This window comes from Miniopterus natalensis, chromosome 5, assembly GCF_054644295.1.
Source record: "Miniopterus natalensis isolate mMinNat1 chromosome 5, mMinNat1.hap1, whole genome shotgun sequence".
Classification (NCBI taxonomy): Eukaryota; Metazoa; Chordata; class Mammalia; order Chiroptera; family Miniopteridae; genus Miniopterus; species Miniopterus natalensis.
In genome coordinates, this window is record NC_142085.1 from 57,927,551 (window position 1) to 58,067,124 (window position 139,574).

The 139,574-nt window shown below is 37.4% G+C and overlaps 1 protein-coding gene, 1 non-coding gene and 2 pseudogenes across 5 annotated transcripts; 2 read left to right on the plus strand and 2 right to left on the minus strand.

The window, feature by feature from the left end:
- Positions 1-18,619: 18,619 nt before the first annotated feature.
- Positions 18,620-119,281, minus strand: CDK19 (cyclin dependent kinase 19). 4 transcript variants are annotated; one of them, XM_087817550.1, is made up of 15 exons: positions 119,123-119,281; positions 99,268-99,329; positions 82,791-82,825; positions 77,693-77,800; positions 65,233-65,343; positions 63,596-63,736; positions 42,660-42,717; positions 37,824-37,955; positions 33,747-33,890; positions 33,480-33,549; positions 28,779-28,851; positions 28,222-28,319; positions 27,398-27,476; positions 26,457-26,723; positions 18,620-22,957 (listed from the first exon to the last, which is right to left on the minus strand). In XM_087817550.1, exons 1-15 carry the CDS (start codon positions 119,248-119,250, stop codon positions 22,826-22,828), a joined length of 1,638 nt encoding a protein of 545 aa, XP_087673676.1. In that variant the 5' UTR covers positions 119,251-119,281; the 3' UTR covers positions 18,620-22,825. The 4 variants fall into 4 exon arrangements, with proteins under 4 accessions (XP_087673676.1, XP_087673677.1, XP_016072984.1 ...); XM_087817551.1 differs by lacking the exon at positions 82,791-82,825 and adding an exon at positions 106,036-106,041 and having other exon boundaries at positions 77,693-77,768; positions 99,268-99,322; positions 119,123-119,279; XM_016217498.2 differs by lacking the exons at positions 82,791-82,825; positions 99,268-99,329 and having other exon boundaries at positions 77,693-77,768; positions 119,123-119,277.
- Positions 32,700-32,791, plus strand: LOC148093109 (U6atac minor spliceosomal RNA; annotated as a pseudogene).
- On the plus strand, positions 106,872-108,071 carry LOC107540688 (lysine-specific demethylase RAD23B pseudogene; annotated as a pseudogene).
- Positions 119,282-124,554: 5,273 nt separating the features above from the next.
- On the minus strand, positions 124,555-124,662 carry LOC148093110 (U6 spliceosomal RNA). The gene has a single exon (XR_015714628.1). It is a non-coding gene; the product is annotated as a U6 spliceosomal RNA (small nuclear RNA).
- Between the last annotated feature and the right edge of the window lie 14,912 nt (positions 124,663-139,574).

A 139,574-nucleotide genomic window follows, 5' to 3' on the forward strand; every position in this document is an offset into this window, starting at 1 on the left:
CAGTCCTCGTGCCCTTCCTGGGTCTGGCTATGGTGGAGAAGGTATGGAAACACTGCATTGGCTCAACATAGAAGTCTCCTCATCCTGGTCTCAGAGAGCCAAGTAAAGGTCCATTGTTGACCTAGCAAAACATTTCCATCGTGGGACCTGGGAGCTTCATAGTACCTAAGAGGTGTCAGAATTTCAAGGAGGATTGGTGCTGGCTCTGAAAAGCCTCCCCTGGGGACTCTGATAAGCTAAAATGGGGTGCTGGCAGTGGTTTCAGGCAGGCTTCCCATTGCCTCAGGCAAGTTGTATCACTGCCATGCCCAGACCTGCAGTCGGAATAGCCCAGCCCACAAAGCAAAAGCCACGTTGGAAGAAGTCCAAGCTGGGGCCCGAGAGCCTGACACTGCCAGATAAAAGTCCCATCATGGCTGCCCCAAGGCAAACTCCAGACATCATCAGGCAGATCCTTCTGTCTATGAGACCATTCCCTGGAGACAGGGAGTTGAGTAGGGCATTGAGTCTCAAAAGCCAGCAGGACGTAGGGTTCGTGGGTAGTCTGGCTGCAAACCAGGCTGAGGGCCTGGCATGAACTACTGCTCTGAACCACAGAAGCACTCATGCCTTATGCCTGGTGGTTTCCCGAAGCCCTTCTGGATGACCTATCCATGACCTAGTTTTCTACCTGGGCCGAAATGAGAAAAACAAGTATAGCACAGTGAGTTTCTCATTAGGCTAAATTTGTTCTATTTAAAGAACTTCCATTTGTTCTGCAACTGTTTCCTTTCTACATTTTTTTTGGTAGAAAAAAGTACTTTTAAGAAACAGGTTGGATAATGTAATAGGTAATATTCTGGGGCTTGCTTTGTAGTATTGCTATTTATCAAAATAAAATATGGCAATAGTATGTTGGTCCTCCATTTTTCTTTGTTCGTGCATTTGTTTTGTTTATATGTGCAATAGATTAAAGATGGTCACAGATTCTTTGGTACTTCTCTCATTGAGGGTGCCACTGATTTGCCTCCTCTTGAATCTGGGCTGGCCTTACTGACTGACTTGGCTAATAAAATGTAGTAGACATGACAGTCTAGAATTTCTTAAAGTAGGTCATTGGAATTCTTGCAGCTTCTGTCCAGGCCTTTTGGAACACTTACTTTTGGAACCCAATTGCCATGCTATTAGGAAGCCCAAGCAGTCACAAGGAGAGGCCCATATACAGAGGAAGCAAGGCCCATGGCCAACAGCACTAGATGAGCTCCTAACCAACTCGCCAGTCATGGAGTGAGCCCAATTGGTAGTGGATCCTAGAGCCCCAGTTGAGCTGCCACAACTTACACCACATGGCGCAAAGACGAGTCCTACCAAGCCCTACCCAAATTGCATATTTGTGAAGAAAATAAATTATTTTTGTTGCTTTAAGCCATTAAGTTTGGGAGTGATTTGTTACACAAAATCGGATATCCAGAAAAGCTTGTTGGTTTAAATAGTTTGTGAAAATCAAAAGTCAGAGATCTGGCTCACATTATTTAACATCTGTATTAGAGTAATGCCCTCCCAACGATGTCCATGTCCTAATCTCCAGAATCTGTGAATATCTTCTGTTACATAGCAAAAGAGGAGCTAAGTGCCATGCAGAAGCCCCCATGATTTGGGGAAGGTGGTTCCTCTGCAGGGCTAGGGGGCTGAGAGGCCCCTAGTTTTCGCTGAAGACTCCACTTTACCCCTGCTTGTTTGTGGGAATGAGGAGAGGGCATCCTGTCACATTTACTGTTTACTATTTCTTGTTTCATGCTTTCATTTCATCTTTTACTTTGTAGAGGGTGAGAAACATTTTTTCTTCGTGAATCTTTTGCCCATATCTGTATTTCGTATCTACTCCAGGAAATACTGGAAGAATATTCTTTGTATTTCTTTTAAATAATATTTAAATTCTTGCGAAAGAACTAAGCTGTGTTCATTATTGAAAATTTTAGAGGAAAACAAACTGCCCATAACCCTAGGATTCAGAGACAATCATTATTAATAATTTGGAGACCAAGATAAACCTGTCTGCATCATGATGTATCCTTTTTCTTTATATTGCTGGATTCAATTTGCTAATGTCTTGTTTAGGATTTTTGCATGTATGTTTATGAGAAATTTGGAACCATAATTTTTATTTCTTATAGTATTTTTCTCTGGTTTTGGTATGAGGATAATGTTGCCCTAATAAATTGAGTTGGGATGTGTATCTTCCTCTTCTGTAGTCTGGAAAAGATTGTGTAGAATTGGTTTTATTTCTTCCTTAAATGTTAGTAGAATTCACCAGTGAAAACAGTTAGTCATACAGTTTACATTATTGAAAGTTTTTAACTACAAATTTAATTACTTGTTATGGATTTATACAGAATTTCTATTTCTTCTTGAGTCAGTTTTGGTAATTTGTATCTTTCATGATATTCCCACAATATCCTTTCAATTTCTGTCACATTGGTAGTTATGTCCCCTCTTTCATTGTTAATTTTGATCATTTGTATCTTGTCTCCTTTTCTTGTTCAGTCTAGCTAAAGGTTTATCTTTTCTTTAAATTGCTTCAAAGTACATACTTTTGGTTTAATTGAATTAATTTCCTATATTTTTCTGTTTTTTATTTTACTGATTTCTATGCTGATTTTTATTACTTCCTGTCTTCTGCTTAAGGTTTCATTTGTCCTTTTTCTAATTTCTTAAGGTGAACATTGAGTTAATTGACTTGTAATATTTCTTCTTTTGAAATATAGGTATTCAGTGATATGAATTCCTCCCAACCACTGCTTTAGCTGCAACTCATCATTGATATGTTGTATTTTGTTTACTTTAAATTCATAATGTTTTAAAAAAAATTTATTTCTTTGTTTGCCCATGGGTTATTTAGAAGTGCATTGTTTAACTTTAAAATATTTGGGGTTTTCCCAAGTTTCTTTCTGTTGATGATCTCTAATTTAACTACATTGTAGTCAGAGGACATCTTTTGATTAATTCCAATCATTTTAAATTTATTTAGATTTGTTTTATGACCTAGCATATGATCTATACTGGAGAATGTTTCATGTGCACTTACAAAGAATGTGTATTCTGCTGCTGTTGAGGTATTTAAGTCTTCTTTACCCTTATTCATTTTCTGCCCAGTTATTCTGTCATTTATCAAAAGTTGGGTATTGGAGTCTCTGACTATAGTTATGGAATTTCTTCTTTCAGTTTTGTCGATTTCTGCTTCATATATTTTGGGGCTCTGTTTTTAGGTATGTATACACTTCTAATTATTATATCTTCCTGATTTATTGACATTTTTATTATTATAAATTACCTCACTTTGTCTCCAGTATATTTCTTTCTTTCTTTTTAAGATTTTTTTTTAATGGATTTTTAGAGAGAAAGGAAGGGAGAGGGAGAAAGAGAGAAACATCGATGTGAGAGCAAAATATTTTAGAGTATGATTTAGATTTTCTGTTTCTTTACAAGTCTCATAATTTTTGTTGAAAACTTAATATCTTAGATAATATACTGTAGCAATTCTGGATTCTGATTTCTTTACTCAGGTGGCTCTTTTTTTTTGATCAACTTTTTTGACTTAATCTGCAGAACCCTGTCTCCTACAGTTTGTGGCCACTAATGTCTCTGCTCAGTTTCTTGTTTTTAATTCTTATGTTTAATTTTTAGCCTGTCTCCCTAAGTCTTGTTTCTATGTCTGCACAATTGAGCCAGTGATTGGGCAGAGGTTATGCTCAAATACCTTAAGCTTGTAAGATCCACCTTCTGCTGATGAGTCTGTGTGTGGGTTGAAGAATGCATTCAAAGTTCAGTCAGTTTTCAACTCTGCCTAACTTTTACTTTCTTCCAGGATCTCTCTTGGCTTTCCCGTGTACACATGCATAGTTTCCTGGTCAACCAGGGATGTGTGGAGAGTTTATATAGCTTTTCTATGACTCTCTCATTTCTAAGATTTCCCCATTAAATTTCTAGTTGGTCAGCTGCTAACTCCAACCAGGACTGCAATCTCAGACTAGCAGAGCTGTGAGGTTTTTTTCCAATTTCTACTGAGTTTGCTACTTTTTCTGACAACACTGCTGGGTGTGGGTTTTCACCTTTTATTCCAAATCAAATCCATCCCCCTCTGACAGAGAGGCTGCTGATTTTCAGTGTCAGTATTGCCTTGGTAAAATTACTAGACTAAATGTGCTGGGGGCACAGGGTTGGGAAGCAGCTCCAGACATGAAAGCCACAGACTCTCATCATTTTTACATAAAATTTTAGCAGCTTTTCATGCTAAATGCTTCTCAATTTGTTGTTTACCTTTGGCTAATTTCCAAAGCCCTAAAATTGTTTTCTGCAGTTTTTCCCAGTTTTATATCTTATTTTTTGAAATTAGAATTTGGCAACCACTCTACTCTGCAATAGTTAGAATTCTCACCCAATATATGCTTTTAAAATGCAATCACACTGCACATTCTGTTTCGGACACTGAAAAGTCTATCTATTCTAGATTTTCAGTCTGATTTGTGCATTTGATAACTTGGTTTCCTGTGGTTGATTTTCTGAATTCCCAAAATGAACTTTTGGAATCATTACCTCCTTTGACCTAGAATCCCTTTAAAACTCAAATCTTAAATGCTCATGCCATCAGGAAACTCCTAACTTGAGCTCCTTAAGCCCTAAAGGTGGTAGACAGTAGTAACAGTGACAGGGAAGAGCAATTTATATGTTATTTTCAATATTTCAAAAACGCCACGTGGAAGTTGTACAATTACCAGAGATAAGGCTAAGCTAATCACAGTGTCCCATTTCTAAGTTTTGGGCTGGAATTACTTCAAATCAAAATAAGAATTCTGCTAATCTTATGCTGATCAGAGGTTTTTGTTGGTAGTTATAAATAGCACTGATTAACAAAAGTAGAAGGGTAAGCCAATTATTACCTAATGATGCAGGTAATTTTAAACATGGGTGTGGGTCCAAGGGAACAAAGTAACAATCAAAGGGACCCTTGGAGATAAAATAGATGGAAAACTCTTAGCCCAGATCTCCCTGGTTCAGATGAGGGAACCTGAAGCTAGTCCAGTAAGCCATATGGCAAGTAAATAGCAGGACCCAAACCTGTATCTATCGGCAACTCAACCTTTTAGCCTAGAAACATATTACAGCACAGAGTACACAGTCACTGTCAATTAAGTCCTATGATTTAAAGAATATAAAATAAAACCAGTACTATCTAACAGAACTTTCTGCATTGATGGAAATGTTCATATCAGTACTGTCCAAAATGGTAGCCACTAGTCACATGTAGCTGTTGAGTACTTGAAATATGACTAGTGAAACTGAGGAATTGAATTTTTATTTAATTTAATTATAGTGGCTAATGTTTGGGAGAATGAAGATACATTTGTACCATTCATAAAATTAAACTCCTCTTCTAAGCTATCCAAAGTATAAGGCAGTTATTTTCTAACTTTAAATTATAGAATCCCTTCTTTAAAAAAATTTATTGTTCCCAAACCAATTTAAAATGTAAAGTAATTAACATGCGGGTAGGGGTGGAGTCCAACTGCTCTCTCCTCTACTTTCGTCCTTTGTTAACTCTTACCTGTCCTGACCCACATGGGGCCCTTGGGCACCTCCTCAGAATCCCTAAGATTGCACTGAGCATGGTGTGAAAATCACCAACCAAAAAAGATGCAGGAGAAAAGAGAAGCAGGATGTAATTCCCCTAATAAATATTTACTGAGCAGCGACTGGGAACCAAGCACTGATTTAGATGTTATAGGAATTACACAGGAAATATAGCCTCTGAAGTGACGGTAAGAAACAGGAAAAGGCAATAATGTTTATCATTAACAACCAGAAGTGTCCATACCTTCCCTCATTTTGTCATCGTATTAGCCCTATGAAGTATTATCCTCATCTCACAGTTGGTATTCTCCACCCTGAGAGAGAGACAGCTCACCCAAAACACACGCGGTTGGTGAGGAGGAGCTGTGCCCCGGGTCTGCCTTACCCAAGGCTGCGTTGTGGCCCCCCTGGGCTCACCATTCCGGTTGGGGAAGTTGTCATGTCTCTGGAGGCTCAAGTACGCTCCCATGGGAACTGGAAATGTGAGAAATAATATTACTCTATGAGAGTCAAATTGTCAATGGATCAAAGAGGAGCTAACCACAAGTAGCTCCCAGGCCCAGAAGCTTCTGCTGTTACCAGATGGAATATATTCAATGTCTAAATAAAGTCAGATGGGGCTGGGGGTGGGTCAGCCATGAAAGGACAGGAGAAGAGCGGCCAAGGCAGATAAAGGAAGACACGAGCACAGTCAGGGGATTAGAACTTGGCCGAGGAGTTGAGTATTTCTAACCCAAAGACTGGTTCCAGGGCATCTGGCTACAAGATGAGTAATCAGTGTGATATTGTGATAAAATATGAAATATTTATTTGGTCTTCTTTCCCAGTTCCTGACAAGAGCTCCTAAATGCCTTGTAATTTTCTGAGTGATGGGGGTATAGAAACACCTTTTGTTACCATATTCTATCTCAGTCCCCAGTTACTGATGCAAGAGCTTCTAAAGTCCTTGAAATCTCCGAGTGTAAGAGGGTCCCCTAAATGACTTCAGAATGGGAACAGGGTTCTAGAAAGACCTAGGCATGACCTCAGCTTCATTACCCAACCTCCAGAGGGTGGAGGGCTGGGGATTGAGTTAATCACCAATGGCCAATAATTTAATTAATCATGCCTACAAAATAAAACCTCCATAAAACTCTGAACAATAGGGTTTGGAGAGCTTCCAAGACCGGGAACACATCAAGGTGCTGGAAGGGTGATGTGCTCAGGAAAGGCATGGAAGTTCTGTGGCCCCAACCCCCCCATTGTGCCTTGCCCTATGCGTCTTTTCCATTGGTTGTTCCTGACTTGTATCCTTTATAATAAATCACTAATAGTAAGTAAACTGTTTTCTTAAGTTCTGTGAGCTGTTGTAGCCAATTATCAAACTTGAGGAGGGGATTGTGGGAATCCCTGATTAACAGCCAGTCACTCAGAAGTATAAGAGGCCTAGACATATGATTGGCTCTGAAGTGGGGCCAGTCTTGTGGCACTGAGCCCTTAAACTGGGTCTGACTCCAGGTAGGTAGTGTCAGAATTGAATTAAATTGTAAGACTTCCAGTTAGTACCTGCAGAAAACTGGATAATCGTTTGGTGTGAAAAACACACACATTTGGTGTCGGAAGTGTTTTGAGTAGAAATGGATCATAGTAATCAGCCTCTCGAGTTTGAAGCCAGAGAATCTTCTGATCTTCCATCTCCCCAAGTTCTGTGTCCAGGCTCACTATACTCTCTCTCTCATGAGTTGCCTGCAAGAGGAGGATATGCCAGCTGGTGGGACTTTTCTCTCCTCGGTGATGCTTGTCATTGCAATTCTTCCAGAAGGCCCCAACTGCTGAGCGAGGCCACCCAGCCATGGTTCATACTACCTTTTTACCCTCGAGCCCTCTGTTCTTAGCTGTTTCAACTCCAGAGGAGAATAGGAGCTGATGAGCAAGTCCACAGCTGAGACGTTTTTATGCTTGGACAGGGATTTCTCATGGTGAATTTTAAAAGAAACTGTTTACAATGACATGGTTTCCCATGAACTTTATTTTATTTATTGATTAGAGAGAGAGAAACATCTATTTGTTGTTCCACTTGTTTATGCATTCATTGATTGCTTCTTGTATGTGCCCTGACCAGGGATAGAACCTGCAACTTTGACATATCCAGATGACACTTTAACCAACTGAGCTATCCATCCATGGTCTCCCATGAGCTTTTGACCAAAGGGAGCTAATGTGCTGATTGAACATTGGGATGTGAGATTCAGGTTTGAGTGACCTTCAGAGCTCATTGACTCTGCACAGGCCCAGAAGTTAGATTTAGCAAAGACTTCACAGCAGCTATTATATACATATATATTTTTATTGATTTCAGAGAGAGGAAGGAAGAGGAAGAGAGAAATAGAAACATTGATAAGAAAGAAACATCGATTGGCTGCCTCCTGCACACCCCCTACTGGGGACTGAGCTCGCAACTCAGGCATGTGCCCTGACCAGGAACTGAACCAGCAACCTCCTGGTGCATGGGACAGTGTTTAACCAACTGAACCACACCAGCCAGGCCCACAGCAGCTATTATAAATATGTTAAAAGAATTAATGGAAACTATGATGACAATGACTCAATAGAGAGGTAGAAACTATAAAAAAAAAAAAATAGTACATTCATTTCTGGCATGATGGAGTGAGGAAGTCAACACATCATCTCCCAGAAATTATAAATCTGGACAAGAAAGTCAAAACATATAACATTCCTCAATTCTTAAAATTGAGGAACCCTTCATTCAAAAGTATAGATGAGAAGTCTAGCAAATGGGAAAAGTGGAAACACTGAAGATGAAGCAGATCACCCTCTACCCCCAGCTTGACTTGTTGACTCTTTTGATTGGTCTGCAGAAACCCCTTGAGAACCACAGCAGTGAGCCAATAAACTGGCATTTGGGGGTTCACCTCAGGCTTGCAGGGCCTTTAAAACTGAGCATCATGTTCTAGATTATCTAGTAATAATATTCTCCCCAGCTCATCTAGGTTTAGCTCAGTGGATCTCACTAGAACCAATACCTCCCCCTCCCCAGGCGTTTTTCATGATGGTTAAAGGGCATTACAAAAACACTTTATAAAAAAGGGGTGTCAGGTGTGACAGAATTGATAACCACCGACTCAGACAAAATTCATATCACTTCTGTCTTCTCTATATTACTTTCATTCAACGAGGGTTGAGGTGGGGTGGGAGGAATGGGGGCTTGATGAAATATTAACCAATAAAAGAAATATGGGTAAGTACAATTAAATGCGAGAGCCAATGGTTCAGATGGGCATCTAGGAAGAATTCTTTTAAAAGGTTGCTTAGTGGAGGCTGGAATAACTAGAGAGTTTTCATGGAAATGGGACTTTAGGCAGGATTTCCATGGGGAGTAGGACTTGAAGGACAGAGGAGAGGAACCTTTCCCAGAGCTTTGGACATAGGGAGGACTCTATGCAAATTTTCTGAATGCAAAGAGCAGAGCAGTCTTTAGCCCAGACGTTGTGCAGCACACGCCAGGCAACCAAAGAGACGTGGTGCTGTTGTGCATGTTCTGATTCCTGAGGGTCTTCGAGGGATTTCATTGAGGGACTTCATGGCTTTCAGTGCTACAGCGCTTTGATGATTTATGTTTATTATCATAGCCTGTCTCCACTGCTGAGGAATAAATGTTTAATTTTCTAATTTAGAGACACTAAAAATGACAATATGAGAGTCATTCATTTAAATATAAAGATTGCAGATCCTGGTAATACTGGTAGGAGGCACTCAGTTTGTAATAAGCCACTGCTTTTTAACAACTATCATTTCCAAACATTCCAATGTTTTGAATGTTCTGTACCCGTACCAAAGCATTAAGGCTTTAACTAGTTAGACCCCCCACCATATCTGGGTGATTTTGACTGAAAATATAAAACAAAGAAACCCAAATGAAATTGATTTTTAAACCCAAGGTATGGACATTTATAAAGTCCCAGAAGAGAATTGCAGAGATAGGGCAGTTCCAAGGTTCATAAAATCAGTTTGTGAAAATCTGGCCCTGGCCAGTGTGGCTAAGTGGTTAGAGTGTCAGGGCACACAAAAGGGTCATGGGTTTGCTCCTGGCCCCTAGTCAGGGCGAGGGAGGCAACCAATAAATGTGTCTCTCACATCAATGTTTCTCTCCCTCTCTCGCTCTCTGTCTCTGCCCCTCCCTACCTCCCTTCTGCTCTCTCTGAAAAGCAATGGAAGAAATATCCTTAGGTGAGAGTTAACAAAACAAACGAACAAAAAGAAAAAAAATCTATAAACACAACAGAAGTTGTGTTCTGTGAGACATCTGTTTGTGAGACACTGGGTTGATATTGGATATTTGGTCAGCTTCCATAGCAGTAGTTAAATTGGATTTAGGTGTTAATAGGTTTTATGTGAAGATGCATTTATAAGAAGAATTTTAAACGGTTTTATTTTGGCATGTTTTGCTACTTTTTGAAAAAGAGCATTAAAATGTTGCAGAATTCATTTGTTCCCTTCTCTGAATTAGATAGGGTGTGGTGGCTGTGGTGGTCGGAAGACTGATTTGTTTGCTGAAACTAGATCTGGTGAAAAGATCTAGATTCTAGATCCATTGTTTTCATTACTTAGCCTTTGGAGCAAACAAAAGTTAATTCTGTTGGCCACGGTGAGTTCCAGATAAGATGTCCAGCCTTTCTATTACTTTGTTTTCCCACAGAACATGGGGACAAGAACAATCCAAGTCACATGGTTACTTAAACCACCCCAAGGGCAACATAGTGGTTAATAGTTTCCAACAGTGAGGGTGCAGGGGTTCACCCCAAGATGTGCCTCTGTGGTCTGCAAATTGTTTTGAGCTAAAGGCAACTTTAGCCTTGGGCTCAAGAGAAACTCCTGTCCCTCTCTTTAACTACCTAGAAGAACTTGAATAGGGGCCTTGCCCATAATAAGTTTATCAGCAAAAACTTTTTGACCCACTTATCTGGCAGGGAAAACTATTTACTAAACATCTGCTCTTCTTGTCGCGCTGCAATGACCCTTTGACCCCAGGTGCATTACCTCAGCCCTAGCTCAGGATGTCTTGCATACCTCCATCTCCCTCTCCCCTAAACCTCTCGTGCATGTGGGGTCTCCGACTCTCTCATGTGTGTGGGGTTCCCTTACAGAAGTATGTATGAAATTTGGTTATTTTCTCTTGGTAATCTGTCTCATGTCTTTTTTATTATTAGACCAACCAAAAGAACCTTGAAGGTAGAGGAAAGTTTGTTCCTTCCCCATAGGGTATGTGGCCTCACTTCAGTCACTAACCACTTAGAAAAGTTTCAAGTTAGGAAGTTGTTTCATATGCCCAACCTGAATCCTCTATGGCTCACTTAGCAAATGTATTGAATGTTCATTCCATGTATAAGGCCGGGCCTTTCAAAGATGAACAAAACCAGAAACATGTTCCTTGCTTTAACAAGTGCTCTATCTAGTTGGTGTCTATACAAGTCCAGATATTAAATGATCATAGAATAGCTATATGATGTAGGACAACTTCACAAGAAGAGTCACCAGACAATATTAAGACTATAAGAGACACACCCTGAATTTCTGCTTAAAAACTTATTTCCATTGTCCTCACTAGAAATAAAGAACATGTTATAAACAATCGTATAAGAACTTTTCACATAATTTAGTTGGCAGGAGCCCCACTTAATCTATAGTTTTCTTTTGGATCATTTTCATATGAAAATTTCCATGAATTGCAAATAAGTAATTATATATGAAAACTATGTATGCACATATATTGCAATCAATGCTAAGCTGTTGTTCATGCCAAAAGAGCTTTTTATATACGTAGTGTGGGTGGAGAAGCAAAAATGAATCTATTCCTTGTTTATATGGAAAAATGCATGGAATTTTTTAAGCCATTGGAAAATCAGGTCGTTTTTTAAAAAAAGATTTTTAGGTACATGGGTAGCATGAAAATACTCATGATTTTAAAAGCTTAATATGTTTCCACAAATACTTTAGGGGGGAAAATGCCCTTGGAGTTTTATGGACCCACCTCTTCTGCTCTCTCCCCCGTTTTCACTTGGGCTCTCTCTTTCCTTTGGCCTTGCAGCCCATGCATTGCTCAATTTGGATGATGCTTCCAGGAGTTTCTCCCTAGTGCAGGACTTTCTGGAAGGGAACTTTGTTTTATTGGTTTGAAGTTTGGGCCCAGACTGCTCCAACTCCATCGGGCCTTTCCACCATGGCACACTCCCCAGCAGACTGGAGTCTTGGAACCGCCAGACTCACCCCTGAAGGGCTGCTCTGATTAGTGGGACCCCTCATGCTGTCCACTCACATAGAGAGGATCTCTTTCTCTTTCCCTCTTCCCTCGTCTGCCTTTGGTGGGCTCGGCCTTCCAAACCTAGCCGATAGGGCTAAAAGGCAAAATTTAGGAGTTATTTTTATTCCTGGCAATCTTTCTCATATGAATGGTACAAAAGTATTATTAGCTGAGGAGCTTTGCAGATCTCTGGACCATGACTTTATGAGATCTGATCACTCAGAGTTGGAAGCACAGATGGTAATTTATGAGAGTCACAGTGGGGAAATGGAGGAATTATGTTCTCTCTGGATCCAAACTAGGTAGGTGGCTTCTACTTCATTTTGCGATTGCATGAAAATGATAGTTGCTCTCATTGGTATAGCTACAGCTATAAATGGTATGGAAACACAATTTAATGAACTTCTTGTTGAGGTAGAGAGAGAAAAAGGTGATGGGTGGTGCCACCAAAACACAATGGAGTCCCTCATTTTTTCATAGCGTTTCATTAAAGAAGTTAAACCCTGGTGCCTGTTACATAGCTCTCTGCCTGTGACAGTGCTCCCTGGCATGAAGGGTGGTGGCCTTCAAATGGCTGACCTAGTAGTTTGCACAGATGTAGACATCATCTTCTGTCAAAAGAGAGATCATCAAACAAAGGAGATAAACCTCTTGTTAACACTAGAAGCACACATTTGAACACATAGAAATTGCAGAGGGAAGAGAAAAAACAATGGAATCCACATTTACTGAGAAGTATTCTATGGGCCAGGAACTCTGCTGGGCACACCACATATTATCTCATTAAATCATTAAATTCTAAAAGGTAGATACTACTTTTAACATTTTATAGATATTAAAAGATCAGAGAGGTTAAATAACTTAACCAAGGCCACACAGCTCAGAGGTAGAAGAGCTGTGTTTCAGGCCTAAGTTTTTCTCCAAAACCCCATATTCTTTGTGTCATGCCATGTTGATGTGGCTGATGAAGAGGTGAATATTACAGCTCAATAATTATTGGGACTGTAAGTGGGAATTAGCCCTGTGACATTTAACCAGCTCAGTGTTCATGGTCTTTTCTGCAATGTGGTGAAAATGCAACGGGAAACACCACAAAATCAACTCATAGGGATCCTTTGTCAATCACGGTTTTTCAGCTCTTGGACATGAGAAAGGTATACCTCTCAAAAAAAAATGTTGTGATTGGGGATCAGGTTCCTCTAAGCATTTTTGAGGTTCTCATTGGGGGTGACTACGAATCTGTTCCTATACCTCTCACCCTCAATGATGTTCAGTACACTGGCACCCGGTGGCAAGAGATGCACAGAGGTCCAAGAAAAACATACAACTTAGAAAAGGTTTATCAATAACAAGAGCTGAGAAAGACTTTGTATTTCATGCTCAATAAATAAAAAAAGATTTTTGTATTTATGTTAGATAACATATTGCTTCTCCCTACTCTCAAAGAATGAGGCCAATGCAGCACGCAAGCACATGGTTGCCTGGCAAAGGTAGAAGAATTAGGATTGAGAACCTGCCAGAAGGGAAGGTCAGTGGAGCCAGAGGCCATGCAGAGCAGAGGAGGTCCAAGCAGGGCAGCAGAAGGGACAGAACTTGACTCTCTTACTGCAAGGAGGACCGGAATACTCTTTTGTTGCTGGAAAGTATTACTGTTATTTTCCTTTTAATATTTTAACATTTTCCTTTCATTGCAATTAGACACAAATGAAATTTTCTTTCTAGTTTTGACAGTAGGATGTAGGCACTACTCTTTGCCTATTAGACTGGTACATAACTTAAAGATTGCTCATAGTGAGTGTTGGTAAGGCCAGGAGATATGGGCACTCTCATATACTATTAGTAAAAGTAAATTAATCTAGCCTTTGGAAGGTAATTTGGGAGTATTGTGAGAAGAGTATGGTGCAAGTCAGTGGTTCTCAAACTTTAGTATGCACTAGAATCACCTAGAGGCTCATTGAAACACAAATTTCTGGGTTCCACCCCCAGAGTTTACGATTCAGTGGTTTGGGGTGGAGTCTGAGAATTTGCTTTTTTAACAAGTTCCCAGATGATTCTGATGCTGCTCGTCCAGAGAGTACACTTTGAGAGTCACTGGTAAAAGTGGTTATGAGCTTGGTTCTGATGCTTATCAGCTGTGTGAGTTATGCAAGTTACTTAACCACTCTGTCTCAGGTTTTTTTCGTTTATTAAAAATGGGGACAATAATAGTGGCCACCTCTTACTTTTTGCTGTGAGAATTAAGTGAGTTAATATATGTGAAGTGCATACAGGAAGTGTTTGTTGAATGTTAACACAATAAATGTTATAATTTAAAATGCTCATTCCTTTGGATAATTCCATGTCTAAATATATATTTTAAGAAAAATATTTACATTACAACTTAAGTGAAACAAGTTTGTTGAAAAACACAACTTAACCAAACTGACTCAAGAAGAAACAGAAAATCTCCATAGCTCTATATCCTTTAAAGTAATCAAATTTATAATTCAAATGTATTTCATAAAGAAAACTTCAAGCCCAGAAGGCCTCACTGGTGTCTTCTACTACACACTTAAGGAAGAAATAATACAGTGTGTCCTCACTTAACGCCGTCCATAGGTTCTTGGAAATGGCAACATTAAGCAAAACGAGGTATAACTGAAACCAATTTTGCCATGGGCTAATTGATATCAACAAGAGTTAAGTTCCTATGGCATATTTCTGGTCACAAAAACATCTCCAAACTTCTAAAGACCCAAAACACTTCTAATATTAAACACTGAAATTAATGTGAGCTAAACATACATTTAAGACAGACTAATTAAAACACGTAAGATGATAATTTCCCAGCCTGCTTATTCCAATTCAGGGTTGTGGGTGGCTGGAGCCGATGCTGGCAGCTCAGGGCGCCAGGTAGAAACCACTCTGGACAGGATGCCATTCCTTTGCAGGGCGCACTCGCTCACACCCACACTCAGACTGCAACAGTGTAGACGTGCCAGTTCACCTAACATGCACATTTTTGGCATGTGGGAGGAAATTGGAGGACCCCGAGAACATCCACATGGACATGGGGAGAATGTGAGAACTCCACACAGTGAGCCTGACTGGGAATAGATTTGTTTTTCTCATCAACATTGTAACAAAATGACATTGAATGAAACAATATTATTCAAGGACATGCTGTGCAAATATTGCACAAACTCTTTCAGATAACAGAGGAAGAGAAAACATTTCCCAAGTCATTTTATGAGTCCTGCATAACTCTGATACCAAACCTGACAAGGACATCACAAGAAAATTATAGAATAAATATACTTCACAAGTATGGATGCAAAAATCCTTAACAAAATATTAGCAAATGAAATGCAGCAAATCAGAAAAATGGTAATACATTATGATCAAAACCTATTAGTTTTCTATGGTTACTATAACAAATTGTATCACAAACTTGGTGGCTTAAAACAGAAATTTATTCTCTCTCAGTTCATGTATTACTTAAAGAGTATAAAATGGTACATATATTAGAAAACTCTTTGGCAGTTTCTTTTCAAGATGCGCACCCCTCCTATTACCTAACAATTCCACTTCCAAGTAAGCCCAAGGAAATTAAAACATGACCACAACAAAACTGATACAAAAATGTTTATAGTAGCTTTATTTATAATAACCCCAAACAGGAAACCCAAATGTCCATCAACAAACAAATGACTAATCAAATTGTGTTATATTTATACAATGGAATATTATTCAGCAACAAAGAGAAACAAATTACTGATATACCCAACATGAATGACTCTTAAAAACATGTTGCACCAAAGAACCCAGACACAAAAGAGGACAAGCTGTATGATTCCATTTATATAAAATTCTAAAAAGACAAAACTAATATATGGTGACAGAAATCAGAACAGTGGCTGCCTCTGAAAGTGGAGGGGAGGGGGTATTGACCAGGAAGGAGAATGAGAGCTTTCTGGAGTGATGGAAATGTTCTGTTTCTTGATTGGGGTTTTATTTACATGGTATACAGTTCTCAAAACTCTTTGAACTGTACACTTAAGATCTCTGCATTTCACTGCTTATGAATATGTCAATAAAGAAAATAGGAACTTAATCATAGAGTTACAGCTCAGGCATGGCACCTGCACCTAAATTCAATCAAATCTTACACACCTTGTTTACAATTTGAGGTCTATCTACAGGCTTCAATTAATTTAGGTTAATCTTACTACCAAAAGGGAAAGCTTGCTACAGGATAGCATTTGTTTGAAGGACCCAGATCTTTCAAAGGTGGGTTCCCAGGACCAAGCAATGCATGCAAGAGAAATGAATGCAGGGGACGAAATCAGAGAAAGGCAAAAGTTTGAAATCTTCAGTTTGTCTTCTTAATCCCCAGTCTCCCTTCTGACATGCTCTCTGTGCTGCCTTCCCTGACACTACGAGAGATCTAAGAGCAGTTTCATCCCTCAAAAATTCCACCTTCTGCCCAGCCAGGCATGGCTCAGCGGTTGAGCATCCACCTAGGATCCAGGAGATCTCGGTTTGATTCCTGGTCAGGACATGTGCCTGGGTTTCGGGCTCCATCCCGTCGGGGGCATGCAGGAGGCAGCTGATCAATGACTCTCTCATTATTGAAGTTTCTCTCTCTCTCTCTCCCTCCCCCTTCCTCTTTCTGAAATCAATAAAGATATGTATTTTTTTAAAATTCCACCTTCCACAAACTCCTAGAACACAGTTCAGCCAAGTTCTCTGCCACTTTGTCACAAAAGGATCATCTTTCCTCCAGTTTCCAATTAACTCTTCCTCATTCCCATCTGAGATCTCTTTAATATCCATTTCTACCAGCATTCATGATTATTTATGTGTTCTCTTAGAAGATGGAAGCTTTCTTCCCAGCTCTCCTCTTTTCTTCCTGAGCCTTCACTAAAATTGCCTTTAACATTTCATATTTCTAGCATTCACATCAAAACTCTCCCAGCCTCTACCCCATTACTTAGTTGCAAAGCCCCTTCTACATTTTTAGGTACTTGTTACAGTAGCACCTCCCATCTTGGTACCAAAATTTGTATTAGTCAGCTCAGGTTGCTATTAACAAAATGCCATAGGCTGGGTGGCACAAACAACAGAAATTTATTTTCTCATAGTTCTGGAGGCTGGGAAGTCCAAGATCAAAGTCTGGCAGGGTTTGGTTTCTGGTGACAGCTGTCCTCCTGCTTGCAGATGTCTGACCACCTTCTTGCTGTGTCCTCACAAGGTGGCGAGAGTCGGGGGAGATAGGTAGGAGAGAGAGGAAAGAGGAGAGGGAGGGGAGAGAAAGCAGGGAGAGGAGAGAGCTCTCCAGTCTCTCTTCTAACAAAGATACTAATCTTATTGGATCAAGGCCCTAGTCTTATGAAATCATTTAACCTTACGTCCATAAAGGCCCCATCTCCAAATATAGCCACACTGGGGATAAAGGCTTCAAAAGAATGGGGGGAGGGTATTCAGTCCATAATAGCGTCTGTGTGTGAAAAAATTCAGCAATTTCACAAAAAGTCTAAAAAAGCAGAAGGAATGTGCTAAATGCATTTTAATGCTTTGTCAATATTTTTATTTCTTCTCCCTATATTCTCATTTAGATCAAATGAACAAATGTTCCTATTAGATTTGTGTGCTACCTGTCAAGCTGGCTTTCGACTGCCTGCTAGATAAAATGACGCTTTGCAAGGCCCTAAAATGCCCACCTCTAGGCAGGCAGAAGAAAGATGGCTTCTAAAGGTTGTCAGGTATGGCTAAGTTGGCTTAATTTTTTTATTTAAACGCAATTTAGATTGTTCTTTTGGGGTGATAAATTATGTTGGCTTTGCAGCCAAAAATATAAGAAATGAACCTATTTTAAGAAGTGATGCCTATTTCTAGCATTTTCATTACTCATGGAAATTACATTCATTCATCCCTGTCCGAATACAAATACGGCATATTGAATGATCTGGAAATTCTATGCCAGTGTACGAAAGTCAGATATGCTAGCGACTCGCCATATCACCTGCTATGTTGGGCATAATGCCAGCTGCTGGGAAGGCAGGAGGAATAAATCCCAGGCGCTGTCTGGTCCTCTCAGGTTACCCTCCCTGGAGTGGTAAGGGGTTTCATTCACTTTCTCCTACCCAGGTGCCTGGTTAGAAAGGCAGCTATGGTCAAAAAACAGTTTTCCAAGAGAAGCTCTGCCCTGTAGACCGCACAGTATTGAAAAAACAATCTGTGCCAAGCAGTGAAGCAGTCAGATATGTGGAATATCTATTTTAAATAGAAATGGAAACTTTGTGTGTGTCACTTAAACATCCTTCAGCTTACTCCATGATGCCTTTGACCCTTGGAATAACCACAGAGGATTCACCAAGTAAACCTTAAGGGGAACCAGGTACAGCAGAATGCTCTTATAAAAGGAGAAACTCTCAGTGCCACTCCACCCACAACATGCTATTTGTTTTTTTCTAGAACACCATTCTAATTTTCATTTTCAAAAATAGGATGTTTCCCCTAGAGATCTTTTAAATAAAACTATAATTTTAAGCCTTGCCTCTGTGGTTTTGTGACATCATAAACACCCTGCATAAAATAACATGTGGCAACTCACTGGGAGACTTTGCATCTCTGCAGGACAAGTGTGATCTGAAAAGCTTCTAGGCACACAGATCAAATTTTAACACTAAAACTTCTAACAAGAGTTTTTTACACAAAGAATCCACACAGAAACAAAGTCAATTAAATTTTTATTACAACCAAGAATATAAAATAAATGCAATGTAATTTAGTTTTAACAGTCATTTTGAGGAGGAGGCCAGGGCAACTCAAAAGCAGGGACCACTTGGTTCCAAAGCGGCAGCTTGTCCTGCACCCCCAGAGCAGGCCTCGCTGGGGTGCAGCCGGCTCTGAGCGCACACCTCACAGCGGAGTGTGGAGATCATATGGTCATCTCTATAATCGTAAAGAGGGATGCGTGCACGGAAACGACTGAAGTGAGACAAGGACAGGCACACTTCACAAACAGGAATCATGGGAAATACAAACTAGGCAGTTTAAGAAAGGATGTACTACATAACATATATAAAAAGTATCTTAAATTGTTGTTAAAAAGGACATCATCAGTCCAGATTTTGTGTAATACCTTTAGTGTCTACACAGACAAATCTTTAAAAAAATTAAATAGTATTAATTTACTAAATATTTAGGAGATAACAGTGCATTAAGGATTTTTTTCCCCATATAATACATACATATCACTCCTTTGCAGTGATAGCATAGAAGAGTAAGTATGGCCTTAGGTACAACACTTTTTTTTTAAATCCTAAAACAATGAACTTTGCTTTATGGTATTTGTGACTATTCTTTAAGATTATGGGGACCTAAACTACTATGTTTTATATAAAATGTTGCTTATACTTGAATCCTTCAAGCCTCCTTTACTCTAACTGCCATTTCACTGCCTTCCTCCATCCCCTGCAAAGATATCACCATAGATAAGAGTTTGGGGTTTGCAATTCGCAAAGATTTCTTCCTTCATTGTATAGTTTCTGCTACATAAATTTATTCAAGGCAGATTAAGTTGCAAGTCTTATTGTCCAACTATTTTTTCTTTCTTTAGCAGAGAAAACAGCATTGTTTTAGAGGCATACAACTAACAGTTGCTTCACCAGGAATGAGGCAGTGAACACATATGTAAATGTCGTCCCTTTCCATTCTTAAATGTAAATTATGTTTATAAGAGCAAAAGAGTAGTGCAGAAGGCCAAAATCCTAAATACTAAAGTTTTAAAATCACACAGATATAAAAATAGACACATCCTTGGTTTTTGCATGTTGCTGCATGATCCGCTTCATCACAAGGATTATTTCAGCCTCGTAGTATCAGCCCTGCTGCCAGGCTACCTTACCCTTGAGCTCTGCTGTCCTGAAACTCTAAAACCCCTTTTTCCAAACACACACCTTGCCAGAAAGCTATCTCAAAACTGATTTGTAGTATGGAGAGCAGAACACCTTCATTTCAATTCCTTCTTTCCTGCGACCTCCCCTGATTTGGATGTTCCTACGTGCTCAGGGATGTCTCCACTGTGTTCTCAGGGAACTTGACAGTAATAAATTTTCAAAGAGGAATGTGGTTGTTTGGGGACTACAAAGGTAAATTTGAACCTCAAAAAGCTTCACAGTTCTCCTTTGAGGTCCCACAGTTTTAGGGCCCATAAATGTGTTAAGGGCTTTGTTCCCCTTTAAAGGAAAAAGGAAATTACAAACCAAAATTATTTCAAAGGGTAATGGGCACCAGTGGGCATCACCAACTCTGAGGCAGCAACACAGAAGGGCCAGTGCCAGGGCAGTGACCAGAAACCCAGTCATGTGTGCAATGCAGATATCTGGCTAAATATGGAGAACATCATACTGGGAACTGATGAAATCCCCTTACATTGTCTCCACTGGTCTGCCAGTAAAATTCACTACACATCAGGGACACTGGGTAGTCCTGTGATGATGTAAGCACATACTACAAGAACTGTGTATCAAAGTTGCTTATAAAGTATTAAGGGGCATGGCAATTTGGTTCATGTACATATTTGGGTATGTCTTTGATTAAGTGTAATCAAAGGGCAGGACAGAGCTCCTATTTTCATTGTACTTTCCTACAAGCTACTTAATAGACTGTGTTCTGCCTACCAGGGGCCACCCAATTGTCGAAAGGCTGCTGTGAACATTTTAAATATACATTAATGCCTGTTGGGGTATTACTGAATTGCTGGCTTTCTTGAAGGTAGCTAGACATAGAAACCTCTCCATAACACTGTTTATTGTGGAGCAGAATTTGGAATAGTAACTCTATCCAAGTGGGTTTAGAAGTAAACAAAAGGACCTTCATATTCTAAGATGGTTTCACTTATAAGCCAACCATCCCAGGAGAGCTGCCTTTCACAGAATAGAGAGCGTATCAGCTCCTTAAGTGCCAGGAAGTACGTCTTGCCCTTGGTATCTTCCATCCAGCATAGCACTGGGTACATGGCAAGGGTGCAGTAAGCATCTATCTGCTGACCAATAACTCTGGACAGTGAGGCTTCAGGGCACAGGACAGAACTTTATACATGTAGCTACATTATGCAGAGGGCTATTAATTTTTCATTTTAAAAAATGGAAGGGGTACATGGAGACAATAAAAAATTCCTTCCAATGGAGCATGTCAACTGCTTCAGTGTTGGTGAGTGTCACTATATAGTCTTTATTATTAATAAGCATTATTATGCTGAAATTAGTAAGGTCCTTGCTGGCTACAGGATCACATCAATAGTGCAAAATGTATACTGGCTTCTGTCTAAAATCTTATTTTACTTGTGTATGGACCCAGAGTATCATAACCAGGTAGATAAGTTCATAAAGAATAGTAAAAAAAATTCTTATAACTTGCATATACAACAATCAGCTATTCTCCTAGCTAAGAAAATGTTTAAAACAAGGCTGGTGCTGCTAGTAGCATTCAGAGAACACAAATGTCTTGTCCCTTACATTACAACGAGTGCTCTAAGTCTACACTTCTTTGTGACTCTGGGGAGTGAGGGGTTCTTTATACTGGCTGAGAAAGAACTCGGCCTCTAATTCATAGATCATGGAAATGCAAATATGCACTTTATCTAGTACAGTTGTATACTATCTGCCCATAGTTTTTAGGCACAATTATTAGTTTTCCCCTAGGGGCAAAAGAAAGTATTCAGTGCAATGAAAAGATTCTTGATAGAATTAAGTTTCAGTAACAACAAAATTATGCATACATAATACATACTTTAAACATGAATAAACCTAAATTTTTAACATGCCTTAAAAATAGTCACTCTATATCTAATGCAAATATGAATGAAGAACATTGCTCTTTATTTTAAAAGCAGATTAATGTGCAGGCTTCCACTGAGTACCCTTGATTATGTAAGAAAGTTACTCAATATGGCCCACGTGTGAAGAAACCAACAGCTCTTTAGAGAAGCCAACTTTATGTACAAGACACACTAAAAGCTCTTCCTTCAAAGGGAAGTAATACATCCTTTGATCAACATTACTCCTTAAGGAAATCCTAGTGCAGTTAAAGTTCTCTTCAGCTTTCAGTGTGGGTCACCAGAGGACTGCATTTCATCAAAGCTCTTGAAACCCTTTTTAATGTAGACTTAGCTACATGAAGGTTAAATTTATAATTCTTAATTACTGACTACTATTCAGAATAAGATGATTCTGGGAACTAAGTTCCACGTAAATGATTATATAAAAACTACCACATACTTCAGTTCATAGCATAAAGCATAGTAACTGCTAAGATCTAGGCTGTTTTTGGTTGTAGGTTCCCTCTGTCCCACCACTTGTCTTTTCATTAGACCTTCCCTGAAACTAGATAAATAAGAACATAATAGTAAAGTACTTTGGGACAGTAACAATTTATGTTTAAGACTTCCATGAGCAAAACAGTTATATTCTGTGAAAACAATGTAGTGCTTTAAAAGGTGCATTTTTACCTGTGTTGCTAAGGTAGTTGATGAAGTATAAAACTATACACCACTGGAGTCCTGATTCTAGAACATTAAAATCCTATTAAAAGAGCTTTGAAAAGATAAATCATAGTGATTGCTACAGCATGAGAAAGGTGCACCAGGAAATCCTTCAAAAAAAGCTGAAGGTTAGAGAAGGTAAGTGCTGGGATTAGATCAGATGCTTGACCAGAGAAGTCACGATGGAACACATGCAGGGAAAGGGTGCTGGGGAAACTTCACAAAAATCTTCTTTAGGTCAATGAAGAGACATCAGTCAGTCCTGCAAGATGCTCAGTATACAGTTTTCCTTCCACGTGGATGAGTTTTACACAGCATCATAGTTTTTGCATTTCTGGTTCTCTTCAATGCGGACATCATATTGCTGGAGTCTGTGCTCTGGGCTGCGGCTGTCAGTACCGATGGGCCTGGTGAGATGGGTGGTACTGGGTGCTCTGCTGAGACGAGGAGGAGTAGCCTAGTGTGCTCTGGGACTGAGAGGATCCCTGAACACTGCTTTGGTAATTCAGGCGAGAACTGGAGTGCTAGAAGGAAACGGGAAAAGGGAGTTACTGATGAAAGAGATGTTCATCACAATGGGATGGAGAAGTGAGCCACTCTCATCAGAGGCTCCTGGTTCAGATCCAGCTAACTTAGTGTGTTAGTACATTTTGCTTATTTGAAAATCATAGCCTGCCACACTGTAACCATGTCTGGCTGGAATTCTTTGGGAGATAAGCTACACTGGCGCACACACACACAAAAGGCAGTGGGGAAACGCTGTCCACTGCTCTTTGTACTGACTAATTCTGGTTAGTCATTCTTTGCATAAGAGAGATTTACGAACAAGAATAATCAATTTGGCGCAGTCAATCAATGGTATCTATGATGTATACAGATGTCTGTTAATTTTCTCATATAAAACAAAGCTGTAATTAAGAAATCATGTTTAGAGAAAAAGGATTCTCAGAGTAAAGCTAGGGGGCGGCAGCAGCAGCACCTACATGACAAAGCAAGGCAAGGTTGAACAGGGCATGGCAGCAATAAGTGGGTTTTATAAACACCAGGTCTTACTTAGAATAAAAAAATTTTCATACATGAAAATGCCCTCAAGAGGAGGCAGACACGAATGTGTTTCAATTCAGTGTACTTTATCACTTTAAATGAAACATCTATCTTCACAGTACTCAGGGAAAATATGAAAAAATACGTGAAAGAAAAATTTGTCTATAGAATAACAACACAGTGCCTAACCTAAACATGAACATAGCTGAAACCAATGTCTGGCTATGCTTAGAAGGCCAGTTCTTCCTACGAGCAAAGTGGAAAAGAATGTACATAATAAAGCTATTACTTGTAGTTAAAATGTAAATGACTTTGAGGTGGCACTAGGGGTTTAAGAAAGGACAAATCAACAAGGTCCCCAACTTCACGTGCAAAGGCTGCCAAACTGGACTTGCAGGGCAGTAAGATAGGCTTGGTAAAAACAACTCGCTGGATCCTTCCAAAGTTACGTAATTCTGACTAGCTATGTTAATGTAAGAAGCCTTGCAAAATTCCACATTCTGACTATGTTTTATTTTGAAAGTTTATTATGAAAAAATGTTCTTTCCGCTCACAGGCCCTATAATTGTTCGGCTGGCGAAGACCACTTTTGCTTCAGCAAATTAGATACAGTACACTGAATTTCCCATACTAGAGAAAGAACAAGCACGTTGATGATGTGAGAGTTGCAAATAAGTGCAAAGTTCTTCCAAATAAATAGCTGCAATATCTACCCGTTTCATAGATATGCTGTTTTATTTTTAAGTAAATAGCACAGGATGGACAAAGAAAAGCATTTCAAAGAGCTCTTGGATTTGACAGGAGTAAAAACAGTAGTTAATGCCCTGACCAGGCTGGGTAGCTCAGGTTGGAGCATCGTCTTGATATGCTAAGGTTTCAGGTTTGATCCCCAGTTAGGGCACATACAAGAATCAACCAATGAATGCATAAATAAGTGGAACAAATCGATATTTCTCTCTCTCCCTTCCTTCCTCTCTAAAATCAATAAATAAATTTAATTTTTTTTTAAAAAAAACTAAGTAATCTGTCCATAATTGACTACAATCAGGTTAATATAATACAGTCAGAAACACAAAGATAAGCCAGTATATAGTAAAGGTTTATTGCTCATATAAAGGAAAAATCCAATGTTGGGGGGGGGGAATCTGAATTTATAATAAAATTCAAATAGGTTCATGACTTCTACTGTTTTTAGTGGATCATATGGAAACCTTGATCAGTTTAATTGGAACCAAATGGCAGTGCTGTTATACAGCCCTCTGCTAGCAGGGAATCTTCCAAGTTTTCAGAGAAGCAGTTATACGAAAGTACATGAGTTTGTTGAGATGTTCAAAATGTAAAGCCTATTTTTTTCCTTAGTTTATCTTTATTGTTGAAAATATTACAGATGTCCCCTTTTTATCCCCATTGAATTGATCCCCTCCACCTTGCATCCACCCACAGGCTTTCCCCATACCAAGGTCTGTGTCCATGGGTTATGCTTATAAACATTTAAGTTCTTTGATTAATCTCTCCCCACCCACTCCCCTCTCCCCACCTTCCCTCTGAGGTCCTTCAGTCTGTTCCATACTTCTATATGTCTCTGGATCCATTTTGTTCATCAGTTTATTTTGTTTATTATATTCCACATATAAATGAGATCATGTGGTATTTGTCTTTCTCTGACTGGCTTATTTCACTTAGCATAATACTTTCTAGTTCCCTCCATGCTGTGCCAAAGGATAAAAGATCCTTCTTCTACACAGCTGCATAGTACTCCATGATGTAAATGTGCCACAGCTTTTTTATCCACTCATCTACTGATGGGCACTTGGGCTATTTCCAGATCTTGGCTATTGTAAATTGCACTGCTATGAACATAGGGGGGCATAAGTTCTTTGTGACTGGTGTTTTGGGTTCCTTAGGATATATTCCTAGAAGTGGGATCACTGGGTCAAATGGCAGGTCAATTTTTCATTTTTTGAGGAACCTCCACACTGCTTTCCATAGTGGCTGCACCAGTCTGCATCCCCACCAGCAGTGTACGCCCTTTTCTCCACACCCTCGCCAGCACTTGTAGTTCGTTGACTTGTTGATGGCAGCCATGCCGACAGGTGTGAGGTGATAAAATGTAAAGCCTATTTAGGCAGCTATTTATTATGTCTTTCTTGTTCACATCTTTCTTGACTCTAGTTCCTTACCCTGCATTTATGGCTCGCCTGCCTGTAGTTTGTTTTCTGTCATCTTTAACCATCTAACTGGTCCTCCTCCACCAGTTCCCCGAGGGGCCATGGTTCTAGGCCTTTTTTCTTTCTACCTTTTGTTTACGATTTTCTTCCCATCTTCTTAGATCTTTTCTTAGCTTGTTGGTACCTTGAAAAAAAATTTTATTTTTTGCAAGATTGCCAGCGGTTTTCACAAGTATTTTTAGCTCTCTCCCGAAATACCAACCCTTAGACTTTTTTCATTGATTTCTTGAATTTGTATTACAACTGTAGTTTTCTTTTTTCAAAACACTTTTAACAAAAAGTATTTTCTAGTCTCAAAATTATTTCTAGTGAGATTTAATGGTTATTTCTGAGAAGTCTTGGTCTTAATCCCTTTCTCTTCTATGTTTATGTGGTTATTTACTATTTCCTCCCAGTGACGGCAAATCTTGCTGGTATATAGCTATTCTGTCCAAAATAAGCTACCCCTCTTCTCCCTTTTCAACTGCTTATCTAACTATCTTTTTCTCACCCAAAGCTGATAGTCTGTACAAAATGAGAAATTTTTTTTGAGGAGGAAGGTGCCTGCCTCATAGTGTCAGGATAAACAAGTCAAGAGAGAAATATCTTGCAATTACATGAAATATGACAAAGTTCTTCATTTTCATAAAACACCCTAGAAACAGGATTGTACAGTCTGTACAAACTTTAGAGTTAAGTGCTACTTAATTTTAAAAGTTTCGATTTCATGAAATGTATAAACATTAAACGTGTACAAAATTCAGGGGAGTACCTGATAATCTGACGGCATGACAGGCCCGCCGGAGTTTGCACCCGAAGGCCCTAGACGTGGTTTCTTGTTTGGAGGCACCTGATTAAGGCCAGAGTCCTGACTGTGCTGCAGCCCTGCCGGGGCGGCCCCAGCCCCAGCCCCAGCCCCTCCCGCAGTCCCGTTGGTCTGGGTGCTGCTCTGCTGCTGCGGGGGTGCCTGTGGAGGGGCTGCTGCCTGTGGTGGAGGGGCTGTGGGCTGCTGATGTTGGTTCTGTTGCTGTTGCTGATTCTTGGAAGAGAAAAAAAAGCAAGCTTGGTATGGAACTCAATTAACAGGAAATGTCACTCATTACTTGATGTGCACATGTGACTCTGACCCAACCTGCAGGGCAACCTATGTGGGACACCAAAGTGGCTGGAACGGCTGAAGAATGGAGCAGCCAGGAAATACAGCATCCCCAAAGGTCAAAGTGCTAGGCTCTGACTAGCACTCATTCTCTGAAGTCCAATCCTCCAAACCAGACACAGACATCCCATTGGAGACCATAGGCACATAGGAAATAGTTCTGCCCTCACTCAAACAGCTCTAATAGCTTTTCCATAGTGATTCTGGGGTAAAAGGGTTTGGGGAGGGCCCTTATATCTCCAAGTATGATCATGAACAGAATGACGCTTTGAAAAGCTGTCTGCATAAGGTGATGGTAATAATGCCAAACAAACAATAAGAATGAAGAGTCAAGGATTGAAGAGTCAGGGAATAAAATAGGCTATAAAACAAATCAGGAAGTTCATCTATCTGTAAGCTTATTACATTTCACATTTAGAAGTACACCTAAATAAATACATACTTAATTAAATAAAAGGTGGTTAAATACATAGGGATTATTAAATCATACTTCCCTACATTCTCTTTTTGCCTCTCCCTTACGCTCTGGAAGTGAAAATGTACTGTGCAGTTCATACCTTATCACCTTTCTCTTCAGGTTCATCTTCATTTAGGAATTCTCGTTTGGGGTATGGAATCTGGCAGCCAGCAAACACGCTAAAGATCATTACAAAGAATACATGTCATGACCAAAAATCTACGACATGAATGACCTTGTTAATTTAAAATTCTACCTTTTTCTTATTTCCGACTCTTCATCCGTGATTGGTGTTTGCTGGATGTCTCCCATCACAGCATAATTTAAGCATTAAAGAATAATTTGTTGTCTGAAGTTTTATACTAGTTGCCACGTTCAGTAACAAATCTTAGCTGCTCTTAAGCAAGTTGACATATATGACATAGAATTTTTCCACATAAACTTCATTAGTACTAAAAATAACTGAATTTGTATTTGCTTCAACAAAGAAAATAACTTTTTTCTCAAGAAAAGCTGCACCTCTAATAAATCCAGGCACAATGATATATGTGGGTGGGGAAACCCAGGATGGGGAAATAGAGGGGTATGGTAGTGCAGTGGGCACACTGAATTTTAAATTCTCAGTTCCCCACTGGTTTTGTTTAAACTGTTTTGACTGACCATCTATAAAAGTCCCATCTGTTCTCAGCTTTGTTCTTATCTATAAAACTGATTAATCATCAATCCAAAAATACTTGTTTTCATTCATACCTGTCTACAGTGTTGCCTCTTTCAAAATATAGGACCTTTCTTGTGAGTACTTTTTCTCCAAGGTAATATTAATGAAGAAAGTAAAATATTTCAAAACAAGTGCTCTCTTGCTTTCATCTACCACCCAACACCTTCAACCTGAAGTAAAGGACACAGAATAGGTAGGATACATACTCTAATGTTGGCAAGGGGTCCTCCTGAAAATAGGGATCCTGCAGAGCCTGCTCTGAGGTGATTCTCTTAGTTGGATCCATAGTAAGGAGTTTCTGAAGCTGGAGTAACACATAAGAAATTGATAGCACATGAAAAGGTTGTTTACAAGTCAATGTTTTGACTTCTGTATTAATGTCTAACAGGATTAATATCAAATGCCCTTTTGTACAGCTCACTGCACAATTAGTACACTACACACGTTTAATGTGATATTGATAAAAATCATTAGCATTAAAGCCCTTTTAGAATTTAATTCTTTTCTGCTGATAAATCATTGGGGGGAAAATCAGGCTCTTTCTCCCTCTCCCTTCCTCTCTCTGAAATCAATAAAGATATATTTAAAAATGAATAAATAAATAAGGCTAGAAGTCAAGGGTAACATCTCAAAAGAAAAATATTTACTTTGCCCCAGCACCCACTTATTTCTTTCTAAAGAGAAGGTATAGCTGGGACAATTCCATGGGAAACAGAATGAGGTGAGAGCTGTGCTAAGGATCTGACCTCCCAGATGCACATACCAAGAGGAACACTTTGCTGTCAGGCTTGACCTTGTGTTTTTCCATGTACTTTATGAGGCTACTGTTGGCATACCTGCAAGGACATAACAATCATACATCATTGGGAACACTCACACCATACATTTAATGGAAAGTTCAAAGATTGATTTTCCTATAAGGTATGTGTTTACGCCATTGTTTTTTCTGATTAAAAAGTAATATATAACTAAATATTGGTAAATGTGTGAAGAAATAGGAATTGTTACATACTGCATGCAAGAGTTTACACTGTTACAATCATTTTGGAAAATTATGCATTAACCATTAGAGTTGAAAATGTGAATATCTTATGATCCAGCAATTCCTTTCCTAGGTACACACTCTAGTCTAAAAGAGACTTTTGCACATTTATAAACAGGATACATAGACAAGAAATGTTCTTGGCAGCATTTTGTTAATAGAAAAAACTGTAAACAACCCAAATGTCTATCTAAAGAATGGGTAATTAAATTGTTAGATATTGACATAAAAGAATGTTAACAATAGTAAAAATGAATACAGAGGTTGAATGGGGGGAAAAAACAAATTGCAGAAAGTATGATACTATTTATGTAAAAAGTTCAAAGATATACTAAACTGAACAATAATTATTTGTAGTATAATTATAATAAAAAATGAGGAATGATAAATACAAATTCAGAACAGTGGCTACTCTTTGGGAGGGGCGTCAATAGGAAGGGAGGGTACACCGAGTACTTCTATAATCTTAGTAATGTTCTACTGCTTTTGTTGAGGAGTGAGAAGAGGGTTATTTCTTTATTATTCTAAATATACTACATATCATATTTTCATTATATACATTCTTTCCTATATATGGAATACTTCAAATTAAAATGGTTAAAAAATAGGTAATATATGTTCATGGTAGAAAATTTAGAGAATAAAGTATAAAGAAGAAAATTAAAATCACTCATAATCAAGCCACGGGTGATAAGGAACCACTGTCAAGATTTTGAAAATTTCCTTTGGCATTATATAAAAAAATATATATATAGTACAAACACTGAAGGATTTTTGTGCTGTTTTTATAAAATTGGGATCATACTCTTAACTTTTTTCACTTAATATTGTCTCATAAACATTTTTCCTTGTCAAATGCTCTTAATCTTATTATTTGTAATGGTTGCATATTTCCTACTGTTACTAATGTGTTTCACAATAGTTATGATTTACCTTGTAGGTAAATCTGGTACACACTGTAGGGAGACAATATTGCAGAGAAGATGAGACTCAGAGATGCCTACTAGACCATGACTCAGTCATTTACTAGTTGGTGTGATTGTGGGCAGTTAGTTAACCACTATGAAAGGCTTAGGTTCCTCATTTGAAAAATGAGGATTAAAATTACACCTACTTTATAGAGTTGTCATGAGGATCACATGGGAAAATGTAGGGAAAGGGTGTAGGACCATGTCCGGCACATAGTAAGTACTGAATTAGCTACATGTGGCTGCTCTGATTGTTTCCACAGAATAAATTCTTGGAATTATTAGGTCAAAGGGTATGTACATTTCAAAGCCGTTGCTACACAAACCTGGCCTCTAGATCCAAGGCATGAGCACCTGAGAGCTGCATTAGAAATACAGATTCTCAGGCCCTATCCTAGATTCCGAATCAGAATCTGCATTTTAACAAGGTCACCAGGTCATCTGTAGGTACATTCAAGTTTGAGAAGCCTTCATCCTCACCAGTAGCATACAAGTTAGTAAGAGCACCCATTTTATTATACCTTTGCCAACACTAGGCATTTTCACTTTAAAAATCTTTGCCGTGTATACTAATTAAAATTTTTCCTCTCCAATACCAGGAACATTTTTTTTGCCGAAGTAGCCACTATAATTTGGTAATGGGAAGAAACTTTAAAGTTTATGTAGAAATGGAGTCTGTCTACATGGTTTTGGTTTTTATGCTGAATTAACTGACTTCTTGGGTTAGCTGCAGGCTCCAGGTTATTTGTTTCTATCATAAGAGGACTTGAACTTGAGAAATCCTACTGCTCAATTCCCATTGTGGTTTCTTCTTATCTTTCCTAGTATTAAAGTAAAGCTGAACTGTTTGTTGTTTTCTGAATAATCCTTTTCCAGATTTGCTATAGTTTAAGAGCTGAACAGTTATCAAAGTAATTCAAACTCTTTATATACATTATGAAGCATTTTATCAGACCATGCTTATTTAAACATTCAACTTTTAAAGTCAACTTAACGGTTTCCTTTTAATGCTATTTTGACCTTGCCTTCTAATGAGCTAGTAAGTGCTTACACTTTGGAAAGATTACAGAAACTGCTATTGTTATCATTCCCAATTCACTTTGAGAATAAGTTCTGGGGTTCTTTTCCTCTGAAATAATGAAAATGAATTATTCTTTTACTTTTTATGCTATCTGAAATAATATTTTCTGGAACTTTATCATATTTTACTTCAACGATTTATATGTATTATATTAAACTAATTTTAATAAATCTCATTTTGTTTTCTGTATCAGCAGTCTGCTTTTGTGTGGGTAAAACTGTTTGCTTAGGAAGTATGGGTTCTTATCTCTAAACTTCTCCTATTCCTTTTCTAACTGAATTTCACTTGTCTTTTAAAATTTCTCTCCTTTTATTTCTGGTTGTTGTAAATACTATCATTTTTTATTAATAAGTTTTCTTTGATCTTTAAGTACTGAGTTAAATGTTATGTACCTTCATTAATTTTCTCTATCTTTTATATTATTAGAACACCTTTAATTACTTGAACTACTTTCATTGAATACCCATTTGAGAAGTAACTAATGAGCATGTATTATGTATCAGGCCCTGGGGATGCATATAATGGTGTATAAAACAGACATAGTCCATACTGACTAGAGGGAAAGGGAGATAAGTATATTCAAAAGCTAACTGTAGTGCTAAGTGATCAGTGCTGAGAAGCAGCACAGGATGCTACAGGAGCACAGAAGTGGAGCATCTAACTCGGAACCTGCAAGGTCAGAGGAGGACTCATTAGGCAAATGATGCCAAGACCTAAAGGATGAGTAGAAAGGATAAGGGAGTAAGTCTGTTGAAATGGGTGGGAGGAAAGTACATCCTAGCCTGAGGGAACAGCAAGTGTAAAAATCCAGAGGACAAGGAAAGCTCCTTGGAGGCTCTTAAAGAAATCCATGATGTCTAGACTATAGAATACAAAGTAAACAGTGGTTATGAGATAAATTTGGTGATGTAGAAGCCAGTTTTATTAGTGTATTAAGGAATTGAGAGCAATGGTGACTTAAGAGCAACTAGAAGACTGACATGATCAAATCTGCTTTTGGCAATGATTGCAGTATAGACAGTGAGTTGGAATGAAGACTGGAGGTAGAAATACCACTTAGGAGGCCATTTCAGGATTCAAGGTGAGAGAGTGGTGGTCTGCACTTTAATAGCGGCAGGGTGAATGGATAGAAATACAAAGATTCAAAGGATATTTAATACAAAGAACTGACTAGGATTTACTAACTGTTTGGACACTGGGAGTCAAAATGGCAGAGTGAGATCAGGGGTATCTCTCACACTTTTGGCTTCAACAATTAGGTGAATCATGTACATTTAGTAGTGTTATAAGATATCATAACTACAAGAGGAAATATAGTGGAGGAGTGGTTTAAGAGGATAAAGGATGAATTCAGTTTGGGACATTTAAGTGAAGCATTTTGTGGAACACTGAAACTGAGATTCCATAAGGCAATTAGATAAATGGGTCTGAAACTAGAAAAAGAGACCTAAGTAGGATATATAAATTGGTAGTTATCAGCATAACTGATGGTAAATTGTGGCCATTCGAATCATGGAGACTTCCTGGGAAAATTTCTAGTGTAAAAAGAGAAAACCTTGAACAGTATCAGTGCTACCTTTAAGAGATGGAGAGGTATTGTATGAAAGGAAAGGAGGTTAACACTCCCCTTGACAAGGATGGAAGAGGCCCTTGAGTTTGACAATGGAATCTAACCATAGTTTTGTTGGTGGTGGTGGTGGTGGTGGTGGTGGTGGTGGTGGTGGTGTGTGTGTGTGTGTGTTTTAGAAGAGAGAGATAGAGACAAAGGACCCTACCAAGGACTGTGTAACAGAGGGACAGAAAATGATTAGGGCCATTCTCTTTATGATGTCTACTTTTTTTTCTACAAGCCATCCTGTCCTGAATTTTTTCCATTAGGTTGCCCAAAAGGGAAACTCTTCCATCTTTTCCTCTAAGCATACCTATTTATAACAGATTCCTCTCATGCCACCTTTCCTCTCCTCTCGTTTCTACTCAACATAAATGCCCTGCCAGTCACTCAGATCCCAGGCCATGCGTTGTTCTGCCGTCCTTCTTGGTTGCTAGCCCAGAATTTCCGTCACCAGTCATTACTCAGATAAAGATAAAAATCACCATTGTGGTCTTAAACTGAGCCCTTTACCATGCTAACATAGAAGAGACATTTAAACCACCTATTACCCCTTAAATTCTTGGTTTTTAAATACTACAGCTTAAGCCTGGCATGTATGTGAACAACATCTGAAGTACCTTCTTTAAATCATAAGGCATACTTAACATTTTTTAAAAATCTTAGTTCCTGGTTTAAGTAATAATCTATATCTGTTTTTTTTAAGGATTAATTTAAATACTCCCACTGAAGTTACTACTTATATTTAATATGGAATTACTTACGTTGTTCTTCTAAAGTCTTTTTGAAGTGTGGGGTATTCTGGCATCTTTCTAATATCTTCCCAGTCTTTATCTTACAAAAAAATATTGAATATTGTTACAGAAAATAATGTGTTACTTTTATAAAAAATCTATTTTAGCTTAAAAAAAAATATATACATTTATATATATATGTGTGTGTGTATATATATATATTATATATATATATATATATTATATATATATATTAAAAATACTTCAAATACACTTTTGAAAAGGAAAATAAATTACCTGCAGGAAACCCCATGACACTAAATATCCGATCAAGTTGATCATGATGAAAGGGATTGCTTGTTTTTATATCTTCCTGACGACAGTGAAAAATAGGTTCTGAAGTCAACAATTCAGCAAATATGCAACCTATTGCCCATATATCTGTGAAAAACACACACAAGTTTTTGTACACATTTATTACATTTCTTTGGTTATAATTCCTGGGTATAATCACAACCTATATATAAAAATACTTTTCAGTGAAGCAATATACAAAATGAAATAAGTGTATTAAGAAAACATATATATGAGACATGAATAGCTGATCATCACACAACATATTGAAAGCCAAATAAAAAATATTTATTTGTGTATTTCCTGATGAAGGTAAGCTTAGGAAATCCAATGTAGCAAGCAATGGATTTACTTTATATTTAGGCAAAAGCCTTTCTAACCAATATTAATAATTCTATTACTAAAGCATTTAACTGACAATCTAATACATGACATAATACTCAAGATCTGACAGACTAAAACAATATCATCATCAGGTATAGCAATACGGTCTTTAAAGCAATCAAATGCATAATGATAGAGCAGAATGTCTGAATTGTGAGTCTAGACCAACAGTAATACCACATAAAATTATTTGGAATAACTCAACTTTTGTATGAAAGACTACCAACTTCAGTTTTTTCAACAAACTGTAAGGTCCAGAAGCTGATAAATACACCAGTAGAGATAGATGTTACCTAAACACATTCACTTAGATGTTTCTCCAACTCTCCAACACTTCTTCAGGATAAAGTTAGGCATCTTTGAAAGTTTTATTAACTATTTCAAACCACCAGTTATAAGTTATTCTATTTGGATTTTATACACTGAAAAACTATAATTTCAATTCAGAGACTTTATATTTACAATGCTTTGCCAAATATACAAATGAATTCATTTTTGAGATGTACATTCACACTTACCCACTTAAATAAATGCTGTTTAATAAGTAGTTTTTAAAAAAAATAATGCAGACTGTGGTATAGTATAGAAAAGTACAGTGTTCAGTAGCCTACTAAATGTGGAAATTGCATTCTGTAGACAAGCTAAATAAGAAAAAAGTCTGATTATATCCATTAGCTAGAATTAGTGTGTATATGCTGTTTTGTAAAACAAATTGCCAAATAGAAGGGAAAAAAATCTAGTAATATCTCACATATGAGACTCTATTCAGGAATGGTTTCCTTCCACATAAGTTAGTGTTTTGGATATTGGGAACATAACCCTTCAATAACCATTTTATTACACTACCACCCGTCATCTTAAGAGGCTATAAAATAGAAAATGTAATGCCATCTTTCTTAATGATGCAGGAGGGTCATGTCATCCTGAACATTCCATCACTAAAGAGTAGAACAGTAGCACTCTTTAGTGTTGACTTTTTAATTATTTTCTCTCTCCCGTATCACGTTGGTTGTCACTCTTGCCCCTGATATAGTCATTCTATAAACCTCCAGTGATATCAAATCATAAAACTCTCTTATTTCTACGTTCCGAATAGAAATAATACTCATTTCTGACATAAACCAGGTATGGAGAAGAGTGAGTGAATATATGTGCATTCATATGTCTGCTATGAATATATTTCAAGCTTAAAGATAACTGATTTGGTGATTATTCTTTTTATGTGCCTTAATTTTTTTCCTAACTTCTATCTGGAATGGATAATTGGGACTTGATTAAAATTAGAAATTAGCGATTATGATTTTATCTTTGGACATGTGGAAATCTCATTTACTGAGCAAGTAAGTTACAAGATAGTTAAAATTCAATTTCAGTTCTCCTTACCCGGAGAAAACAAGAAATACAGCTGGTTTCCAATTCATACCCAATTATCTTTATTTCTCAAAAAAACAAATCTATTTTTATTTCAACAGAGCAATTAATTATAACATTCATAAAACTGTGCTTCTCAAAGTGTGGGCTGTCAAAGTGTGAACCACATACCATAGAATCACCTAATGGTACCTGTTAAAAATGGGCCTTACCATGCATGAATTTTGTATAAGAATCTCTGAGAGCAGGATACACTTTGGTGGGAGGTCATTTAGTTTAACAGAGGGTTTTGGCTGGATTTGCCTTTTCTTATTGGGAAGCACCCTTTTAGATATAGACTGTATTAGTGCTTGTTAAGAGTCCAACACATACGGATTTCTACCGTTATCACTCCTTTATCCCTACCCCATGCCATGGGTTAGCTCAGCATCAATTCTGTTCTAAAGTACCACCAGTTGATTCCAACTAACACTTTCAATCTCTTCCTATCCTCTGGTGCCTTCTGAGGTTGCCTAAGAGATTTTACTGTTCTCCATAGAAAAAGAGACCCAATAACAGAAAAAGAAATCATAATTCCAGAAGTCTCAAAAATACAGCCCTACAGTCAAAGTCACTCACTGGAATGTAGGTAGAGTCAGACTCTAATTTTAACTTCTCATTCTCAGGATCACTCAACTCCTCCCATTTGTTTTCCGTAGTGGTTTTTTCTTCACCCTTCACAGACAACTGGCACTGTCTGATGCTATTAGTGAGGCCTTGGCACCTTGGATATGGAGCTTTACTATGGGCTCAACTGCTAGGGGAAGGATCTATATTCCTCTACTGTCATACACTGTTTATCTCACAGTGCGGAGTCTACTCATGGGCTTTTTTTCACTCGTTTCATAAAATTCTTCCGCAATATTTATGAAGTATTACAATATTTCAGCATTGTGCTAGTGTATCAATCCCTGGACAAAGTATAAATGTGTTGTGGGTGTCTGAGCTTTGCACAAATCAGATCTCCCAATGAATGAGGGTATTATTATATTAAAATTTTTGTTTTCCTTTTTACTGATGAATAAGTTAGTTATCAATATAATCTTCCAAATTTAAGAACTTCCTTTGTAGTTCTTTGGGTGTCACCAGGTTTCTCATAAACTTAACAAAAAGGATTGTGCTTACTTGTCTATAAAAGGAAAACCTAAGGAAAAATACTTAACAAATTTAGGTACCTTATAAAACTAGCCCTTCATATTAACAATACTAATTTACTCCCTCCCTATCCTCTCTTTTTACCTTTTAAAGAAATCTCTAGATTTGAGGAGGACTCCCTCTTCTTGACTCCCTTAGTTTGCAGCTGGATCCTCTGAGGATAATATAGTGACCAGGAAGCAAAATCTCTGATGCTTCTGTTCTGAAGACGACTTTAATTCCTACAAAGTGTGTGTTTACAACAGATTTTCCTACTCAGTTATTTTTTTACTTGAAGAGATAGCAAGATGCTGAGCACAGCTAACCTACCCAGAATCTATTTTCTACCTTAATGGAGAAACTGCCATACTGATAACTGTAATGGCAAGAGAGAAAGATTAGTCATATTGTTTCCTGCTTAGGAAAGGCAGACAGACTAACTTTTCCCCAGAAAGAAGGGGCTCCTCCAGCACCACACTACTCCTGTTTTTCTGTTTGTAAAGAAAATAATTCTAAAACCTCTCTCCAGTTCTTCTGATCGATAGTAGGCGAGTGCAAAATAAAATTTACATGTTATCATTTCCATAGCAACTCAAAGGGATCAGATACCTTTATTCTCTGAAAGAAAATGCTTTCTTCTTTTAAAAGAACCATTTTCTTGCCCAGCTGGCATGGCTCAGCGGTTGAGCATCAACCTACGACCCAGGAGATCGTGGTTCGATTTCTGGTTAGGACGCATGCCTGGGTTTCGGACTCGATCCCCAGTAGGGGATCAATGACTCTCTCTCATCACTGATGTTTCTCTATCCCCCTCTCCTTTCCTCTCTCTGAAATCAATAAAGACATATATATATATTTTTTTGTTTGTTTGTTTGTTTTAAACTTAAAAAAAAAAAAAAAAGAACCATTTTCTCCTATACAGTTACAAATCCAAATCTACCAGACTGTAAAATCTAGGAATACAGAAGACAACAGAGCTTTCACAGACAGACAGAAAGTGGTTTTTACAAAACAGCATTATTGCATTATTATACCACTTGGTATTTATGATAATTCAATGCCAAGAAAGGAAATCATTTTAGATTAACTTACCAATGGCTTTTGTATAATGCCTTGCACCAAGTAAAAGTTCTGGAGCCCGATACCAAAAAGTCACAACTACTGGATCCAAATCTGCTAGCGGTTTTAGAGGAGAATTGAATAATCTGGCAAAACCCATGTCAGCTAAAAAATAAAATAAATTAACATGAAACTCAGTTTGGCATGCTACTGGAAGCATACAAGGTTGATAACACTAGTTGCCAACCTTATAAAGCAAGCCTTTTCCTCCCTTTTCAACCAGTGGTCTGTACCAGCCACCAGATCTCCCTTCTGAGGTAGATACTATTATTGTGCCTATTTTACTGATGAAGAAACTGAGGCTTAAAGATATTCTGACTTGCTCAAGGTCACAGAACTACTAAGTACAGAGTCCAAATGAGAATTCAGGTCTGATTTCAGATTCCTGTCTTTCAGAGACAGCTGCATTAATAATATTCTTAGATTTTTAAAAATTGAAGATAGCCTAAAAGTTTCCATGATTAATTATGACTTCTGTATGACTATACATCTAAAAACAGACCTATATCTTAGGTCAGTGTGTGATAGAGTCAGTTCTATGGACTGACGAAAGCTGACTGGTACATGTCTCAACTCTGAGTTCAGTGACATCATGTTGGTGGCTTAAAACTGGCTGTGGTGAGAGTATTTACATCATGAAAAACAGCAAATGATACAAACTAGGGTTCCCCACCCCAGTCCCCCCACAGAGACCCAGTTTTGTACAGTGACTACCACATCACATACACATTTCCGAGAACATGCAGAGAATATCTGAGATAATTTGTGTAATTCAGCATTTAACAAAGGTCTGTATCAAAGCTAACTTATTTAACTATTAAAGGAGTACAAAAGTAGTAAAAAGGATATTTATTACTAAATAAGGTGCTGGAGACTGATTTTCTTAAGATTTAATAAATAACAAATACCTTACATCTACAGAACACTTTAGAGTTTACAAACCATTTTCAGATACATCATATATCACTCCATCCAATCCTCATAAGAACACTGGTTTAATAGGTATTCTGGTCCCTACTTCTGAGATAAAGAAGCTAAGGCCCAAAGCAGTTAAATGACTTATCCATGGTTACAGGAATAGTAAGTAAAGATGCCAGTACTCCAACAAAAACCATGTTATAATCTAGCAGCTACATTCTTAACCATTGATCTGACATCCAATAAATTATACATATTATAGCTATAATTGCATGTCACAAAGGCAAAATCAAAAAAATTATAAACCTCTGTAATTTGAAATATATATGAAGTATATTTTGATTATAATGGGCCTCAATGAACTATAAAATACACAAATAGTATCTAAAATTTCAACTACAGAGACTCATTTAATCTAAAACTAATATGCTATGATACAACATACATTCAAATTTTAACTTAGTGATATTATTTCTTAAGAATTTGAATAATTTATATGACTTTCTAGAAATGTTTTGGAGAAGCCAGGTCTTAAAAAACAAAGCTGTCCAAGGAAGCCTGTGCTAACGCCTACTCTTTCTTAACTAAATTTCCCTATAGCAAACAAAAATATTCAAAACCATTCTACCAATATCACACCTACATCAAAGCACTGCTTTATAAATTTAACAGATGCTAATTGTCATTGATGGCAATGTAATATGATGGAACGCTGTTCCACCCGTTGAAAGACATTTTGTTTTGGAGTAAAGGCTAAAGCCAGTACTTCTCCCCTTATTCTCTACACTTCCTTGATTTTATGTAAGCCAGAGGACACAATATATATTCTTGAAAACAATCCCTGTCTATTGTATGAACTTCAAAGGAGTTTTAAACCATTTTTCAAATAATTACTAATTTAGACAAAAGGTAACTAGCTTAAACATTACTAACAGTTGTTTTCCTAAAATTAGATATGAATGAAATTTTCAATTCCGTTGGTAGTAGTAAAATTCTGGTGTGGGTGCTAATGAAGCAATATCAAATGATAGACAAACGGCAAAAGACATTGTCTACCACCAAAGGAGCTTACGTGAAAGTGAGATGACAAAATACACAGAGTAGACAAAAATTAAAAAAGGGTGAGTGCTGTAAGAATAAAGGAAAGTTCCTACTGGTTTCTCCTACACTCTCAGTCTCTTAAAGAAAGAGCCTATGTCTCCTTCATGGTTTTATCTGGACCAATGTTTGATAAACATTTGTACAAGTAGACTAAACTGAAAGTAGAACTTGAGCTGGGTTCTGAAGGATGAATTGTTGTGAACGGTAAAGAAGGCAGTAAGCATTTTAGGTAAGGCCTGGGAAGCCTTTAGGTTGCTGAGGAGGGAAAGGCTCAGGGACACAGAAAAGGGCACAATGTGTTTTCCATTAGACTATGTTTTTCTTTTCAGCCAAAAAAGAACTGTATTATAGAGTTAAGCATAGGCATCAGAGCATTACTAATTTTTTTTAAATAATGTGCTATTAAAATGTAAAGCAATTTAATCAACCAAATTGTTTACTTGATCTTTATTATTAACTATCGCTTAGTTTTAACTCTGGTTTTATGCTTAACCTTGAATAGAATTTTAACCCTAAAACAGTAAGGCAACTAACTAGCCTGACTGGGATACAGAATTTTATGTTAAGAAACAGTAGAGATATTTGGGAACAGTAAGGAGAGACATTAAGTTTGGATGACTGGGTTAAATGTGATGACAGGTACAAACAAAGGAAAGTATAAGAAAATGATGATGAATTTGGTTTCGAATAATGGGAGTATGGGTTGTCCACAGGAAACCAAATAGAGATAAGAATTTCAACTAAGGTGAGAGAATGGAAGCTGACATCCAGATCTTAGAATAATTTTCACAGAGTCCAAGATTTTGAGGTTACAGCTAATCAATTCCCTAAAGAAGTAATTGTAGAGAGAAGCCATGTCCAAAGCCAGTGCCTGGGGTGTATTGAAACAACAGGTTAACAGAAGTAAGAGGCAATAATGAATAAAATACAGAAATAACAGCAAAAGTGGTATACAGAAAAAAGAGAATTATGTGATACCATATAGACCAAGAAAACAGACAGTCCTAAGGCCAGATGGTTAGGAGAGCAAATGGCTAAGGCAGTAAAGGAAAACTATAACTAAATGCAGGCCGCTCGATTTGGTAAGACAGAGGTCAAGGGTGTCCTTTTAGAGAGCAGTTTCAACTGAGGAATGGAATTAGAAGCCAGGTTATAACAAATCAGGGCACGTGGAACCAATGGGTGAATATGTGTTCTAGAAGCAGAGGAACAAGGGGGAAAAACAGCACAAGTGGTAAAGAAAACAAAATGGATATGAGAAGATTTATTTTAAAGTTGGGAAAAGGATCATGAATGTTTAAAGGTGAAGAGGAGAAACTTGAGGAGGGGAGACTGGAGATCCCATAATACGAGGGGCTGAAGGATAGCCAGGAAGATTACTGAAGCTACGAAGGGCACTAGATGGGCCTTAGGAGGGAAAAGTCACTCACTCTCTCTCTTACAGTTTAAAGGCAAAGCCGTGCTGACAAAAAGTGGTCAGTGAGGTCATACCAGATAGCTGTGTTTGTAGGGAAAGAGATTCTGGACTTGGAATTCAAGTCCTTGCTTTGAAAGGTTGAATAAGCTACAACCTCTCTAAATCCAGCTTTCCTTATCTACAATATCTACCATATGGGGTGGTTGTGTAAAACAACACAGTTAACTAACATATGAAAGTATCTATCATGCTGGATAGTAAACTGTTTATTTTATTGTCTCTCACAGGGAGGAACCACCCCTGATCTCCCTTCCACTTTCACCAGTGTCTAGCAAAAAGTAGGTACTCAATAAATGCCCATAGGAAAAAGAGTGTTGAGAGTGAGTGCAGAACAACTGAAGAGTGGTACAAAGCAGGTGCGGAGGGAAGCTGACAGGGAAAGGAAAGGAAAGCAGTGACCTGGTTCTTCATTAACATCAATAAAACTTTTGAATATCTGAATCTTAGTAAACTCGGAACAGAGGTTTAAGGAAAGGGAAGTTGGTTTAGAACAGCTTCCTCAGGGCCTAGGTGGGTGGTGTGTTAACTGAAGAAGTAGAAGACCAAGCAGCAGGGCTGGCTTGGCTGAAGGACAGAATGGACTAGTAGGTGGTCAGGTTAGTGTCACTTTGCACGAATCCCAGTATGCTATAGTCTAATAGCAAAGGAAACAAGCTGATGAAGCACACTTTATTTTGAAATCCTTCTAAAAAGCATTGAACATTCAATAAATGTAATTTCTAGTAAAATAAATTATAATAAAACATTTCTTAGCTAATTTTCTCCCCAAATATGTCACAGGTATAAATGATGCCGATTCCTCCAGGGCTGAAAAGGAAATAAGACTCTTTTCAGGGCCTTAACCTAAGATTGGCAAGTAAGAGGGTCTGAAAACATATCTATTCATTTGGAAAAGATATGTTGGCACCTGGCACAGGACATATGTGGGGCGGGGGGGGGGGAATCTGTGATACTCTATATGTATTAGGTGACAGTTGGAGGGATGTATTAAAGGAAAGAACATTTGGTAAAGCTAAGACAAAAGTAAGATTTATGGGATTAGGTGATTGTGCAGGACAGTAATAGTGACATAAACACAACTTGGGATTTTGTATGGGAATGAATTTTTTGTGGGCTTGCTTGCCTCAGCTTAGAATTATGGAACTTTATTTTGGGTATAAACCTGAGGGTTTTTATAAACTATATTTCCCAATATCTTTTCTAAAAATATTATGAGAACGTAATTTTTAAATTAACTAAGAGTATTAAAAAGGGAAAACATCTTTGCAGTCACTTCAGTTTCTTAATAGATTATTTTAGAAATAATTACCTACCTATTTTGACTCTCCCCCTCTCAGGACCTTCTCCCATTACTAGGATATTTGCTGGTTTCTAGAAATAAAAATAGAGCATTCAAATTACTATGTTTATTCTTTTGACATGCTCTAAAATGGAAAAAAGTTCTTATAATGTGAAAAAGTTCTTATAATAATCTGTATTTTCAACAAAACTATAATCATATATTAAGTACCCTCTACATAGTTAAAGTATTTGACATCCTTGAAGTTAGCACTAACTTTCCATAAACATCCTTACTGTGGAAACATCTTATTTTCAAAATTATATCATACAAATAATTACAAAGGAATTAAAGCTATCATTTCTATTTGTCCCACAAAAGTAATAAGTAATAATAACGTAAAAACCTGTACAAATTATAAACTGTCTGCTTGTAGCCCACAACAGTGTCTTTGTGGTTGAAAAATGTATATAAAATTTCAAACCACAACATAATACATTTATTTAAATGAATCAAATGGAATATTCCTTGCTAAATATTTCTAAACTACTGTAGGAAAATATGGTCAACATTCAACAGACTCCATTAAAATTCATACATGGTTTCAGCTATAATTCATGCAAAAGTGAGGAATTCAAAATATAATTTCAAGATGTGAGAAAATAAAAACCAAGGCTAATACAAAGCTATATAAAGAGAAGAGTCGGCTGCAAATGTATCCAACATCTTTTAAGTCGTCCTCATTTGTAGACATTTGGAAACAGAGAAACTATAGAAATTGGCCTTTGGACAATATGTCTCCTCCATAAACTCCATTTCCAAGATCTTCTCAGCTGAAATGGAAGAATTATGGAGGCAAGTAACATCTTAAAGGAGAAATGAACAGGATTTTCTGGCTAGTTGAAGTCAGAAGATTAAGGCAAAGGGTGATAAAGATTTCACCAAGGTTTTGAGTTTATCTGACTGAAAGAATGATGGCATCTTTATTATGGAAAAGTTATAAGAAGTACTGGTTTGGTAGTGGGAACAACAAAGAGAAAGGAGGTGACATAGTGAGTTTGAGAAAGGTGAGATGCTGAAGTCATATTAACCAGGGGAGTGAAAATAGGAAGATCTGGATTTAAAAGTTATTGTCACTGGAGTGTGATAACTGAAGACAAAAGACAAGATTGGTTTACCAGAGCAGGAAGGGAAAAATAGCATCACACAACATTCAAAATTCAAGCTTGACAACTATTTATCAAAGATACATTATGTATAAAATATTGTACTGGAGACTTTCAGGAAATAAAGAAAATCTCTTGACTGAAAGAGCTTAAAATCTAGTATCAGGCAGTGGTTTAGATGCTAGCGATACAGCAGTAAATAAAACCAGGAAAAATCCTCACCCTCATGAAGCTTACATTCTAGTGGGAAGAGAGAGGCAATAAACAAATGTATAGTACATCAGATACTGGTAAGTACTGTGGGAGAAAAAAACAACACAAGGAGAATACAAGAAGTTTCCACACCTAGTGTTATGGCTGACTAAGTGTTCCTAGGGGACTTTGTCATTACAGAAGAAACATATGCCACATAAGAAACATTCCCTGAAGGATCCCCAATCTCACAAGAGGTCTGCAACAATCCTCAATCTCAGCCCAAATAATGTATCCTTGTGGCTGGAGAGTGACAAAAAGGTGGGCTGGGCCTGAAGGCAGAGCCAATGACACACTTCAGTGGCGACACTGAACCTTGGGCCCAGCAAAGTAAGGGAAGCTGAGTTGCTACCCCTCAATCAGCCAAGACTCTCAAGGGAACTAAAGTAAACCTAGATGCTACCAGTAGAAGCAGAAGAAATCTTCTCTGGAGAAAAAAACTTCCTAACTTAGGCCCAAGTTACATTACATATTCATGCTAAAAGCATATTATTTCCATGTGGATTAAAAACAAAATCCATTCTATACTATTTACAAAAGATCCACCTAAATAGAAGCACCATAACGCTAAAAGTTAAAGGCTATTAAAAGATATAGTAGGGAAACTGCTAAAAGAAAGCTGGATCAGCTAAGAAATGTCAGATAAAATAGCTTTAAGACAAAAGTATTATTAGGAGTAGAGATGGTCACTATATAATAATACAAGGTTGAACTCACCAGGAAGAGGCAACATTCCTAAACTTGTGATGCATTTGTGTGTGTGTGTGTGTGTGTATATGTAATATATATATAATTCAGGGAGGGAAAAGATCAATTATATTATACTTTTCTCAGTTACTGATATGTCGAGCAAACAAAAGATTAGTAAGGTATAGACTACCCAAAGGATAAAATTAGCAAGGTTGATCTAGCAGTGATATACACTTTTTACACAATAATTGAAGAATATACATTTTTCTCAAGCATACATGGGTACTTACAAATACTAATCATGTACTAGCAGGTCTAAGAAATTTCAAGGAAATTTTAAAATATTTCTAAATCACTCTGGCCTGTGTGGCTCAGTTGGTTGGGTGTCGTCCTATGTACCAAAAAGCTGCTGGTTAGATTCCCTGTTAGGGTACATGCCAAGGTTTCAGGCTCAATCCCCAGTAGGGAGCATGCAGGAAGCAGCCAATCAATGTTTTGCTCTCACATTGATGTTTCTTTTTCTCTCTCCTTCTCCTTTCCTCTCTAAAAACCAATTTAAAAAAATTTTTAAAAAATATTTCTCAATCACTCAGAGGTAAAAGAAGAAACTATGAAATTAAAAATACTCAGAAATGTAATAATGAAAGTACAACCTACTAAAACCATAGAATGCAACTAATGCTGTACTTATAAGGGAAATTTATAGCCTTAACTATTTATGTTAATAAGGAAGAAAGGATGAAAATAATTATGTGCAAAAGTTTAAAAAAATAGGCTCAACAGAATAAACAGAAAGAACGAAGAAGTAATAAAGATAAAGTTAAGGATAGATTATCTATGAACTAGAGAGGATTTATGAAGCCTCTAGGACAACCAAAGCAAGCGGAGAGAAGGAACAAATTACAAAAAGAACGTAACTATAAACCCAGTGGAGGTTAGAAAGATAAAAGAAGCGTATGAAGAACTTTATATCTATTAATTTTAAAACATACACAAAATAGACAAAGTCAAAAAAATGTAACCTACAAATTGACTCAAAATCAATTAGAAAACCTGAAATGCTGAATAAACTGAAACTGTAGTTAAAATTTTTCCTACCAAGAAAACATCAGACCCCAGTTGATCAAAGAGGAAAGTTTTCCAAATTTTCAATGAACAGATTGTTTCAATTTTATTCAGACATTTTCAGAGAATAGAAAAAGAGAGAATGTTCCCAACAAAACCAAAGTATGAGAAGAAAAAAAATTTCAAGCCAAACTCACTCATGAGTATAGATGCAAAAATATTAAACAAAATATTATTAAGCAAAATCCAGAAACAGGAATGTCGTATTAGCAGATTAAAGATAATTATCTTCAAAGTGGCTGAAAAACAGATAATAATCTTGAGAGACCGAAAAAGCAGTTGATAAAATTTAACACTCATTCATAATAAACACTCTCATCAAGTTAGACTAGAAAAAACTTCCTTAATCGGAAATAGGTATCAAAAACTAAGAAAGCCCTCCGGGCGTGGCTCAGTGGTTGAGTGTTGACCTAGGATCCAGGCGATCGGGGTTCGATTCCCGGTCAGGGCACATGCCCGGGTTGCGGGCTGGAGCCGATCAATGACTGTCATCATTGATGTTTCTATCTCTCTCTCTCCCTCTCCTTTCCTCTCTCTGAAATCAATAAAGATATTTTAAAAAAAAAAAACAAACAAAAACCTAAGAAAGAGCCCAGCCCGGGCATGGCTCAGTGGTTGAGCGTCGACCTAGGATCCAGGCGACTGGGGTTCGATTCCTGGTCAGGGAACATGCCCGGGTTGCAGGGTCGATCTCCAGTCGAGGGCCTGCAGGAGGCAGCCGATCAATGACTCTCTCATTATTGATGTTTCTCTCTTTCCCTTTCCCTCTCCTTTCCTCTCTCTGAAATCAATAAAGATATATTTAAAAAAACAAAAACAAAGAAACACTGAATTCCCTTTAAAATCAGGAATAATGCAAGGATATCCACTATACACACTTCTAAAATCAACATTGTACTATAAACCCAGTGCTATAAAACAGTAATTAAAGGCATACAGACTGGAGAGGCAGAAACAAAACTATTCTTATTTGGAGATGACATAATTATCTACATAGAAAATCGAAAGTATTCATAAACAAATTAGCAATAGTAACAGAGTTTAGTATTAATACGATGTCTGGCTAACAGAATATGAAAAAGTCAACTGTATTTCTATATACCAGGGGGGAAAGGAAAAAAACAAGCGAAAAATATACTTTTCAAAGGCAGCATTTCTACAGAAACAAAATATAAGGTGCCTAGGAATAAATATATCAAAGGATGTACAAGATTTTTATACAGAACATCTAGACACCTTATATTAAATGACATTAAGAAGTCCTAAATAAATTAAAAGTCCATGTTTATAGATAAGAAGACTGAATACAGGAGTGGGCAAAAGCAGGTTTACAGTTGTGAATACGTGAAACAGTTTATTTTTGTATTATTTTTAGTAATTATTGTATTATTTTCCATATGAACAACTGTAAACCTACTTTTGCCACACCTTGTATACTAAAGACATCAATTCTCCCCATACTTACATGTAAATTCAATACAACTTCAATCAAAATCTCATCTGTGTTTTTTATTGCAGAACTTGAAAAGCTGGTTTAAAAATGTATGTATGTAGAAGAGCAAAGAGCTAAGAATAGCCAAGATACTGTGGAAGTGTTAAGGATAGGGGATGAGGAGAGGAATCTGGCTCAGAACATGTCATCAAATTATGCTAAGTGAAATAAGCCAGGCAGAGAAAGACAAACATCACATGATCTCGCATATACATGGAATCTAAAGAACTTAATAAAATGATGAACAGAACAGATTCAATAACATGGAAGCATAGATGAGACTGACGAATGTCAGAGGGATGGAGGAGGGCGGGTGGGTGGAGGGAGAGAGAGTAACCAAAGAATTTATATACATATATGCACAACCCAAGGACATGGACAATGGTGGGGAGAAGGACTGGGGAGGGGGATGGGACGAGGTGGAACGGGTCATTGGGGAGAAAAGGGGACATCTGTAATATTTTAAACAAAAATGAAATTTTTTTTAAAAAAGAGGTTAAAAAAAAGATTTATTTTAAACTTACAGCAATTAGGACAGTGTGATACTGGTACAGGGACAGACAAACTGATCAATGGGACAGAACAGACTATCTAGATGAAACCATGATAGTGAGAGAAGAGGAACTTTAGATCAGTGGAGAAAGGAGGACCATTCAATGGTGCTAATACAACAGGTTATCCAAATGGGAAAATAAATAAATAAAATGAATCCTCATCTTATACCATACACACATCAATTTCAGGTAGATTAAGGACTTAAATGTGAAAAGCAGAACTTTAAAACTTTTGGGGGAAGAAATATAGGAGAATATATTTGTGACTCTGAGGTAGGGAACAATTTCTTAAATTAGATACAAAAAATAACCATAGAGAAAAGACTGGTAAGTTTGGCTAGTAAAACAACTTCCTATCATCAAAGATTAAAAAAAAACACAAATCACAAACTGGAAGTATTTGCTACACACATAAGTAACAAAGATATAATATCCAGAATAAAGAACTAAAAACCAACATGAAAAACCACCTAATGGAAAAATTGACAAAATGTCCGAATAGGTATTTAACAGGAGAACCATGTTTAACCACTAAGCATATGAAAAGATGTTCAATCTCATAAATAATGAGGGAAATGCAAATTAATATCACAGTGAGATACCATTTACACCTAGTATACTGGTTATAAACTAAAAACTGTTGAATAGTAAGTGGGTCCAGGGGAACTCCAATACAATGCTGGTGGGAAAATAAATTACAACTTCTTTGGAAAAGAACTTGGCATCACCTTGCAAAACTGAAAAACTGCAGTTTTCATTTTGACTCTAATTCCATTTTTAGATACTCTAAAGAATGTTCATAGAAGCACAGTTTGTAGTACAAAAAAATATGGACACAAACCAGCTTTCTGGCTAAGAAAATGGAGAAATTAATTGTGGTAGAGTCACACATGAATTTTAAAGTAACAGTGAAAATCAGTGAATTACAAATAAAGGTAAAAAATGTTCTAATATTGGAAGCATTATGTTGAGTGAAAAAAGCAAGTTTTAGAAGAGTGTATACAGCAGGATGCCATTTTCATAAAACTTAAAACCAAGCAAAGTTTAAAAATATAGTATTTAGGCACATATTTAAATGTAATAAAACTGTTTTTACAAAGAAGTGAATAAAGAATTCAAAATTTGGGATATTAGTTACTTCTTGGAAGGAGGCAGAAGGACAGGACGAGGGGAAACATGAGTAGAAGCAAGCTGTTGGTCATGTTTCAATTATTGGGTTAAGTGACAGTCTCTCGACTGTTAAGCTTTGTGAAGTACATTTATGTTCCTTCCACATATTCTGTTGTATATATCATGTATTAAGAATACAATAAAGCAAAAAGAAAGCAAGGAATGGGAATAAGTACTGTGCTGAGTGGGTTGGGAGGGTATTATTTTCAACATTATTGAAGCATTATTTTAAAACAACTCAGAGAACACCTCCTTGAGAAGGTAACATTTGGGAAAAGATCTGAAGAAAGTGCAGTAAAAGCCAGCTGGAATCTAAAGGAAAGAACAGTCTGTGCAAAGGGAAGAGCAAGTTGCAAGGCCCGAGGCAGGAGTCTGCCTGGTGAACTGGAGGCGTGTTAGGGGAAAACAGTGGGCGACAGAACAGTGTGATAGGGTGCTGATGAATCTAGGGAAGGAACCCCAAGGGAGGGCTTGTTGCTGTTTCCAATTGTTCCGCCTTGGGCACAATTCATCTGAGAATTGGATAGGTACTTGAGCACTGCCTGCCCCATGCTGTGAGAGTTGGTGAGGGCTGCCACAAGATTTGCAGAAGGGCAAGGTCATGATGTTTGGAGCAGTTAGGAAAAACTTGGAGAGCCAGCAGGCTGACTAACTGGAGAAAGAGCAAAGAGGTAAATGTGGCTAGAGTCAATGTAAGAGGAGAGTTCCGGCGGGAGGAGCAATGGAGAGGTAAGGCGAACGTTGAGGAGGGAGGTTGTCAATCATACAGAACGATGTGGAAACACGGAAAAACTTCAGGTTTCACATGACTAGAATTAGCATCATTTTGTTATCTTTCTGTCTGACCCATAATTTTCACAAATTGTATAATACATATACAATGTATCCTGCCCAATCTCTGATAGCAGGGTTTGGAGAGACTGCCATTTACTACTACAATGTGTATTTCTATAATGTTTGCTTTTGTATATTTTGGTATTACTTGTAATTAGAGAAATAGTACTTTTTAAAAATATAATAAAGAATAAATAATGCTTAGAGGAATAAAGGGTGCTTAGATGAAAAAGAGTCAATGCAAGAACCTGTAAACGAGCATCCATGGTAAGACAACAGACAGCACAGGGTTCTAGAAGCCAAGGGAGTTTAGAAAGGAAGAGGTGATCTTTAGGTGCAACAGAATGAAGCTCTGAAAAGGCAACTTTTGAACAATTAGGAACTCATTGGTGACTTAGAAAAAATAATTTCTGTGCATTTACAGAAGCCAGACACAGTAAATAATACCCGAATAAGTGGAAAGAACACAAAGACAGAATTAGAGTATACTTTTGAAGGCCTTAGTGAGAAAGAGGATATCTGGGATATAACAATTTTTTAAATTGTGAAATTATTTGCCCAGCCATGCGTGGCTCAGCGGTTGAGGGGTGACCTAAAATCCAGGAGATCGTGGTTCGATTCCTGGTCAGGGCACATGCCCAGGTTGCAGGCTCGATCCTCAACTGATTCCCAGTCCGGGGCCTGCAGGAGGAGGCCAACCAATGACTCTCTTATCATTGATGTTTCTCTCTTTCTCTCTCTCTCTCTCTCTCTCTCTCTCTCTCTCTCCCTGAAATCAATAGATATATATTTTTAAAAATTGTGAAATTATCAAATAAACCATCTTACATGCCATTTGCTACACAATTTGAATTTCCTAAATTTTGAGCTTAAATCCTTTAATAAATAATGATACACAAAGTATGCGATATGGGAGCAAAAATTGCTTCATATAAAAAATGAAAATAGTTTATGAGCTGCTGAACAGGAGAAAAGCAGGAAGCTGATCTTACATAAGATTAGCTAATGCTTGTTAGAAGTCCCTGCAGTCACTACTATGTGGAAACAGAATGTGAGCACCACAGTGGAATGAGGATAGACAGAGAGAAAGGCAGATCTAGGTAGTATTGAAGTTAGTAGAGAATACCTTTGATATACTTGAAGCCTATGGAAGCTCTAAGTGTGGGGTCTCCACATAGAGTCTGAGATGAGATCAGAGGTAGTGACATGGTTTAGGGGAGCAGTGGCTATGAGCTCTTTTGTACAGTCTCAGAAAGGAACCCAGAGCTTGGGATGTATCCACAGAGAAGGACTCCTATAGTCAAGTTAAGACCTAGAATTGCAGGAGTCATTTTTAAATGTGCATTCCTTAATTGGGATCACCTGTCTCTTTTAGAACAAGTAAATACAAGTTTCAAGACCTCCAGTGGATGCCTGAAACCACAAATAGTACCGAACCCTATATATATTATGTTTTTCCTACACATATATCATACCTTTGATAAAGAAGTTTAATTTTTTAAATTAGGCACATTAAGATATTTACAGTAATTACTAATGAAATAGAACAATTATAACAACATACTGTAATGACAGTTATGTGAATGCGGTCTCTCTCTCTGAGAACCGAGATGGCTACTAAGTAACTCATGGTCAGGTAGCTATACAGCATGGACAAAGGGGTGATTCACATCCCAGGCAAAATGGAGCAGGACAGCTCGAGGTTTCATCACACTACACAGAATGGCATAAAATTTAAAACTTACGAATTCTGGAATTTCCTTTTAATATTTTAGGTCAATTGCAGTTGACTGTGGATAACTGAAACTATGGAAAATAATACAGAATAAGTGGAGAATACTGTAAATGTTAAGGTCATAAGAGACTTTGTTTTAAAATAATGTTAACAAAATAAATGATATAATCACCATTAAAATACACTTAACTTTTCAAAGCATTTTCACATAAATTTCCTTTTTCTTAATGGAAATACTCAAAGTTCTACAGGGCTAGGGGCAAGTCTCAGAACAACTCCATGTAAACTTCAAGATACCACACCAGGTTGTGTTTACAGAGACTATGCTTAATTTTCAAAAGGCTAATTCTAACGGTGATTAATCTAAGTGACAGTATATGCCTTAAAAGGAAATAAAGGAAAATGTAGCTCATGCACACACACCTACTGCCACACATACAAACCTAAAAGAATGAAGAAAGGATACCAAAATTGTTCTGACCTAGTTACATCCCAATTAACACAGACTATGCTTTACTAAAACTCTTCTTACTGTGAACACAAAATGCCAGCTGTGAAAGAAAGTGATACTGCTGGGTTTGCACACTTTAGTTACCATAGAAACAGTAGCAATGGAGTTGGATGCCTCACATTTAAGTATCAGCAATAAAATCGGATAGACAAATCAAGACTTCAGGGTTTTAGTTTAATTGTACTTTAAAGGTAAAAGTCAGGGAAAAAATGTGATAAACAATGTATTTACTCAGAAACTATTCTTGAAATAATCTGCATTTTAGCAGAATTCGGTTAATTCTTGAATTTACATTTATATGTACTCCAGATTTGCCTTCTCCTTTTATAGAATCAATTTTTTTCACAGAGTTAAATTTATTTCAGTTAATTGGCACATCATAAATAGAGCAGCCTAAAGATACAGAATTATCCATCTACATTTGCTTTGCATTCCCCACCCCAGGAACCAAAATATGAAACCCACAAGATGACTCTTATCAGCACCAATAAAGAAAACAGGAAAACACAAATGCAACTGTCTAGAATCCTGAATAATAGGAACAAAACCAATCAGAATATCAGTCTAACTAGTTTCTGAACAATGAACAGTACTGGCCTAATATTAATGGGTATACTATTCTTTTATTTAAATATAGAAGTGGCATAACTCTCCTCACATTTGATACAGAAGTACATTCCCAGGAGAAAACCCTCAGTTTTTGTTCCTTTCTTTACACAGTTCTCCATTGTTTACCTTGAACAAATAAGATTCTGTGTTGTAACAGGGCAAAGAACTACCTAAGAGTAAGATACTGTGTACATGCTTTCTTTTCTTAGCAAACACAACAGTCATTTGCTAAGAGCATCAGTCTATCATAACTGTTTCCCCTTATTAAAATAACCTCACTGATGGAGAGGATTTAAAAATATAAAGAATTTGATATTGTGATTGCAACTTCCTAAAGGTCAGGGAGGATATTTGTTACCACTTATGTATCTTATGAAATCCACACACACAGTGTTTGATAAATATTTGTTGAATGAATAAACAAACGAATGAACAAAAATAGCCAATGGTTAGTACTCATGGCCCTTTGTGAGGGAAGTCCTCCATTTTAAAAGAAGTTGTAAAAACTAGAGTAAGCACTTACCCTAAAATATGCAAGTTCACTTCAGAATATAGATTTTTTAAAATCCTAATTCTAGCTTATTCCAGGGTTTCAGCCATCACCCATATGCTAATGACTCCCAAATCTGTACTTCTAGAGTCTCTAAACTTCTATCTTAGCAATGTCAACTGCATACTGTCCATTTCCACAATCATCTCAAACACAACTTTTTCAACCTGAATTTTTACTGCCTCTTTCTGGTATTCCCTTCTCAGTCACTCAATCAACAAAATAAGTCTATATACCCTGTGCTTTAACCCTCAAACCTAATCAGTCCTCAGATTTGCATCTTACTTCGCTATCTGGATTACCTCTGCTGTAATTCAGGCCTTCATCACTTCTCAACCAGCTGATTACAACAGCCTTATAAAGCTGCTGTCCCTGCACCCTCAAACCAATTCTCCAATTCCCTGCTCCACGTCTTTCTTAAGCAAAAATCTGTCCAGCTCAGCTCCAATCGCCCACAGGAAAAATCCACACTTCTGAACATGACCATTAAGATCCACCATAATCTGATCCCTACTTCTCACTTCTGCCTCTTCTTTCACTACTTCTTGCTGATCCCTGAATATACCTCATCATTTCCTTTTCAAACCTTATTATTCTATGATCTATTTATATGTATATTCCCACCATGTACTCGTTGAGGTGAGGGGTTGCATTTTATTTATCTCTGTATTCCCAGTACCCAGCATAGTGTCTGGTCAAAATATGTTTGTAAAGCATATATTCTAAGAGATCAAAATATGTTTGTAAAGCATATATTCTAAGTTTGTAAACCAGTACTTCCTCTGACAGAAATCTAGTTATAAATGAATAACCTAGTTTAAAATGACAGGTTCCATAGATGTGTAAGTGTCATACTTTAGGTATACTGTGGGTTAAATAGGCATTTGCATTCAGAGAACCCAACCACTGTTTAAAGTGCTCTTTCTAAGCGAAAAATGCCTCCTCAGTTCAAAATTATGCATATACATGTAGGTTCAGGCTATCTGTAAATCAGGAGCAGTCTATAATATTAAAAGCTGTGCTTAATTTCATTTTGCTTTAAAATGGTTGAGAGGTATCTGTAATAAGCAACTCTGTTAATCAAACCTTGGTGTTCACAGTAAACAATGCCTGCCAACCCAGCACTGCACAACAGTTAACAATACACTTCTTTGTCTTTGCCTTTTAGGAGTGGTCACAGGCCTGAACAGCAGAGATAAGGTTTTCTTTGCTCTAACAAGAAGCAATAAAGAACAGCCATTATAAAAGCTTAATGCTCGACAAATACATGTATCTAGAAGGCTATTTACCTAACTAACTTCAAGGCCACTAAGAGTATAATCAAGGTATATTCCACGTAGACAGCAATGCCAGGAATAATGCTACAAAGACATTCAGATTCTATCCTGTTCAATCCATCCACAGAGGAGCAACACTGGTAGAAAGCAATTTTCTATTTACATTTGTGACATTCAATTCAAATAAAATAATTTCAGACTCATTAACATGCAAAATTAAGAATGTCAGAGGTAGAAATTATCAAAATGAGCCCACTCACTTTACTCATGAAGAAACAGACGAAAAACCTACAACTTTAACCAAGTTCACCGTTCACAAACAGTGGCAGACCCAGGATCAGAACCCAAGTTATCTTAGAGATACACTCAAGGCCAGAGTCATGAGAAGAAAAGCACACTTGGAAAATGTACAACACTTAATTGATTTATGGTCCTCACCTCTAGAAGGCTTCTACACAGATGTGTCCTTAGTGGAGAACAGAATAACACAAAAACCCATCATCTAAACCTCTCAGTGAAATGAATCATCAGACCTTACATGCAAGATCCCTCTTGGTGAAGATACCATCAAGTAAAGGTATCCTGAATCATCCTATAGTGCTAGTCAAATAGGATGCCTGTGGTGGTAATTACCAAGTATATTCATTTGTCCCAATTCATCAATTTGTAATTAATATGGGTGTATCTTACTGTATATAAGTTCTACCTCAATACAATTAATAAAATAGTATGCCTGAATTGATTCTTCAGTTTTAAACACAGGCCTCAAAGTACTGGGGCTCCTCCTGTAGCCCTTGGTTCCTAATCAGTTCCTGCCACTGCTGTCACTGTGGAATATAACTTGATTATATTCTTAGTGACCTTGAAGTTAGTTGAGTAAACAGCCCTCTGTTAAAAAAGAGACAAGCCCTGGCAGGTGGCTCAGTTGGTTGGAATGTTATCCTATAAACCAAAGGGCTGTGGGTTCAATTCCTGGTCAGGGCATATACCTAGGTGCTAGGTGGTGGGTTTCCGTCCCTGGTCGGGGTGAGTAAGGGAGGCAACCAGTCAATATTTCTCTCTCTCTCAAATCAATAAATATATCCTTGGATGAGGTTTAAAAAAACAAAACCAAAAAAAGAGACTTAAGGTCCAAAATGGAGTCACTTGTGCCAGGCCCATCAGCACACCAAGATTTAATACCTAACCTAACTGTAGTTTCAGCCTCTCCCAGAAATGTAATCTTTAGCCAGTCCCTGTGGAATTGCCAGCTCAGCACTAGTGAGGTAATAGGCCCCTTCCGTGCCCCTGAGGAGGAGGACCTTGTCTGAAACAATGCATTCTTTGCTGATAATTTCCTTTTTCCCTGCCCCCTTTCTGCCTTTATAAATCTTCTCTTTTCTATAGCTCAGCAGAGTTCCTTTTTATTTGCTAGATGGGATGCTGCTAGATTCATGAATCCCTGAATAAAGCCAATTTAATATTTAAATTTACTCAGCTGAATTTTGTTTTTTAACACCTCTTAGTGACTTTGAACTTGGTTTGGCAAATAGCCTTGTAGATACATGTGTTTGTCAGTACAAGCTACTAAAACTTTATGTCAAAGTCAGGGATCACCAAAAGAGCCCTGTCCCTAAGCTGAACCTGAGGAGGCCTCAAAGGCCACTGTGAGTCTAACCACATCCCCTTTAAAGGTGGACCTTTTGGAAGTATGACACTTAGCGTGCGTCACCTGCCTATGGAACAGCTGGTAGAGCATTACACTCTAACTCAGACAGACGTACAGGACTCTGCTCAAAGCTCCAGTTACCTGGCTAGCGGTATGAATAAAGGAAAAACTGTCATGCCAAAAAATCAGAGCCCATATCTAAAAAAACACCTCAATAATACTTTCTTACATTTGTAAGGTATGTGTCACAGTATCCAGAGCACTGTAGGAAACATTATCTTGTCTGATCTTCACAAGGTCTGTGTAGAGGCAGCAGGACAGGAGGCACTGCACATGAATGACATCACCACAATGTAAGGTCTTCAGACCACAGACAGGAATGGCTAAGCCACAAACTATCGAGGACCCGGCTCTAAAGAACTGGTTAGGAATCAGAGGTATTCAGCAGGAACCCTAGTGTGATTCTTCAGCATGACAAGATCTGTAATTGTCCCAAATCACCTAAAATTGCAGGTTAGAAGATAACCAAGCCATACTTGATTTTTTCATAGTTAGCTCTGCATTCTGAAAGAAATTAGGATGATTAAGTCATATTAAAATATATACTGCATTCTGACATAATTCTGTAAGTAGAATGTTAACTTAATAAGTTAAATGAAGAACAATGAATAGAAATTCATTTGATTAGCATGGAATTGTTAGAATGAAACTAAGTTAAATGAATCACTAATTTAGATCTCATTTAGCAAGTTTTAACTTTCATATTTTTAAATATGAAGACTTGGCAAAAATATTACCAATATTTAAATATAAACAAGATGAAATATGGCTTACTCTTTTTTATAAAATAGAGGAGCATGTTTCACATATTTATATTAGGGCTCTACTGTGTAAAGCAGAAGAAGGTGGGAAGAGTATCAGGCTACAAGAATTCTGGGGAAGAAAGCAGTTTAAAGAAAGGGCATCTTTGGATTGGTGATGGGATCCAGAAAGAATGTACAGGAGCTTCACAGAAGGGAATTAGGAGGAATTCTGGAACTCTGGAGCTAAGATAGGAAGTCAACAACCATAGAGTACCTATCGTTAACCTCATTTTACAAATGAGTAAACTGAGGCTTAAGGATCAAGATTAGTTATCTTAGAAATAATTTTTTTTTTAAGTCTAGGATGTCAAAGCTCCCATATCATAAAAACTACACAAGGCTAAAATTCTGAAACATTATGAAAATGCTTGCAAATGCTGGCCTGATGGCTACAGTAAGATTTTAAGGATTTCTTTGAGGTGTAACACATTTACCTTATCAGGGCTGTTTAGCACAAACAAAATTAAAAACTTGTATCTTGTCAGACAAGGTATGAAGAGAAGCTGTGCTGCACACAGGGATTTCTAGACAAATCTCCAGCTACCAAGCACTTATCTTAGTGAAACTATCATGACTAACAGCACAGCACTTCTCCCAACTGCGTAGAAAGTGGGCCATGTTTGAGCATTCATTCAAATCCTTCATTCACGAAAGACCCAGTGTGTATCATGTGCTAGGTGTTAAAATGTGAAAGTGAAAAAGAGATAGTTTATGTTACTGATTTAGTAGCAATATTCTACAGCTAAGGAGCCATAAATCCACTTAACAATATTATCATTTAGCCAGCATTTCTCTACCCCTGCTAAAGAAAAATGTGCAATTATCAGATGTTTTGCTAAAATTAAATTCAAGTAACTTATGAGCAGAAACAATATGCCAAAGCTAGGAATACAAAAATTAGTGAGATATGATCCTTGCTCTCAAGAAGCCCATAATTTTGAAAAAAAGATACACTATTTCTTGGCATTCTTCCAACCTACCAGAATAGTGGTCCCATAAAAATGAGTCACACTATATTTCATCTTCTTACTCTTAGCTACAACCTGCTATAAAATTAAAATACACCTTTTCCTCCTTGGTGTTTACAAGTTCCAAACGTTTATAGACCTATGTCTCTACTTCACTGTCTCTCAGCCAAAATGAATATTATTTAGCTTCTTTTCTACTTTCCTTTAAAAGCAATTCCTCAATCTATGTAATATTTTTGGTGACTTTAGTCTATTTCTGTATTAAACTCTAGGATCCAAATGACATAATTAAAATACTGTTCCAGACTGAAATCAATCACAATGAAAAACACCAACCTCCTCTTTGATGTAATGCTTCTGAATCTGTAATGTGTGTCCAAATCCAAAACACTTGTTTTTATTTACTTTTGTTGTTGTTAATCCTCACCAGAGGAATTTCTTCCACTGAAAATTTATATTTACTCTAATACCTTTAATTGTATGGACTTTCCAGGTTTCTTACATAAAATAAAAATTTAGAGATAGTACATACTCTGAAACAGTTGTGACTAACAAATAACGTAAAGCCAGATTTCCTACAGCAATAGGAAGCATTTAAAAAAATTACTCATTGACTAAAACTGCAAATCTACTCTTAAGCTCACAAAAGAGTAATTTTTCAAATGTCTCCATCATGCTCCTTTTAAGACCATATCCATAGTTTATATACTTTGTATTTCTTTATCTACTACAGAATATATCTACAAAGTAAACACACAATTTAAATCTTCTACTCCCGAAAATATTTTGGCAAAACCATGACAATATGGTCCAGGTATCAGGACTCACGATCAATGAAAAGAATTGAGTAGGATTGCACAGACTAGATTCCTATTGCTTCAAAGTTTCAAATCTTATTAGAGTTACTTAAGGAATAGAGAGGCATTCGGGGAATGTGTGGGTAAAATATAAACAAGTGCTATACTAGGTCAGAACCACGTTCAGAACATATTTGCAAGATTGTGTCCATCAGTGGTGGCTTCTTTAGCAGGGGGAAAAATTTCACCGGGGGAAAATTCGTTCTCTTGCTCACAAACGTTGAGCACTTAAGCACAAACTCCCTAGGCCTGATATTTAGGGCCTTCTTCAATCAGGCTCCAACCCATATCTTTCTAGTCTAGAAAGAACTATACAACCTTTTTGGGATGATTCAAGTGCTTTCCCATCTCAGAAGTTTAATATCCAATACTCCCATAGGTTAACTTCATCTCTCAAATCTCTATTTAAATTCTACTCATCCTTCAAAGTTCAGGTCAAATGGCACCTCTCTGAAGTCTTCCCTTATTGCCCCCCTCAGAATCTCTTCTAACCCTGAATAGCATTTAGACTGTAACTTCTCACATAGCTGCCATGATCACATTCTCTCTCACCTATCTTACAGTGTAGCTATTTATATACACATCATATTTCTTCTCTCAAACTAAACTCCTGAGGAGGTCTTTGATGCAGTCATGTCTGTACTGTCCCCCTCCCCCCATGCTTGGCACATACAAAGAAATGATAAATGTTTATTGGAGACAGTGTGTTGAAATGCAAAATATGTTACTTGATCCAAAAACATGCCATAATAATATTCTTACTGATCTTCATTCACTAAAGAAATATTTACTTAGTACCCATTGTGTACTGTAGTAATATATCAAATGAATCATAGACCCTACTCTCAAGAAATTTGTGGTCAAGAACATCTTCTAGGCATCTATATAAATTATTATAATACTAAGTGCTAGAAGAGAAGTAAAGATGAAGTACAAAAGCAACCAATAAGAGGGAGCAATGATTTCCAAGTAGGGATGGATATGAAGATAAGTTTTAATGTTTGTGTGAGTCCTGAAAGACAGGTGGTGTCTAAATATGTAGAGATGGGATAAGGAGTTTTAAGACAAAAGAAATAAAGGGCACTGAGGCAGGAAATCTCAGGAGACTACAAGGAATAATCAATAGTTCAAAAGAATAGTGTAAGTGAAAGATTCTATGGATACATATTTAAAGCCAGTTGGAGCCACATCTGATAAGACCTTGAAAGCCAAATAAGGAACCAGAGCTTTAGTCTGTAAACAATGAGGAACCATTTCAAAGTTCTTTAGCAGAAGCTGAGGTCGGAAGGTCTAAAGTGGACTGGAAGGGAAAGAGGTTGTTGACAAAGATTCAAGTAAGAATCTATAAGAAAGAGATAGTAAAGAGCTGATCTAGGAAGGAGGCACTAGAGATGAAATTAGATGAACAGAAGAGAGATTTTAGAGGTGAAACTGACAGGAGTAGGCAAGTTCTAGATGTGGAACGCAAGGGTCTGCAAGGGATAAGAGAAGTTTCTAGACCATGAGGAAGGTGGTGCCATAACCAAAACAGAGGACACTAAAGCAGCAGCAAGTTTGGATGGGAGAAAACTGAGTCCAGGTCATAAAGAGTTTTAGTACCAGTGAACATTCAGGTGATAGCATCACCAACAAAATGTGAAAATCTATGCTTACTAAAACAAAATATAGGCATATCTCATTTTATTGCACTTCACTTTATCGTGCTTTGCAGACATTGCATTATTTACACATTGAAGGTCTGTGGCAACCCTGCATCAATCAAGCAAGTTTATCAGCGCCGTTTTTCCAATAGCATTTGCTCAGTCCATGTCTCTGTGTCACATTTTGGTAATTCTCACATTATTTCAAACTTTTTCATTATTATTGTATTTGTTATGGTAACCTATGATCAGTGATTTTGGATGTTACTATTGTAAGCTGGGGGGAGGGGGCTTCACAAACCACGCTCATATAAGATGGCAAACTTAACTGATAAATGTTGTTTTTTTTTAATATATCTTTATTGATTTCAGAGAGAGGAAAGGAGGAGGAGAGAGAGAGATAGAAACATCAATGACAAGAGAGTCACTGATGGAGCCCCCAACCCGGGCATGTGCCCTGACTGGGAATCGAACCCTGATCGCCTGTATCCTAGGCCGACGCTCAACCGCTGAGCCACGCCCAGCCAGGCATTAACTGATAAATGTTGTGTTTTGACTGCTCTACCTACAGACCATTTCCCCATCTCTCTCCGTCCATGGGCCTCCCTACTCCCTGAGACACAATACTGAAATTAGGCCAATTAATAACCTTACAATGGCCTCTAAGTGTTCAAGTGAAAGAAAGTGTTGTAAGTCTCTCACTTTAAATCAATAGCTAGAAATAATTAAGCTTAGTGAGGAAGGCAAGTTGAAAGCCAAGGTAAGTCAAAAGCTAGGCCTCTTGTGCCAAACAGCCAAGTTTTGGTGGAAGTAACTGCAGGTGTGGTGAAAATACCAAGGGAACTAGAAGTGGAGCCTAAAGATATGACTAAATTGCTACAACCTTATAATAAAATTTTAATGGATGAGGAGTTGCTTCTTATGGATTAGCAGAGAAAGTAGTTTCTTGAGATGGAATATACTGGTGAAAATGCTATTATTAAGATTGCTGAAATGACAACAAAGGGTTTAGAATAGTTCATTTCTCTACTACTTATATTCTCTACTGACAAAAGGAAAGATTACACTTAGTTGATAAAGCAGCTTCAGAGTTTGACAGGACTGACTCCAATTTTGAAAGATCTACTCTGGGTAAAAAGCTATCAAACAGCATCACACATGCTACAGAGAAATCATTTGTAAAAGGAGTCAGTCAATGCAGCAAACTTCACCATTGTCTTATTTTTCAAAATTGCCACAGCCACCCCAACCTTCAGCAACCACTACTTTGATCAGTCAGCAGCCAACAACATTGAAGCAAGACCTTCCTTCACCAGTTAAAAAAAATTAGGACTCACTGAAGTTTTAAGATGATGAACAGCATTTTCAGCAGTGAAGTATTTTTAAATTAAGGTATGTACAACATTGTTTTTTTAGACATAATGCTATTGTACACTTAACAGACTACGGTATATAGTGTAAACATAACTTTCACATGCACTGGGGAACAAAAAAATCATGTGATTCTCTTTATTGCAATATTCAGTTTTTGGAGGGTCTAGGACCAAACCCTCAGTATCGCCGGGGTATGCCTGTATACGTTTTGTGAAAAAAAGAAATGAGTTAAAATTGGTTAATCTTAATAAAAGTTTCTGATCAATGACTCAAAGGTGATTATGACCTCAAAAATATAACTCACATAGGTTACATTATAGCAAATTAAAATCTACAACCATTTATGTAGGAGGTTTTTATCTGGAACAACCTCACATACCCAAGAATCAAAAACATGCTGAATCATGATTAATAGTAAAGTGGATACGTGGAAGTCTTTGAAAATCTTACTGTTTAAAATTACGAGGTGAAATGTGTCTGCTAAAATGGCAAATGCATCTTTGTGGTCACTGTCATTTCACCCCAATTTAACTTCAACGCTACAGCAAGATGGTCAAGTCAGGTGAGCAGGCCTGACTGACTGACAGGGTAGCAAGGGGCACTAACTAGGTCTCCTTGTGTATTTATTCCTTTCTATAATAAGTACTTATCCTCAATTAATAAAACTGAGTTGACCTAGATTTATACCTACCATATCCCTAGAATCTCCAAAAGCCTAAGAAATAAATAAATGATCATGAAACCACTTTTGTGGGGGGCAAAAAAAAATTTCCAATTATAAGCTCATGAGTATTACAACTGTTCAGTACCCATTATCTTCTCAAGAACAACATAAATTAAAATGCAAAGATGAATAGCATATAATTTCACATTAATAAATGTTTGCTTTGTGTACTAAATAAAAAAGTAAAATCAAACATTTGAATTGTGGCTAATTTGCCTAATAAATATATTCCATCTGTTATATTTATTCATTTATTTATTGTTAATACTGATAACATTTGATTTACTGGATGAAATGTCATTATTTCAGTTTAACTCATAAGGAAAAAAACAATGAGAATTCAGTTTTTAATTATTAATGTTTTTGCTAATGATGAGCAATAATACAAAAAACAAATGGATCAAAAGGTACTTTTTTCACATATGACTATCCCATTAAGATTGTACCAATCATTTGTTGAAAACCACACTGACATTTTATAGCTATGCATAAATATAACGGGAAAACACACCAAATGTTAATAATGGTAAATTTTTATCATTGGTTTATGGATGGTTTTATTTTCTTTTTTGCTTATGTGTATTTTTAAAATTTTCTATAATGTTTATCATAATTGTAGCAAGAAAAAAAGATATCTTTTAAAAGAAAGGAGGGCCCGGCCGGGTGTGGCTCAGTGGTTGAGCATCAACCTAGGTAGGATCCAGGAGATCAAGGTTCGATTCCTGGTCAGGGCACATGCCTGGGTTGCAGGCTCCATCCCCAGTAGGGGGCGTGCAGGAGGCAGCCGATCAATGATAACTCTCTCGTCACTGATATTTCTACCTCTCTCTCTCTCCCTTCCTCTCTCGGAAAACAATAAAGATATATTAAAAAATTAAATTAAATTAAAGGACGAAAAGAATATTGATTAATCTAAAAGAAACATACTTACCAGATCTCTGTGAAGCACCCAATTTGCATGGAGGTAATGAATACCATCAAGAATCTGATAAAGTAATGATTTAACCATAGATCTTGGCAACTGCATGGGCTTTTTATTTGCTTTTGATGCACGGTGAAACTTAATAATATGCTAAAAATAAAAAAAAATACTATAATAACACATAGTCTTTGTCTATGTCAATAATATATATAAACAAGACTGCAATAAGTTCTCTATGTTTTAAGATTACTTATTAAAGGCCAATAGTGACACAAAGAACAATAATTTGAATAACAAAGCCAACCAACAAAACAGAATTGATACTGGGAGTGAAAGTGACAGTTTTAACGTGGGTATAATGACTAGATTTACAGAAAGCATTAAGATTTTCATTACCTAGGACCAAAAGGTAAAAAAGGGTTGATATTTAAAGCCTACTTAAAAACAGTACTAGTTATAGTCTCTACTGACAAAAATGAAAGATTTTTTAAAAAAAGACGAAAACTACAAATTTTTAATATTCTATAAAAAGGTCGCACTTAGTGCATTTGAGGATCATCACTGACTACATGTATATTTGAATTATTGCAAAGTTCCACCTTCTTTTGACACAGAATGAAATTAGGAGATATTCTTAGTAGTTAATATTAAATAGAAAATAAATAGGAAGGAGGAGGGAGAGAAAAAAGGGGAATTGATTTTTGAAATAAATAAGCTGGATCACCTATAATCAAATATTTATGTCCACATGTCATATTGTGGGTTATAAAAGTATTGCAGTGTAAGGGACAAAATTCTACCTGCCTTCTACACCACCATTTCCACTTCCACCTCCACCCCAGCCTTGTTCAAAACATGCCAAAATGGGTACTGAATATCCATAAAAAGAATGGAGAAAAAGAATGGAAGTTCCTGTGAATATCTGTAGTAATATCATTAACTCTGAAAGTTCCTTCAAGACCTATAAGTCTGTTAAAGTTATTCCTAAACAGATTTGTAATTGACATGCATGACAAACCACACTATATTAAATCAAAATTTTATTATCCAAAATTTAAACTTACTGCCAAGTTTGATTTTTTTTATTTTTAGCAACTCCTCAGATGAAATGTTTAAATGCCCTAATTCCTAACTTTAAAAGTTTGGAATTAGAACTTTTACCTTCCATTATATATTGATAAAACATCCCTAATATTTATAAAACCACATATATGCTTTTACTTGAAGGAGTTGGTTTTAAATGAGAAATTGCTGCAAGAGATTAACCTTAACTTAGAAAGGGAAACTATAAGTACATAATTGATTAAATTTGAACTACAGTGTATACTGCAAAAGAGAGCAATTTTCACTAGACATATTAGTAAACTATCATTAATTACTTGCATAAAATTATAATCTCCCACTCATTAACATTTTGAAAAGTAAAATTTCTAATAATTACAAATACTATCTTCTCAGAAAAATAAGGTGATGATGTGTATTGCTCAAATTCTCCTAAATCTTCATTTACATTTATTATATTTGTTTTGAACTACAATCAACAGAGCCAAGTTTTCCTTTACGTGAATTAGCAATATGTAGTGCATACATTTACTTCTTCGTTCCTATGTAAAATAGTTCTAAAAATAAAGTGATATTAGACTTACCCACAAATCATGTTCTGCATAGTCAAATAGCAACCACACTTTCCTGTCACTATGAGAAAGGAACACCTTCTGCAATGCGATCACATTGGGGTGCTTCAATTCTCGCAAAAGCTGAAGGCAAGAGGAAGAGAGGAGTCACTATTCTGTTAATGAGGAGAGAATGATGAATTTCCTATAACTTCAAAGTGAAATTTTTGCACATTTAGATGATCCGGATAAGCAAAAATAAAAGAAAAAAATACCACCCAAAATACCATTACTCAGAGATAAGCTCTGGCAACATCTTGGTTCACATCTTTCCAACCCATTTTCTATGTGTATGCGTGTGTTTTTAAAATGAGGTCATTTTAAAATGTAAAATAGTAAACAAAAGTATTATATCACTAAATAATTAAACATATTTTGGTATGTGCATTTTTCTTACTAGAAGAAAAGCTTCTTGAGAGGCAGGAACCATGTATTAACATTGTGTATATATCCACCCTAGGCAGTATATACTCAATAAATATCTGACAAAAGAAAGATAATTTAATAAGCCCTACACTCATCCTTGCTTATAGCATGTGATCGAGGTTTTTTTAGAAGACTAGTGAGTATAAGGGAATGACTCTCATAACCACTGATAAAAATTGGTGTGGAGAAGTGGTTCTATAAATAGAGCAAAGGAATAGGACTCCACAAAGTAGAAGCTTCAAGCTGGACTCTTGACAATGAGAAGGAAAGACAGATCAAACTAGCAAGTGAAAACTTAGCACTGGCACATACATAGCAGGCTGTTGCTTCATAAAATATTTAACAACAACATTAGCTGCTCAAGATGAAAGCCTGGTAAATATGCCTGCCTCAGGCTGTCCATAACCAAGGTTCATATTTAACAGGTGCAGAGAAACATACTCAATTTGATAAATATATTGAATGCCTTTTAAATGTAAACCTCTGTGGAAGACACACAAAAAGGGAGAAAGAACAAACTTCTATCGAATACTTTCTATGTGTAAGATGATTATATATAAAAATTTTCTCTCATTTAATCCTTTATAAAAACCCTATGATGCACAAAGGATCTGAGGTTTAGTGTAATAAAAATAACTTGACCAAAATCAAACACCTAGAAAGAGGAAGAGGTTTGCTTTTAAATAGATCTGCCTGATTCCAAAGTCCATGCTTTTCCCACTATGGCTGAAGTCCCTGTATTCAAAGCCCATAGCAGTGCGGAAGATAGACATACAAACAGATCGATGAGGCAGAGAAAAATAAATTGCTCACCCATTCTAGTAACTTTAACTAGTAAAGCATACCTTGAGTGCCTGTGCTGAAAACATGTAAAAAAAAAATCGCCTAAACTCCATCCCAGGGAATTTTTACAGACTATTTCCTAGTTGCCTTATTCTTTACTACTTTCAATTATAGATTTCCTAGTTCCTCAGTTCTCTCATTTTGGCTCTGTACCTCAGCTCTTTCTCTTCACCTACACCTTGACAGCCTTGCTGGAAAGTGTTCTATCAGCTATGATCGGAGCAGGATTCCCGAATATGACTCCCTGGGTTCTCCCTCCAACACACACGCACGGAAACACAGCTAAGAGGTAAGTGCTGGGATAGGCTGGTCTGCATCTAGCCAGCTTTCCATTTTTTACAGCCAGCCTCTGTATTTCCTATGGATCTAGGTGGGAAAGGAGAAGCTGGAAGGGAAGTGAACAAGAAAGACATAATAGTCCTCCCGTGGTGGGGAGAGAGAAAAGGGGTGATTAGGTGGGTGCTGTTCAGCTATCAGCTGCTATCTCTGTTCCCACTGCCTACGAAATGTTAAGCAACCCTATTTCTTGCTTCAGATGCAACTGTTAGACACAAAATTGTATTCCTTACCCCTATTTACCAAAACAAAAAAATTTAAAAGTAAATTTCTTTACCACTATTTACTGAAGAAAGAAAAACAGTAAACAATACAAATGTCCAATAATAAGAAAACTGGTAAGTAAATTACGGTATATCCACATATTGTAACCTCAAATATATATGCCAAGAAATTTTTTAGATACATTAGAAAAGACCTGTGCTATAATGTCGTGTGATATAAAAAGGCTACAAAATATAAATGTTTATAAAACAAAAAATATACTAAAACATTAATATAGTTATCTCTTAGTGGTGGGATTATGTGTGATCTTTCTCTTTTTCTATTTTATAAGTTTTCTAGAATGAGCATCACCCTTATAATTTACACACACACACACACACATACACACATGACTGCCCTTTCTCTACAGAAATCTACCTGCTGAGATAAGATACTACTGCACTATCACAGCCTCTTAGGCAGTTACACAAAGAAAGGAGATGGTTATACTGGTACTTTCCTTAACTCTTGATTTTACTAATGGACTTTAATCTCGTCACACAAATATTTGTTCAACATGACATCATGCAACTATAAATATGTTTTAATCACATCTAAGCAGGAGTTAAGTACAGTGTCACTTTCCTTTGAAAATCCCACACTAAATGATAACATTTCCTGTGCTAGATACAGAGTACTAACGTGATCCCAGAGGAGCCTAAGAAAGAATGTGCATGGAACATGCCAAGATTTTATCAGATTCCCCTTTCAGTGCATTTAAGTGGCTATAAAAAGTGTCCAATTTTCAGTCCTAAATACATGACAATCTAAAGTTACAATCCTAAACTTTTTTCTCTAAAGCACTATTTAGGATTCTGACTGAATTTAGGGAGCCTGGTGCTAGATTAACAATTACAGATTCCATTTGTATTTTTATCCACACATCTTTCTTTCCCTTTATCCCCATTTTCTGTTCTCCAAGTCTCTAATGCCCCCATGGGCTCCAGATTCCTTTTCCAGGGTATCTGAATGGAGCATCCTCTTATACTTCAATAACTCACTGATCTCAAAGTAAATCCAATTTTCTATTTTTATTAGATCTGTTATCTCTGAGTGGTGGGATTATGCATGATCTATCTTTCTACAATCCATTTGACCACTGTCTTCCCCCTTGGTGAGAATGGCTTTATGTGAGAAAGCACTGAGTATATCATTTTTTAAAATGTACTGTCTACCCCCTATGCCCCCACCCCCACCAAAAATGAAGATAAATGAAGAAGTGTATTTTAAGGTAAACAGAAGTTCACTTAACTCTAAAATACCCCAATATTCCTAATCTGAAATTTAAGAATTAGCATTTTGAAACCTGACACTTTCACACCTGTGACAGGCCTTCTGGAAGCTGGTGTTTACAAGCACGTAATACATTATAGCCTTCTAGCAGGTGGCACTCATACCCTGAAAACGAGTCTATAAAACAGTAACCCAGTCCTGGTTTAAGGTGGCCCTAAATTTTTTTGCTTTAATTTACTTTAGTGACACTGGTTAGGTATGAGTCATAATTTTCAAGCAGGTCTATGTTCCCCATTGCAACCCAGCAGAAGTGACAATGAGGCTGTAGTTTTAGAATTCAGAGACCTGAGTTTGAGTCCTGGCTTAATAGATGTATGGCATAAAGCAGGTTGTTTACTCCTCTGGGCCTCATGGAATAAAAGTATCTACTGCCAAACATACACACAGTTTTTGCAACAATTAAGTGAATGTAAGTACATTAGCTATATAACACAATGCTTAGAACATATTAAGTACTTGGCAAATTATAGTTATTACTCTTATTTATAACCACCACTATATGCAAAAATGTTATGAGGACTAAACGACATCATATATGTGAATGCCTGGCATACTGTAAGTTCCTGATAAATAACAACTGGTTTTGTTGTTATACATAGGTGAAAAGGGCTAACCACTCCAGGCAATAGGAGATACTTGTTACAGACAGATATGCTTGGATGGGGGAATGCCATAGCAATTCCTCACCAAAGTGCCTGAAACACTCCTTCAGTATATTCTGTAATAATATAGCTATATGAAAGTTATCTCCCTTTCCAATTTGGTTTCCTCTTCTCTCTGACATCAAGAAATACATGTACTTGGTCTTAGAGAGATATCTGAAACCAAATGAGGTCTGTAATAAATAAGTTTACATCCCCCCAACTATAATAGCATATATGTTCTTTTTAAGGTATGAGTGTTTAATCTTTTATGTATTCCATGAGAAAGCTGTATATGCTTCTTATAAATCAATGGGATTCTGAATATACAAAGTTTAAATATGAAAAATATGTTTCAGATGCAAATCAAAATAAAGAGTTTACAAAGTTAAACCTAAATTACCTGGAATTCTCAGGTGTGTTTTGATTCACTGAGGGGTAATCAGAAAACCTTCTTTACCTTCACAATCATCAAAACTAAATTTGTCTTTGACTCTGGGTATTTGTGTGTTTTTTAGTGCCTTGGGGTTTCAATAAGTAAACTCCTAACAAATGTTTATTTCCTTATTTATCCTTTTTCCTCCTTAAAGTAAAATGACAGTACCACAAAATCCACAGATCCAAAACTGAATATCACTTGCCCACCTCTATGTGTCCATTATTCCTGCAATTACACCAGTATTTCTCAAATCACTGAGGCAGGCTCAAAACCTTATAATCAATCACTGTTCAGTGACTGAACAAGTGCTACATGTGGATAAGATCCAAGTTAATGACCAATGAGTTTTGCCCTGACAAAAGGAGTATCATAACTGGCATATGTTGTGGCCTTCACCTTAAGGATACACCCTACATAATCATCATGAATAAGCTCCCAAGGTCTCCACTGCACAGAATTCTGCCCATTACCCATTTTTTCCCATAAGGCCTTGACCTAGGATATGAAGATGAGGCAGAGGTATGACAGAAAATACCCAGCAAGTAACAATGATTTTAAAAAAAAAAGTCAAAGTATTAATCAACATTTGAGTGCCCAGCATATTTCAGGCACAGGGAGACCAAAGCGAAGACAGAATAAACAAATAATTGTAAGTAACTTTTATTTGCTACCTTTTACTGACTGTCTAGCATTTTTAAAAGTTAATTTCCATAATAATTTACTCTAAGATATTATTTTTCAAACTGCAGTTTATAACCCATTGGTGGATTATGAAATCAGTTTAGTGAGTTGCAACCAGCATTCTCCACTCCCCCAACAAGTGAAATCACCTGAACTAAACTAAAATAGAAAGTAACTGAAAACACCAGTGCACATTGTTATAAGAGAGAGAGGCAAAACAATAGATTACTGTCAAAAAAGTTTAAAAACCACTGCTCTAGGATATTATGTTAAAAGTATTTATAGCCCGGCCGGGCGTGGCTCGTCGATTGAGCATCGACCTAGGATCCAGGCGATCAGGGTTCAATTCCCAGTCGGGGATATGCAGGAGGTAGCTGATCAATGACTCTCTTATCACTGATGTTTCTATCTCTCTCTCTCCCTCTCCTTTCCTCTCTCTGAAGTCAATAAAGATATTTTCTTTTTAAAAAAGTGTTTTTAATAGAGTACTCAGAAAAAAATCTTAATGACCCTATAATTTCCACTTCAAAAACAAGAATCATTTTATAGTAAAATGAGTTTTTACATGTCAATTCTTGGTATGACCAACTTGAAAAGGTAATGAACTATATAATTTCTGAAAACTCAGAGAGAAAACTATAAAAGGATGTACTAAGATGAAGCCTCTACAACATACACTAAGACATGAATGAATTCTAAAAAGTGAATCAGTGTACATATATTTGGAATAGCACATTATAAGTTATACATATTAATCATCTCTAAAGTTGACAAGATTGAAATTAAAGAAGTTTAGTTAAGATTGTTTTATCTATAAAGAGAGCACCAAAATAAAAGATTTTTTTAAAAAACAAGGCTGAGAATTTCAGAATATCAAGAGAACATAGCTCATATACATGTACAGGTTAATATGAGGGCATATATTTTTAGTTGTTGGGTTGGGGGTTTTTTTGGTGTCAAAGGATGTGTTTGGATTACAAACACAATCTATTACCCAATCACCTGTTTGATCAGGAAGGTAACTACAAAATGAATAGCCAGGATTAAGAACATAGTTCCGTCACTAAATTAAGTAAAATTAAGGTACTACAGCAGAATAAAATCAAGACTTTGTTTTCAACCAAACCATGTATATTACAGTCATACCATCTGTAGAAAGCGTGCTTGTTTTTTAACTTTCACTATCCTCAATTTCATGTATCTTTGCTGTGTACCTTACATTATCAGACCTTACCTTCAAGATTCAGCTCAAGCATCCTGTCCTTTGTGAAACCTTTTTCTGACAGCCCATTTCACCTTTTTCTGCCCACTACCCATCCTTTCTCAAAATACATGATTCTAAACAAAGTGAAATACAAAAGATTGTTGCAAAAGTTTTACAAATACAAAATTCAAGAATATTCACCAAAGCAATACCTAACTAGATGTCTATAGCTTTGCCAACAACAATCCACATCAACATCAGAACTACTGGATTTGAACCCTAGAAATAAGCAATCACAAAACAGACCCATTTCCAAACAGAAATAACTGTACAGATTATGAAGGATGTAAGTTAAAACATAACTCAGTGAATACTGTGTTGTCTTCCCAGATGTAAATGTGATTATAACTATAAATCTACACGCGGGAATATGTACAAATTTACAATGCTCTAAGACAATGTCTCCCAACTGATGTTATGTAAGATATTAATAGCTATGCAGTCGATTCCCTCCCCCCAAAAGTTCTGGGCTCAAGTAAGTTTGGAAATGCTAAGTCAAACAGTTTTCCTGACTATGTCTCAGAACTCTTAATGCTATTAAGATTTATCCATCTTATAGCAAGTATCAGTACTTCACTTCTTTTTATGGCTGAATGATATTCTATTGTATGTACATATGACATTTTATTTATCCATTCATCAGCTAATGGACATGTAAGTTGTTTCCATTTTTTGGCTATTATAAATAATGCTGCTATAAACGTTTGTGTACATGTTTTTGTGGGGTTTTTTAAATGTTTTTATTGATTTCAGAGAGAGGAAGGGACAGGGAGAGATAGAAACATCAATGATGAGAGTCACTGATTGGCTGCCCTCTAATGGGCGGGGATCAAGCCCACAACCCGGGCATGTGCCCTGACCAGGAATAGAACCATGTCCTCCTGGTTCATGGGCTGAAACTCAACCACTGAGCCACACTAGCCAGGCTCTGTAAAAGTTTTGTTTCAACACCTGTTTTCAGTTCTATTGGGTATACTCCTAGGAGTAGAATTGCTGGGTCATAGGGTAATTCTATGCTTAACTTTTGGTAGAACCACCAAAATGTTTGCCATAACATCTAAACTATTTTACATTCCCAGCAATGTATGAGGGCTTCGATTCTCCACATCCTTGCCAACAGCTGTTATTTTTCTTTTATTATTATTTCCATTTTAGTGGATGTGAAGTAGTATCTCAATGTGGTTTTGATTTCCTTAGTAACTAATGATATTAAACATCTATTCAAATGCTTAATGGTCATTTGAATAATTCTTGGAAGAAATGTCTATTCAAGTGCTTTGTGCATTTTTAAATTGGGTTGTCGTTTTTGTGAATATTCATTTTCAAATCAATTAGGCAATCATCTTTTCTTCAATTCTTCAGGTCTATAGACTGATTTTGTTAATATTTTGGTAGGATATTTCCTATTTTCCATTAATACTTAATATTTTCTTTCACTCTCCTCCTAGTTTACATCTTACAATGCCTTCTGGAGCACTGAGGGCCAGTTCAAATATCTAACATATCTGATCGCTTACTCACTAAATGAAAAAGACATTATGATAGTAGGTTAACAGCATCAAAATTAACTTGATCATTTAAACTAAGCCAACATTTTCTGAACAATCCTATATACAAGGTACTGTGTGGGCTTTAAGTACTTAATTCATTAAAAGTCTAATGAGTCCTCAATGCCTTTATAATGGTGCTATCATTTATTTCATTTTCTAGTACCTTGGCAAAACTTACATTTAAATGATCACCAAATCTCTGAACCTTGAATTGTCATGCAGTTTGCTTTCTACAGCATTTTTATATGATGAAGTAAAAGACCAAAAACAATGGAACATCTTTCTTTTATAAGAATAATTTTAAAGTATTCTTGTTGTAAATATTTTTATTTTAGCATTCTAAAATAGTTGGCATTACTGAGTAACATTCTTCATAAACAAAAGCATAATACATTTATTAAGAAAGCATATATTTTCTCTATGGAAGGAAGTGTAACAATGCTAACTGTGTTTTAAATCCATGGGGACCATTAAACGGAGTCATGTAAATAACACTGAACTTCTTTTCTGAGCTCAGGTTAGGCAGACAATAGGAAAAAAAGTAATTAATTTACACACGTAAAACATTTCCTTAATTCCACATCTAACACTTAAATTTTAAGAACTTTTTAAAATAAAGGATACGTAAGTGCAAGGAAATCATAAATATACCAATATATGTATCATTTTTATAGTATTTAATTTGATAGTATACTTTAGAATTAATACTCTCTGTATAAAAAAAAAAGAAACCAAGTCATAAACTCGTATTTCATCTACTTATTAAAAGTATCCATCACTGTACCACCCATACTTCAAACATTTTATCAAACTTTAATTTAAAAATCATGACAAAGAAGAATATCTAATGAATGACACGTAGAAACAGTGTGCACTACATGATCCCAGGTAATGTTGGTACTGAAGATTTAGGAACTACACTTTGAGAACCACTACCTAAAATCATGGAAAAAGAGTCTTTCTATAGAAAGATTAGAGAAGTATTACATGATCTTTGTAGAATAGTCAGACATTATTTGGACATGCCTAAGACAGTCACAGGCTTTGGCAGACTCAAGTTAAACAGGAAACAGGAGCTCAAGTGTGCCACTCGACAAGGACTACATATATGTATATAGACACATTAATGATAAATTAAATTCTCCCAACTTAAAAAGGATGCTTAGATTAAAAAGGACATTAAATTTAAAAGAAAATTAAAATTAATTTCACAAAAATCAACTACAATTAGAAAGATATTACTGTTTCTTTTGAATAAACTGCTACAACAGTAAGCAGAATGGTTTTTTTATAATATGCCAGTGGCTTTAACTGATTCACCAAGTTATGTAGCAGCAAATGGAATCAGAATTTCCCAGTGCGTTGAGACTTGTTCTTTGGAGAATCAATGAATTTCCCTGCAATATTCTACTCCCATTTCTCAAGAGAAGCTCTTGACAAGGCAGTGATTCAAGGAATAAAGAGTGACGTTTAATACATTGGACAAGACTTCTTTCATGATCTTTGGCACAATCTGCGATGCTAATGTAAAAGCAACGATTCATGGTGACCTATAGAGCTTCTTCCTTCACCAAAGCAACAGAACCAGATGTGTTACCAGGTACTCCATCAGTTTTAATGGCAACCTACTTTGCACTGTTTTATCTCTCAATGGTCTTTCTAACTTCCAAAATGGGTTCACAAAACAAGAATCCTCAATGGCATCAGCATGCTCTTAAAGGACAAAAAAGAGAAACTAGCTTCACTAAGAAACATCAGAATTGCATTCAGAAAGAAAATGGCGTAACTTCCAATTCTTTTAAAGCCTTGATTTGAGACAAGGGAAAAAATGGGAATAATTCTGGAAAAATGTCATTTGAAAGAGGACTTCACTGTTCTGCCCCCACTCACAAAATATCCAAAGTTCAGAGAGCTTCATCTAGACCTCTTCAATTATATCGTTACTGTTGCTTACAAGATTTTGTAAGACAAGGTTTTTGTGTTGGAGCAAATTCAAATAGAGGGAAGGTTCCAGCCTTTTCAAAATAAGCCACCTTCTGGTCAAAACAATTCACACTGTCCAATATGTTTTCTGGCTAGCAGACAGATAGGCTTCTTCAGCTTTGTTGGCTTATGGCTTCCATTAGCAAGAAAACTGCCTGACAAGAAAAAGCATGGAGTACTGTACACTTAATCTTTAGGGTAAGGTCAAAGGACACAAGTTTTTGTCCTGCTGTCTTTTTTATTTTTTCATTGTATTTTTTAAATGTTTCCATCGTTTCTTGACCTTTTGGCTAAGATCAAGTGTAAAAATATTTCTCCATTTAAGCTAAACTCTGCATAAATACAGATGGCACGGTAAATTTTCCTTCTTTCTTATCAATGGGAAACTGTTTAATATATCTTCACAGGTAACAACAATGAAAACTGTACATAAACTAGATATACTAATGATCCATCACATTCTATAATTGTTTAAAGTAAGGGAAGGGAAAAAAATACCTAAACAATTTTGACTTTCAGGGGGAAAAAAGTTTTAAAAAGGCAATTTTCAAAGTAATAGAAAAATATATTTTTTAAAAACCATTTTAGAAAATGTTTTCAACCTTCAGCTCACAGACTCCTAAAGTCCTAAACACCAATCACAGATACAGATAAATATTTCCTGACCTTTTAGCTCTAAAGTCATTATAAAATATAGATTTGAAATGAAAAATAATATCAAGTATTGGACTTGACTATTGTGACAGAATGCACTTTCCAAAGATGGCCACAATAATATCTCTGGTAACACATGCTCTTCTGGAATATGCCACTCTACCAGCAAGAGGTGAAATCTGTCTGGCTGTTTATGACTCACTTGTAATCAACACAATGCAGAAGTGACAATGCATACATAGCCTGTGAGTCTTTGTCCAAAAGAGCAAAACAAAACAATGCAACTTTCTCCTTGTTCACTCTAACACTTAAGCCTGGTATGACTATGATGAAGCCACCATGTTGCACAGAAGCAAGGCCATATGTAGGTGCTCTGGCCAACAGCTCTGACGTCTTCAAGTTCTCCCAGCCCAGGTGCCAGACATGGTGGTGAAGAAGCCTTCAAATTATCAAATGATTATTCAGATTATTCCAGCCCCCAGCAGTTGATCCCAACCTTCAAGTCTTCCTGACTGCAACCCCAGTCATCATAGAGCTGAGAAAACCATTCCCAGTTGTGCCCTTTTGGAATTCCCAATTCACAGAATCCATGTGCATAATAAAAAAAGGTGTGTTATGCCACTGAGTTTTGGAATACGTATTAAGCAACAATACTAAGTGGAATAACTATCTCAGGTGGAAAAAGTTAATCCCAGTTCTAAAATTACATGTTTTGGATCTGGCCAGGTGGCTCATTTAGTTGGAGCATCGTTCCATGCACTCAGAGACTGCGGGTTCAATTCCCACTCAGGGCACATAATTAGGTTGCAGGTTCGATTGCAAATGAGCCACCCTGGCCAAGCTATAATACATGATTTCTTTATGCGTCTGGGAAAATTCTGAGAATGAATCTACATACCATTCATAACTGAACAGATAGGAAGACAGTTCCAGATAAGAAGAAGAAAAACAGACATTACAAACAGGTAGTATTTTGCAGTATCACAAACAGCCAGTCATAGAACAGACCTGCATTGGGCAAATGGTTAAAAAAAAAGACAGGCCCAGCAAGCACATGGTTCAGCAGTTGAGCATTGACCTATGATCCAGGAGATCGGGGTTCAATTCCCAGTCAGGGCACTTGCCTGGGTTGTGGGCTGGATCCCCACTGATGTTTCTCTCTCTCTCTCTCCCCCTCTCCCTTCCTTTCTCTGAAATCAATAAAGATATATTAAAAAAAAAAAAAGAATTAAATAAGAAAATAACTAAAATAAGGTACTATAACAGTAAGCCATATTTATGGTTTTGCTTCTGTTTACTGATCTATAAAATGGGGATATTAAAAGTACTGGTTTCATAGGACTGTTGTGAAAATTAAATTAATACCTGAAAGTACTTAGTAAGCCTGGTACTTAGTAAATATTCAGTAAATATTAGGTATTCTTATGGACAATCATTTCTTAAATGCATATGTGTGTCATTTTAATAAAGACAAAAACCAAGAATGATCTTTCTTTTTATTGGAATGGTAGAGAAAAAAATTTATGCTGTCTTTGCATTTATTTATGCTAGTTTTGCAAAATTTATGCTAGTTTTGATTGTTTTAATTACCTGCCCCAGGTAGGAATGATCTTTCTTTCTATCCTATTATTTTTCTAGCAACTAGTAAAATCTAGCACTAAAACATGTATTTCAAAAAATATATTTAAAAAATATATATTTAATATGCATAATAATAATATCATCCTTTTCTCTATAAAGACAGATATCAGTTCTAAAATTATAGAAAAACAGACATTAAGTTATTAATTACATTGTATTGCAATTTAAATTAATTAAATCATCATTTAACTCAGTATTCCTAAGATTATAAATCCTAAATATCACTATGAGAATGTTCAAAGATGATTTTCAAATAATCAACAAGTTTATACAGCTTTTCTCATCTTACAGAAAATATCATTAATTAACATCTTTGAAATAACCATGTGTTGTATACATTAATGAAACTATTTGATATTAATATCAATCATCATCCAATATCAGTAACAAAATAAATAACATATTTATATCCACTTACTGCAATCTCTCTACAAGCCGACATGGATATTCCTGTGCCTTCAATTTGCTTCAATGCATATTCCTTTTCATCTTTTCTGCATATAAACAAAAAAATTTTATTTTTTTTCTACACATTTTCAGATCAAACTTATAATTACCAAAACAATGAAAATGCACTAGTCTCTCAGTGATACGTGAACACTCTCACATGCATGCATTTGCTTATTATTTCTGATATTTCAACAACAGAAATATGAAATACTGAAAGAAATTCATGTCACAATTAAAAAGCCAGACAAAGCCAAAACATAAAATTCAAAATTAAAACAGAACAGAATACTGAACAAGGCACTGGTTTCAAAAAGTAAACAAGCATAAATATAAACTCAAGTATATTGCAAGATGATTCTACTCCTATCTTAATTATCTGGAGTCTACGAAAGCATTATAAACATTAAATACAAAAATAAATGCCAGATTTTAAACTCCTATATTCATTTAAAGTAATTTCATAGTATTAGAATCCTTAGTAGGAGGGAGGAGCTATAGAAGAATGCTGACCTCCTCGGACACCGTTGTTCTCAACTAGGACAGAGAACATTCAAAAGCCCCATAAACTCAACTCAACCAGAAGCCTTGGAAAGACTTAGAAACTCCAGCCACCAACATCTCATTCTCAAGAACACTAGGAAAAACCCAGTAGTTACAGTGAATTTTCCAAATAATGGAGGTAGGATTAGGAATTCTGGGAAACCACAGTAATTACCAGAGTGCTTAACCAAGTGAAGATAGTAGTTCAATAATGGTGATACAGTTCATAAAAATAGTAATATTATCAGATGAGTGGCTAGGGCCACACATTATCCTCAGGGTGCTGACACCAGAAGCAGCCACACCAAGGCCCCAGCTGAATGTCACAAATGTGGGTCACATCAAAGGTTGTTCTGATAAGAGTAGTATAATCCGTGCCTTCCAAATTTTGTCTTTTGATTATATTAGAGCCTCAGCAAGGTATCACCATGTCATGATGGTTTTGTCAAATGACAGTACCTAAGCAGTGCCACATCTGCCCTACTTACCTATTTCTCCTTTTCCCCATTCTTTGCTCACAAGCAGATAAATCAACTTAAGAGGTTATTCATAATATGCATTTTAAAACATCATTTTAAATGCCTTCTGAAGATTTTCACAAACATTTACGTTTGGGGCAAATAACTGAGTTATGGTTACTTTCCCCCCCAGTTTGAAAATTATATCCATTTTTCTTCCAATACATGGCATTCAAGATAATTAAGCAGCATTTTGATAAACAGAAAACAGACCAGATATATCAACAGGATGGACTGCTATAAATTAATAAAATAATCATGAAGGTCACATGGAAAATGTTTACCATATACTACTGAGAATACACACAAATTATGCCATATAAAAATATACAGATATCTAGACATGTTGAGGTAATGTAACAAGTGAAAAACAGTTAAGATGTAAGAAGTTATGTTAATTAGCTTTCGTACTAATATTATGTTATCTTTTAAATTAGAATTAAAGGAAAAAAGAAAAGAGCCAAAATAATTTGACACTCTGAAAATAGTCACCTACTAAAAGAATCTTTAGTATTTTTAAAGTGATATCTTAGACATGTTTTCAAGAACAAAGTCGAAAACATGGGAAGCTTAAGCGGTCATTTTTTCCTTTATCTCTGCCCTATTTCCTCCAAACATAAAACTAGACTTCTTCAGACTACTCAGAAGCCACCAAGAAGTACCAACAGCAGGTGACTGAATGTAATTAAAGCCAAATGTTCCCCCCTACCTTAAATATATGTGTGGGTATGTGTATGAGAGTACTTGTGCCTAAGAACCTAACACAGTTCTTACAATGTAATTTCATAATTTAATAATTAACTAACAGGTATCTATTACAGAATATTTAAGTATAATTATTAAAACAAAATTATGTAAGCTTTCTGACAAAATTTTAATATGAAATCATAATTTTTTAAAACAAGTATTTCAATCCTCAGTTTCCCTAAACGAAGTGCTCCAGAAGCTCATGTAATTGCACAGTTTTATTTTTAACATTGTAAAGAATATTACACAGTCTGGATAGGTTATCGTTGCTATAGAAGCTATAAAATTTTTGCAGTGAATCAAAAAGTACAAAATTAACACATCTCATTAATGACTTGAATTTCACATCTAGGCTATCAAAGGCATTTGAAAGCTTGAGCAAAACAGACTGAAGTATAGGCTTCTTACTCTGAATTATGTGGATAGGATTTAGGAACAAACCCAGTAATTATTTCACTTAATAAGTTTAAATATAATGCCCATCTGTTAAATTAATAATAAAATAACAAAAGATCTGCAAACTTAAGAACTACTTGCAACTTTTAGATTGAGAATCAAAGTACATGTATCACTACCATTTTTCTTATATGTTAACTGTTATGTGGTAAGTGATGACATATAAGGCACCTCTGAAGTTCACCATATGAAGAAGTGGCAGAATCCCAGGGTGCATATGGGACTCACTTTCACCACAATACTATGTCAATGCCAACCTTTGCTCAGATGCCACAAAGCCCACAAATATTTCAATGACTAGCACATGGGGCAGGGAAGCTTTACTGTTCTCAAGCAATGTGAATGACCCTCTCTAGGAGTTCCTTCAAATGGCAGTGACAATTCATACCCCACAGGTTGTATGTCTCAGGCACATAAAATATTAAATGCCATGGGTATAATTTTCTCTTTTACATGGCAAGGCTGAAAAGCAGGTGAACCTTGCCTATGCTATGATAGTCTGGCTTCTAGAGGCAGTTTAGTTCTTTCTTAAAGCAACTTTATTTCTAAATAAAAGTAGTTTATTGTTTACTATAATAAGGACAGACAGCCTGGCCAGGCGTGGCTCAGCGGATGAGCACTGACCTAGGATCCAGGATATCTTGGTTCGATTCCCAGTAAGGGCACATGCCCGGGTTGCGGGCTCAATCCCCAGTCGGGGGCATGCAGGAGGCAGCCGATCAATGACTCTCATTATTGATGTTTCTCTCTCTCTCTCCTCCTTCTCCCTTCCTCTCTCTGAAATCAATAAAGATATATTAAGAAGAAGGAAGGGAGGGAGGGAGGAACAAGTTCAGTAGGAACATGTCTTAAATGAAATCTTAGCAATTGGTTTAATGAAAAAGATAGTCTTGTACCTTTCAGTAACATATAAACTTGGTGACCAGCCGTTAGTCACTTTTAGCAAGGTGAAGCACCATGCAGCAGCCTGTATGCACAAGTACACTGTATAGTTAAGGTCTGGCCAAAGCTCCATTTGTTATAATCATAACTAAACAGGCCCAGGGCTTTTTGGCTCCTATCAATACCACCATAAGGTGTTCAGACCATCTTTGGTCCCAAGGACCTATGACAGACAAAAATCTAAAAGCATCTTTTAAGAAAAGACTAAGGAGTTCAAGCTAAAGCAAGGCTGAGGGGAAAATTTCAGTCTTAGAACTAATAGGGTTAAAATTCATTTTTGTTTCTAAGGGAAACAGAAGAACCTTGCTAATTTATTTTACATCAACCAACAAATAACTACTGAATAAATAGTACATGCTCCAACACTATGCCAAACTCTGAGGATGAACAAAGTTAGAAACAAAATTAGACTATCCTAGATATCACAGAGTTCAAAATCCAGCTGGGAAAAGATTCTGGGTGAGTGGGAAATATAAACAAGTGATATGACTCCCTCTGTACCCAAACGGTATGCACAACAGGCACAGAAAAAATGAAACTATTATTTCTTTCAGAGCTTTAAGAAAGGAAACTAACTACATGAGTAATGCCTTTAAGAGAACAGTTTCCCGGACAGAGAAGGGATGAGGGGATACAGAATTCCAGGCAGAAGTGTAGCATGAGAAAAATTAAAGGTATATTCAGAAAACCATTGGTATTTATTATGGCCAGAAGCTGGTGGCATGATAACAAGGGGCAAGGGACAGATTAGAAAAGGGAAGGGACGATGTAAGCTATGCAAAGCAGCTTATACTGCATGTGTAAACAGTGTGGAGCAAAAGGTTCTTAGAACAGAGAAGTTACATTAATAGATCTTTGCTCAGAATGATAACTGTGATGGCAGACTAAATATTTCGTAGGTTGCATCAAACATCCAGGTAAGAAAAGATGAAGGACTAGATTAGAGTAAGAGAGGAGAACAAATATGGATTCAAAAGTCATTTCTGAGTCAGAACTGATAGATTTGATTTGATAACCAGTTTGATTCTGCATTATCAAGGAAAGACTGACTCTGAAGACATGAAGTTTCCACTTTGTCTAATTGTGTGAATGATAACACCATTAACTAGAGAAATGATGGTGTGAATAAATGGAGACCAGATAATATAAGATTCTATTCTAAAGGCAATGAAAGCTATGTATGAAGATTAATCTTATTAGGAAGACCTGAGATTAGAAGTGTGAAAAACAATTAGGAGGTTTCTGTAAATGTGAGAAGGTGAGAACCTGGATTAGTATAATAGAAAGTTAGCTTCAAAAAGGGCTTAAGACAACCCTGTTACAACCTCCTCATTTTAAAGATGAAGAAACTAGGCCAGCAGCTAGAAGCAGAGCTGAGATGCAATCTTCTAATTCCAAGTTCAACAATCTCCATATCAAAGTGGTAATAGTAAGACTGGAGAGAAAAAGGAACACTTATGATCGTAATTTTTAAGGAGGAATTGGCAGAACCTAATGAATAGATAATTAAGAAGACTAAATCAGAATAAGTCTGAGATTCTGAGCTTGGCTGATAGGGAGGATGATATCGCTAAGAACAAGAGTTGGATCAGATCTCAGAAGATTCTTCAACTCATAAATGATTCTTTTAGATAGAAAAAAACTCCAACCAAAAATGAAAATATCTGAGAAGTTCAAAGAGGAGATGTCCTAAGGATGTTTGCTGAGGGCCTATCATAGTAGTTTCAGATTGAAAGAAAGGCCTTGAGACTACATGTGACATTGAATAGAGGAGACTACAAGTGACACTGGATTAGAGAAAGTAGCACATAGATAACTTTTTTGGTGCCCAGGGAAAAACTTGAGACAAGGAGTAAAGGAGACAAAGAGAGAGGGAAAAAGAGACAAAAGAACAAGTTCTGAGCACTTCACTCTTACATTCCTTAAGAAGACAATTCTATGAATTCGTCCTTAAGAGAATTCAACGAATTAAATCATCAGAATAACAGTATCCAAGATGGTACAGTATTACCAGTTTTTGTAACTATGTGTTACCAATAAGACATTCTTCAAACAATATGACACCTGAGTCTTGCCAACATATTTTTTTTCTTTAAGAAGAATGCTGACATAAATCAATGTTATATCCCTTTCATTTAACATGTGATGATTTGACTTAGCTGATTAAGAGACTTCCATATCACACACACAAAATAAAGAATAAAAGTTTGGAAAAACAAAATTCAAAAAAGATCATTTAGTTTTTACATTAGTATCGTTATTCGATATCGTGAACTCAATATTCACACAGCCTAGTAGTAATGATTCCTTACTTGGGAACTCTATTATGTAATACCATAATATTTTAAAACATTTTGTAATGAAATTTTCCAAAAATGAACAAACAAAAAAAACAAATGACATCCCAGCAGGTATTGCTCAATGGTTGAATGTCAACCCATACACCAAGAGGTCATGGGTTCGATTCTTGATCAGAGCACATGCCCAAGTTGCAGCCTTGATCCCCAGGTAGAGGCAAAATGAGAGGCGGCAGCTGATCCATGTTTCTATCTTGCTCTCCCTCTCTCTCTAAAACCAATAAAAACATATATTTTTTTAAATGACAGTAATACTTTATGATACAGCCTCAACAATTATCAACATATGGCAAGTCTTGTTTCCACTGCTTCCCCTTTTCTTGATTGATCATTTTGAAATAAAACTCAGACACTATATCATTTCATTCATAAACAGTTCAACGTCATAACATTTTTAAAAAATGTTTTTATTGATTTTAGAGAGAGGAAGGGAGAGAGAGATAGAAACACCAATTTTATGAGAGTCAATGATCGGCTGCCTCCTGCATGCCCCACACTGGGGATTGAGCCTGCAACCCGGGCATGTGCCCTGACAGGGAATCAAATGGTGACCTTCTGGTTCATAGGTTGATACTCAACCACTGAGCCATGCCAGCCCAGAAATATCATAACATTTTTAATTAACAGGAATTTTTTTGGTTTAAATAATAATAGTCCTCTGAAATCATTCTGAAATACTAAAATCTTATACCATAAGGTACCATCGTTTCTTTGTATTCCCCTTATTAATGAATAATGTCAAATAATACTAGCACCTTCTTTATGCTTTAATCTATCAAATATATCATCTATTCATTCTCTAAACATCACCAAAATACAGTAATAGTCTCCCTTATTCAAGTTTGGAATTCCCTTGCAACACAGGAATCTGACATTTTACCTTTTTGCCTTCATTCTTTAGAAAGACTGCCTTTTTTAAATCTCTTTCCTTAAAAACCGATTAATCAATTAATATATCTCTTGCCCTAAAAAAAATCTTCATTATATACTATTTCCTTCATTCAAAATTCCAAGTCAGCCCTGATGGGTGTGGCTCAGGGTAGAGCGTCTGCCTGCACACCGAAGGGTCCGGGTTTGATTACCAGTCAAGGGCACATACCTGGGTTGCAGTTTCAATCCCCAGCCCCAGGTAGAGGTGGTCAGGGCAAGTGCGGGAAAGCAGCCAATCGATGTGTCTCTCTCACTTGATGTTTCTCTTTCTCTCTCCCCACTTCCTTCCCTTCCACTCTCTTTAAAAATCAATGGAAAAACTATATCCTCAGGTGAGGATTAACAAAACAAAAAAAAAGAAGAAAAAAAGAAATTTTCTAGTAGCCATATTAAAAAAAAAAAAAAAATCCAAGTCAGATAAACATTTACTATTTAATTTAAAGGCTCTAAAATGTCAAAATTTCAGAAACTCCTATTCTGTCAAATTCTTATTGCTCAGAAGTGATTTTAATTAAAACAAATTTATCTGCAGTAATGCTTTAGGACTTCAGGCATGAAAAGTGTTAAGTTTAAAACATAATTAAGAACTGTTTTACATAAAAAGTAATCATTAGCAAATATGTAGTATAAACCAGTTTTTACATAAAATATCTTCCTTTGAGAATTCATGAATCTCAAGTCAGACGTACTTGCTACAGAAGGTAATATAAAACGTAATGCCAGACATTCCTTTCAGAACTATTTTACTAAGCATGAGCTGTGTGCCAGGCATTGTGCTGGGCTCTAGGGAGAGTAAGAATAACAGGAAAATCCTTTCCCTTCTGAACCTTTACAAAGAGAGACACACAAGCAACGGACACAATCTGATAAGCAGTATAATAGATGTACGTGCAAAGTACATTGCATAAAGAATGGAAGGAAAGGTTTGGTTCTGGTGGAGGGGCTAGATAGAGAGGGCTATCAGGTAAATAATTTTCAAAGGGAATATCCAAGCGGAACTTGAGAGAATAGCAGGATTTCATAAAGTGAAAAAGACAGGTCAGGGTCTTATGGACACCAGAAATGTATGGACAAAGTCTGAAGATTAAAGTCCACGCTGTATTCAAGAAATTAGCAGAAGACAAGTATAGCTAGAACACAAAAGATGAAGTAACACATAAAAAGGGCAAAGAAGACAGAATTAGCATAGTCTTGTATAGTACGCTAAAATGTTGGCATTTTTTCCTGTAAAATTGGCAGCTATAAGAGGTTTCAAGCAAGAGAAACACATGGTTCAACAGGTATTCTCAATAAGCAGACAGTATGCAGAATGGATAAGCGTATTTAAAGCCAGATGTAGGGAGACCATTATAAAAGTTCTGGGAAGGGTTGATAAGGACGAAAAATAAGAATAAATATAAGAAGAATGGAGGGAATGTGTTCAAGAGGCATTCCAGAAACAAAAATCTATTGCGGCCAAATATATATGGGTACATTGTAGACACTGAAACTATTGATAACTGTACATGTGTGTAGGTGTATAAAGAGAGAGCCAAGCAGACAGCCAGAGAAGCAGCTGAAGATGAATGAGCTTTCTAGCCAGACTCTTGTCTCAGTGAAAACTGCATCTTTTATACCCTCTACCCCAAAGAAGAAGAATACTGGCAATGAGCCAGTTTGCAGTTAGAGAATAAATATCTTTTGATCATGTTGACTTTGAAGTGGCTACTGGATATCCAGGAAAAGATGAACAAAAAGAAATCACAGAAGTAGAATTTAGGAAAGAAAACATCACTATATAGGCGACTGTTAAAACCAGAGAAGTAAATGTGATCATAAAGAAAAAGAACACATGCCCAGCTGGTGTGGCTCCGTGGTGAGCATCAACCTGTGAATTAGGAGATCACTGTTCAATTCCAGGTCAGGGCACATGCCTGGGTTTCGGGCTGGATGCCCAGTAGGGGGCGTGCAGGAGGCAGCTGATCAATGATTCTCTCTCCCTCTCCCTTCCTCTCTCTGAAATCAATAAAAACATTAAAAAAAAAAAAGAACACAGAGGGGGAGAAAAATAGCTGAAGATGGTAGCCAGTGAGTGCTCTTTCAAGTCACAGTGCCTACCTAATGTTAATATGTGTACTGTATACAAGGGTAAATTGACAGTGCTCACAGGCAGAGGTAAAGGGACTCATAGGCTCCCACCGCCCCAAACCCCACTGGTGGCCAAAGAACTTAAGGATTAACAGGACCCATAACCCATTCATAGTACCCAGGCCACAGTGGTTGGGAAGCCCTTCTCTAGTAAATGCCACCCTTTGACAGGCTGGTTGGAGTGTCCTCCAGTACACCAAAAAGTGGTGGGTTCAATTCCTGATCAGGGCACATACCCAGGTTGCAGGTTCCATCCCTGATCGGGGATAGAGGCAACTGATCGATGTTTCTCTCTCCCCCCTGCCCCCGGTTCCTCTCTCTAAAAATCAATAAAATTAAAAAAACAAAAACCCCACATCATTTCATTGCCAAAATTGATATGCATTTGTAACCTATAGTTTTAGGCTTTATGAACAACTAAATTACAATGTATGTATGGAAAAACTAATTTCCTAACAAACTGGTATAAGGAAAAGGAAGGAATCACATCTAAGAAACATAGTAAAATGTCACACTGAGTATATATTTTAAAAATATATATATACTATGCAAGAAAACCTTGACTAGATTGTAGATCAAATAAAAACAGCTATAGAAGTTTACTTGTAAGACACCTGGGAAATTTTGGATATACACTAGATATAACATGGCATTATTTTATCATGGTTAATTTGTTTAATCTTTATTAATTGTCTTAAATGTAAGGTAATGGTATTATGGTTATAAAGGAGAATATCCTTATTCTTAGAAGATGCAGGCTCAAGTATTTTGGGGTGGTGTGTCATGACACTGGCAAATTAATTTCAAATGGTTCAAAGACAACAAAAAACGTTTTTATATATAGAGAGTGAAAAATAAAGCAAATATGGAAAAATGGTAATAGCTGAATCTAGGTGATGGGTATGTGAATATTCATTGTTCTAGAGTTTGAACCTTCCTACTTTTACAAACACTTTTCGTTTTTTTAGACACAGGAAAAGGGGGGGACACATCAATTGGTTGCCTTCCATACCCGCCACAACCAGGGATCAAACCCACAACCTAGGTATGTGCCCTGACCAGGAATCAAATCCACCACCCTTTGGTGTACTGGACGGCACTGCAACCACCTGAGCCATACTGACCAGAACACAAAACTTTTAATAAAAAAAATGAAGAGGAAAGTAACTAATAACCAGCATTAAGAGAGTTAAAAGAAAAAAGGAAGTTGTATATACAAGCTAAAAAAGTAAGGTGATCAAAAGAAATGTAGAAGCAAACTCAAACAGGAGAGAGTAGAGCAGAGCTTATACTTGACAGCTGTTGATGTTTTGCAAAAGCATGACTGTAGAGCAAGCACTTTGTTCAAAACTTTCTCAGGGACTATACCTACTCTATTTTATTATTATCATTACTCATAATTGACTCATGCATTTTTCCCCCATCCCCAAATGAGGACAGAGACTATCTTACTCATTTCCGTATATTCTTTAGGAGCTAACAAAGTGCCTTGCAAATAGTAGAAACTAAACTTTTGTTGCACTGAAATAAACTTGTTTATTAGTCTTTTTTAATGATTTTAGAGAGAGAGAAACATGGATTTGTTGTTCCACTTATTTATGTTTTCATTGGTTGATTCTTGTATGTGCCATGAGCAGTGAACAAACCCGAAACTTGAGTATCAGGACAATGCTCTAATGAACTGAGCTACCCGCCACAGCCTGTTCATTAGTCTTGATCAACTTAAAAAATAGTTTAGCATAACAGAAAATCTAGAAAACCTCCTTTTAAGAAGTACATATTTTGAAGATAAAAACAAAATATTCTAGAAAATAAAATTATTAAAGTAGCAACACATATAATATTTGTATTGGAAAAGTAATCATATCAAAAAATTCACCAGAAAGCAACTATCTCCTCTAGGAGGGAAGGAGGAAAATATAAATATTTTGTCATTCTCAAATCTAACACTATCAGATCAGATAGAATTAGATTAACAACCTGCTCCTTTAGGTACATTTTCAGATTTCAGTCTTGATAAAATCATCTCAAATCATAAGTATCAATAAAAAACAAGTATTCAAAAGAGAAATTAATAGTCAAGATATCAACATCAACACTTAAAATTTAAATACATATGTTTTACACCACCATACTACTGAAAGTTCTGCCAAACCTAGACCACTGAGGAATCTTCTTTTGAAAAAATTTAGGTTTTGCATGTTTCTTCTAGATGATCTCAACTACTGTAACAACAGAGAATGTGATAAGAAATATATATTTCAATCTTCCTCCAGGGTTCCTAGCTCAGCTCCTAAAACCCCTGTAATTTCCTAAGTGATTAGAGCATAAGAGCATCTTTTATCATAATACTTCGCTTTGGTTCCTGAATAGCTCCAGAAGGATAAATGAAAGCTCTTTTATTCATAACAAGCCCCTTTCAACCACACCTGACTTTTGGAAAGTCCCAAGATAACCAGTGGATGGGGGAACTGATTGCCAGGGAAACATACCAGGTAATTACAACTTTCAGCACACCCGCCTCCACCCCCAACCCACACCCACACCCCACTCCCACCCCAAAGAGGGGGACTGGCTGTTGAATTAATTACCAATGGTCACAATTTAATCAATCATGCCTACATAATGAAACTGCCATAAAAATCCCCTAAAGTATGAGTTCAGAGAGCGTCTAGGCTGGTGAACCAGAACATATTCATTTACTGGAAGGGTGGCATCCCCTAAAACTCCATAGGAACATATGGTCCTGTGCTCTGGACACTTCCAGATATAGACGCAGCCCTCTGTATTCTTCATCTGGCTGTTAATTTGTATCCTTTACATATTCTTTGTAATAAACCAGTAATCTAGTAAGTAAACTGTTTTCCTGAGTTCTGTGAGCCATTCTAGCAAATGACTGAATCTGATGAGGGGGTCATGGGAACCTGATTTGAAGTCAAGTCGGACAGAAGTTGGGGGTAACTAATTTGGGGGCACAACACTTGTGACTGGCATCTAAAGTGGGGTTAGGGTACAATCTTGTGGAACTGGGATCTTAACCTGTGGAGTCTGTACCAACTCCAACCACCTAGTGTCAAAACTGAGTTAAACTGTACGCTACCCGGGGAGTGTCAGAGAATTGGTCAATACTGAAAAACCCCCACGTTATCTGGTAATCAGAAGTGTTCCGGGAAGTGTTGGATGTAAGTGTAGTTGTGAATAGACAAGCAGAGTTTTTCCTTTCAGAAAATCTATTTCCTAATACTACAGTAAGTATCCTTACCAGAACCCAAACCATTTGAACCATTATAATCCACAATTTCTAAAATAAACTTGAATGAAAAGTGAATTCCTCTGAAGAACTTTAGTTGAAACTTTAATCAACATAGCACATAGACCATAAAGTAAAAAACTAGCTATTAGCTATTAAGAACTAATTTTCTTCTAAAAGTTTCCATATAGGTTGACCTGAGTTAGTCTGTATAAAAGTCAGGTAAACCTAATGTTATTAAGTGATTCATTTCATAGGAATGTCAACCAAAGATCAAATTCTAGTCACTAGAAAGCTAAAACAAGAATTTAGAAAAAGCTACTGTCCATCTAAGAACAAAACACCAATAATAATGAGCCAATCAATTCATAATTTACGAGGAAAAACAGTATTTTTCTTTTAATACTGAATCATCTTTAAAACATAAAAATACTATCTAGTGTCACAACACATTTGCAATAAGTTATTAATAGCTACATATACATAGTACGAAGCAGGCACCATTCTAAAAGCCTCAACTACAATAACTCTTTCAATACTCATAACATGCTGTGAAGCAGATATTTTTACCATCCCCAAATGTACAGGTGAGGACACTGAAAGCAAAGAGGTTAAGTAACTCACTCTAGATCACCCAGCTAGCTAAGTGGAAGATCCAGGATTCACTTGGACCTAGAAGTCTGGCTCCAGAGTTTGTGTGCTTTTAATCACCACAGTTTCATTTCTTCATATTCCTCTTCTGGAAAAAGGGAACAACATGTGTCAAGGCTCTGTGGCCAAAGAGCAAAATGCATCTGAAGTTCAATAAGGATGGTTTAGAACAGAGGAAAGTAAGTTAAAGCTGAAGAAGGAGGAGGCAGGACCAAACCAAGTGACCAGGTAAGCCACAGTAAAGACACTGGACTTAATCTCAATGAAAAAGCTTTTAAACAATCTGTGCTTTTGTGAATAGTTTGGAGGTGAAGAGGGCACAGGGAGACTGGATAAGAGGCCTTTCCAGTAATTTAAGAGATTACTACAGTTTAAATTAGGATGGTGGCAGAAGGAATAAAAAGAAATGGATGGCTTGGAAAGATAATTAAGAAACAGTATCAACTGAACACGTGGTTAAGAAACAAGAGAAAGAAAAGCAAGAATGATTTTGTTTCTGGCTTGGATAACTGGGTGACAGTGGTGACATCCACTGAGTTTTAAAAAAAGAAAAGAAAAAAGATGGGGGAAGTTTTAGAAAAATTGAAGCTGGGAGTACTGTGGTGTTGTCTAAGTGGAGATGTCCAAAAGGCATTTTGATGAACCCATAGCTGAGAAGGAAGATGTGGACTAGAGATAGAGATATGAAAGTATTTAGAAATTGAAATTTAAGAACAGCAGAGAGGCTAGAACTCAAGAATATCATTTATTCCATTGCATTTAAGAAAAAGAATACCACAGTATTAATAATGTATACTACATTATGTCATGCTTAACACTGCTAAGTGGCTTCTAATTATTTTACTCTGGTCTCCTTACTAAGTTCACTGAAAGCAGTTATACCTCCTATAGACCTTTGCAATTCCACACCTTTTAGAATATTAATGGCTATTTGTGAGGTACTTAACCAACTGAGATATGGACAAGGGATAAGTACAACATTCTTGATTTTAGGAAAATCTTTTCATTAGGATCCTTTGATCTTCCATTTTCCCCTGGGCTTTCGCTCTTCTGCACTTGCTGCACTGATTGCTCTAACCCAGCCGACAACTGATAATATGGGAGTTACATAATGTTTCAGTGATCTACTCTCTCATACACGACACCTAATAGCAAATTTAGTCGAAATTATTTTAAGAGAAAAATGGAGAAGAGTTCTCATTTAAAATAAAAGACAAAATTTGTTCCATTGCATTTACTACTAACAGTATAAATTTTTATTACAGTTTTCTATTATACTCTCAAATCACAAGATACTTGATGTTTTGGACCTCAGTCTTTTCCACAATGACTGATCTCTCAAATGTCCCCTTTTTCCTATCCTTCCCTCCATCCCTCCTTCCCTTCCTTTCTATCCATCAGACAAGGTCAAGCTTCCAGAAATTTTATGAACACTCTAGCCTGAGGCCAAACCTCTCTTCTCTGCATTCTCCAAGCACATCTCTGTACTATACACATGACAGTCATCCTATACCACTTTGTATGGTAACTTTTCCATAGTGTGTGATTTAAAGAGCTTGGGGCATGGAATCATACACCTATTATACTAAGCCACACAGCTAATAAGTTACTTATACCCACATTACCAGTTTTTGAATCTGAAAACTGGGAATAATAATATACAACACAATCATTTTAATTATAAATGAGATCACACAAGTACCTAGCACAGTGCCCAGCACCCACTTTAGGCTCAGTATCAGTGCCTACATCAAAATTGTAAACTTTTCTTACAGGAATATGAAAGAAACCTGTGGACACATACTTCAGTTAGAACACTCAGGAAGGGACAAGGAATATGACTTTTTAGCAAACAGATTATCAGCAAAAACGGAACAAGAGATTTGAAATTCACATTCCTCTATGGATAAGTTTCTATCATTATCATGTATGTCTTTGTAGACATCTTGCAACTAACAATCAGATATTTGGTCAATTGATTAACTGATTAGAGGACTGATATTATTGGTTATCTGCTTCTTCTAATAAAATGGAGGTTGACAGTGAGAGTCTAGAATTAAGTTGGTGTTTTTGTTTCTTTTTTTTATCCTCATCCAAGGATATTTTTTCCCTTACTTTTCAGATGGAGAGGGAGGGAGGGAGGGAGGGAGGGAGGGAGGGAGGGAGGGAGGGAGGGAGGGAGGGAGGGAGGGAGGGAGGGAGGGAGGGAGGGAGGGAGGGAGATGTGAGAGAGACACATTGATTAGCTGCCTCCTGCACACAACCCAGGGGCTGGAGCCTGCAACCACAGTACGTGCCCTTGGTTGGAATCAAACCCGGGACCCTTCAGTCCTAGGGCCAACGCTCTAATCACTGAGCCAACCCAGCTAGGACTAGAATTGTTTTTTTTATTCAACAAATAGTCATGCCTATTGTAGTGCATCTTAAACACTACAAGGGTTGCAATAATATACTGAGGTATATATAGTTCTTGCCCTCCTGGAGTTCACAAGAGAGTACAGGAACTTAGTCATGTGCATAGTTATTAAATATAAGGTATTATATGAAAACTGCCTAAAGCCCATCATTTAAAATATTTTTATCGCCATCAATTTAGCCCTTTTTCTCACAGAAGTTTAGGTGAGGAGAAGGGGCTGGAGGTAGGGAGGAGTCCTCCTCTGACTTGATATGAACACTACTTTACAGTTTTTATACTACTGATTAGGATAATCTATTGAGATGATCATACTTCACACAGAGAAACTAGGTGGTTTCTCCACCAAGATCAGGAAAAGGCAAATGTCTACTGTCACCACTCCTATTCAATCTTACAACAGAGTCCTAGCTAATACAATAAAATAAGAAAAGGAAATAAATATACCAATTGAGAAGGGGGAAAATCTGTTTTTGTTCACAAATGACGTGATTGTCTTTGGAGAAAATCCCAAGTAATCAACAAGAAACTCCTAGAACAAATAACGATTATAGTAAAGTTGAAGGATACAACATTAATATTCAAAAGTCAATCTTGGTCTGTGTTAAACTGATTAAGTCGGCTGGCCACACCCTGCCAACTCCCTGAGATCCCACCCCATCACAAAGGTTGGTCCACAGACCTCAGGTGGGTAGCGGCTGGCGTTGGCGTACACTGAAACTTTTGCAGAGTGGCCTCAGATCCAGCACTGGCATCTAGTTTAAATCTGTATCCAACTGCCCTGGGCCAGTGTGGCTCAGTGGTTGTGGCAACCCACGAACCTGGAGGTCACAGATCAATTCCTGGTCAGGGCACATGCCCAGGTTTTGGGCTCGATTACCAGTAGGAGGAGTGCAGGAAGCAGTCGATCAATGAGTCTCTCTCATCATTGATGTTTCTCTCTCTCTCCCTCTCCCTTCCACCACTGGCCCCAACCTGGTGACTCACAGAAAACCTACCTTATGCAACTTGCATATCGCCAGAGGTTCTTCCAGTGACTGAGCCTAAAAGGCAGCCAACCGGTGGAGGCAGACCTCGGGGTGCCTTGGGCCTTTTGCTGACCTGCCCCTGGACTCAAGTGTGGTGGAAGCCAGCATTGGTATGCAGCTTGGCCCCTCCCATGTGCACCCAGGGCCAGCAGAGGCAGCCACAAACTATGAATCACTTTGTGGCTCCAAGCAAGTATCCAGGGCCAGTCACAGGCAGCATCTGACACTAACTTGCACCAAAGTCCCTCCCAAGAGGCCCCAGAACCAAAACACCTATGGCAGACTTCAGACCAAATCAGAACATAACCCAAATGGCACCACAAAATGGCACACCCAAAGGGAGATTTCAGCAGGCACCAGGCACTGCTGGGACAAATTCTACTTTGTGGAGTCAGCCCCCACACAGCAGCTCATACATTATGGTCAGGGTTCATCCTCAGTTAGCCAGCCTGAGGGTTAGCCCCACCCACAGATGGGCCAACAGCAATCAAGACTCAACTATAACAAGAGATCTCCCATAACCCACACAGGTTCATTTCCAGAAGCACCTAGCTCAAGTGATCTGGGAGACTACACCACTGACCTACTTCATAAGGCCATCCTACCAAGACTGGGAGACATAGCAGATTTACCTAACACACAGAAACAAATATGGAGAGGCACCCGAAATGGGGAGACAAAGAAACATGCCCCAAGTGAAAGAACAATAAAAGTTCCCAGAAAAACAACTAAATGAAATGGAGGCAAGTAATCTACCAGATACAGAGTTCAAAACAATGGTTATAAGGATGCTCAAGGAACTTACGGAAGAACAGATAAATTCAGTGAGCACCTCAACAAAGATATAGTAAACAAAAAAGAGGACACGATAGAAATCATAAAAAAGATCGAGTCAGAAATAAAGAACACAATATCTATAATGAACACACTAGAAGGAACCAAGAGCAGGTTAGATAAAGCAGAGGATCAAATCAGTGATTTGGAAGACAAAGTAACAGAAAACACCCTATCAGAGAGAAAAAAGAAAAAAGAATAAGGATAGTTTCAGGGACCTCTGGGACAACATCAAGCTTATCTGCATCAGAGAGGAACCAGAAGAAGAAGAATGAGAGAGCAAGGGATTGCGAACCTATTTAAAAAAAATAATGACTGAAAACTTCCCTAATCTGGTGAAGGAAAAGACACACAAGTCCAGGAAGCAGCACAGAGTCCCAAACAAGGTGAACCCAAAGAGGCCCACACCAAAACACATCATAATTAAAATGGCAAAGGTTAAAGACAAAGAGAGAATCTTAAAAGCAGCAACAGAAAAACAGTTACCTACAAGGGAGCTCCCACAAGACTGTCACCTGCTTTCTCAACAGAAACATTTCAGGACAGAAGGGATTAGCACAAAATATTCAAAGTGAATATAAAAAGCAAGGAGCTACATACAACCTTAAGACTAGACCCAGCAAGGCTATCATTTAACGCTGAAGGAGAAGTATACAGCTTCCCAGACAAGAAAAAGCTAATACCACAAAACCAGTGTTACAAGAAATGTTAAAGGGACTTCTTTAAGAAGAAAGAAAAATAAAACGAACATAATTATAAAGAATAAAATAACAATAAATGTAAACCTATCAATAATCACTTTAAAGATAAATAAATTAAATATTCCAATCAAAAGACATAGGGTAGCCCTGCCAGGTGGCTCCATTGGTTGGAGCGTCATTCAGTGCACCAAAAGGTTGCAGATTTGATTCTCTTTTAGGGCACATGCCTGGGTTGCAGGTTCAATCCCTGGTTAGGGCATATGCTGAAGGCAATCAATTGATGTTTCTCTCTCTCTCTCTCTCCCCCCTCCCCCTCTTCCTCTCTCTCTAAAAAATCAGTAGAAATACATTCTTGGATGAGGATTAAGGGGGGAAAAAAGGCATAGAGTAGCTAAACTGAAAAGAAAATAAGACCCATATATACGCTGTCTACAAGGGACCAACCTTCTTATGAAAGACACACACAGACTGACAGTAAAGGGATGGACAGACAAAATAGAATTTAAAAGAGACAAAGAAGAACATTACATAATGATAAAGGGATCAATCCACCAAAAGGATATAACTTTTGCAAATATTTATGCACCCAACATAGGAGCACCTAAATATATAAAGCAATCTTGATTGACATAAAGGAAGATACTGAGAGTAATACGGTCATAGTAGGGGATTTTAACACCCCACTGACATCAATGGATAGATCTTCCAGACATAAAATCAAAAAGGAAACAGCAGTCTTAAATGACACACTGGACCAGATGGATTTAATTGAAATTTTCAGGGCATTTCACCCCAAACAAAATTGAAACAGACTCATAGACACAGAGAACAGACTGATGGTTGCCAGAGGGGAGAGGGGTTGGGGGACCAGGTGAAAAAGGTGAAGGGGTTAAGAAGTACAAGTTGGTAGTTAAAAAACAGCCACAGGATGTAAAGTACAGCATAGGAAATATAGTCAATGGTGACTATGTGTGGTGCCAGGTGGGTGCTGGAAGTGTCAGGGGGGGTGGGGAGTGTTGTGGAGTGTATGATTGTCTAGCCACTGTGCTGTGTACCTCAAACTAATGCAAAATAATATTAAATGTAAACTGTAATTGGAAAATTAAATTTAAAACATGATGCCCTGCAAAAGACACTTTTAAGAGACTAAAAACCACAAACTGGGAGAAAATATTTGCAAAACATAAATCTGTTAGAGAACCTATATCCAAAATACTTGATTTAATATTGTTAAAACTCAACAATAAGACAAAAGATCCAATTTAAAAGTGGGCAAAACAGGGGGAATAAATGATGATGAAAAAAATGAAATAAAATAAATGAGCAAAAGATATGAACAGGCATCTCACTAAAGAAGATATGCAGATGACACGCATATGAAAAGATACTCAACAACATATGTCATTAGCGGGTTGCAAATTAAACAATGAAATACTACTACACACCACTGGAACAGCTAAAATCCAGGCCACTGACAACACCAAATGCTGACAAGGATGTGGAGCAACAAGAAAACTTCATTGCTGGTGGGAATGCAAAAAAGTAAGTCACTCTCGAAGAAAGTTTTGCAGTTTCTTGTAAAACTAAACATACTCTTACCATACAATCCAGCAATTGCAATCCCTGGTATTTACTCAAATGAATTTAAAACTTATATCCACACAAAAATCTGCACACAAATGTTTAGAGTAGCTTTATTCATAATTGCCAAAACTTGGAACAACCAAGATATCCCTTAGTAAGTGAATGGATAATAAACTGTGGTACATCCAAACAATGGAATGTTATTCAGTACTAAAAAGAAATGAACTATCAAGCTAGGAAAAGGCATGGAGGAACCTTAAATGCTTATTATTAAGTGAAAGAAGCTAACCTGAAAAGGCTACATAATGTATGATTACAACTATGAAACTGTGGAAAAGGTAAAAAGAAACTATAGAGACAGAAAAAGATTAGCAGTTGTCAGAAGGAGGGAGACTGGTATGAATGAATGGAGCACAGGGTATGTTTAGGGCAAGAAAGTTATTCTGGATGATATCGTAATAAAGCTATTCTGTAGATACTGCAATGGTGGAGACATGTTATCGTACATTTGTCAAACCCACAGAATATACAACACGAAGAGTGAACCTTAAGGTAAACTATGGATCTTAGTTAATAATAATGTAATAATATTAGCTCATCAATTGTAGCAAATGTACCACACTAAAAAGCAAGATATCAATCATAGGGAGTTGGGCGCGGTATATACAGGAACTCTGTACTTTCCATTAAATTTTTCTATAAACATAAAACTGCTCTAAAAAATAAAGTCCATTTTGTTTCTTAAAATACTTTTAAACTATCCATTTTATCAATCTTTCTCATAGAAATTGGGAGATGAGGACCTGGAAAGCAGAATCTTCCTATGCCTTGACATAGGCAGTACTTTACATGTCTTATACTATTGATTAGGATTATATATTGAGATTCTCAATTGGCGACAAAATACACCACAGTTATATTAGCTAAACAAATATAAGACTACATAATTCAACAGTGGTGAAAACAGCCAACTAGCCTGAAAATGAAATATAAAAAGGCCTTTCAAGAAATTACTTGCAATCTATTACTGGTAGATGTCCTTGAAATGGCTACTGAAGAAAGGAGAAAGGGCTTAAGAGGTAATATTGTAGCTAACCTCAATAAACGCCTGAAACCCATCTATTCCCTCTAGTTAAAAAAGCAATTTCTTGCCCGGCTAGGCCAGGCTCAGCGGTTGAGCATCGACCTAGGATCCAGGCTATCGGGGTTTGATTCCTGGTCAGGGCACATGCCCAGGTTGTGGGCTCGATCAATGACTCTCTCATCATTGATGTTTCTATCTCTCTCTCTCCTTCTCCTTTCCTCTCTCTGAAATCAATAAAGATATATATAAAAAAATAAATAAATAAAATAAAGATCTCTATTAAAAACAAAAAAACAAACAAAACAAAAAGCAATTCCTCTTAATAGGAGGAAGGGAAAAGAAACAGTGAAACAGGGCTGATAATAAAATGGAGTGATCCTGTTTGGGGCACATAGCAGAAATTTAATAAATATGTACTATCCTAACTTCACATAAGGGACACACTTTGAGGTTACAGCTACTTACTTGATATCAAAGCAAATATAATTTCCAAAATAAATAAGAAAACATTCCTCTGATTCCTATTCAGAATCTATCTAAAAACTGACCACATTATTAATTTTATGTCTAAGATTACAGCTTTGTTAGCTGCTATAGATCTTTAAACAAAAACTATTCAGGTATCATCTGAAGAAAGTTCATAAGAAGTTTCATAAATTCACAGAAAGTAGTATCTATCTTTGGCACATAAATAGCAAAATATTTCTATTTTTTGTAAAAATCAAAGAAACGTTATCCAAAGAAGCATTATGTCACATTATTTTCTTAAAAAGTAACTCATTAAGGTTTCTATAAAAACATATTTTACAAGTATGTGGGATGTGTTTGTTTCTCTACTGAAACAAGAACTAACTTGAGAGAAGAGCATATTAACAAGTTCTGAAGAGAGGTAATTAGCATATTGGAAACTAATATTTTTGGCACATGGGACCTACAGCAAGAATGTCTATCCTCCAGTCGTGAGTCATACACTAGGCTGCCTCTCTATTTATTGTGAAGCAATCTTTCAGCAAAAGGAGCAGCAGGAAAGAATACAACGTATGAATAATAACTTGGACAACTTCCCAGGCAGAAATCATAGTGAAGTTAGGTCTGAGAAAGTTAGATAGCATTTACTACAAATTACACTAATACTCTCTTTTCTTAATCACTCACTTTTTAGTAAACAGCAGAGAGGAAGTTTTCCTTTTTTTAATAAAATTTAGTAATACAGAATAAAATTATACAAATATTAACTTGGTTTTAATTTTTGTGAAAGTGAATTACTTAATGCATCATTCTAAATTATTTTATGATGACATTTGTGAAAAGTTCTCACCTGTCACATACCCACCCCAGCACACACACACAATGACACCAGAAGGCAAACACTCTGCTTTACCTTCTGCTGAAAAGTCTGCAACCTCCAACGCTTGAGGTCCATACACGAAGCCCTCCTGGAATCTATGAACACAGCAGAGGCAAAAGGCAGAGAAGTTTATGTAGATTTAAAGTTACACTGCCCAAAACATAAAATGCCAAATGACTATCACAAGTCTACATATCTGCCAAGGAAATCAGATTTTAGCTTTGACAATGAGTAAATCAACAATATATTGATAACTTTCAGAGTTCATTATATATTATGCAGCTGATTATATGAAAAAAAGTTGAGCCTTAACTAATTTATATTCTCACCAACAGAAGTGATTTACACTATGAGAAATGCTAACAGACCAACTAAGTATGAATTCACATATGCTGAAAGTAACAATTTTTTAAATTATATGAGGCAGGCAATACATATATAAAAGCTAAATAAGAAATTAAGTGGAAAAATATACTTCACAAAATGAAAGGTGCCAACAGCTCAAGGTACATTCTTTCTTAGGACCAGAGAATGTTGGAAATATAAGAAAAACAATTAGGAACAGGCCTGGAAGCAGACAAAGGCAGAGGGGAAAAGGGGAAAGTAGAACTGTAAAGATAGTCTAATGCCAAGATTTAAATTAAGTCTGACACTAGTATTCAAATGAACAAGGTACTAGATACACTGAGCAGTCTGGTGGAAATCTATCTTGATCCAATATTATAAAATAAATATAAGCATGAAGAAAAAAAAAGCTTTTCAGAACACATTCATGTAAAAAAATTAAGGATTTAACCAGGTGAAATAACTTAGATCTCAGATTTCATTTCATTCTTTTCTGATGACAGGAATAAAATATTACAAAATGTAGCTGGTAAGTAAGAAAAGAAATCAGATAAATTTTACTAGCTCATAAATTTAAAAGAGGAGGGCAGGTTATCTTTATGTAATATTTAAAAATCCTTGAAAATATCATCAAATAATTAGTAAAGAAGAAACAAAGCATTGTCTTAAAACATGATGTTATGTCAAGACAGAAACATAGTATTATAGTATTATTAAACATTGGCCCCAAAGTCAGGTGACTTGAGTTCAAGTTCCAGCTAAATCACTTAATAGTTTTGCCACACCAGGCACATCTCTTAACCTCTCGGTACAACCAGAGTTGTTCAATGAGGACCTCACCATCTCTCAGATTTATACTGACTATCAAATAAAATAAAGTATTAAAAATCACCGAATGTTATAGTTCGCAAAAATTTAAATCAGTGCATTTGACTTAAATTAACAACTTGAAAGTTAACTAAGAAATAGAGGAAATACAGAGTGCCAAGCCAAGGAATTGGAGTAGCTGTACAGGGAAGGAAACGCAAAGAAGCAAAGCAAAAAAGGCAGAGCTTAACAAAAGAGCCTAGAGTAGTCATCAGGGCTAAATGACAACCAGAAGGTCACAGTCCCCCAGAAACAGTTTTATCATATTACTAATTTAGCAATTTGCCCAGCACTATCTACCTCAAATGTATCTTAATTCCCCAAAACCACATCATAGATTGCACCCTCCTCTAAGGCAGTGCTGTGACATTCTAAGCTAAGATCTGAGACACAGCAACTATTTATATATTGCATATATTTCTAAAAACCAAAGATGTAAGATCCCACCCAATAAATCAATAATGGCAGCAAAGGCTTATATAGGATGTATGATGTGCCAGGCAGTTTTAACAGTTCTACAGGTATTAACTCATTTGGTCTTCACAACTCTGAAGAAACTGAGGCACAGGAAGCTTAAGAAATTTGCAATCCCCTTGGTCAGAGCAAATCAACCAATGAATGCATAAATAAGTGGAACAACAAACCAATGTTTCTCTCTTTCCCTCTTTCTCTAAAAAATCAGTAAATTTTTTTTTTTTTAATTAAAAAAGAAACTTGCCTAAATGCACATAGCCAGAGATGGCAGATCTGCCATTCAAACCCAGACTGTTTACTTTTAGAGCCACAGTTTTAGTCACTACATCAGCTAGTCTATGCAATTAAAATCACACAAGCCAGGCACTTATCTATATGTAAGAAACCAAACAATTATAATCTTAAGTATTCAATCACACTATCTTTTTTCTTTAACATTTGGAATATCATCTGGGAAAATTCAAATTCAAATGATTGTTGTTCAAAATATGTTTTTCTTACCACATAATATTTAGAATACCTCAGATAAGTAACTACATCCATTTGAAGGTTAATAAAAATAGTAATAATAACATAGTCTAAACAAGAAAGTAACTCTAGGGGGAAAGATTAATTTAATGCTATGACTACTGTCCTTATCCAGATCTTCTCAAACCTCAAAAGAAAGGTATTACCATGACAGCACAGGTATGTTCAGGCAACTCTTTTTTTTTTCTTTTTTTTAATATATCTTTATTGATTTGAGAGAGGGAGAGGGGGAGAGAGGGAGAGACACATCAATGATGAGAGAGTCATTGATCGTCTGCCTCCTGCACACAGCCCTACTGAAGATCGAGCCAGCAACCTCAGGCATGTGCCCTGACCGGGAATCGAACCAAGATCTCCTGGATCATAGGTCGATGCTCAACCGCTGAGCCACATCTGGCTGGGCAGGCAACTCTTTATAAGAGGTTCATGAAAGTATATAACATAAAACCAAACAAGTGCCATGAAATGGAGGCACAAGGCATTTAAGTTAGAATAAAAAATGCCCTAACAGTGAGGGTTTGGTTGATACATTCAATGCAAAGGACAATCAAAAGAGTGTAAAATTTCCTTCTATGGGAATATTTTAAAATACAGAAATTTTTATCTATATGGAAGTTCATGTTTAATCTTATTTGAAAGCCAAGAGAGGTTAATATTTGTGACCTAAGTCTTTCTCACCCAGGAATTAATGTCTTAGTCCTACAACTCCCCAGCCACTAACCAACCATCTTTTAGTTACCTGGATATTGAGGCTCCTTCACTGTGTCCCAGAGCTCAGTCTATGCCAACACTGACAGTATTATTGTGAAGGTAACACAGAACAGGGGTTTCACTATGTGAATTCTATAGCCCTACTCCCAGTGCTGAGAAACGCAGCAGAACCTGGTGAAAGCAAGATCCTTCTCAGAGACCAAATCAGCCCGTAATTCAAAGAATCTTTGCCAATAACTTGCCTGAATGCCTCCTTCACTGCACCCGATCCCAATTCTGCAGAATAAAAACTGTAAGATTCCAACAGAAACTTTGTGCAATACAAAAGCTAATGCTACAGTTACACACCAAAACAGAAGCAACTTCTGAAAGGAAGATGCTATCCTTAACTAATAAAAGGGAGAAACAATTAGTAAAGAAAAGGGCATGATATAATAGCTCTTATCAATCAAAACAGATATTAAATTTCTTTTACCCTTCCCTTTTAAATAAGCCTGGAAAAACAAGAAGAAAACAAGAATAAAGGATACACTTTCCGCTCTGGCACTATGCAGTTGGTAAACTATTTTTCCTTTTTATGTCATGTCAAATGAGCCCACAATTTGGTCCCACCTTCTGGGAAATCAACTCAACTACCATCCTGGCCTCTTCTCTGGGTGTCCTTCACCCCATTCAACCAAGTAGTCACTGAATCCTATCTTTCTCCTAAATATTCCTTGAACTTTTCCCCCCAGCCTTCCTCCTTTTCTATGCCCACAGCTGCCACTAAGAAGCAGGTCCTCCTCATTTCTCACCTGGACCTCTCTAATAGCCTTCCTGCTTCCATTTTCATCCCCCTCTTGTATTCTCCACCATCCACACTGCTGCAAAACTGATCATGACATTCCCCTCTATGAGGCTACACACCAAACTGTTAGCAGTGGTTATTTCTAGTGAACGCCTACATATTTGTTTGCATTTTACAAGCATGTGTTCCTATCACAGTCAGAAAAAAAGTTTTACTATTTCTATTTTGCGAACTATTAGACTCCATTCTATTTGGAATCTATCACTGTACTCCACTTCTCCAACGGGTTAAAGGCCAAATTTTTTATCCAGGCACGCAATGATCATACTCTGCCTTTCTCAAATGTATTTCCAACCTCCATCCTAAGTACTTACTCTAGCCATCCTGAATTACTTGCTGTGCATTTCTTTATATCATAATTGTATACATTTTGCTTCCCCTGTGTAAAATAGAGATATAACAATAATCTTGAGTCTGTTCCTAATAATCAACCTGCCTCCCACTAATAGTTACAGTAAGTCAATCTAAGAAGAATAAAGAATATAACCCATCTTTTCTTTTCTTTTTAATTATAAGAGAAAGTTTATTTAGAAAGTTACAGAGGTAGTAGAAGTGAGCCAGCTGGGCTGCACAGGCGCAGGAAACAAGTTACAAAAGCAAAAGAAGGGCCTTTGGAGCTTAGGAGAGAAAGACAAAGGTAACATGCCGGGGGGGGGGGGGGGGGGGGGGGGGGGGGGGGGGGGGGGGGGGACAGGAGAAAGGGAAAGGCCAGGGCATGCTCCTGAGAGGAAGAGTGCCAACATACCTCATCTTACAGAGAGCTAATCCTAGCAGTAGCCTACAGTTGCACAGTTATACCAACCAAACTTTTTCCTTCTAACCAAGGAAACTGATGTTTTTAAAAAGATAAAATAAGATGATGCTTTGCATCCATAACCTAAGAGATGATATGGCAGGAGGCATAATGTAAAGTGCTAAATTTGGGTAGGGAATGGGAGAGTAGAGGGGAAAAAAGGGCAAGGACCCTGGATAAATTTGCAACACAACTTTTCACGGAGTGGAATAGCTTTATCTGAAGTGTTATGAATTCTTGTATCAAGTAAAAGCATAAAGAAGTTAACTTTGAAAATAGTATATTAACATTATTATATTACTTTCCCTCCTTTTAGCATAAAAATCCAAAAGTTGGCCACTGTTTTAAAGCACATAACTGGCTTTACCTTCCTTTAGTTTTTTTCTACTACATAATAAGAGCAATTCAATGTGAATTATAGAGACTATATGCAACTTAATGAGAGCTCTTCTTTTGATTATAAATTACACATAATTCTCTCTTTCATACCATATAAAACACAGAAACATAACCCAGATTTTAAAAAATACAAACCAAACACATGAAAAAAAAATCAAAACTTCCCCTTTGTTGATTGTGTAATTGGGACAAATGAAATCAGCAAACAGCATTACCCAATACAGAAATAAATCAAGAAAAATAAAGGAAAAGAGGAATGGAGATAAAGACAGTTCAATAGGTTACAATGACTGAGAAGCAACTAAGGATTTTCATACTTTTTTGTGCTACATTATATAATTTCAGTTCTATTAAAAAGAACAAAATTATAATGCTCTTAGCTGTAATAATGGTATTATGGTTATGCAAGAGAATGTGTTTATTTTTAGGAGATGCATGCTGAAATATTAAAGGGTACAGTGCCATGATAATTGCAACTTACTTTCAAGTGGTTCAGGAAAATATATATGTATATACAAATACATTTACAGAAAAATCCAATGTAGCAATCTGTTAACTGCTTAATCTGAGTCAGGATGGAAAACTACAGCCCAGGCTAAATCCAGCTGCACTTGTTTTAGTAAATAAATTTTTATTGGAACACTTCCATGCCCATTCATTTACCTATTGTCTATGGCTGTTTTCTCACTACAACTACAGAATAATGAGTAGTTGTGACAGAGACCACATGGCCTTCAAAACCTAAAATATTAATTGGTCCTTTACAGAAATACAGAAAATATCTGGTCCTTCACAGAAAAAAATTTTTGCTACCTACTGACCTAGACAGTGGATATACAGGGATCATAGGACTAAATCTATAAACTTTTCTGTATGTTTGAAATTCTTAATAATCAAAAATTGGAAATATATACAATTTTTTACATGAATCTTTTGACTTCTCAAGAATACAGATAAATACAGAAACAGATCATTGGGAGAGAGCTTTGCACAATCATAATGATAATACTAAAAAGTTATTATGCCATTTTTAGTGCAAAACAAACAACTTTTTAAGACAGAAATTTGGTATCTTAAACACTTTTACCCTAATAGGAATTTATCCTATAGAAATGCAAAAGCGTAAAAAGATTAATAGTAATAGCAGTGCTTATCTGCCAGACACTGGTTGCAAGCACTTCACATGTTATGTAATCTTCACAACAACCCTATCAGGTAAGTACTGCTATTATCCCCATTTCACAGATGAGGAAACTAAGACACAGAGTTAATTTTACCTAGTCACACAGTTAATAAGTGGTATAGCTGGGATTATGAATCCAGATAATACAACTTCAAAGCCCAATCTTTTTTTTTTTTAATGTAGAAAAGCAATTTATTCCATTACAGTATAAGCACTTACACAGGTAGTCAAGGAAAATAGCAGGCCTGCTGGTGAAACAGGTTACCTAAAACAGAGATGGTATCAAACTAGTGGTAAAGTACTAACTCCTAAAAATAAAAAAGCAACTCTTATCCAGGATTAATTTAAAAAATAAATACAAGCTATCAATTCACTCTTCTCAGCTTAACTGAACAGCCTACCTGTGGTATAATTGTCAGGTAAAAACATACATCTTTACAACTTGGTGGTCCGAAGTGTTTTTAAAAAACCATTTCACAGAAAGGAAAGAAATAATATGAAAACAGCTCAAGAAATACACTAATAAGCAAAAATATATGAGGAAAGAGAAATACATAGTTTTGACTTAACTCACAAAACTGAGAGGAGACTGACAGGAAAATGTGCATCCTGGAAGGTCAGGTGTGAAGATTTTAGAGTAGGAATTTGTGTGACTTGAATCTCCCCTAATTCCTGAATAAAAATGACATCTTGCAACTTATGGCTCTGACACCTACCTCACTTGGCTCTAATTCCTTACTTACTTCTAGCTTCTACTTAAATTAGTCTGAAAAACTTGGGGATAAAGCACGAGAAGAAAAATAAAATAACCACTCACTAAGTCCCCTTTCGGTGGCTGCTTTAGATCTTTGTTACTAGGAAATTCCTAAAGAAAATTTAAATGTAAGTCTGTGGCTCAAAAGCCCAATCTTAATTGCCATTCAAAAGACAAAGGAAATGAATGCAAAATATCTAGAAGATGAATACAAACAGCCAATACACCAATGAAGACATTAAACCTCCCTGGTAATAAAATAATAATATAAATAAAGGCAAAATACTATCAGTTTAGATAAGCAGACAAACGCCAATGTGGGCAAGGGTAAGGAGAAAGCAGCAGCACTGTGCCCTTCTGGTAGAAGCTGGCTCAGTCTACTTGGAGAAAAGAATGTGGCATTATGTTCCCAAATTTAAAATGGGCATACCCTGTGATCCAATTCTACTTCTAAGAATTTATTCTAAAGAGAATAAATCCTGGACAAGTAGCTCAGTTGGTTAGAGCATCATGTGGATACACCAAGGTTGTGAGTTTGATCCCCAGTCAGGACACATACAACAATCAGCCAATGAATGCATAAATAAATGGAACAACAAACTGATGTCTGTCTCTCTCTCTCTAAGCAATAAATAAATTTAAAAATAAAATTAAAATTAAAAAATAAAGAGGTCGAGAACCCGCCCAGTGGCCAGCACCCACAGCAGGCCCAGCAGCTGAGCTGCACGGCAGCACCATGCAGGTCACCCTGAAGATCCTCCAGCAGCAGACCTTTAAGGATCGACATTGACCCCAAGGAGACAGTGAAAGCACTGAAAGAGAAGATTGAATTTGAAAAGGGGAAAGATGCCTTTCCAGTAGCAGGTCAGATTAATTTATGCAGGCAAAATCCTCAATGATGATACTGCTCTAAAAGAATATAAAATTGATGAGAAAAACTTTGTAGTGGTTATGGTGACAAAACCTAAAGCAGTGACACCACCAACTCCAACAACTACTCAGCAATCAAATTCTGCAACCACTACCACAGTAAGTTCCTCCACAGCACCAGCTATGGCTCAGGTCCCAACCCCCACCCCTGCTTTGGCTGCCACTCCCACACCTGCATCTATCACTCCAGCATCAACGACAACATCCTCTGAACCTGTACCTGCTAGTACAACAAAACAGAAGAACCCTGCAGAACAGCCAGCAGAAACACCGGTGGCTACTAGCTCGACATCAACTGACAGTACATCAGATTCTTCTTGGTAAAACCTTTTCAAAGATGCAACAAGAGCGCTTGACAGCTCTTATGGGACAATATGGTAACTGAGATCATGTCAATGGGCTATGAACCAGAGCAAGTAATTGCAGCCCTGACAGCCAGTTTCAACAACTCTGACAGCAGTGCAGTATCTTTTAACGGGGATCCCTATAGACAGAGAAAGTCAGGCTGTGGTTATCACCCTCCAGCAGCTAGTACTGGGCCTCATCAGTCTTCGGTGGCTGCAGTTGCAGCAACGATGACAGTAACGACTACAAGTTCTGGAGGACATATCCTTGAATTTTTGCAGAATCAGCCTCAGTTTCAACAGATGAGACAAATTATTCAACAGAATCCTTCCCTGCTTCCAGCATTGCTACAACAGATAGGTCAAGAAAATCCTCAGTTACTGCAGCAAATTAGCCAACACCAGGAGCATTTTATTCAGATGTTAAATGAACCAGTTCAAAAAGCTAGTGGTCAAGGAGGAGGGGGCGGAGGTGACAGTGGAGCAGTTGCAGAAGCTGGAAGTGCTCATACAAAACATTCAAGTAACGCCTCAGGAAAAAGAAGCTAGAAAGGTTAAAGGCATTAGGATTTCCTGAAGGACTTGTGATACAAGCATATTTCGCTTGTGAGAATGAGAACTTGGCTGCCAATTTTCTTCTACAGCAGAACTTTGATGATTAAAAGGGACTTTTTTTTCAATCTCACACTTCACACCAGTGCATTTGTTCACTGGATTGTCTGGGATGACTTGGGCTCATATCCACAATACCTATATAAGGCAGTAGATTGTTGGGGGGTGGGAGGCATCTAGGATAAATACAGTGCATGTCTGCTTCAATTAGCAGATGCTGCAGATCCACACAGTGTGTAAAATAAGACAACCAAAAATCAGCTTTTGCAGGTCTCTAGCTCTTGTATAAAACAGTAGGTAACTTCCTAGGTTTCACTTTTTAGTGTACTAGATCCAGAAATTTAGTGTAATGTCCTGCTTTATATTTCTTTGACTTAACATTGGTTTCAGAAAGAATCTTTGCTACCTAGAATCTACAGTATCTATTTCATGACAACACTGGATAATGGCTTTATGAAACTGAAAAAATTTGGAACAACTATAAATGCCAAATAATTGGTTATTGCTGTTGTTTCAAATAAGTATAAAATTAATGTCAAGAAAGCCCATTCTTTCATGTTAAATACTTAGGGTGGGGGTGGGAGGAACGGGAACTTTTTCTTAAAGTGAAAATAATTACTGCTATTTTAAAATCTCTTCATCATTCAATGTGATATGATTTGAGAAGCTGTACAAGTATAGGCAGAGTTATTTTCCTGTTTACATTTTTTTGGTTTGTTTGGGGGGAAATTGGTAGGTGTCTAATTACTGTTTACTTCCTTGTTTTATTGCAGTAAAAGTTTTAAAACCACACAAAAAAATAGTAAAATAAAATAAAAAATAAAGAGGTCAATAATCAAATATCAGATAATCAAACATACTATGCATTATTTAAAACAGTAAAAAAAGCTACAAACAACCTAAAAGTTCATTAACAGATTAATCATAGTAAACACAGCCAAACAACAGCATACCATTAAACAGTTCAAACTATATTTACTAAAACAGAAAGAAAAATGCATACAGCATTTAGATTTTATTTTTTTATTGAATTTATTGGGGTGACAGTGGTTGATAAAATTACCATTTAGATCTTTGAGAGAACAAATTAAAACTACACATGTAGGATGGTGCTAACTTTTGTAATTTTTTTTAGTGGTATGTGTATTTTTGTAGACACCACAAATAAATGAAAAACGATCAGGGAAAAAATGTACCAAAATATTAAGTAATTTTCTCTGGATGGTGGGATTTTGAGTGTTTCTTACTTTCTCCCTTATATCTTTCCTTATTATCTAATTATTTTTTCAGATTATATAACTTTTATTTTAGAAACCAGTCTATTTCAAATATTTGTTTTTTACAACTCAATAATCACCATTTCCTTATTTATAACATGCATAAACATTTTCTTACTTATAACACATGGTGTATTTAATTAAAGAATTCAGCCTGGCTGGGCGTGGCTCAGCAGTTGAGCAGCGACCTAGGATCCAGGCGATTGGGGTTCGATTCCCGGTCAGGGCACATGCCCGGGTTGTGGGCTCGATCCCCAGTCAGGGGCGTGCAGGAGGAAGCGGATCAATGACTCTCTCATCATTGATATTTCTATCTCCCTCTCCTTTCCTCTCTCTGGAATCAATACAGATATATTTTTTTTAAAAATCAGAGCAATTTGTGACACCCTAGAAATAAAAAGATATGGAAAAATCAATGATCATCAAAATTTCATATTAAAAAAATTAATGGTAGGCCCTGGCCAGTGTGGCTCAGTTGGTTGGACATTATCCCTTGCACCAAAAGGTTGCCGGTTCTATTCCTGGTCAGGGCACATGCCCGGGGTTTCAGCTCAATTCCTTGTAGGGGGCATGCAAGGGGCAGCAGAATCAATGTTATGCTCTCACATCAATGTTTCCTTCTCTCCCTCTCCCTTTCTCTCTCTTCAAAAATCAATACAAAATCTTAAAAAACAAACAAAAAAGCCAGATTTTTTTTTTTTTAAACATGTATTTGTTAGACAGACTGGTGAAATTTTAGAATGCACGGATGAAGTGAAAAATCCTAAGCGACTGCAGAGAAGCAAGCAAGCTTCCAATAAAAAAACTTCCCATGACCAACAAAAGAATACCAGAAGACATAAAGCAACAGTTTGGGGTTCTGAGAAAAAAATATTCTTAATATAGAATTCTATATTCAGCCAAACTATCAATCAAGTATGAGAACAAAATATATTATCAGACATGCAAGAACTAAGAAAATCTACACATCCTATATGAAAAAGCTACTCAAAAAAAATGTCCTCACCCAACTGGTGTGGCTCAGCAGTTGAGCATTGACCTATGAACCAGGAGATCATGGTTTGATTCTTGTCAGAGCACATGCCTGGGTTTAGGGCTTGATCTCCAGTGGGGGACATGCAGGCCGAAGCCAATCAATAATGACTCTGTCATCACTGATGTTTCTCTCTCTCTCTCCCTCTCTTTGAAATCAAATAAAGATTATTTAATTTTAAAAAAATGTCCTCAACTAAACAAAAAAGGAATCCAACAAAAACCACACTGAGTATGACCCAGAAGACTTGAAGAAAGGGCAAAATAAATTAAGAAGATCCTTTAGGCCTTAAAATTTAGATTATTTCAAGAAGCACTTATTTAATACACAAGATTACACTCCCTTCTCTACCGGTCTCAATACACTAATTCATTCAGCAATAAAAAAATTTCATAATCATAATATTTGAATGGAATGGTTTCCTATGTTCACCTTTTAGAATCCACCCATAGATAATAAGCAATGAATAAACCAGGATGCTATAAAAATTATACTTTAAAAATCTCAAGACAAAGAAGAGTAAGAGAAATGTGTTACTTTCCTTAACATTCATATCAGAAAGATCATATGTAATATCTTGATAAATCAAGAAAAAGAAATTTATGTTTATAATTTAAAGTCATAAAAGTATTCACCATGAAATGTTAAAAAAAAAAAAAGGTAATAAATTTCAAGGTTGAGATGGGAAAAGGGAAAACAGGAGGTAGTGAGATTTCACAAAATTGCTCAGCTATTCTAATGGAAAGTCAACAGAAACTGCCTCAAGTGGATAAATTAAGAAACAGAATTATATATATATCATTTAAAGTTATAATGGTAAGCACCAGCAAAACTTTAAACAGAAATTGTTAACACTAGTTTCCTCTGAGAAGTGAAGGGGGCTTGGGAGTGAATAGTAAGAAGGACTTTCCTTTTTCTTTTACATACAATTGTACTGTTGTTTTTTTAAAATCATGTGCAACTATTCTTTGACAAAATTTAATAGCATAAAAATATTTCCACTTTGATGCACATATACTATAAAAATTTTTTAAATGCTGATAAACTTGTTAATAGAACTCTGGTTTTCTAAGTTACACAATCTCGTATTACATGCAGGGTGGGGCAAAAGTAGGTTTACTGCTGCCCTGGTCAGTTTGGCTCAGTGATTAGAGCATCAGCCCAAGGACTGAAGGGTCGGGGGATTCAACTCTGGCCAAGGCCGTGTACCTCAGTTGCAGGCTAAATCCCCGGCCCTGGTCCGCAGGCAACCAATCTGTGTGTCTCTCTCACATCTCTATCCTACTCTGCCCCCCACTTCCACTCTCTCTGAAAAGAATGGAAATTCCTTGGGATATTTTTTGAGGATAAGAAAAAATAAAAAGTAGGTTTACTGTTCTTCAGGTGAAAAATAATACAATAATAAATAATAACACAAGAATAAATTGTTTCATGTATTCACAACTGTAAGCCTACTTTTGTCCCACGCTATATAACTTTACAGAAGGAAGGTCAGTATTTTAAATTTGCACCTAAATCCAAAACAACAGGATTCACTCAGTGTTTAAGTAACTCTTAAAATGAAACTATAATAATTACATTGCAAAAGGGAAAAGGGGAAGAAGAAACTAACTTTTGTAAAAAGTAGCATACTTTGTGCCTCAAACTGCTTGGTACTTTAAGGGGTGAGCTTATTTAACAATCGTAATAAAAATGATAACTTTCCTACAGAAAGAGGCAATTAACCCACCTATAAAGCCAAAATTTTTCCTTATTTTTCTAACAGCCATGGGCTTCCCTTTCTGTCCAAATGTAAATATCTAAAAATACCTGCAAAACAGTCTGCCATGACAGTTTTGGTCTGTGGTCACAGAACAAAGCAAGGGTGGCTGGCCTACTCGGTAATTAAAGCCATCTCCTAATCATATTCATCATGGTAACTGAGCTCATCAACCACAAAGTCTCACTAAAGTAATATTTTTAAATAGAAAATACACAACAGGTTTAAAGCCTCTACAAGGAAGGTGTGTTTCTCCTTTAGAAAGACTTCATATATTAGAATTTCAAAACATTTTAAAAGAACAATTATTTGAGGACTTCATAGGTTTTTATTTCTCTTTGATCCATCACTGACTTCTGGATAAGAACCCAAACCCTCAATAAAAACTACTGCTGTACACTAGTATCCTGAATTACATCCTGTCGTCTCTCTTGAGACTCTCTTTTACCCTGCACAATGCATGCTCAAAACAGCTATTACAGGAACTGTTGGACTATCAGCTACTTATAAATGGTTGAAAATCTTTAAATAGCTTTGTTGGCTACCTCTTTATGGTTCTAGACAGAAAAAACTACCTGTTTTTAAAGACATAGTCATGCTAGTACTTCAAAATATTTAAATGCTCTCTGCAAAACAAGCATCTTGTTCCTTTGTTTTGTTATCCAAAAGCACTAATATTACACAGTCACAACATGGCAAGATAAGGAACAAGTTGATCTTTAAAAACACATTAGCCAAATACTCTGACTATATTAGTTTACCATCAAGAAAATTTCAAAACCTAATGTACTGCCTAAGTCTTCTACATTGATGCTTAACCTTCACTGCACTACTTGAGCATTTTGCAAAACTAATACACAATTTAACATCACATATTAACTTTTTTATCCAGCATACCTGGTTCAAAATTATAGTGCATAAAAGTAAAAATTCTTAATTCCTCAAAAACCTTCCCATAGATCTGTCTACCTTTTTCCTGTCTAAAACTCAGAAACATGCCTTTCCCATACTGCTAAACCAATAACTTGCACTTCCTAGAGCAAACTTATGATTTAGAACTCATTTTTATGTATTATTTTAAAAGCCTAACATTTCTCTTCCTTATTCCCAGCTCCACAGCCCCATATTAACAAATCATTTCAAGCTATTACTTCCAAAGCCAAGCAGGTTCTAGGAATTTAGTTTGCAGCTATACTAATACACACAAAATACTGTGCCTAGTAGGATATTCACTGCAGTGTCAGTTGGAGACAGCCTAAATGTCCATCAAGAGGGATAAATTCAATGGAATACAATGAAACTATTAAGAAAAACTATGTATTTCAATACATAAGATACCTAATACTCTTCAAGTTATATTCAAGTTTAAAAAAACAGAGAGAAAAAGTGTACTACCATTTATTATTAAACAGCCCCCAAGAAAATCTTTCTAAAAAGGAAAACCAAGAATAGTTGCTTATAGAAAGGGAAAAGGGTGGCTGGCAAAGGGAAGGATGGCACTACATTATGTATCTTTTTGTGCACATGCACTTATTATTTACTAAACACATATTCTTTTTGGGGGGTCTTTACAAAATTCTTTTTTGAAAAAGTAATCAATATCCCTGATTCCATTCACAAATTCCGTTTTTCAGTTCCAATAATGATTTGTTTTATCAAACTATTTCAGCCTCAAAATTTCACCTAAAACTTTAAAAGACAAGCACCTTTCCTATTTCGTTTGTCCATACTGTCATTTATACATTTCAATTAGGTCACTTCATGGATTTGAGAATTATAAATGAGTTGCTAAACCACCCATTCCAAAAACTAAACCTGTACAGTCCAATATTATAGCTACTGGCCATTTTCTCAGGCACACTAATTACGTCTCTTGAGCCACATGGGGCTAGTGGCTACCATACTGGAAAGCACAGGTGTGTTTTCATCACTGCAGAAAGTTATACTGGACATCACTGCTGTCATCTAAGGGTTAGCAAACTACAGCCTGTGGGGCCAAATCCAGCTCACCACCTGTTTTTGTAAATAAAGTTCTACTTACAAAACACAGCCATTCTAATTTGTATTTGTTTACATATTGTCTGTTGATTTTGGCAGTATAGCAGATTCAAGTAACTGCAACATAGAAGGTATGGCCCACAAAGCCTAAAATATGTAGTATCTGCCTCTTTACGGAAGTTTGTCAACCACTGCTAGAGTTCATTGAAAAGAACATTTATTTCCTTTGGACCTCGAAGTTTTGAAGGCTTGCATTGCATAAATGAACCAATTAAACATAAACCAATGTCTACTTGATTTACTAAGAGCTAAAGATACTTAATTTTTTAACATACATCCATATCAAAAAAGTCCTAAAATGTTTAAATGCTGATATTTTTCTAAGCATCTCTATAAAATACATAGTAAAAGCACAGAAGATAGGTAACTACAGTCTAGATATTTTAAAAGAGCTAGCTTAAAAGACAAAAAATACCTAATTCAAAAAAACTTACCCATGTCCCCTATCAATCTATTAAAAGAAATGTTTCAACTGTCTTGAAAAGCACTATATAATTTCTTAGAGAAAAAATTACACAGTCTAGACTAAGTGCTACAGAAATATTTACATTTAACCACTTATTTCATGCAACATCACTATATTTCAGGCTTTCAAAACTATTACTAAAAATATCAGTGAGGCATGTTTACCAATTTAGGAACTTTTTAAATAAAAATTTTGAGTGTGCATTATACGCCCAACTGTGTACAAGGCACTGAAAATAGAATGATGATGATCACACATTTGCAGTTAATAGTTTAAGGGGCAGATTAATATCACATAGTATTATTACACACATAAGAACAAAGAGGAGCAGAAGCTAATGAGTATACTGGGTGAATAAAGAAAGGAAGGCTTCTAAAAGAACAGCTATTTGAATTGGGTATTGAAGTATAAGCAGGAGTTAGCCAGGTCTATGGGAATAAGAGGGAGGAATGGCAGAGCAACACCATTCTAATTTGAATGTAGAAAAAAAATAAGACGTGAAAAGGACTTAGCAAGTCCTAAAAAATATGAGTAGTTCAATACTACAGAAGCATATGGCTTGAACACACTGAAAAAAAGGAGCGAGATGGTGGCAGGTATAAAGACCATAAAGACTAGACTTTAGGATCTGAATGCAAATACTTTTACATGCCAAATTAAGGAATTAAGATTGGATGTGATTGTATGAGCCATAGAAAATGTACAGTTTTTCCAATGAGATAAGACATGATTGATTTTATTTTGTAGGAAAATGACGCTGGAAGCAACTTTGATCTTGGACACAGTGAGGAAAGACTAATGGCAGAGACCAATCAGCTACTGTGTAAATCAGAAGATGGCCAAAAGTAATGACAGTGAGGATGAAAAGAAACCAGATGAAGAGTGACATGGTCGAATCCACAGGCCAGCATGCCTACTTTTTAAAATGTCCCTCGTGTGATTATTTTCCTTTTCCATATTTTTTGGTATAGATGTATCCTTTCCATGGAAAAAGCCTATACAGTAAGGTTGTCAAAACTGAAGGCATGTTTTGTTTTTCCTCCCATGGTATTAGGATGGAAAACACATTAGAAATGCAATAACTCAGAGTCAAGAGATCTGGATTTCAGGCTTGTCTTTGCTGTGAGACTGTGGGCATGACAATTAACTTCTAAAAGCTTTGGTTTTTCTCATTTGTAAAAAGAGGAAATAAGACTAGATGATCTAAAACTCATTAAAGTTCTAAAATGCTGTGATCATACTGATACATCTTTAATCTTCAGATTTCCAAAAAAAATACAAGTACAATCAATCATCTTTTTAACTACCAACCAAATGTGAAAAGTCCATCAAAAACAGGCAAACACTACTACACTACCTACTACACTTATTTGTGAAAAATTTCATGGCATACATTAAGACATAGTCACCAACCACTCATATGAAACCCTAAGGCAAAACTGAAACTGTAAGATGCCTGTTAGTCATTTCACTTTCAATTACTAAGTATCTTTCAAAAACATCTCCAAAAAGGAGCATTCTTTTATTGAAGTAGCTCAAAAGACTGAATGTCTGCAAAGCTGAATAGTAGTATTGTTGGTACAAGTTTTCAGACATAACACTACCCTATGGAATCATGTTTGTCTGAACCTCTTACTGACAAAGAACTTTTTAACAATATTCCTTTATCAATCAAAACAAAAAAGTGTTTCAAACTTAAGAAATACGGTCTCCAGATTTGTAACCATAAACTGTTGTGTGTGACTTTTTACTACTGTTGAAAGAAAAACTGTATTACAAACTTGTCATACTAAAAAGTCTAGAAATATTCTGAACTTGTTTCTCTTCAAGAATAAGAGTTAAGCCTGATTTTTTTTTAAAAAGATAGTTGGGTAAAAAGATTCCTTTCCTTCAAAACAAAAAGATGGAACAAATAACATTTAAAGGTGAAAAATCCAGATGTAAATCTTACATTTTCCAGTCTGTTCTAAATTTATGTAGCATAATTAAAGTTATGTATTTCAAAGGAAATAACACTCTAAAGTTTTATAAGTTGTAATATTAAACTATAAGTAGAGGCTTTTCTAATGATGTTTTGTGTTACATTAGTTCTCCCAGTGTTTCTTCTGAAGACCTGAACAATTTCTTGGTTATACAGTATACTACACTATATATACACTAGAATAATTTCTTTTCAAGGTACCCATGTGATTTTTTCTTGCTCCCTAAAATAGAATTATACATTTTTTAGAATTAACCAAAATAAATCCTGGAAAGAGCTAAATTGCAATTTACCATGATCAGAGTGTAAAATCCTTTACTATGCAAATCTGTATTACAGTTTAGAACCATCACTAAACATTTTTTTTTCAAACTGCTGGTATCAATGAACATCAAACTAATCCTGCTACAAGCCACAAGAGATGTGGGATTTACCTAAAATCTCAACTAGACCCTTGATCCAAGAAAAAATCCTTTACTTTGACTTTTCTTACACGTAATATAGTGATCAAAACCTAATGCTTTCAGATCCTAAAAGTTTTCTTTAAAGCACAGTATTTTGAAGATACACAAACTGATCTTTACTGAAGAATCTTTATTAATCCTAACCAAACAAATTTCACTCAAGAGGGAAGTATATTCGAATCAAGAACTTTATTAGAGGGGGAAATATTTTAAAAGAACAAATAGAAGCAGGAATTAAATTCTGTTTTTTGTTGTAGCCCACACTATTCAAATACAATTCAGAAGCAGAATTTTCAACTTTTCTCAAAAGTTGCCTGCTATTTTAACAAAAAAGAAATTCAAAATACATTTTTAAAATTCCAGATCAAGTATATTACAAAGTTAGCACGACTATGAAAAACAGCACATGTGATTTGTTTCGCAACGTCAATGTCCAATTAGGACAACTATATGTTTTCCCCAAACTTATCTGTTTAAGGTTCCCACAGGAACACCAGTATAAGAGTGGATAATCCAAAAACAAAATACAAGTTAATTATAGTACCTCACATTCCAAGATTTTCATTCAAGGACACCTGGCAATTAACTAAAAAAATATGGAAAAAAGTTTACAAACAACTTAATACTATGGGGCCCGTTCAGTTACAAGAGAAAAAATTTACAATTGTATGGTACCTCGTAATTTTCACCTTTTATGATAAAGCAATTTATAAAGTGTGCTTTTTCGTTCCCTGTATGAAATGAGCGCGCGCGCACACCCACCCACACACACCCTACTTTGGTCCCCGAGTTATATATCAACCATTTCAATTACAACAAGGTGCGCACAACGATAAGCAGGCACTTCAAACTTACTGATGTCACTGTGACGGGCATTCAGTTTATTCGGAAATGTTAGGCTACGATGCTAAAAACTCTCTTCTATATAGTGTGACCATCTTTAAAGTCTAAGAGGGGCAGGCAGATGTTCCCAGGTGCCCTCACGCTGGGGAAGGGGAATTCCTGCCAGGATGGGCAAAGAGGTGATGATTAGCTTAAACCTGCCCTTCGCAGGCGGAGAGCTGGTGCCACTTGTCCTGCAGTGCAAGCCCATAAGCCCTCCAGGACGAAAGACAGGCGTTCTCAATACACTACCCAGCTCGCCTTCTCCTAGGAGAACAGTCAGTAAGAGCTTCCTAAGGGGTTCCTTCGGTTCTCCCTCAACTCCCAGGAAAACGAAGGTTCGGGCCCAGATCTGTATTCACTCCGCACTCCATTCTGGAACATCTAGGTGCTCGATAAACTCCAGCACTTGCAGAGGGTAAAGTGGAAGACATAATACCCACGGTGGGGGGAAATGAGTTACCAGAGAACTAGACGAACTCTTACATTCTGCAGGCAAAACACGGTTAATCTCTCAGAAGGTCCTACATTCAAAGGAAGGTGTGGAACCCACAACGTGAGAAAGCGAAATCGGGAGAGGTCGAGAAAACGCCGGATATACAACCGGGAAGGGAGCGACAGCGCTGAGGGGCCAATGGGCTGGCCGGCCCCAAGGGCGGAGGTGCCCAGTGGGTCAGACCCGCGAGGCTGGCTGGGACGCCAACGTTCGGCCGCCGACGGGCTCCTCGGCGAGGTTTCAAACCGCCGCCCCCGGAAGGCGCTCAGCCGATTGGAAGTTCCACAACGACCGTCACCAACCCAGGGCCAGAGCGGCAACTCCTCAGCGGAGCTCTCTCAGCCCTACGCGTCTCCCCAGGAGACCAGACCCCACAAACTCCACCTCCAACCGAGGTTCCAACTCGCGTCCCGCCGCCAGCCCCACGCACGCGGAGATCTCCCTCCGGGACGGCACCGATGCCCCCCGACTAAGCTGCGCCGCCAGAGTTCGAGGGGCGCGACGGGGCCGCGCAGGGGGCGGGCGGAACCCGCGCCCCTCAGAGTCCGCCCCGGGACGCGTCGCCGCGACTACCTCCGCCTGGCCCCCTCGGGCACGGCCACGCCGGGCTCCGACCCACCCATCCCCCGCGGTGGCGGGCAGGGCGAGGACCCGAACAAGCCTACTCCCCCGCCCCTGCTCTTACCCATCTTTCCGCCTCGCCTTGTAGACGTGCCCGTAGGTGCCGCGTCCCACTTTGCACCCTTCGTACTCAAACAAATCCTCCACCCGCTCCCGCTCCGCCGCCAGCTTCGCCTTGAAATCATAATCCATTGTCTGCTTCCCCCATAGAGGCACCGGGACGCGGGGGCCGCCGCTCAGTCCCTCCTCCTCCTCCCCCCGCGACCGCCGCTCCACTTCTCCAACAGCCGCCGGTCGGGCGCGCGCGCACGCGCGCGTCACCCGCCGCCCCGCGGTCCGCCTTCAGCAAGGGATTCCTCAGCGGTCCCGGCAGCCACCTCCTTCACCACCTCCTCCACCTCCTCCACCTCCTCCTCCCTGGCGGTGGCGGTGGCTCCCGCAGACACCCCCAGTCCCGCCTCCTCCCTTCATTTCCTTGTTTTGGAACCTGGTGGGCCGCGCCGCGGCTACCTCGAGCTCATTAACGAACCAGCGCTCCCACCCCGAGGTCGCGGAGGCTCTTGGGAAATGTAGTTCAGAAGGCCCCAGAAGCACTGGAGTTTCGCAAGTAAAAAAATACAGCTCCCAGGTTGCCTTGAGTCGCTACAGCCTCATCCCCCCGCGAGGCATGCACGCCTGCGCCCTGGGACTGTCCCGCCCCCTCAGGTAACGCTGGGGTGCCAGTTCCTGTGAAGGTAGAAAGTGCAAAGTTGCAGTTCTTCTTCCTGCGAGTCTGTGGGAGCTGGTGGAAAGAAGGCCCTAGCTCTGGTATGAGGAAGGGACTTCACTGTAACTGTCCCCAGGCGAGGAGAGTAGAAAGTATTTAACAAACGCCTCGTCCAGAAGTTTGTTCTAGTGGCTTGAGAGGCGAGGACAGTGGTTAAGACGGTTGTACCGCAGATTGCTTTTTGTGGCAATTGATTCGCCTGTTGCCCCGCCCCCGGTCCAACCGCTCATTGGCGGAGACTAGAGAATGGCGGCCTCCTTGGTGCGTGGGTATGCCCAGGCTTTGGATTCTTTCCCGCTCTTGATTGGTAATTGAATGTGCTGAGTTCTTCCTGATAGGTTAATCTTTTTTCTTGACGATGCAAAAACCGTATTTCAAAAGCTGAACATTAAGCTGTTTCCTAGTTCTAGCATCGGTCTTAGAAGAACTTGTAACTTCTGAGCCCTAGCAGCCAGTCATCCTTTTACTGGCCGTCTAGTCATGGTGTCGTGGTCTCCTACTAGCTTTTGAGTTTCCATAGCCAAGTTTGGGTCATCTGTCGGAGGACAAAGTGCTTGGAGGATGCAGCGTTTTAAAAACAATCATTTAAATTGGATTGTAAAGGTTTCTTTACGGTGTATGCATAATGGTGACGTTCTCCTAGAATGTTTAAGAAAGTATCTTTAATCAGGGTTTATACACTGATTCATTTCATTACTGCGTGCACAACATGCTTAGAAGTCAACTTTAAATATGATTGATGCTAGGATGGGACTTATATAATACATTCAGTGGAAACACAAAGGAGAGAATGGTCAAGTCTGCCTGAAGTGGTAAGGAAAGTGAATAGTGACCTGTCTGCTAGGTTATGTAAGAAACCTAGACAACTAGAGGGAGGAGGAAGGAGGATGGTTTATTTACTACAACAGTAAGTTCCCTAGGAAACTTCCTCAGATCTTGAAGTAAATCAAGAAGTACTTGAGTTTCTCTTATTTCCAGGCACTATGATAAACACTGGAGATACCAGATGAAAATAGATCTTTCTCCCTCAGGGAACTAAAACCTGTTGAAGAAATAAACAAGCAAACAAAAATAACTGTGAGTACAATGAGCAATGGTAGAATAGGAGAACTACTACAGGAGGAGAGGGAAGGGAACAAATGCATTAGTAAAAAATAAAATATAGATTATGAAAAGCTTAACTAAAAAATCAAAAAATTGGACCACACCCTGTGTTATTAAGGATATGGAGAAACAGACACTCTCCTACATTGCCTATAGAGGTATATAATGTATTCATTAGATTTTGATCTTAGCATCGTCTATCAAAATTACATAGTAGTGCCCTAGCCAGTTAGAGCTTAGGCCCGCGCACTGAAGGATCCCAGGTTTGATTCTGGCCAAGGGAATGTACCTCGGTTGCAGGCTCAACCCCTGGCCCTGTCAAGATGCATGCCAGAGGCAACCAATCGAAGCAATGGAAAAAATATCCTCAGGTGAGGATTAAAAAAGAAAAATTACATAGTAGTATCCTACAATTATACTCCTGTGGTAGAATCTATGATGTGCCTCCCAGATCCCCATTGAGGACTAAAGGATGTATACCTCCAAGCTGCTAGGAGTGCTGCTACAGACAGCGTTCAGCTGTCAGCCCCCTTCAGGAATTGCCTTGGCTAAAGAGCCACCTCACTAGATCATGCCATTTTCCTAAATAGCGATTTTCAACCTTTTTCATGTCATTTTTCATTAGTTTAGCTTTCACAACTAAACTAATCGCTAAAATTCTGCAGCACACCAAAAAATATAATTTTTGCCAATCTGACCAAAAAATATATAGCCCTGCTGGGCGTGGCTGAGCGGTTGAGCATCAGCCTAGGATCCAGGAGATGGCAGTTTGATTCCCGGTCAGGGTACATGCCTGGGTTGTGGGCTCCACCCCCGGTTGGGGCGTGCAGGAGGCAGCCTATCAATGATGACTCTCTCATCATTGATGTTTCTCTCTCTCACCCTCTCCCTTCCTCTCTCTGAAATCAATCAAAAGATTTTAAAAAACAACAAAAAAAATTGGTATAATTTTGGTTCATTCACACTGGACGGCTTTGTGTTGTTATTATTTGACAATCTAAAGGAAAAGAGGTTAGTGCCCCTGACTAAATAGTCAGGTATTGCATGTTTTAAAAATTCCTGCAGCACACCAGTGTGCCTCTTGTGGCTCACCAGTATGGTGCTGCACACCAGTTGAAAATCGCTGTTCTAGAGCAGCCTATGTCCAATGACTGATCAATGCAGGGATATAGAGGCCCAGACCTCTCACCCCACTTCAGGACTACTCTGATGGGTCATCCTATCTTTAGAATTCCTTGTGGGGTTGACTGAGGCCATCACTGAGAATGCATTGCAGACCAACTTTTCAATCTCCCCCATCCTGCTTTCTTCCTTTCCCCTCTAGAGGTATTGATCTCAGTTTATTAACACTCTGTAATAAACTGATTACATGTTAATATCTATCTCAGGGTCTGCTTCCCCAGGAGCCCAATTTGTAGTATTCCCCACATGGGCAAGATTATACAATTCAAGGTTATTCACTGAGCATTGTTTCAAATAGAAAAGGACTGGAAACAACAGAGATGTTCACTAGAGAGGGACTGGATAAATAAATTATGGCACATCCATGAATGAGTCATTATGCAGCCCTGAAAATAATGTGAAGTCTATAAAATATTCCCCTTGGATCTCCTTCCTGCAGAGAGGCCCCAACTGCTAAGCTCTGAATCTACCACTGCATTTGCAATGAGGCCATACTCCCTATGAGCTGTTCCCATCCTAAGACTGAGCATTGCAGGATATTAAGGCAGGTCCATTCCTGCCAAGCGTAGGATTCCTCTGATAGGTAACTTTGGCTTGTTTTTAGGAATTTATCCATTTCTTCCAGGTTGTCAAATTTGTTGCCATATAGTTGTTTGTAATATTTTCTTATAAGCCTTTATATTTCTGTGGTGTCAGTTGTTACTTCTCCTCTTTCATTTCTGATTTTATTTATTTGGGTCCTCTCTCTCTTTTTCTTGATAAGTCTGGTTAAAGGTTTATCAATCTTGTTTATCTTTTCAAAGATTTATCTGCTCTTGTTATCGTTGATCTTTTGTATATATACATTTTTTAGACTCTATTTCATTGATTTCTGCTTTGATATTCCTTCTTTCTACTTACTTTGGGCTTTGTTTGTTGTTATTTTTCTAGTTCTTTAGGTGCAAGGCTTGATTGTTTATTTCATATTTTTCTTGGTTCTTTAGGTAGGCCTATATTGCTATGAATTTCTCTCTTAGGAATGCTTTTGCTGTGTCCCATAGATTTCGGATTGTTGTGTTCTGATTTTCATTTGTCTCAAGGTATCTTTTGATTTCTTCCTTCATCTCATTGTTAACCCATTCATTGTTTAGTAACATGTTATTTAGTCTGTGTTTTTACAGGGGGTTTTTGTAATTGATTTCTATTTTCATGCCATTATGGGCAGAGAAGATGCTTGATTTTATTTCAGTCTTCTTAAATTTATCGGGACTTGTTTTGTGTCTTAACATGTGGTCTATCCTGGAAAATTTTCCCTGTGCTCTTGAAAAGAATGTGTATTCTGCTGCTTCAGGGTGATGTACTCTGAAAACATGAATTAAATCCAACTGTTCTATTGTATCATTTAAGACTGCTGTTTTCTTGTTGATTTCTGTCTATAACATCAGTGATGTCAACAGGGTGTTAAAATCCCCTACTATGACCGTATTACTGTCGTTTTCTCCCTTTAAGTTCATCAATATTTGCTTTTATAGGTCCTCCTATGTTGGGTGTTTAAAAGGGTTATATCATATTGTTGGATTGATCCCTTTATCGTTATGTAATTTCCTTCTTTGTCCCTTATTATAGCGTTTGTTTTAAAGTATTTTTCCTGATAGTATTGCTACCCCAGCTTTTTTTTTTTCTTTTCATTTTTATTTGCATAAAATATCTTTTTACAACCCTTTACTATCAGTCTGTATGTGTCTTTAGTCTTGTAAACAACATATATATGGATCTTATTTTCTATTTAGCTACCCTATGTCTTTTAATTGGAGCATGTTTAATCTATTTACTTTAAAGTGATTATTGATAGGTATGTATTTGTTGCCATATTGTACATATTTTATTTTTTATAATTATATTTCTCTCTTTTTTTCTTTCTTCTTCATAAAGAAGTCCCTATAGGATTTCTTGTAATACTGGTTTGATGTTGATGAACTCCTTTAGCTTTGCTTTGTCTGGGAAGCTCTTTATTTCTCCTTCCCTTTTAAATGATAGCCTTGCTGGGTAGTCTAGTCTTGGTGGTAAGTCCTTGCTTTTCATCATTTTAAATATTTTGTGCCAGTCCCTTCTGGCTTGAAATGTTTTTGTTGAGAAATCAGCTGACAATCTTAAGGGAGCGCCGGTATAGGTAACTAACTGTTTTTCTCTTGCTGCTTTTAAGATTCTCTCTGTCTTTAACCTTTGACATTTTAATGATAATGTGTCTTGCTGTGGGCTTCTTTGGGTTTATCTTGGTTGAGATTCTCTCTGCTTTCTGGACTTGTGTGTATTTTTCCTTGATAAATATAGGGAAGTTTTCAGTCATTATTTCTTCAACTAGGTTCTCAATTTCTTGCTCTTTCTCTTCTCCTTCTGCCCCAATGATGCAGATGTTATGTTTGATGTTGTCCCAAAGGTCCCTTAAATTATCCTTATTTTTTTTATAAAATGTGGAACGATTCACAAATTTCCATATCGCCCTTGTGCAGGGGAATATGCTAATCTTCTCTGTATCTTTCCAGTTTTAGTATAAGTGCTGCCGAAGTGAGCACTATCCTCACTCTTTTTTTTTTTTTTTTTTTTTCTGCTCTGATTGGATATTTTCTGCTACCTTGTCTTCCAAATCACTGATTTGATCCTCTGTTTCATTTAATCTGCTGTTGATTTTTTCTAGTGTATTCTGTTTGAACTTTTATGTGGTAGATTTCTTGCCACCATTTCATTTAGTTCTTTTTCTGGGGATTTTTATTGTTCTTTCATTTGGGGTATATTTCTTTTTTTCTTTTTTTAATATATCTTTATTGATTTCAGAGAGGGGAAAGGAGAGGGAGAGCGAGAGATAGGAACATCAATGATGAGAGAGTCACTGATCGAGCCCACAACCTGGGCATGTGCCCTGACCGGGAATCAAAACCTGATCACCTGGATCCTAGGTTGACGCTCAACTGCTGAGCCACTCCTGGCTGGGCTGGGGTATATTTCTTTGTCTCCCCATTTTGATTGCCTCTCTATATTTGTTTCTGTGTATTAGGAGGATCTGCTGTGTTTCCCAGTCTTGATATAATGGCCTTAAGCAGTATGTGTTCTGTGGGGCTCAGTGGTGCAGTCTCCCAGATCACTTAGGTGCTCCAGGAATGTCCCTGTGTGGGTTATGTGAGCTCTTGTGTTGTAATTGAGTCTTGATTTCTGTTGGCCCATCAGTGGGTTGGGTTGACACTCAGACTGGCTGACTGTGAGGATTGACTCCTACCACAGTGTATGAGCTACTGTGCAAGGGCTAACCCCATGAAGTGGAATTTACCCCAGCAGGGTCTAGTGCCTGCGGAGATCTCCCTTTGGATGTGTCACTTGTGGTGCCAATTAAATTGTGCTCTGATGTGGTCTGAAATCTGCCATTGGGTGTTTTGGTTCTAGGGCCTCTTGGGAGGTTGGTGCAGGTTAATGTCAGATGCTGCCTGTGACTGGCCCTGGCTACCTGTTTGGAGCTACAGAGAGTGATTCACAGTTTGTGGCTGTCTCTACTGGGCTGGGTGCACATGGGAGGGGCTAAGCTGCATTCCAAGGCTGGCTTCTACCACACTGAGTCCAGGGACAGGTCAGCAAAAGGCCCAAGGCACCCTGAGACCTGCCCCTGCTCATTGGATGCCTCTAGTTTTTCAAACTAGATGCCAGTGCTAGGTCTGAGGACACTCTGCGTAAGTCTCAGTTTACATGAAGGCCAGCTGCTGGGCCCCCCTGGGGCCTCCAGACCAACCTTTGTGATGGTGCAGGATCTCAGGGAGTCATCAAAGTGAGGCCAGCAGAGTTAATCAGGCTAAAACAGGCCAAGAGTGTCGACAGGGGCCTCACAGGAACAGTGGTACTAGTCAGGCATGCAGGGGCAAAGTAGCCCTGTCCCTAGAGCCACAGAACTCACTCTCTGCCACCCCCTTAGTTTGCCCAGATGTCCTCGAGAGCCTTCTAAGAAAGTCTGCACTTCAGTCCAGGCTGGTCACAGCCAGCTGATCCTCCACGAGGCATGAGCTGAGCAGGGCAGGGCTAGTGCATTTCCGCAGGCTGATGCCCTATAGAGGGGAGTGCTTGACCCGGGAAAGACAGTGTTTGTGGGTGGTGTGGGAAATGGAATTAGCATAGGGTCTCCTCTGCTGTTCATTCAGGCCTCTCCCTGAAGCCACACAACCTAGTCTCTCCCTTTATGACTCCAGTTGGCTTGGAGTCACCTTCCCTCTGCTGGAGCCCAAGGTGAGTAGCCGTGAATGAGATTTTGTGCACTGGACCTTTAAGAGGGCACCTGTGTTTCTAGCACACTCCCATTTCTCCGTGGTGGACAGGGAATCCCTGCTTACTTTTACAGCCAGATGTTATATGAGTTCCTTTTCCTGGTTGGTGCTTTGGGTGAGGGAGCCCATTGTGGGGCTAAGACCCCTCACTACTCAGGGGGAACCTTTTCAGTTTAGATATCCTTCCATATTCCCAACCACCGCACATGTGTGTGGGGCCAGCCATTTTTGCATCTGCACACTTTTTACCAGTCTCGATATAGCTTCTTCTATAAATCCTTGGTTATAAGATTTCTGTTCAGCTAGTCTTCAGTTGGTTATTCAGATTGATTGTTCTATAATTTAGCTGTAATTCCAGTTTGGTCCTGGGAGAAGGTGAGTTTAGTTTCCACCTACTCCAGTGCCATCTTGGATCTACAGATGCTTTTATATTAAAAATAAAAAAACAATATGTCTCAGATAATGCCAGACACCTTGAAATCCCAGATTAGGCATTTTTATTTATATTTTTCTTTTAATAAAAGAGAGTCTAACTATAAGAATATTATTAAAACACTGCCTCTTCATTTTTTAGCTACTCTAATGATAAAAATATATCATGCTGAATAAATCTGATTCTTAAAAATTAATTTAGTATTCCCTGTAGACAAATTGCAGAATACTTTTTCTTTCCATTGTTATTTTTTTATCAGATCATGTTTGGGAAAATATAGGATTTCCTCAAAATACAGTAATACAGCCCAGCTGGGCGTGGCTCAGCGGTTGAGCATCAACCTAGGATCCAGGCGATCGGGGTTCAATTCCCAGTCAGGGCACATGCCCGGGTTGCGGGCTCGATCCCCAGTCGGGGGCATGCAGGAGGCAGCCGATCAATGACTCTCTCATCATTGATGTTTCTATCTCTCTCTCCCTCTCCTTTCCTCTCTTTGAAATCAATAAAAAATATATATTTAAAAAAAAATACAGTAATACAATGCATTATAAAACATAACAAAGTAGGTTGATCAGTCCCACTATAATGCAGGTGCTTATTTCAAAGAGAGCTGAGGGACATTATTATTTTTTTTTATTTAGAGGGAAAAAAAGTCAAATTCCTTCCAAAAAGGAGCAAGACTACATAGTAACCTTATTTGCCTCTTCGGCTTACTATGTTTTCAGGACAACATAGAGAAATTAAACTCCACAAATAGAACCCTGCCAGTCATTCTTTCCTTCTATAAACTTCTTATCCCCAATTAGCACTAATTATTTCCTGACACCAGAATGCAACCTGCCCTAGGTTTTAAACAAAAAATCAAATAAATGATATCACACAGAAATTAATAAGGCCTAATCACATGCTAGAAAGGTGTTTGAAAGTTTTACCTAAACATTAAAAAACTGAGTTCATTTGACACAGATAGAGAATAGCAATGAAAGAAGAACTTGATGGCTTCAATAGTTTGCTCATGTCAAAAGGAAAGGTGGGTGTGCCCAGCTTCCAATGGATTAGTCACAAAGAGAACTAAGCTGCAAATCTTGTAAATCAGGTTCGATGTATATGTGATAGAAGTAGTTAGCAAAATCGTGACTATTTTTTAATGCTTATGCCATTAGTCATAACCAGTTTATAAGCTATGTGGAAGTCAAATTTGAATATGGAAATAACATTTCTCTTACCACAGTCTAATCTAGGTCAGGAAAGTTTATTGAAGAGATTTAACAAGTTGTTTCCTCAGGGTTTAAGGCTCAACTCAGGATCATCTCCTTTAGGAAGTCTTCTCTTGCCTCCCCAAACTACATAGGGTGCTCCTCATCCATGCTGGTAGCACTCTGTAAGATTTCCTTACACTGTCTTCATCTTATGCATATCATGTTTATATATCTTTCTTACAAAATAGTGTATTAGAAATAGCAACTAATAATTTTAAGTAGTCTTTCACTAATTATTCAAAAGTAACAACAATAAATATGTTAGCATATCTATATTAAAAATAACTGTTTTCTAGCCCAGCCGGCATGGCTCGGCAGTTGAGCATTGACCTATGATCCAGGAGAATGCAGTTCAATTCCCTGTCATGGCACATGCCCAGGTTGCAGGCTTGATCCCCAGTGGGGGGCATGTAGGAGGCAGCCGATCAATGACTCTCTCATCATTGATGTTTCTATCTCTCTCCCTCTCCCATCCTCTCTCTGAAATCAATAAAGACATTTAAAAAAATAAAAAAATATTTTCCAAAACAAAATAAAATTAGTGAAAAGAATGTCATTGTTTTAAATGTTTGTAAATCTTTATATCTGAACCATTAGAATACAGGTAGGTTTCCACATCTGCTTCTGCATTCATTCTGTTACAATATGTTGTTTTAGTTATGTTTTGTTTGGTTAATTATGTGTTTTTATGAAGAAAATTTAGCATCATATGCCTATATGTATAGTAAAAAAGGGAGCAATATTTAATTTAAAATTTTTTTTAATCCTCACCCGAGGATATTTTTTCCATTGCTTTTCAGAGAGTGTGGAAGGAGGGGAGAGGGAGACAGAGAGAGAGAGAAGGAAAGAGAGAAACACTGATGTAAGAGAGACACATTAATTGGTTACCTTCTGCACGTACCCCAACTGGGGCCGGGGGTCAAGCCTGCAACCGAAGTATGTGTCCTTGACTGAGAATCGAACCCGGGGTCCTTCAGTCCTTGGACCAGTGCCCTAACCACTGGGCCAAACCGGCTAGAGCAAGGGAGAAATATTTTAATGGCCCTTTCAGACAACTATATGGATATTATTCTCTGATAATACATCAGAACTCAACAAGTGTTAGTCTATTAAAGGATAGTGACAGTGTAGAATCTGAAACCAACAGCAATGAAGTTCATGCTCTGTTACCTAAAAATCCATTGCCCTATCTTGAACTTTGAATGCATCTTTTTCTCACACATTTGTAACTTGATTGTTCTCACTGTCGAGTTATGCATTTCTAACATCATACATAAGCCACTCCAAAGATGTTTTACTAAATTTCTACAAAGAAAATTATAAGTAATATATCCTTGATGAATATAGATGCTAAAATCTTCAACAAAATATTAGCAAACAGAATCCAGCAATACATTAAAAAGATTATACACTACGATCAAGTGGGATTTATTCTGGGGATGCAAGGTTGGTACAATATCCACAAATCAGTAAACATGATACACCACATAAACAAAATAAAGAATAAAAAACCACATGATCATATTAATTTGACAAAATACAGCACCCACTTTTATTTTTATTTTTTAATTTTTTTTACAGCACCCACTTTTTAATAAAAACTCTCAGCAAAATAGGAATAGAGGGAACATACCTCAATGTAATAAAGTCCATATATGACAAACCCACAGCCAACATCTTAACAGACAAAAACTAAAAGCATTCCCCTTAAGATCGGGAACAAGACAAAGATGTCCGCTTTCACCTCTCTTATTCAACATAGTACTGGAAGTCCTAGCCACAATAATCAGACAAGAAAAATAAATAAACTGTATCCAAATTGGAAAAGTAGAAGTAAAACTGTAGTTATCTGTGCTGACATGATACTGTATATAGAACTCAAAAGATTCCATCACAAAGCTACTAAAACTGATAAATGATTCAGTAAAGTAGCAGGATACAAAATAAATACCCAGAAATCAGTTGCATTTTTTTATGCTTTTTTTTGTTCAAAATACTACAGATGTCCCCTTTTTCCCCATTGGCCCCTTCCACCCTGCAACCACCTCCCTTCCCAGTCCCTCACCAATCAGTTGCATTTTTTTACACCAATAATGAACTCTCAGATAGGGAACCTAAGAAAACAATCCCATTCACAATTACTTTAAAAAGAATAAAATACCTAGGAATAAATTTAACCAAGGATGTAATTAAAGTTGGAGGCCATTTGTAACAACATGGATAGATCTTGAGAGTATTATGCTAAGTGAAATAAGTCAGATGGGAAAGGACAAAAATATATATAATTTTACTCATATGTAAAATACAAAACACAAAATAATAAACTGATGAACAAAAATAAGCTAATAGACAACAGAATGGTGGTTTCCAGAGGGAAGAGGGGTGGAGGAAAGCAAATTGGGTAAAGGGGGTCAAATATATATTAACAGAAGGAAACTAGACTTTGGGTGGTTGGCATACAATAGAGTATACAGATACTGAATTGTAATGTTGTGCACTTAAAATTTATAATGTTATTAACCAATATTAAGTCAATTTAATTTGAAAAAATATTCGGAGGAGTATAATACAATAGAGAAAGCATGGTTTTAAGAATCAGATTCTGAGATCCATTCCTAAATAACAGCATGATCTTCAACAAATCACTTAACATTTCTAAATGCAGGATCATATTTCACAAGGTTGTTATAGGAATAAAAAGAGATAATATAAAAAAATGCCAATGACAGTGCCTACCACATATGTGGAAAAAAAGGGGCCACACCCTGGCCAGTTTGGGTCAGTAGTTAGCGTATTGGCCCTCGGACCAAAGGGTCTTGGGTTCAATTCCCTGTCAAGGGCAGGTACCTCAGTTGCAGATTCCCTGCCCTCGTCCGGGTGTTTGTGGGAGGCAACCAATTGATGTGTCTCTCTCACATTGATGTTTCTCTTTCTCTCTCTCCCCCCTTTCACTCTCTCTAGAAATCAATGGAGAAAATGTCCTCCAGTGAGGATTAAAAAAAAGGGGGGGCCACATACTAAACCTGACAAGCTCAGGAGAGACCTGCATGGTGAGCCTTACAAACTCAGAGACCCAAAGTAAGGACACAGAATGATATTGATACAGCCTCTCCCAGATTAAACTGGGAATTTCACTAGGTGGTTTCTCAAAACCTGTACCCAATCAATGGCAAGACACAGCAGTGCTGGAGACTGCTAGAGTCATCAACAGCAACTGCAACTTTTTCAAAGCATTTTTTAAAGGGCAGCACTTCTCAAACATTAACAAGCAAATGAACCCCCTGGGGATCTTGTAAAAAATGCAGATTTTGTTTTAGTAGGGCTGGGGAGGAGCCTAAGAGTCTGCATTTCCAACTCCACCTAGGTGATGCTGCTGCTGCTGATCATGGGCCACACTGAGTAGCAAGTTTTCAGAAGGTATTAACACTGCAGTGATCCAGGTAGTTGCTATATCAAAATTATGAAATTGAATAAAAGCTATGAAATTGAATATGTACAGCATTTTGGAAATTGCCAATAAAATCATCAACTAATGCAACTGTGTACAGTGACTGTATAGGACTCAGAGAATCCTGAGGCCTTGCTTTCTATGTATAGAAGCTTTATGTGGAGAGGTATTACTCCCAAAGCAGGCGACTTTTCAGTTAACTGGGAGAAAAATCTAGTTAACTAAAAAAACCTCATTTCCTAATCATGTTGGTTAAGTATACCCTTTTTCAAACATGCCAGTCTTCTGGATGAATTCTGCATTTTTTAAAAATATGTTTTTGTTGCCCGGCCGGGCTTGGCTCAGTTGAGCGTTGACCTAGGATCCAGGCAATCGAGGTTCGATTCCCGGTCAGGGCACATGCCCGGGTTGCCAGCTAGACGATCACTGACTCTCATCATTGATGCTTCTATCTCTGTCTCTCCCTCTCCTTTCCTCTCTCTGAAATAAAGATATATTTAAAAAATAAAAAAATTAAAAATATATATGTTTTTGTTGATCTTAGAGAAAGGCAAGGAGAGGAAGAGGGAGAGAGAAATATGGATAAGAGACAGAAACATTAATTCAGCTGCCTCCTGTACATCCCCTACTGGGGATGGAGCCTGAAACCCAGGCATGTGCCCTGACTGGGAATCAAATGGGCAACCTGTTGGTGCACAGGAAGATGCCCAACCAACTGAGCCACACCAGCCAGGGTGAATTCATTCTTATAGGTGACTCATGATACCCTAAGCTACAATTATGAAAACCTCCCCTGCATTTCAGGCACTCTGGCAGTATGGGAGATTAGAGACACAGAATAACCCTCTCTCTTTCTCTCTCTCTTTCTCTCTCTCTCTCTCACACACACACATTAATTCTGTCTAGAACATGAAAAACATCTGTTCAAATACATTTCTGAGCTAGCAAAAAGGGACTACTCAGAGACCATAGAAAAGTGAAAGCAGGAATGTGGAGAGGTAAACAAGAACAAAAGGAAAATTTTATGGGGGGGGGCGTGACTTTGAATTAGAGTTCTAATGGCCATGAAGGGTGAGGGGACCAGAGACAAACCCATGACCTCAGCCAAGGTAAAGAGTCTAATAGGAGATCCTCAAGGACATACACATACAAAGGTCTACACCCTCATCAAACAACAACAAAACACACACCTGCTCGATAGCAGAGGACAGCAGAAAAACTTAACCCATCTTGACCTTGGCTGTAGATAGAAGAGGGAAAAAGCTACTGTAATAATTTACAAGCACAAGCATGGGTTCATGACCTAATTCAAACTGCCTATTTTTAGGATACAATTCTTCATGAGTCTCTCAAGTTTCTACATCTTGTAAGCAGAGGCAGAACTTTGTTCCAGACTCTTTCAACGGTTTTTATACTGAGCAGTCTTTAAAGAAAACAAGGGTAGATTTGCTTATAGCCTTGGAAGATAGTCGTAATGTCTACCTCTGGAGAAAAAGGCAGACATGCTGCCCATTATAGAAGATCTACGTTCTGTAAGTTCAGGCTTCCTTTCCTGTAATACAACCCACTGCATGTATAGATGTCACCGGAACCACTTTGTGTTTCCCTGTGGGAATTGGGGCTTGGGGAACCAACACAAATGCTGATACTCTGATTACTACTATTGTTTTGAGTAATAGCCTGTCCTTGGTCTCTGACCCAAGAGTAACATGTCTTCTGCCAAAATCCATGCATTTATGGCAGGCTAACTGGCAGGGTAAAATCTAAAACCCTTCACAATTTTTAATATCTAGATGGTCCAAACACCTTATGCTGAAAATTTGTTAAATTGGTCCTAGGTTGGTAATACTCCTAGACAGTTAGTATAAGCAAAAGAAAATCCTCTCTGGAAGAACACCCTTCAATTCAGACCTCAAACAATTTCCACAGATAATGTACCAAGGAACCATGATCTTTTTGTCAAGTCATACAACATGCAAGAAAATAAAGAACCATGGGTTAGCAGCAGTCTCACAAAAGTTTCAGATATTAGGATTATTAGGTACAGAATATAAAATAAGTATGTTTAATATCTTTAAAGAGATAAAAGATAAGATTTAAAAATTTGAGTAAAAACCAAGAGACTGTTAAAAAATGACAAGTCAAGAGAGACAACAAGATGGCAGCATAGGTACCCACAGTACCCACCGCTTCTCACAACCACATCAAAATTATAACTAAAATACAGGACAGCCATCATCCAGAACCTCCTGAAATCTGGCTGAACAGAAGCCCTACAACCAGGGAACTGAAGAAGCACTGAGACCGGTAGGAGGGGCGGAGACGTGGGTGGATCGGGGCTGGATACTGGAGACGTGGATGCGGGCCCACACCTGGTGCCGTGGGGTAAACCAGGGAGGGATATCTTGGCGGTGGAGGTTTCCCACAGGAGTGAGGGGTCCCAGCCCCACATCAGGCCTCCCTGGCCCAGGGTTCCAATTCTGGGAAGAGAAGTCCCCACAACTTCGGACTGTGAAAACCAGCAGGGATTGTGGCTGAGTGAGCAAAGGCTTCTGGAGTCCCAGGCAGCTCCTCTTAAAGGGCCCGCATATGGACTTACTCAGATGTGCTCCCTTGAGCTCCAGCGCAGGGCAGCAGCTTGAAAGGAACCTGGGACATTCAGGAAGGAACTAACTTTTTGCCTGGAATCAGGGCGCAAGCTAGAGGGGCAGCTTTCTCACAGACAGAGGAGCTGGCAGAGGCCATTGCTCCTTTGACAAGCCCTCCCCCCCCACAGAGCTGGCAGACAGGCACCTTCTCTGAATCTCCATCAACTTAATTCACACCTTTCCCCCTTCCCTGGTGATTCCCGGAGACTCTACCCCTCCTTACTTGCATGCTCATCCAAGCCATTTCCAGTGCTTAAATATGCAAGTGGCCTCTCTAGCCTCATGCTTAGGACTTTCCTAAAATTTCTCAAATAAGCAGCAGCTGGCCTCAGTGTGCCCCATATCTCTCAATAAGTGGCCCCAGGACTGGTACTAGTGGCACCCTGCATTGGTTCATAACTTGGCCTCTCCTGTACACCTCTAAGCCCAGCACAATTAGCAGCCATCTACAGATTGCTGTGTAGTTTGTGCTGGGTGGCCCTGGGGAGGACAGAGACAGAGGCTGACTTTGCACCTCCTGGGAGGCCCCAGAGACAGTGCACCCAGTGGTCAGCTTCGACCACACTGAATTACAACCCTACCATATCCACAAGTGACACACTCAAGGGGCACACTTGGTGAACACCAAAGCTCAACTGAAGTAAATCCTGATCCACAGGGGTGTCTCCAGCACATCAGCTCTTCTGCTGTAATTGCACAGCTGGTCCTCACAGCTGATTGGCCTGGGGGCCAATTCCTCCCAGTGACGCCAAGAGCAACCAAGGCTCAACTACAATAGGACAGTACACATAGCACATACAGGGGAACACCTAGAAGGCCCAGCTCAGGGGACTGGGGAGGCTGAGCCACTGGACCCTACAGGACACCTACTACACAAAGCCACTCTACCAATTCCAGGGGACATAGCAGCTCTACCTAATACATAGAAACAAACAACAAAAAGCATCCAGGCAAAGAAACATGTCACAAAGGAAAGAACAAAAGAAATCTCCAGAAAAAGAACTAAATGAAATGGAGCCAAGCAAGCTACTAGATATAGAGTTCAGAATTATGGTTATAAGGATGCTCAAGGATCTTAGTAAGACTATTAAGGAAACTAGTGAGATCAACAATGACATAATAAAGAACTGGTCAGAAATGAAAGCTACACTAACTGAGAGGCAGAATAATTTACAGGGAACCAACAGTAGAGTAGAGGATGCTGATAATCAAATCAGCAATTTGGAACATGAGGAAGCAAAAAATACCCAATCAGAAGAGCAAAAAGAAAAAAAGAATCCAGAAATATGAAGAAAATCTAAGGAGTATCTAAAACAACTTCAAGAGTCCCAATATTTGCATTATGGTGGTACCAGAAGGAAAAGAAAGGAAGCAAGAAATTGAAAACCTATTTGAAAAAATAATTACAGAAAACTTCCCCTACCTGGGGAAAGAAATCGACTTACAAGTCCAGAAAACAGAGAGTGTCCCAAACAAGAGGAACCCGAAGAGGCCCACACCAAGACACATCATAATGAAAATGTCAAAGGTTAAAAACAGAGAGAATCTTAAAAGCAGCAAGAGAAAAGCAATTAGTTACCTACAAGGGAGCACCCATATGACTGTCATCTGCTTTCTCAACAGAAACTTTATAGGCCAGAAGGGAATGGCAAGAAATATTCAAAGTGATGAAAAGAAAGAACCTACAACCAAGATTACGCAGCAAAGCTATCATTTAGAATTGAAAGTCAGATAAAGATCTTCACAGATAAGAAAAGGCTAAAGGAGTTCATCAGCACCAAACCAGTATTACATGAAATGTTGAAGGGTCTTCTTTAAGAAGAAGCTAATGAACAAAAGAAATTAACAAAATAGACCCAGAGACACTGACACGTGCAACAGACTGTCTTATCTCAGACAGAAGAGGAAAGGCGGGTGGGGGGTGGGAAGAGATTAACCAAAGGAGTTATATGCATATATGCATAACCCATGGACACAGACAATAATGGAGTGAAGGCCTGGGGAGGGTGTGGGAGTGTGATGGAGGGGGCCAATAGGGGAAAAAATGGGACACCTGTAATACTTTCAACAATAAAGATAAATTTAAATAAATAAATAAATAAATAAATAAATAAATAAATAAATAAATAAATAAGACAAGTCAAGTTTGCAAAGGAACCAAATAAGACTTCTAGAAAATAAATTTATACAGGCATATCTTGGAGATATTGCTGGTTTGGTTCTAGACCATGAAAATTAAGCAAATATCACAATAAAGCTAGTCACACAAATTTTTTTGGTTTCTGGTGCATACAAAAGTTATATAGGATAGGGGAAAAGTAGGTTTACAGTTGTGAGTATGCAAAACACAGAGTTTATTCTTGTATTATTATTTATTAATGATTGTATTATTTTCCATATGAACAACTGTAAACCTACTTTTGCCCCACCCTTATTAAGTGTGCAATGGCATTATGTCTTTTAAAAAGTAAACACAGCCCTGGCTGGCATGGCTCAGTTGGTTGAGCATCGTCCCATGTACTCAGGGGTCACTAGTTTGATTCCCAGTCAGGGCACATGCCAGGGTTTCAGCCTCGATCCCCAGTAGGAGGTGTGCAGGAGGCAGCCGATTGATGTGTCTCTCTCTCTCCCTCTCCCTTCCTCTCTCTCTCAAATCAATAAAAACATATTTTTTAAAAAGTAAATAACATGTGCAGCTTACTTTAGACAATTTTTTAAATGTGTATAAATTGGACTAAAGACAAAGCCAGAGCTTGTTTAAAAGGGAATTATGCTAAATTCTTCTTTAACATAATGTAGCTTTTAATATATATTGTTTAGCTCTTCATGTTTAGACTTCCATCTTCCTTCATAATTGGGAAATATCTGTTTTATAACCCATAGTCATAGCAAATAAAGGCTTACATTCTAGCCTCATCTTAAAAAATAAAATGCAACAATAATAAATAATTCAAGGAATTGCTGATTTTGATCTCTATACTTTTTCATTTTTATAACAAACTTCTTATAAAAACCTCACAATACCAATATGAGTCTCAATTTTAATACTTAAGACCTAACACAATTCTAAAATAGGTACTGATGAATAGCTATTGCATGAATAAGCGATTGAAATCATTCATTCATTCATGAATACATAAAGATGATACCTAAACTAAAAGTGTTCTGTGAAAAAGATAAGACTAACAAGGCAAATTCATAGGTCTAAGTAACCATATCATTGTTAAACTTCCTGACCTTTTGAAACTAAGAATTGAGGTTAGGAATTCTCTATTTTGCCTTTCTGTGTCTACATAATATTGCAGCTCTTTTATTACATTGTGGAATGATTGTGAACCAGAGTAAGGCTCAAGGCTGTGTCATCTGATAGGCCCACCACATAACTGTACTCACGTGTTACTTAGCAACATTTCCCTGTCTCCTCTCTCACCTCCTGTTTGGAAACTGCTGAGGCTGTAGAACTTGGCAGGGGTGAAGGAAAATCCAGTGACTGATACTTTATGTCCAGGAATTTTCAGAGGCTATAGATGACTTTTGGTTTTGAATGACGGTTTTTCTTTATAGCTTTTTTTCTTTAAGGGTTTTTAAACTTAAGGATTAAAACGTATCTATTAGAGAACTTACTGCACAATGAAAGATGCAGAACAGAAACATGTTTGACTGGAATAGGGTTTTTAGCACTGGTGCTACCACACCTTAATTGCTAAAGGCATTGCTCTTGGGAAACACTGACACTCCTCATACTTGGGGTTACGGCCCTGTGGAATTAAGCAATACACTACTTCACACTGGAAACCTGAATTTAAATGAGTTACAACTGACTTTTATGTAGGTCAGCAAGGTACATGAAAAAGAAAGTAAATGAGTACGAAGGAGAAAGGAATCACTGCTATACAACTTCTTGGGTGTAAGTATAAATCTGAGTAAGTAAAGTAGATACTCCTTGAGTATAATTATAAGTCGGGGTGAATGAAGCATATGCAGCAATACCAGCCAAAGGGAAAAAGCTAAACTGGAATTACTGCAATAATTTGTTCGCATAATTGCTTTCTTAAGAAAAGAAAAAAATTAATTGGAGACAGAGCAAAGGTCACACTGCAGAGCATTCAATGCTAAAGACTTGTTTCCTGAGGAAAAAGCCTGGAAAAGAAGGAAGAGGAAAGGAAGAGGGTTCCACAAGGGCTCTTTCTCAGGAAACCAACCGAATGTCTGACAGCTGGAGATTCTTTAGGTCATTTTTTTTTTTTTTTAATTCTCACCCAAGGATATGTTTTTAGAGACCGGGAGAGAGAGAGAGGGAGAGGGAGAGAGAGAGAGAGAGAGAAATATGGACGTGAGAGAGAGAGACATCGGTTGGTTGCTCCCATACCCACACTGACCGGGGATCGACAACCCCGGTATGTGTGGGACCCACAACCTAGGTATGTGCCCTGATGGGGAATCAGACCTTCAACCTTATTTATTTATTTATTTATTTATTTATTTATTTATTTATTTATTTATTTATTTATTGTTTATTTATTTATTTTGGTGTACTGGACAACACTTCAACCAACTGAGCGACCAGGTCAGGGCCAGATCACTTTTTTCTCATTCATTTCTTGGAGGTTGCACTTTCACCTTGTGTATTGTGTCCTCTGACACAGAGAAGTCTTTATGTTTGATGCAGGGAGGATGGTTAACATTCGAGGATGTGGCCACTGAACTCTCAGGAGGAGTGAGAATACCTGAGCCCAGTTCAGAGGCCCTTGTACAGGCAAGTGATGTTGGAGAACTTCAGGAACCTGTTCTCCCTGGGTGAGGGTAACTTCCTCCAGAAGTCAAATTCTGCTCTTGGGTGTCTTTTCCTTTGTGTGCTGCTTGGGATTCCCTGCCTTGGGTGACTGAGATTGAAGCTCTGTTTACTCAGACAAGAAAAGGCTTCATAATGTAGCATCAGGATTTCAAACGTGCCCTTTATTCAGATGCTCTGCCTACTTCATGGTTTATCAGGGTGTGTTCCAGAGAGTAATTGTTAATAAAGCCCTATGGCAAACTTAAAATATCTAATTTTTTGTTTTCTCTCCCTGTACTATTGATTCAGTAGTTCTTGGAAGAGAGCTTGGTATCTGCATAAGACACTGGTCCCTATGCACAGAAGGTGGCAAGCAGTGGATGGATTTGTGAAATGTTTCTTTCAGCCCTTCTATAAGATCCTCATAACCTCAGTAAAGCAGAGATTGGAAATTCTGAAAAAACCACAGGTCTTCATGCTCCATTCTTCTTGTATGCAGGAATTTCTGTTTCTGATCTGAATATTATCTCCATTTTGGAGCAAGGAATATTGCTCTGGACTCTGGAGAGTGAGTTGAAATAGCAAAAGAAAACAAATAGATGGGAACATATAAAAGGTGTAA

Bases quoted from the DNA above. Each gene is read 5' to 3' on its own strand.
- CDK19 (XM_087817550.1), bottom strand. From the start codon at position 119,250: ATGGATTATGATTTCAAGGCGAAGCTGGCGGCGGAGCGGGAGCGGGTG. The intron at 33,891-37,823 runs GTAAGTTAATCT...TGTTTTTCACAG, and splicing joins GCATTATACAAAAGCCATTG to ATATATGGGCAATAGGTTGC. The intron at 26,724-27,397 runs GTATGAACTGCA...TTCTCTTCCAAG, and splicing joins CTGAAGAGAAAGGTGATAAG to AATCAGCAACAGCAACAGAA.